Raw genomic sequence first — 144,179 nt, 5'->3', positions numbered from 1 at the left:
ATCCCGGAAGCGCTGCTGCTTTTGATGTCCCAAGACGGATATGTATTGGTTTCAGCAAGAGTTTCCTTCTTCCCATAAGCATGGTTGTCTGAATGATGTTCGTCTGATTATATCTTTGATTGAGTTTTCTCTTCCATAATTATCAAATATGACACGGCAACCTTTATAGTCACTCTAACACGTCTGCATGTGAAAAGCAACATAAATTATGTTCAGCCATCGACAGGTGTTAGGACACAAGAGGAAGCAGACACTATAATCATGCTACATGCAGCTGGCAGAGATCTCTCAAGCTGGAAAGAATGTCCATATCATAACCCAAGATACATATGTTATGGTCCTTGCTCTTCGAAGACTCACGGTTCTTGGTCTTCAGACAACCATGCTTATGGGAACAGGTGACAACAGAAGGAAAATCTTGCGGAAACCAATACATATCCGTCTTGGGACATCAAAAGCAGCAGCACTTCCGGGATTTCATTGTTTAACAGGATGCGACACATGTGGACATATCAGAGGTATAGGCAAGAAGACTGCCTTCAAGGCCTTCAAGACTGAAGCAACACCGGAAGAACTCACAGCACTGAGTCAACTTGGTGATGCAGAAATGCCTTCTTAATGTGTTGTTTCAGGCTGGGAGAGGTTTTTGTGCAGGCTCATGGTCACAAAAATGACCTACAGGCCAACACAGCTGAAGGGAGGATTGATAAAATTCCTTCATTCTAGTGCGTGGCATCAACACACTCTGCGGGCGCATATGCAAGCATATGTTTGGAGTCAAGAACTTGTGGTAAATCCAAATATTCCAGACCCATTCAAGCTAGGATGGTCGAATTTCAAAATGGCCGCCGAAGACACACTCGAAAAAAAATGGAACCAACTCAGGTTTTGTTACCTAGGGTATAAGGAAGCAAAATAACCTTGGTTCCACTAGTGTAGCAAATTTTGCACTGACTTATGATAATTCTACGTAACACCATGTACTACAAGGCGGCTGTGAAAAATTTATTGTAATTATATACTTAAAGGGTTGTAGCTGAGGATCAAGGATGAAGGTGTTGTAATCACTTTGTGATGTGTCTGAGGATCATCAAGCCTGTGAAAGAGTGTATTGTAATCACTTGTAGCCACAGTGATGTAGCTGTGTAACACTATACGGTTCAACACCAGTAATTATGTACTACACGGGTTTCAATGGGGAAATGGCTAATTTCGGTTGGAATTTTCTCATATTCAGAACTCTCACAGTTAAATGCCACTAATATCAGGTGAAACTATATGATTTAGATACCAAATGATCAAAAACTTAACATAGGTTGACCTGAGACTTTTTTTAACGCACTGAACCGTAAACATCTTAAAATGGTAGTGCGCCCTCGAAGCTGAAAGTTACAATATGGTAGGGCGAATATTCATTAAAAACCGAAGCAATATAACGTGATCAATTTCAGCGATTTTAATGCAGTCTTTTCAGATGCCATGCAAACAAATAGTTACTCGTCGTATTTCCATGTATCGCCCATGCTTATTAGTGGTATGTAACCATACCCTCCTTCAGTTCCCTGATATTCAGATTCAACCCTAAGTGATCAAAATACACACATTCACGTCCTTGATCTTCAGCTACAACATTTATTTATTTATACAATACCGTCCTCACATCCTACACTATAGAGACCCGGTACTAGAAAAGCGTTATTGGACGCAAAAGTTATTACAATCTACATATAATTGCTTTAAAGAAAATTACTGTAAACCTTTCATGGAAGGTTTGTAATAACTTATTAGTGTTGTAGCTGTGGATAAAGGCTGTGAAGGAGGGTATATTGTAATACCTTTGTGTGGTAGCTCAGGAAATGTAAATGTAAGGCTGTAAATTTGTGAAGAATGTATTGTAATTAGAGAATAATTTAAGGTATTGTTTTTAGCCGATGGAGTGCATCTATCGTCTCATATAACACGGGCGACATCATTATTTTAAGTAAAACAACGAGGCGGAGCCGAGTTGTTTTACGCTAAAATAATGATGTCGCCCGTGTTATATGAGACGATAAATGCACGACAGCGGCTAAAAACAATACCTTTATTCTCATTCTTAAACACTTCAATTCGAAATAATAAAAATATCATAAGTATTACATATTTTAATCAAATTAAATGCTACATTTTACAAGGAATTACCTAGGGCTTAAAATCGATCAGTCCCGTTAACGTTGTTGCAGTGCGCCTCCCATTGGTTCAAAAAGCAAGTACGCGTATCGCGTCGATGCACACGCGCTGACCCATGTGATATCGTGTCATATCACACGGGTAAGAACCAATAAGATTGCAGGAACATTCTCAAGTGTTTAAGAATCACCTTCCCTCATTCACAGCCTTAATCCCCGGGCTTGATCCTCAGCTATAACCAACAATAAGATATTACAATACACTCCTACACAGCCTTGATCGTCAGCTACAACACTAATGATGATAATACATTTATCATTATTGCAGATGAATATATGTGGATGCAGATGTAGGTGTTTGCCAGCGAGGGGATGAGGATTGCTAATATCATTTTATGAGTACGTCCAGAGACGGGACAAGAGACTGTCCTTGCCAACAGCGCCGGAGTTTTGTAACTGACCTCTTTACAGTAAAATATAATATTCTTAGTTCGGAACCCCAAGGCTCGAACGTTTCAATGTTTGAAACGTGTAACCCTCCAGACCTTTCGTACTCCCGACTATTGAGAGACTGAAAGGCTTTTTATTGTTTGTTTGACACTAAGACCTTTCTACATTTGAGGCTTAATCTCACCAAGTTTTTAAATATGATACGTGTATCTTGATATCTGTTTGCTTCTGTAAGTTTAAACTTAGCATAAACCGGCTTAATTATGAAACAATAGGGTTCAAGACCTATTCTGGCTATTGAGTTCCTGTGTTAGTGTTTTCTTTGACTTTACCCAGAGGACATAACAAACACGTGCCTTCCTGCGTCTGACATTTAGAATGGGAGACATCACATCGAAAGAACCTAACCCAGATAAAAGTCTCCAAAGCCATCGTTTATTTTCTCCACATTGTCTTGAATGTCAGCCTCCCGTAGGGCATAGATACGCGACCCGTAATCACGTAGCTGAACATTCAAAAAAAGGAAAGGATTTCGTCTTGTATAATTAAATGTCATCATCAGTATTCATTGATAGAGAGTGAAGGTAGATGTTCCGGGCAGGAGGGGCATAAACACATTCCCAATCATGAGGTAATTGATAAAATTGTTATCTGATATCACAGCGGCCGCTTAAGAAAACATACTTAAAAATTGTGTTAAAACATGCATGTACCACCAGATCTCGGCTAATACACACACTTTTGTCAATTCCTTGGAGCATATTTTAATTAAATCTACTGATGGAAATTATATGAAGCTTAAAAAAATATTGCGTCACTGTTAAATCTGGATAGCACACCCACCTCTCGACAGCAACATTTTTATTTCCTGTTTTCAAGAAATGTTGTTTTGGATTTGTCGACGTCTAGCGCTTCATGATCCAAAGATTCTTCTTACTGATCAATTCCCATTATGCACCACAAAAGGAAACTATCACTGTAACATGATATCGAGTCAATGTTTCCAGTGATTTAGCGGCTATTTCATTCAGCAGGCTCCACTCACTAGTGGTCACTTTTACTCGTTGAGAGTGATAGTGTATGGATATACACAGACTAAATTCTGTGATTCTATAAATAGGTTTTCAGAAAACAAAAACATGTTGGCCCTCAAAAGGCTTTTCACTATAAAATTGGTCATCTAATTTCAAATAGCATATGAATCAATTGGGTACATAAATTGGCTCTAATTTATTTAGAGATAATCTCACAAGGCTTATATTCTTTATTGTTGCTCAACGTTATACAGGGATTCTACAAGGTTGCAGGTTCGAGTCCTGACGATGCTATCGTGCTGCACACTTATAGACGAACCCAACGAGCCAAGTGATGGTCAGAATTCAGTCGGCCATTACTGGGTAGTACCATCCGCACCAAACTGGTATTGTGACTGCTCAATTGGGTGGTTAAAAGCCGCTTAAAAATCGATCTTATATTGTATTGTGTTGCAAACTTTTTCATCATTCTTTTGTTTTACGTGTAACACAGGTGATTGAATGCAGTTAACATCCCCACCAAGGCTGCATCATTTCACATTTTGAGCGGGATGGAACCCAGATGTACATTTATAGGAATGGGTGAAATTGGATTGGTCTATATAGGTGAGGCATTATAGTACCTTTAAGGGCGTATATTGCTCGGACAACATCATATCATTGGCATGCTAATATTATGAGGACAAAGAAAATGACCCCTTTTTGAAAAAATAAGTCGTTTAAAATTGATATTCCGCAATCAACTGTAAGCGGTGAGTTCCTTCGAACCATATCAATTGGTAAGCGCTTTTGAGCAAAGTCATAGTTCATTGAATTTACAACCGTATGACAAAACAGGCGAAAATAGTAACTTTTTGCACAAGATTTACAATTTAAAGAGAATTGGCCATTGCTCATTCTAATGATGCTAGCATATGGACAATATAAGTGTGCTCTTTTATTTAATGACATAAATTTTGAAAAATATTGTAAGGAATACTTGAGGTTTTGACATTTAAAACCTACATTTTGGTCAAAAATCGTGCTTGGATAAGTCGTTTTCAACAGATTTGCCACATCCGCCTTACTATAAACATTGAATTGAGTCATTTGTTGACCTATTGACAAAAAGTGTTTTTAGGGGGAAGTGTTAGCTTTCGTTCGATATAAAAAAATTCTGATTGGATGAAGGGAACACTTGAAGTTTTGAGAAAAACCAATCACAGAGGCTTATTTTCCAGCTAGATAAAACAGCTGATATGATGCTATGCACTCAACGTATAGTGTAATGAAATACTGTGTAGATGGTTTATAATAGCATCGTTTTTGTAGCCAAACCTTTCCATATGGAGATAGATTTGACGTAGAAACTACAGTGATGTCATGATATGAACATGACCAGCTTTGAGAGAATTGACTGCCAACACTGTCAATGCACATAACGTATACTAGTGTTTCTATCAGTAAAAACTCTGAATCAAGTATTACAAATTTAATGGTTTTTACACATATGGATAAAATCAGGCCATTTCTTTATTATATTAGTAAAATGTGATATTAAAATTAATATGTATATCAACTTGATAAGAAACACTTGGACTAAAAAGTGAAAAAAAAAATTTAGATAAATTTCACCGTACGATCAGAATTTGAGCATCCATGACATAACATTTATACACAAACGTGCTAGAAAAGGATTTATTATGCAAATAACCAATTTCCATGACTCACAGTACTGTGTGCATCTGTCGGTAACTATTAAATCGTTTGTTGCGTTGAATAACCTTCCCAATTTTTCGTGTTGAAGGTCGCGCCTTAGATACACCAATGCACATCAAAAGAGTTCTCCGATTTCTAGTCCGTGCTCATGTGTGTATGATATATATGTAATGCTCGTAGCGGTGTTTAATATTATGATTTTTTTATTTGCCATAATTTACCCTAAAACGCCGTTATTGTAAGGTTAAAAGACTCAAATTGCACCACTTTTACCAAATTCGAAGTAAACCTAATACACACAAGTCTAGTTGGTGATATTATTCGGGAAAAATATTAATGTCGGGAAATTTAATAACAAAAACTAGAAGTACCGCGATGGTTTGAAAACATTTTCTTCCGCAGCCAGTTTGGTTACGCGTAACCAAACTGGCTGTGGAGGAGACTTCTATTCATATAATGACGTCATCAGTCTGTTGCATTGGAATTTAATATTTCGCTTCGAACGCTGAAAAGGGCCGTACGAGCCAGCATCTTACCAACACAATTTGTCTTTTTTCAGGAGAAATACGAATAAAAAAATTGCAACAAGTGTCAACTTGTCGGGCAACTTGTAATACGAATGGAGTTAAACTTGTCCGCAAATATAAATAGATTCATTAGGATTTTCCATCAAAATTATTAATAAAGTTCTAAAACAAATCCAATATAAAATAGGTGATGTTGACATACCTAAATGACGTTTCGTAACACAGCACTTTCCTTTATGTGTCTTCTATCGCCCCTAGGAAATCCGCTCTTACGGACAATGTCGCGGAAGACAATCACGTGATCGGGTGGGTCGAAGCCAAAATAAGAGACATTGAAACCCCGGGGGGGGGGGGGGTCACTCACATTGTGGCCTGTACACCATCCGCGATAATCAACTTTTGAAAAGCACCCTAAACAAGGATTTAACCCATGGCTAAAACGACACCCTAAACAGGGATTTCATTCCTAACATCAAATTTCATACCCTAAATTTCATTTCCGCGTATTTAGAAAGTGCAATTTTGCTACCCTGTTTTCCAATTTTTCATGTTTTTGACACCCTAAACGCGATACGCGCGTACCCACGACGAAAAACGACCCTTTTTACGTGTTTTCATTATCGCGGATGGTGTACAGGCCACAATGGGAGTGACCCCCGGGATTGAAACCAATAGGAAAAGAAGACATATCTTTGGATAAGAAGGGGGGGGCAGGCTAATACACTCAACAGGGATTGTGGCAACTACTTCCTCCTGCACATCTATGACCAATTACTAACAGAAAGGTCTACGGTTTTAGAATATCAATTTTACTCTTAGGAAAGTATCAATATATCTGAAAAGTACAGACGATGGAATAATAATGTAATGTTTGTATCAAAACACTAATATGATAGGAATTATGACTTATAACATATTTACGTCGCATGTGCTATACCTATATGGCTTTCAAATACGCCCAGTAGAGCTCAATAATACACCATAAAATAATAATTAATTATTGATTACAATGAATGAAAAGAAGGACTGAGATTCCAGATGTCTTGATTTCCTTTAGAATAATTCATTTAACACTCGTACTTCCTTACCACGAGAAAAGTGCATAACTGTCATATTAACTTTTTCCTAGATAGACCCGAATAAATATATTGTACTGTGGGTCTATTGATCCAAGACTGTGTTAAATTTCATTTACTTCACTTTGGGTTTAGGGTTCTGGTTTGAATTTTGGCGTGTTTCAGATCTCGGAGAGGTAATTATCAAGACCCTCAAGAATATCAATTTTGACAAATATAGCAGTTTCTCCCAGTAATAGCGCAGTTATAGGGCTCTGGAATTGCTGCCTTATTCATTATCCGATTATTAACACGATTCAACCAATCAGTCATTCATTTATTTTATTTTTCAATTTCCGGGCGAATAATTATAATTGCAGTAAAGTGATCATTCTTTTTCTGCTTACGAACTGTCTTTAGGCTTTACGGTTGATCAAAACATCCGCTAAGTGAATGATGATCAGTATTTCGTAAAAACCTTTTACAATGACAAAATGGAAAAGATTGACATCAGCAGGCCGTATCTATAGGTTATATACACGGGCACAGTATGGGGTAGAAAGATAGGCAAATGTCATATGTCACAATTATTGTGAGAGATCTCGCTCAGGTCCAGGCATGCGGCTATATATGTGAACCATTAGTTGATACGAGGCTTTAAAAATAAGTTTTTAATAAAGAAAAGTGCTGATTAAAATCATGTAATACGTAGAATGTTCGAAGAAGTATGGTAATGTGATGGAAATGATTAATTAATAAGTTTACAAGCAAGAAAGTTCATCTTTGCTGGTAGACATCATACTTTAAGTCTTCCGATGAAGGTCAAAGTGATGCCTAAATTGAAAGAAAGGTTCTATGATTTTTGTTGGGTTTGCAATATGCCCTTGCTCGCGTGTGCGTAATGACACCCAACAAGCACAAAAACGCGTTTTGGATTTGGTCAAAACGTTTAATTAGGGATTCAATCATGTTTCACCGTTGTTCATCACCGTTTAACAACGATTCGGCCGCGTCGTCTGCGTGGTTTACTTCGCGAGGGCAGCAGCTTTAGCTGCCCGAGCGAAGTAAACCACGCAGACGCGCCGGACGCGAGTTGTTAAACGGTGATGAACAACGGTGAAACATGATTGAATCCTTTCAACAACGAAAAGAAGCTAAAGATCATATAATTCACGATTATTTTACGAGGAAATGTCAGTTAATCATTGTCACTAAGTCTTACAAAAACTTCGATGATTTCTATGTTAATATCAGCAATAAAACTACAGAATAAAACGGCAAAGTTTAGCCGCTACCTGAAAAATACTGAATTCAACTTGTAAGCTTGCATACGCACAAAGGTTCCAGGCATGACGAATTTTACGCGCTCTCGCGTAACGCGTAGTCTCGCTCGCGTTCGCGTATACGCTACAGTAAAAGTGTGTATTCATCACCGTTTAACAACGCTTGGCTCCTGTACAAAGGTATAGGAAGAGTTGTTGAAATAACATTTAAACATAGGGTTATTCATAAAAATGTTTTTAAAACGCTTTCTTTATAAAAACACTACTGCAACATTTTAAAAATGTTAAAATGTTTATATTGCAAAATCTTTTTGCAAATATGTTTGCAAAACACTTTGTCAACACTTAATAATGTTATGTTAGAATATTTTGCATTAAGCTTTCAAAAATATTTTCTGAATGTTATTAAAACGTTTTATATCCTTTATTATATTTAAGCTTTTGCTCTAAAACGTTTTGTGTTTGCAGGCCCAAAACGGTGAAATTGACCCCGTTGCGGGACACAAAGAAGACTACCCCTTCCATATCTTCTCAAACAACATTTATTTTGTATCCATTCCAAACTTTACACCTTTGTAGGGATTTTTGCAAGGCAAAAAAGTAAACAATTTCGTATCAAATTGGAGTAACGAAAACTTATTTTATTGAAAACTCTTACTGCAAAAAGATCATTTATCACACGCTGCTATCGGCAAGGACATTGTGGATATCAAAGATCATCTCCAGATCGATTGGCATCCCCACCATCTTTCCGTTGTCCTCGTCAAAACTATTTTCTACCTTCCAGGTGTTACAAGCATGGAACTGTATAGCACATAATTTCCCCACATTGGTATGATATATGGAAAGTGACTTGATTTGGGCTGTATCTCGAATACTATCTACAGGATATAACGTGGAAATTGAGTTAACAATAATGAGCCCTAACGCGAAAACACCCAGTCTGTTCAACTGATGTCTCGCATTTTTATTTTCGATAAAAGAGACGCGATGCTTACAAGGGATCCGTGTGAAAATAATCATAATAGGAATACGAACCGTCTGCAAATAGGCCGGGCAAATAGGTTGATGAAATAAGTGAGCTTCAAATTTCATCAATACAAAATGAGATGGATATGTACAGAAAGGGTAAGAGGGGGATAAGAGGGTATATACTCCTAGTGAATGCGATAATATTGTACCTTGAAAACATATGCCCCTAATGGTATTATACTGTGGAATGAGAGAAAAGTAACCGCATACGAACATCACAAGCAAATGTATTGGCATTCACTAGAGCGTCTGATCAACAATTCAAAGTTAAATTATATAAAGGTATCTTCCTTGCCGTTGTTTGGGGGAATATTGAGTTTAAAGATTTATGTATCTATGAAGTTGTGGAATTGCTATATTTGACATGTTCGCTAAAACTACTTTCATATAAAAGCAGGTTTTAGTTCATACTATAATCCTTGTTTAAATCATCATATCTCTTGATTAAAAGCAGATAGGCATTACTTCTATGAAATCATTTAAGCCTTTCGTATAAGAAAGTGACTGGTAACAATTCTAAAATTAGAGCTGTTTTCTTCTAATCAAATCCTGAGTTACGCGAAGATCTCAATTGTGGTGCGATTAGCTTTTGAATATGGGTCATTGGTACATAAATTCCAACGATTAAAGGTTCTTACGACGTTTTTGTTTCTCAGTACAAAACCGCTGGACCAAAAATACAACTCAACATTTGGAAACATATTGTTTTGTTTTAATGGCAGGTTTTAAAGTAAGCTAGAAAACAGAAAATACACTTTAATGAATATTATAATAATTTTCGCAATCTTCTGATGTTTGCTTTGTGTTTCCTTTTTTTTAAATTTCCAAATGACGGAATGCGTAATAAAGCGAAATATTATGTTTATTTTGTGTTTTGTTTAAGTTATCGTTACACTGAAGGCATTAGACTGTTAAGTACTACAGGATTTTTTGTATGTGATGGACGGTCGTCATATGCACGGTTACGCGAAGAGCTTTCCAAAATATAAACTTCTTGCGCTATTGACTTCTTTAAGAGATAGCATAATGTGTCCGCCGAAGAAAGTACATAGTTATTATAGTACCACACAAAAATTCTGAGTTTAAGTCAAACTACCATTTATCACATAAAAAAGGCTTATGGATAAGTGCTAGTGATCCACAGAGTTTGCTCAATCTAATCCAAGTTAATACCTTTCAGTATAGCTTTGAGTTACGCGAAGATCCCGATTCCGGTAAAGCACCATTTTGAGTATAAAATCAATGAGACTTTTAAGTGATAAAGATTCCCAGAGTATCAGATAATGACTTCATAGACCTGAATACCAAAATAAAGGTTTCCTATGACAAGAATATTCTGATTTTCCAAATTACTGAGAGTGTAAGCACTCTTAGCATTGAATAACGACTAGCATGTAATATTGGTGGTTGTGTTTTTCAATAATGTAGTACAATAATATTAAGCTAGAGTAAGACACGGAGACGGCAGATTGGTGAAGCATCCTAATTTCAGGATTTGGGTGATTAGAATTGAATGTTTCGCAAGCTGAATCTTTGCAATATTATTCAAATGCCCTTTTGATCTTTTATGTTATTAATATGTTGTTGTTGGTCGTTCGTTTGGACTTTGTTTGTTCTTTTAATGATTTGAACTCTACATTGGTTCGTCTCAAGTTCGGTAGTGACGTAGGTGCATATTTCGCTGGGCGCAGTATTTAACGCGCGTGTAAAGTTGTAGCTGTAGCTAGACGTTCCACAGACGAACAATAATTTGTCCTCCGAAGCAAAAAATAAGCAAAATTACCATATGAAATACTACCTGATACTTTAGACAGGTATATTTGAATCATTCTGCCTCAAACGTAAATATGTAGTAACTACAAATACATAACATATCAGATACTGTATTCTTATTTTGCATGTATTATTTTGCACATAAAATGAAATCCAGATACTGCATTCTTACTTGGGAGGGAATTCCCGCCAAAAACAACGTAATGTTATTAAGTATAGTAAAATATTTTACAATAACATTTTCATAATCATTTTTAGAATGTTTTTGTAACGCTTTTTCATATAAAACGTTTTAATGACGGTCAAAAATATTTTTGAAAACTTGCTGAAAAGCATTCTAACATATATTTATGAATACTTTCAATCATCTGGGAATCGTAAACGAGAGAAAAAATTCAATCTATTCAACAAGATTTTTCCAACATACCTTGGAGCAACCAACGTTGCGGCCAGTACCACTAACACTGACTTTCAGATGGGTTGTGATGTTAAACACCTTGACTCCCGATTCAAGGTGTTTAACATCACATCCTAGCTGAAGGTCAGTGGTAGTGGCCGCAACGTTGGTTGATCCAAGGTATGTTGGAAAAATCTAGTTGACTAGATTGAATTTAATCTTTCATTCTAACATAATGTTATTTACGTGTAAGCAAAATATTTTGCAAAGGTATAATTTACAATAACATTTTGACAATCATTTTTAGAATGTTGTTGCAATGCTTTTTCATATAAAATGTTTTTAAAATATGTTATAATATTTATATAAACGTTATAAAAACGTTTGGACCAAACCTAATACGTTTATAACATTAGATAGCTGAAAAGTAGAATAAGATATACAGTGTATAAAGTCAACAGATAAGGAGCAATGTGATTTGAAACTTTTCGATTTCTTTGTAGTTTTGTGTAATGTTGAGATCGAATTTTTTTAAATTTTTTATGCTGAAGCCTATGGCTAACACACAGAGCATGCAGGGGCACCTTTGAGTGCGCTAATTAGCTCAATTCTGACATAAACTGAAATAATTTTGCCGCCTCATTCATTAACATATCAGAAAGATTCTAGGATGACCCTAGGGAGGGTAATAAAATATATGGATTGGCCGAGGCACTTTGAGCGTACCGGCCGGTTGAAATTTATTAAATCCAGGGATAAAACGGACGAAAATGACTTCAGAATGGGAACCTTAAAAATATGTATACAATCTTAGGGTTGTACGGATTTATTTTCTTCACCAAAACACCAAATAAAATAGGCATAATTAAAAGCATAAATAAAAACAACAACAATTTTATCATTTTATATCGGATACTTACATACCGTACTCTACCTTCTAGAAAAAAAAAGGCTTTCATATTTTATCCACCACAAAACTGGAGATACACATAATGAATTACCTATAACATGATGCAGCAATAAATTCGGGATATATCGCCTTTTTGTAATCAATGTTTCACGAATCTTACCTATGATCCAAGATGTAGTGTGCTGGACACGACGGAGAATGCGATGGTGCAGATAGTATTAAATACGCAACTGAGAAACATTCTAATAATGCGAAGTGACAGGTCATTTATCTTACAGCATCTTTGTATCACCTTTGTCTAATTTTGCAAGCCTTTATAAAGATGAAAATAGGCAAGGTTAGTGGGGCGATAATCATCAGAGATATAAATGCTCGATAGAAAATGCAGGTTCCGTTTCAAATAAAGGTGGCTGTACTATTTGAGGCTAATTGCAAATAGTAAGTAGGTTTTCCAATCTGGAACTAAAGCTTCGGTAAAAAGATATTTGAGATGAACCAGATCATGAAAAGGTAGCCCAATTAAAGTAAAACACAAGTTTGATCATAATGAACAAACCAAAGATTGTTTGCTTGATTGTTTTGATTGTTTCTGTTTTTCTCAAAATTAATCCTCTGGGCTTCTTACTACTATCACTATTTATGTTATAAATAAACCATTATACATGTATGCCTCTTATGGCTTGTTAGCATCCAGTACCTACTCGTCTGTCTTTTAATACACCATACCCTATCCATGGTTAAAATGGTATTGACAGTTTCGTAATTTTCTCCTAAAAACGCAAAGGATGGTCTAACTCTAACATGTAGCTCTAAGGGAAATCCAAATGAGGTAGCTTATGGGTGATTAACTTACTTGATCAGCCTCAGCTGTATTAATTTTATACTACTATTTATATATCGCTTTTCAAAAGCGACAGATCGCTTTTCAAATCTTTCACGAGTGTCACTGTACGGAAGTGTTTGGGATTTTCCACTCACCGCAAGCAACATATTATAACCGGATCTCTTTTTAACACTTTGTTATTCCCTATTACCACAAGTAACAACACAAATTGTTTGTCTGATAGGTGTGGATATTTATAGTGACGTGGCAATCTTTGTCACAACCTTTGTCAATGAGGAGTGAATACAGAACCTCACATTAAAAATTTACTACGCGTTTAACTAACTGACCCGCGTGCCATGTACTACGAAGGGTGGTTGCTCCGCTATATTATTCAAAATTACACGTTATGTATTTTGGTACCAATGTACGAGGGCTGGTCAATAAGTTCCCGCAACTATGATGTATCTCCGCTCATGCATGACTTGGATGGCTGTTACTTACGCTAAATTCAAGTTCGTACTTTTGTCTTTCAAAACGAATATGTATTAGCGATGCTGAATGCTTGATAACGTAATGACATTAGCATAAACACAATAGCGTATGGGCACTGCCTGATTTATGGTGAAAAGTAGTCAAGAAAATCTCGCGCCAATTTGAGGTATTGTTACATAATTCTAAATATCTCGAGAATAAAAGTATAGAATCTGGCACGGTTTTTGCAGCTTTATAGACCGATAACATAGGCATGATGCTGGACTCTTTTTAGACATATGTGACTGGACGCGGCGAATCAGCCGTAAAGTCGGCCCGGTCAATTTTGTTTTATTTCCTGTTTATAAAATATATACCATAAGCTTTAAAATGGTATATCATTTGACTTCAAACGATATCCAAAAGCGGGGTTATGATTTGTTGAACTCTGTTCCTTCGACAAAATTGTATTTTTTATCGGTTCTATACGTGTCTCTTTTTCTACATTTCTGGTAATAAATATCCAACAGTCATAATTGGCGGTCATTTCAAATCATCCCCAAGTCAACGAGGTTCAGAAATATCCTCTCATTGTTCATTATACATACCTAGACAAAATACAATGCTTTGTTATCTACCACTTGAACAGGATTTAGCCAAAGCAAACAAAGACAAGAACTATTCTATAGAAATAGGTAGAAGTTTATCCTCTTCAGTAGTAGTATTATTGATTGATTTAAACAGCGTTTGATAAGATACTTGTCGCAACGAATTGATACACCTATGAATACGACCTTCACATACATTTTACACTTTAACTCAGAATACAATTTGCCGAGTTTACGGCTGATTCGCCGCGTCCACTCACATATACCATTTTTATTAAATAAAAGAAATCGTGTTGAATATCTCCAATTTTGAGTAGGCTTGATCACCCATTGTTCTTTACATAATAAGAGATAGAAAGATCAATCGATGACAAAATTTAACCAATGGTACCTGGTTTGATTGGGTATCTACTGATTATAAAAAAGGGAGGTCCCAGTGGTGAAAACATAAACATTTCTTTCTTAATGAACCCTTAATTTCAAAAGGTCTTGTTTTTGTAATTAAAGTAGCACACCATAGAGAGGCTCTGGATTGAATAAGAAATTTGAATTTCGAAAGGTGTATCTAATTTTAGCATAAGACTTGGTATAGTAATTCACTCACACAGCTACTGTTCCGCAAACCTTGTATTAGTCATATTTTTAGCGGGTTTTTGATGAATTTTTACTTTTTTCATACATTTTTGGTACTTTCAATCATGCATACCATCAACGCATGCGCATATTTCTATTTTTGTTGCAACAAATTCTATTGTCCTGACTATGATCTCTAATACCATACCAATAACCATATTTGGTTTTGTTTTATTTTGGAGATAATTTGAATTCTTTCTTCTGCCGTGTGGGCTCTTTTTCGCGATTTTCACACCATTTTTGCTTGTTGTTATAGGCCTATTTCTGGTGAAGTTCAAAGACGGTCTCTTTCCTCATCTGTTGACGGATACATTTCTTCTTTCACAATTATCAATTGAATATACTCAGATTACCTCATACCAAAAATAAGGCTTGTACTGCTTTGGTCCTTACTTCTGCTTCTTTTTATTACACGTTCCTCAAAGCCAATTCAAATTTCTCGCCAATGTTGACAATTGTCAGTGTACATATAGCAATGACTTTATGCAAATGAGATTACGTAATTAAAGGTACTCTGATACTAATTGTTGTGCGTTTTGAAAGACAAAGGTACAAACTTTATTGATCGTAAGTAACAGTTATCTAAGTCTATCTATGAGCGGAGATAAATAATGGTTGCGGGATATTATTGACCAACCCTCGTATACATATTGAGGTGCAGCCCGTCTTAAAATTGAATGTAGAACTGTATTAATGTTTAAGCAAATTTGATCACTGATGGCGCTATTTGTCTTAAATCTTGTTTTCATATTTACAAGGGTAGACACTTGTACAATGACATTAAAACATCCAAAAATGAGTAACAAATAGCAAGGAAATTTTCTGAAAACTTTTTGTTATCAAATGAAAGCAATAACTCATATTATTGGGCTAAATTAAACTTTAAATATGTGTAAATAGCGCCCTCAATCTGCACACAAATGTACAATTTATAGAATAAAAATTACCACAAAATGGCAGAAAAGGATGAGAAATGTGATAAAGTCAGGAAAATCTATGTTAAAATTAGCCCAAATATATGTGTATATTAGTACTATAGCTCTTGGTATTGTCCAGGTCTAGAATTGTAAATTGTATAATGTTTTATTAGAAAAATTAATAAATGATCCCATCAACCAACCATGGAATAGTTCCTTAATCATGATACACGTGTATATATATACTACTAACATAATGAATTGGTTATCTTTACTGTAATGTACATGTATTAGGTAAATATTACGTATGAAAGGTTTCACTTATATGTACTAGCAGGTCATTGGATGTCATGATGCATGGGACGTGAGACTTTTCACAGCTTAGACTTGATTGTGTAAAAGATCAACGTAGTACTCGAACCGATTAGACATCTGTGTCTCTCTGATTATATAAGGTTTGCAGGCAGCATTTCGACTGCTCAGTGCCAGAAGTGGGTAAGTGCAATAGCTGCCATGTCTAGATGAGTTAAATATACTGTGTTGATAAATTTTCACAGGGCAGCTATTGCACTTACCCACTATTGGTACTGAGCAGTATATTTCTTCAAATAATGGGCGCCATATTTGTAATATTGTATGAAATTTGCTTTGACGTGTGATAGCTTACATTGTTAGTATTAGAGAAATTATATGATAAGTATTCAATGTCACACATAATGTTAATTGCTAGAATGGGCATCTGAGCATCTTATTGTTCCTACATTTATACGAGATAAGAAAGTAGTTTTACCGCAACCAGCATCGCTATGTAATACTACCACTTGTAAGATTCTTGAGTTTTATTTGAGAACAACAGCAATCATTTATGCCCAATACTAGATCTACACAAATACCTAGGTTGTAATACAAATAAAGTTTTCATTGTACTAAAACATGTAAAATGAGAGGCATACTTGCACCATAAATTTATATATCAGTTTTTAGTTGTTGATCAGTCATAGCGATGATGATAGAGTGTTATTAATTATTACATCATTCAAAATGCGTCAACTACCTTATTAGTATGCAAAATCATGTGAATTATGCAGCCCACAGCTATGCAAACTCAACACCCTGTACCAACTTAAGTTTTAGAATGAAATGAGTCACTTTGATGAATTGGTATGTATTGGGTATTATAAAATCATGCCCTCCCAATATCTCTCAAACAAACTATCCTCAGGAAATATAAACCCACGCAATATTATATAATAAGAAACAAAATGACAGAATGGGTCGACACTCGACATAGTCATTCCAAATATAATGTATTCAATTTTAAGTTTGATTTTGATGATAACGATTTAATCATATTTACCCGACTAATACTCGCCGCGCAGCTTATACTACATGCATACTCTACCAAATATAAAATGACGTATCTATTTAATTAATTACAAGGAATTGTTTGGAAATAGGCTGATTCATATTATATATGACCAAAACAAAAAACAATGTATGTTATGTTATTTATTTTTAGATAGTGGTATTGCATTTTAACGTTTGGAGCAAATCACCTATCCAGCCTAGAGTAAAAAGCAGTATATATTTTCGTTTTAGAGGGTGGATGTTTATTAAAAATATTCAAGTTGTATCATATTGAATTATGCGATTTCTCTGTGGAAGATTACTTTAGGTTGGTTGCCAGTTCAAATCATAAAAACAAAAGAAGCGAACAAACAAAGAAGTAACAACAGCAACACAACAACACCCCCTGACAACAACAACAACAACACACACATACCCCCACCCCCACCCACATCCCCACACACAAAAGGAAAAGACATTTGAATAATACGGGAAAGTTTCAGTTAGCAAAACCTTTAAAACCATATTGTAACATTTGCCGAGGAGGACACCGTCAATGCCTTTCAAAATTCACATTTTGGCACGAGTATATCGTACTTAAATAAATTAACACACCCTTCAAAAACCAATGCTTTAGGTGCTGTATTTCTGACATAATCTGAGATTTTCCACAAAACAACGTGCCCTCTCGTTTTATTCATACGATCGAATATTAGTCCAGCTCATATGAGGTTCGCGTTGTTAGAACTTGCTCATTAATTAATTCGGATAGCGATGCCGAAACAGTACAGGTACCAGGACAGTAAGGTGCCAAGCGCCGATCGTGATACTCGCCTCAGTACTGTTCGTAAGTGTATGTCGCCTCAGCATTGTACGTACGTAAACGTATACGTCATAACACTGTACATAAGTGTATATGTCGTATGGGATGACCATAACACATTAATAGGACCGATCTCAGTTACGATCGATGGAGTTATACGAATTGACGCCAATTGAATAGCAATTTCTTTGTTTTGCCACATTTGTTCGGCTCGAAATTAAAAGGGACATATCTGAGAGTGAAAACTAGCATTTTGTGGAAGAGAAATACAAATCTATTTCTGATGTCACAGCATGGCTTTAATTCTGATTACCTAAATCATGAAAGTAGGATGCCTCAACAATCTGGCGTCTCAGTGTCTTACTATTAAAGTATTATGTACTTAATAGCACCATAGAAAAACACATCAATCTTTGTATAGTAATGTTCAAGCACATTAATCGTTAATCAGTGCTTGGAGTGCGTACACTTTAAGTAAAATCAGGATATTCTTGCCACACAGAGATCCTTTACTTTGGTCCTCAAGTCTACGCAATCATTATCTGATGTCTAATGATGCTCTGGTAATCTTTATCACTTAATATCACTGATCCCATTAATTTTATACTCAAAATGTAGTTTTACCAGAATCAAGATCTTTGCGTAACTCTACGCTATACTGATGTATTAATTTGGATTAGACTGTGCAAACTCACTCGCTCATACTAAATGTGAAGCTATGTGAATCTCTAGAACTTATCCATAAGTTCTTTTTATGTGATAAATGGTAGTTTTACTAAAGCTCGTGATTTTTGTGTGGTATTATGTAAGTCAGTACTAACTTCAACAGACACATTATGCTCTCTCTTGAAAAATGAAAGTCAATACCTTACTCAAGAAGTTTATAATGGAAAGCTCTTCGCATTACATAACGACCTTTCATCGCATACAGAAAATGCCATAGTACTTGACTGTCTAATGCCTTCAGTGTATAATGCAAAGAGAATTGAACAAAACACAAAACAAACATAATATCTAGGATTTATTACGCATTCCTTCAAATGGAAATAAAAAAGCAAACACAAAATCCACTGCGTTTCGAAAATTATTTTTAATAATTCCTCGAAGGGGTATTTCGTGATCCACAGCCTCATCCCACAGCTTTTCTGAAGAAAAGTAAAAATTTTATATTATACTATCAGAAACCTCTGGCTCCATAATGTTTATGTGCAACAAATTTCTTGCAGATTGTGAGCGTACGCCACGAATGAGCCGTAAAGTCGGCAAATGGTATTCTGAGTTACAGTGTAAAATGTGCGTGAAGGTCGTATTCATAGGTACCTCAATCTGGTGCTATTTTGATAGCGCCAGTCAAACACCTTTTAAACCAATCAATAATCCTATTGCTGAAGAAGATAATAAGCTTCTACCTATGTCTATAGAATTCTTAAATAGCGCTAGTCTTTGTTTGCTTTGGCTAAATCATATATTCAAGTGGTGGGTTACAAAGCATTGTATTTTTTCTAGGAATGTATAACCAACAATTAACAATGAGATGACATTCCTGAACCTCGTCGCCAATTATGATTGTTTATTATTTATACCAGCAATGCGGAAAAAGACACATGTAGAGGCGACAAAGGTACCATTTCGTTGAAGGAGCAAAGTTCAACAAACAATAACCCCGCTTCTGGATATTATTTGAAGTCAAATGATATACCATATTAAAGCTTATGATATATATTTTCTAAACATGAAATAAAACAAAATTGACCGGGTCGCCTTTACGGCTCATTCGTGGTGTATGGTCACATTTGTTTGGCGAAAATAGCACATTTTTGTGTGTGGATCTACGCAAACATACCATAAAACAGGATGCTAGAATCACAAAATACTCCTTTAAAGGTTAGTGATGAAATTTTAGTTTCTATTTTCTATCTTACATTCCGACCTACCATTTAAAACAAGCTATTTCCAAATTTTGAGTTGTATTTGCTCCACCGGTTCTGATATGAGAAGCAAAAACGTGTATACTAATACCCAATAGGAAATAACAGACTTCAGGTGGTGGTCACCACTCTTTACTACGTTTTTGTTTGCACCATCTAAGCAAAAAATTAAATATCTTGGGCGTTAAATATTACTGGGGCAATTGAAAAAATATGAACTTTCGTCGAGTAAATATGTTTATTGCATGCTTTGTGAAAACATGGATTCCAAATCCATCAAAGTAAACAGAAGGTAGTTTTACCAATAGTAGGGTGTACTCGCAAAATAATATGTGATGCAAAACATTTTCATGGTATTGAATGTACGTTTGTAATGGAAACTTTATAGGTTTGTACAGCACCTGCTGTAAGTGCTTGAGACTCGAAAATGACTATATATTCGGTATTACTGTAAATTATAATGCTTGTAATTTGTGTGTATGTTTATTTAATTTGCATGTTAGACCTTTTTTAAACCTTACTTCTCTTACAAGTCCATGTGTTTTCTTCTCGAATTTATCACATTTTAAACTTTCTGTTAATCGTTGGAGTTTATGTAATACTGGTGACTGGTCCTTTTAAATTCGTTCAAAAGGCAACCCAACCATAATTGGGATCTTCGTGTAACTCTGTATTTGATTAGAAGAGAGATGCTCTAATGTCAGAATTGGACTGTTGTGTTACAAGTCACTTTCTTATACAAAAGGCTCAAATTATTATGATCGCAGTAAGCATAAAAAGTGAATGACTATATGCTTTTAATCAAGAGTTTTGTATAATTTAAATGAAGGATTCTAGTATAAATTAAAACCTACTTTATAAGAAAGTGGTTTGACCAAATATCGCATTCCCACAAACTCGCACAAGCATCTTTAAACTCAATATTCCCCCAAACAACGGCAAGCAAGATACCTTTATGTAATTTAACTTTGAATTATTGATTAGACGCTCTAGTGTTTCCAATACATTTGCTTGTGATTTACGTATACGAGTGTACTATTCGCCTATTCCAAGGTAATAATACCATTAGGGGCATCTGTTTCCAAGGTACATTATTATCGCATTTATTTGGAGTATATACCCTCTTATCCCCTTCCTTACTCATTCTGTACATACCAATCACACTTTGTATTGATGAAATTTGAATCTCATGTATTTCATCAACCTATTTGCAGACGGTTCGTATTCCTATTAAGGAGTTTTCCACACTGTGATCCCAAGTAAAGCATTGCGCCTCTTTTATTAAAAAAAAGAGAGACAGCTGTTGAACAGACTGGGTGTTTTCGTATTAAGACTGATAATTGATAACTCAATTTCAAAGTTATATCCTGTATATAGTATTGAAGATAACAGCACAAAATCGGGTCACTTTTCTATTATCAGAAGAAGCATATAATCCTGTCACGAATAGTTGAATATCAGGAAATTATGTGCTAAAAAGGTTTTATTTGCGTAACACCTGAAATACAGCTAGGACAAAAGAAAGATGGTGGTCACTTTTTCATATCATAAATGTATGGCGGGAAATTATGTATTTCCAGGATCTGTGGTATTATAAAGGTTCTATGCTCGTAACACCTGGAAGGAAGAAAATAATTTTGACGAGGACGAATGAAAGATAGTGGTGATGCCATCGATTTAGCAATGTGGTGGTATTTGATATCTACAGTGGTTAGAACATTAAAGATTAACGTTACCTTAAGGATAAACATCTGTTTAGGTTTTAATGCAATGGTGGTTGGGCTGGCCAAACCGACCATGGCGGAATTAGTTTTATAACATCATATATATTTAGTCTCTTAGTATGTAGTATTTTAATTATTTCATCATGTGAATTTTTATTGAAGCTACTTTTGCAGTCAAATTCAGATTTATCAACTAAAAAGACTAATTGTCAACCGCTATATAGTATAACAATTTCATGTGTCATTTGTAGAATATGATTTTTTATATTTGACGAAATTGTAACGCAATGAACGAATACACTAAAAATTAGATCAACCTGGTATATTGATGTACCCTGATTATCAATTACCAATCGTATTGCTTTCAATTTTACACGAGCTCACTAGAATGAAATATCTATTTGGAAGTAATTGATACTATATTGAATTGTGAATTATACAATTCAGATGATTGATAAAGTTATAAAGGTATATTTATTATACTGTGTCTCGTCGCAAGTTGAGAGTAACTACATTGTATGATATTTTTGTAAACTACGGGGTGCCACTTAACTCACGCTTGCGTTGTAGACTGGCATCCTTGTCTCTGTCTCTTTCATATGATATTCCATTCACTTCCTATAATAATAATAATAATAATTATTATTATTATTATTAATATTACAATTATTATTATTTTCATTATTATTATTATTATTATTATTATTATCATTATTATTATTATTATTATTATTATTATTATTATTATTATTATTATTATTATTATCATTATTATTATTATTATTATTATTATTATTATTATTGTTGTTATCATGTATATTTATGAATTTGTATGTTTGAGATAGAACCAAAAATAAATGAATCTGAATCTGAATTTCACAGTGGTTGCGTTTTCGCGGTTGCCTCGCCAGCGTACGGTGTAAACGAGGCATAACACATCAAACGAAGAGGGGGAGATGCCAACCCTTCTGAATGTTTGCAATAAAACATTGAATGTCAATGACTGGTCTCATTTTTCCATTGTTATCAAAACAAAGTATACACGTCCCAAGATTGACGTCATAATGACGTCATAATGACGTCAAAATTAACTAAACCTCGAAAATTTTCAGTACGAATTTGCCCAATAATTGGATTTCAATCAAAAATCATTAACTTGATTGAGCGGTATATCTCAATGGAAATGATAGGAAAGTAATTACAACACAGCTAGGAAGTTTCATGTCCATAATATTAAAATATCATACAAAAATGGACGAAAATATGTAACTGGACCTCGCTCTCTCACCTACGCCGGGTGAGATTGTGGGTCAAATTGAGCTAAAATGACTGCAAAGGGTGGCCAGACAATAATACATGGGCCATTTGTGGGCTTGTTTGAGCGTTTTACGGCGACATGAAGCAATCCAGTCGCGAAAGACTATCTGCGTTAGTTGATGGTTAAAACAAATTGATTTAGGGATTCAATCATGTTTCACGGTTGTTCATCACCGTTTAACAACGATGCGTCCGCGCCGTCTGCGTGGTTTACTTCGCGAGGGCAGCTTTAGCCGACCGAGCGAAGTATGTGAACCATTTTCTACCTATTTCATCCATAACGGCTCTTTCTATTCGCAATGTGAGGGTGTTGCGATGGTGTCCCTGGTTAGCCCCATTATCGCTAACCTTTTTATGGAACATTTCGAAGAACTTGCTCTCTCCACCTTCCCCACCCCCTCGTGTTTTATGGTCGCTATGTCGACGACACTATGGTGATACTTAAGAGATCACTGATCACTTAAACTCTATTCACCCAGCGATCAAATTCACTGTGGAGCATGAACAAGACCGGACACTTTGATCCACAAGAACGAGGATGGTAGTTTATCCTTTAGTGTCTATTGCAAGAGCACCCACACTGATACACCCCCAATACCTCCATTTTGACAGTAATCAACCTCTTCAACATAAACTTGGGGTCATACGCACCTTCAGACATCGCGCCCACACCATCTCTTCTGACAACGAGATTCTGGAGAAAGTCACATTCAACAGTCCCTCTCTGTGTGTGGATATACAAAGCAGGTATGGGACTCGCTCGCGAGTAACAAGATTACTCCTAAACCGAGGAGACCAGACTACACCGCCCCGCGGGCCCGGTAGGCAGTATAGCCCTCCCCTACATACAGGGTGTCACTGAAGGCCTCAGTCTTAAAATACGCAAAGCGGGTGTGCATGTTAAGCCCACCAACACCATCAGAAGCATGCTGGTAGCTCCGAAGGACAAACCCAAGAAATGCGACCGTTCTTGTGTTATCTACGGCATCTTGTGTAATAGTGTAATTGTTCTTCCCAGTATGTGGGTGACACCGATAGACCTTTGCGAAAGCGACTCACAGAACACAAAAGGCCGTCTTCCCCTGTGGGGGCACACTTGAAGGACATGATAATGTTCGGATAATGTCAAAGTACTTGACTCAGACTCACGATGGCTTCAAAGAGGCATCAAAGAAGCCTATTATATAGCCGCCTCACAGTGTCGACACTCGACGTCCGCCATCTTGGATAAATTTGGTGTACTGAAAATGCCCAGCAACTGTCATTCAAATACGAACTTGTCAATTTAATACGGGATAAGTCTGTTCGACTGTGACATAAGTACGCACAACGTTGTTGCGTAAATTTTAGGCTAAGGTGCCTGAACGTTACTAGGTGTACTGAAAAAGCCTAGCAACTGTCACTCAAACTGCCGATGTGTCACTAAACTGCCGTAAAGTGACTTCACTTTTTATACAAGGTTTGAATACGAGTGTCACGGCCCTGGTTCAACATGTAGAACAAGTTCCAGGCATGACGAATTTTACTCGCGTCAGCGTAACGCGTATGCGCACTTCCGGTAACTTGCGTTTGCGTCACTCGCGACTGGAAAGGTATGGATTCATTACGGATTAACAACTTTTGGCTCATGTACAAAGGTATTGGAAGAGTTGTTGAAATATTGACAGAGGGCAATAGAGTTATATGAATTTAGCATGATCTGTGCAAAAGAGTTGGTAACTATTTTAAACCCAAGTAACACCTTGTGTTAACAAAAGAAGGTGTGAACGCATCCTCAGGATAACTACATGTATCAAATAGCTAGCCTATAAGTTAAAGCCTTGAATTATTAAAACTATATCAAACAGTTTCAAAGAAGAGGCGCCTGTGTTGCTGTTATACATTATATGAAATATGCATATAATTTTCCTACCGAAATATCAAACACCATATTCAGGGTATCTTGATATTTTAGGAATTCTGAAGCTAATAAGAATGGGGCCTTTTATACCCTATTCAAAATCCTTTTTTTTAATAGAATCGTGTACATACAGCAATCTCAATATTGCCCCCAAACACAGCAAGCAGAATACCTTGACGGTATTTTGTAATGTGACTTAGATTGTTGATTAAAATAGACGCTCTAGTGAATTCCAATACATTTGCCTGTGATATACGAGTACTAGTATAATACGTGTATACGAGTATATTATTCTCTCATTCCACAGTATAATACCATTAGGGCATGTTTTAAAGATACGATATTGTCGCATTTACTAGGATCATAATACCCTCTTATCCCCCTCTTACCCTTTCTGTACATATCCATCTCATTTTGTATTGATGAAATTTGAAGCTCACGTATTTCATCAACTTGTTTGCAGACGGTTCGTATTCGTATTTGGAAAATTTTCACTAGGATCCCTATCAAGTTTCGTGCCTCTTTTGTTGCCAAAATGAGAGACAGCTGTTGAGCAGACTTGGTGTTTTAGTGCTAAGGTTGAATATTGATAACTCAATTTCCAAGTCATATCCTGTAGATAGTATTCGAGATAACAGCACAAAATTGGGTCACCTTTCCCTATATATCATAACGACAATGTTGTCACGTATATATGAATGAGGAAATTATGTGCTATAAAGCTCTGTGCTCGTAACACCTGGAACGGAGTTTTGATGAAAAGAAAGAAAGATGGTGGTGGTGATGTCGATCTGATAATGGTCTTTGATATCCTCAATGGTTAGAAATGTTAACGCTACTTAAAGTATAAACATCTGTTGTGTTCTTAGGTATGTAATGGTGTTTGGGGAAGCCAAACCAACCATGTCGGAATAAGTATAACGTCATACAATTAGTATTCAGGCTTTATTGACTATTTCATCATTTGCTTTTTACTGAACCCAATTTTGCACTCAAATTCAGATTTATAAGCTAAAAAAGGCTATAGTTAAACATATTCTCTTGGTCGGGCTGACGTCACAAAGGGGAAATAGCCTTGTTAAACCAGTGTGCGCATGTGCAGTTCCCCTTTCTCGAGCTGGTTGCTATGCGCGCGCTTGTGCAAAGGGGACCAAGGGGACAATGTTCCCGGATGTCCAACCGAGTGAATCATCGTAGTTATAACTCATGCGCTGTTTGCACAATATGATTTTTATAAAGCTTTTCATCAACATTGTAAAACAATGTCATATTTAAATGAAACACTGAAAATAACAATAGCCTCAACAATTTATTAATATATTATAATAACGTGTTGCGTTCTTTTTACATGAGTTCGTTTAAATGAAATATCTGTTTTGCAAATATTGATAAAAATAGGATAGAATCATGTATTTTCTATGATTTTTGAAATTGGTATTTTGAAACAAACAAACAGCAGACATCGTATCTATTAAAGCAAATACCCATAGTTTTCTGTCCAACAGAAGATATGTAACTAACTACTTTTTAACCACATTGACGTTTGTTTTGAACCTATATGAAGAGCTTTTTTGCAAAACCCTTTTTGAGAAAAAAACAGCTTTTTTAATTGTGCAAGTATTACTTATTATTCGATTTGATTCAATTTGGGTTTGGATAAAGTGTTGATGAATAGAAACTAAAAGAATAGGTTTAGTACAATGTTCAAGCCTTCCTATTTATTTTATTATTTCTTTAATATCGCGGCTTTTGTGGATGTAAGGGCTTTTGCAACAAAATAAATAAATAGAAACTACCTTTGCAATCAAATTTGAGTCCATTTGTTTGCACTACTTTGGCACAAAAAGGAAATTTGAAATATCTCAGTTACTTTTTTTAATTATGAATTTTTAATTAAATCAGGCAAAATGACATTTTGAGCATTTCCGAAGCTACAGCTTTCGTTAATTACAAAATGAAATAAATTCAAATATAGTGACCCCAAAACAGTTCCTTTGGTTTTAATAGTTTAAGAACATTCAAGGCTACTATTATATATCAAAAAAAAAAAAAAATTCCTGCGGTTTTGTATTCATTTTAAGTTCAGATTTCCGGAAATTCCCTAAGATTTTCCAAACGGGAAATATTCGGAAGGGAAGGTGGTATGAAGGTGAAATAAAACCGCCAAAATATGTCTTTTAACCCACACTATAATGTCATGTCAATAACGCAATTTCAGCCAAAAGTGGATGTAAGGGCTTTTGCAATAGAGCTCTTCATAATATGTTAGTATAGAGGCCAGCCCTATGAATTTTTGCGTCGTTGGACAGATGTTCCAAATGGACCAATTATGTATCACAATGTTCAGAAGAGTCTTGTAAGTCTTTTCTGCTATGTTGTCAAATGTGTAACCCGCGTTCTATTCCGTTTCCATAGCATTGAATGAAGTGAGTTGGTCCTAGATAGACATTGAATATCCACTTGTCTTTTGCTACGATTTCTACTCCATTCCGTTTCAATATTACTGCTCTCAATATAACAATCTTATCAAAATATAATTAACTGTGCCATTTATCAAGTTATATTTGTACAAATATCACAAGGTGGTTTACAAATAGCTAATTATATCAAATTGCCATGGCTGCAAATTCAACACTGAGTTGTCACATTTAAACAGCTAACTCAATTTTTTGCCTGTAATAAAGCACCTTAAAGTAGTGGCACTCATCGAAAAGACATGTCAGGAAATCGGCATGTTTAGTTTCATTACATTCAAGTCGAAAGAGTTAGACAGTCCGCATATCAATCTTGAGTGTATTATTTGATCGCAAATCAATAGAGAGTAAGGAAGTCTGGTCGCCATAAGAAGACGCCAATATATATGTCGAGGCTTCTCATGTTGTAAGGGTTCATAAGAACGTGTTGAAATTGAATACAATACAATCGCATTTCTCAAATATCATTTTTCTTTAATATATGTCACCATATTGTATCAAAAGTATATTTATTTTATATCGCCAATTTATATTCACAGCATAGGTATAAAATGCCAAATTCTTATTTACTTTCGGAATCCTACAACGTTGTACCCCCTAATACTACTCTGAAAGTGTATTTGATGTTAATGTGTGCTCATTTCGGTAGGAAAAAAGTGTTCATATTTCATATAATATATAGCAACCACGCAGGCGCCTCTTCTTTTAAACGGTTCAATATAGGTTCAATAATTCAAAGCTTTAACATACAATACATTTAAAGGTATATAGATATTTGACAACTGTAGTTATCCTGAGGATGCGTTTACACTTTTTAAAGCGCAAGGCGTTGCTTTGATTTAAATAAGTTACCAGTTCTTTTACACGTTTTTAATGTTATTCTATTCCTATGTTGATGTTGCTTTAATATATAGGCCTATATACAATGTCTGTTTGTGTTGAAGTAAATGAATGAAAGTACAATGTGAATGGAAGTGCAATGCTGGCCATAAGTGTTGGGACGGTTTTGATAGGGTTATGTAAATAAGCCCCCACTCCCCCGATCAATATTGACTCCTACATTTTTGGTAGCGCGCCTAGTGGCACCCAACATTGATTGGTGGGGAAAGAGGAGGATTGGGGTGTTAGGATAATGTATAGGCTTGACACCAAAGAAACACCCATTTCATCACGTTACAAATTACGGAAATAAGGCCTTAATAAAGTGTATGTTTTTCATAAGTATCCCAACACATTTTGGCCAGCATTGTAAGAACACAACAGATGATTATATTTAAGTAGTGTTAACCTTTAATTTTCTAACCATTGAGGATATCAAAGACCATTATCAGATCGACACCACCACCACCACCACCACCACCACCACCACCACCACCACCACCACCACCACCATCTTTCTTTCTTCCTCATCAAAACTATTTCTATCTTCCAGGTGTTACGAGCATAAAACTGTATAGCACATAGTTTCCTCAAACATCTATACGTGACAGTATTATATTTATGATATAGGGAAAGGTGACCCATTTTTTGCTGTTATCTTGAATACTATCTACAGGATATGACTTGGAAATTGAGTTATCAATAATCAGCCTTAGCACGAAAACACCAAGTCTGTTCAACAGCTGTCTCTCTTTTTGTCAACAAAAGAGGCGCAAAACTTGATAGGGATCCTAGTGAAAATATTCTAAATACGAATACGAACCGTCTGCAAACAAGTTGATGAAATACGTGAGCTTCAAATTTCATCAATACAAAATGAGATGGATATGTACAGAAAGGGTAAGAGGGGGATAAGAGGGTATATGATCCTAGTAAATGCGACAATATCGTATCTTTAAAACATGCCCTAATGGTATTATACTGTGGAATGAGAGAATAATAATATACTCGTATACACGTATACTCGTATATCACAAGCAAATGTATTGGAATTCACCAGAGCGTCTAATCAACAATCTAAGTTACATTACATGATACCATCAAGGTATTCTGCTTGCCGTGTTTGGGGGCAATATTGAGATTCTAAGAGGCTATTTGTATGACGTTATAAAACTAATTCCGCCATGGTAAGTTTGACTTGCCTAACCAACATTTATATTGCACACCAAAATAGATGTTTATACTTTCATTTTCTGGAAAAAAAATAACAATCTTAAAAATCTTGAAAAATTATTCTATCCCATTCCTATCAATATTACCTAAATAGTAATTTTATTAAACGAACCGGGAACCCATCACATCACTTATTAGGGTATATCAATAAATTGTTGACACTAGACTTATCTTATTTTAGGTATTTCGTTCAAATTACTATTGGACTAACAATATCGACAAACAGCACTATATCGAGTCATATTCTGCAAATGCCACGAGTATACTGGCCATGTAGCAAAAGTGCTGTATTTTAACGATATTTCAAATTGACAAATCATAAATCAAAATGTTCAGAAGAAGAAGAGTCTGGAGAATCTTTTCTGCTATGTTGTCAAATTTGTAACTCGCACGTTCTATTCCGTTTCCTGACAACTAGCTATTTCTTTGAAACTAAATAGAGTCTTCTAATTTTTCATACAGGGTGTCCCAGAAAAAATTACCGGGCAAATGAATTTGGACGTAAATCGAGAAATAGACATCAGAATCCAAAAATCTAAACATCATCGTGCAGCCCATCTTATATGTTAATTTTACTGGAAACGGTTGACTGATCGCGAAGAAATGAGCGATTACATAACGCATGTGCCAATTCACTTCATTCCAAGTTTGAAAGAAAGATCATTCAACACAATGCGCAGTAGTGGTTAAAATGTCAATGGGCTTTATATTTTGTTCTATGAAATCCTTTTCGTTCTTTTTAAACAACATGTTTCTTGAAAAACATTTAATTAGGTTTTGTTCAAATTTGAAAACCTGCACGATATTGAAAATTAAAGCTTGCATGTAAGATGATGCACGGTATTTGTAAATATCTTTTTTCGTTAATGTTTAGAAATGTTGCCTAAAGAATTACTACATAAAGAATTCCAGCTGGCTTAAAAGTTTCTCACACAAATTAATGTTTTCAGAATATTTCCAAGAAATTGTAATGCAAAGTTTAAATCTTTTAAAACTTCAACATTAATGTTGCATGGTATCAAAACCACACGTAAAGCTGTAAGCACTTGATCATTATCATTCTTGGCACAACTGTTCTTTGTAAAGTTATAATATAACATACATGTATTTGCACAACCTAAAGAAAAAGAATGAAAGTTGGAGAGCTTCCAATTGCAGAAATCAAAGTTTTCTCAGACAAACTGTTATTCATCTTCAGTGAAAGCATGAATGACATACACCGTCGGATTAAATTTAATGAGATACACAAACTTTAGGAAACGGTGAGCGAGTATGAAAAAAGCTCCTGTTGATCAAACTTGGAATGAACTGCATTGATGCACGCATTATGCAATCGTTCATTTCTTCAGAACCAGTCAACAGAATCAAATCAAATTTTCGTATGTGATGCACAACAAAATTATTTGATTCTGATGTCTATTTCTCGACTTACGTTCAATTTTATTCACTCGGTAATTTTTTCTGGGACACCCTGTATACCAAATGGAGTCTTCTAATTTTTCATATTGCTAGGACTCTGTTAAACTTAGGAGCTTATGCTTCACTTCTCCAGTTAAATGTATTCAAAAAAGGTAATCGCACCAAAATAGACATCTTCGTGTAAATCTGTAATTGAGTCCGAAGAAAACCACTAATTTTTTTAACTGTAACTAGCTACTTCCTTATGCAAAAGACTTAATTTGGTACGCTCATGAAAGTCCCAGTAAACATAAAAACAATTGTCTTTCTGTTTTTCAATTATCAATTAAGAGTTATTTGTAGCTTTAAAAAGGATTCTAGTGTACATTAAAAACCTTTTTTATATGAATGCGGTATTACAAGAGTACACCCAAACTCACACGTACACAAACATACATCAATGTTTAAAATCAACATTCCCTAAAAGCAACGGCAAACAGGATAACTTTATATACAGTATCTCGTCTCAAGTTAAGTGTAACGCAATGTTGGATTTCGAAGTGGCAAATTCAAGTCGCGCGCACAAATCCTAATCCCGTGGGGCGTATACACACGCGTAGAAGGGCGATTTGTCTCTACGCTAGGGACACAACCGCGTAAACACACTGATTCGAGTCTATCACTGTAAAATACAACATGGCGCTATGCGGCCCATGCACGATCAATTTGATTGATCAATATTGATCAATATTATTTTGTACCCTAGATGGGTACAAAATAATATTTCTCTTCAATATTATTGAAGAGATCTAATCTAATTTGATTGTATTGACGGTTGGACAGTGCACAATGGTCGATTTTGTATCCACTTTTGTAGCTAGGGTCTTTGATAATGATCAATCAAATTAATCGTGTATAGACCGCATTACTCTCAACTTGAGGCGAGACACAGTATAGTAATGTGACTTTGAATTGTCGATTAGAGGCTCTCGTAAATTCCAATACACTTGTTTCTCATTCTGTTGTACCATCATTCCACAGTATAATACCATAGAGGCATATGTTTTCAAGGTAACATTTTGTCGCATATACTAAGAGCACATACCCTCTTATCCTCTTTCTTACTCTTTTCTATATTGATAAAAATTGAGGCTCACGTATTTCATCAAGCTATTTGCAGACGATTCGAACATTTCCACTTAGATCTCTCTAGCAAACTTCATGCCTCTTTTATTGCAAAAAAGAGAGACAGCTGTTGAACAGACTGGGTGTTTTCGTATTAAGGCTGATTATTGATAACTCAATTTCCAAGTTATATCCTGTAGATCGTATTCAAGATGACAGCACAAAATCAGGTCACTTTTCTATTATCAGAAACATAATCCTTTCACGAATAGGTGAATGTCAGGAAATTATGTGTTAAAAAGGTTCTATGCGCGTAACACCTGGAACACAATTTGATGAGGACAAAAGAAAGATGGTGGTGATGCTAGTCTTTGATATTCACTATTGTTAGAAAGTGGACGTAAAAGCATCTGTTTGGGTGTGTAATATAAATGGTGGTTAGGTAAGCCAATCTTACCATGGCGGAATTAGTTTTATATCGTCATAAAAATAGCCATATAGTGTTTCTAATTATTTCATTATGTGATTTTAATATTTTTAATATTTGAATTAAAGCTACGAAAGACCTGTTTAAAATACAGGCCACATGTGCCATTTGCAGAATATGACCATTAAATGCTATATGTCAAACATGGTAAGCGAATAGTCATATTTGAACGAAACACTACAAATCAGACAGTCCTGGTGTCAACAACTTATTGAAATACTCCGATAACATGTTGGGCTATCATTTTATTCTATCGGTTGATGATGCGAATCACGGCCGAGTGAAAAGAAGTCCCGGGTTCGATTTTATTTTGATGATTTCTGTCATTGGTGTTGTGTATGTCTCGATCGCAAATAGTCAGTGGAACTGAATCAAACAAGTTGCTAAGTCTGCAGAGTGGAAGTTACTTACTTGATGTATTGTTAAATATAGTGACAAACTGACAATAAAATTCCATGATCCTGTGTTGGTTTTTCCGAAATTGATTGAGCAACATCGATATCTAGCCTCCTCCACAGCCAGTTTCTGTCATTCAAAACAAATCGTGAGGCACATGAAGCTTGGGCCCAAGACTAGAAGTAGGCCGGATGTTGGACCGTCAGAATAGGAGTTCGTTGCTATTTGGGAAATATTGACAATATTAGTATATAATGGTATTTTGAAAAATAAAACCCATTTTCTTTCAAAACAAACAGTAAACATATCGTATGCATTAAAGCAATTCTATAAAATACACAACACATGAACTATGTAGTTCCCGCACAACATTAGCATCGCATCGGAATAGATGAATTTAGTATGATCCGTGTTAAAGAGCTGGTAACTAATTTAAACCAAAGTAACGCTTTGTGCTTAAAAAAGTATAACCACATCCCCAGGATAACTACAGTTGTCAAATATCTATATACCTTTAATGTATTATATGTTAAAGCTTTGAATTATTGAGACTATATCGAACCGTTTCAAAGAAGAGGCGCCTGCGTGGCTGCTATTATATAATATGAAATATGAACACATTTTGCCTACCGAAATGGGAATACGTTAACATCAAACACCCTTCTCAGAGTTGTGTTAGAGGTACAACCTCATGCCTGTATTTAGGTATTCTGAAGTTAATAAGAGTGAGGCCTTTGATATCTACACAGCGAATTTAAAAATGAGAGGTAATACGATTTGCCACCATAAAAGAAATGTATTTTTGAAACAATATCGCGCTATATGTATTGAAAAAAAGACGATATTTAAGAAATGCGATTGTATTGTATTCAATTTCAAGTTCTTATGACCTCTTACAACATGAGAAGTCTCAGCAATATATATTGGCATCTTCTTACGACCAGACTTCCTTAGTCTCTATTGATTTGCAATCAAATAATACACTCAAGATTGATATGCGGACTGTCTAACTCTTTCGACTTGAATGTAATGAAACTAAACATGCCGATATCTTGACATGTCTTTTCTACGAGGGTCATTCAAAATGTTCTACCTCCGTCGTCACATCTCGTAAAATTACCCATGATTATACTCTGACATCTTGGCTCCAAAATAAAAGTTATTTGATGAAACTGTGATTTTTGGTTGTTAAGATGTGTTACTTAAATCGAATACAGATTTTGTACGTCGGAAACGGTCTGAAAAGAAAGACTAATTTTGTATTAACATTTGTATGTCTGTTGAACTCTGTTTTCTTCTCATATAAAACATGTCCCAAGGCATGTCAGGGAGCTCAAATAGGTATAAAATATTTATCATGAGGAAGCAGTTGGACAACCGCATCTTAAATTTTTTTTAATGAGATTATCCAAGACTACAATATGATGCTTACTAAACTGTTGGCTTCAGTTTTTAACCGTTTCCGACGTACTAAATATGTATTCGCTTTAACCAACATATCTAAACAACCAAAACTAAAATTTTCATCAAATAACTTTCATGTTGTAGCTTCGATTTAGCATGGGTAATTTCAATATCTTGGCATGTAAGATAACAGAGATGTGAAGATGGAGGTAGAACGTTTTAAATGACCCTCGTATGAGTGCCACTACTTAAAGAGGATTCATTACACACAATACATCCTGAGTTAGAAATAGATATGTGACAACCCAATGTTGATATATTAGCACATTTGAACCCGCTTTGAGACATTTATTAAAAAAACATCATTGTTAATTATATTTTGAGACGGTAATAATTTGACAGCAGTAATGATTTAGAGGTTAATAACTGCGCATCGGTTATTTGGAGGGCATTGTCAAAAATCTAAACATTTTGCCTTTGGAACAGAGGAATATCCCGAGGGGCGCAGCCCCGAGTGATATTCCGTGGTACAAACCAAAATGTTTAGATTTTTCACAATGCCCGACATATTACCGATGCAAAGTTATTAGCCTCATTCATAACCGTCACTTTGATCTCTTCACTTTACAAAATAACACCACATTTTGCTCAAAAGTTTGTAAAAATAGATGATTTTTACATCTTCCCTTTCCAAAAATCGATCAGGCTAAAACAGGACGACCAATAACAAAATTGCGTATCACAATCTGTGCAAATTATGGTAGCGCGCAATCCAAATACGGCAGCCAGCGCGAGAATAGTTTGTGCGATGCACAATACGGCGCTCGCGGAGGTTACTAATATTTACTTTCGAACAATTACGCATTTTGCAGTCAATTGTGAGATATTAATGACCTCGATTTGCGTTTGCGTTTTCACAAATAACTAAATGTGATTGGATCGCACGCATCGCGTTTATTAATGAGGTTATGAATGTAAGGTAATTGATAGGAAAGGGTTTATAATTTGAATTGTACATTGTATAATTGCTACACTTGAAAATTTCATAATAATAATAATAATAATAATAATAATAAAACCATAACCCTTGATATGAATGATTAGAAAGGTATCCTTGAACATTTACAAAAGAGCATAACCTCCAATGCCCCCTCTAAATATTTCTGTACATACCCATCTCAATTTGTTTTGATGAAATTTGAAACTCACGCATCTAAGACAATCCATTTGCAGACAGTTCGTTTTCTCATCGACCTTGGAATATTTAGTTAAACTAGTTAAACAGACTGGTTGTTTTCGTGTTAAGGCTTATTATTGAAACTCAATTTCCAAGTTATATCCTGTAGCTAGTATTCAATTTTAATTTGTTTAAAATTTGAATTAACCTAATTTTACAGTCAAACTCAGATAATATATAGGCTAAAAAGACTTGTTAACTGCCGCATATTATAGCATCAGTGACTCATGTGTATCATTTACAGAATACGACTATTAAATGCTGTATGTCAAAAATAGTACAGCAAAATAGTCATATTTAAACAAACCATTGAAAATAAGAGTGACCTAGTATCAACAATCTATTGATATACACCAATAACGTGTTGAGTTCTATATGTTTTTTGGGAGGAGGGGTGCCCCCGAATCCGCGCCTGACATTAACTACAACATTTATTCATAGTGAGACTACCTTTCGAATAAGATTGCTCAATCTCAAGAAGGGTGAGTGGGGGCGTGAAACTCAGAGTAACGACTTCTATTCTAAGGTCTAAACTTTGAATTTTTACCACATTAACTATGTTGTTCCCGTCCAGCATCAATAAAGAAATAGATTAACATGAATTTAGAATGCTCTGCGACAAAATGGTGGTAACTAATGTAAACCACCAAGTAACACTCTGCAATAACAAAAGGTGTAAACCACATCCTCAGGATAAATAAGAAGTTGGTGAACTGCAGTTTAATGATCTGTATCTACCGACTCAACCAAGAAGAAGAAGAAGAAGAAGATAACTGCAGTTGTCAAATATATATATGCCTTTAATGTATATATGTTAAAGCTTTTAATTAATGAAACTATATCGGACCGTTTCAAAAAAGAGGCGCCTACGAGGCAACTTGAATATAAGTGGCAGCTATTATGAAATATGCACATAATTTGCCTACCGAAATGAAAACATATGAAACACCCTTCTCATAGTAGTGTAAAAGGGGTACAACGTCATGACTTTTTAAGGATTCCTAAAGTTAATAAGAATGGGCGATTTATTTCTACGCAATGAATTCAAGTTTTTCGAGGTAAAAGAAACATACTTTTGAAACAGTATAGTGCTATGTATTAAATAAAGATCATATTTAAGAAAAGCAAATGAATACAATTAGTATGTTAAATAAAAGCAGACTTTACATGTATTAAAATCAGATATTTATAAGTAACGGCACTACATTTCCAATGACTTTTGAAAAGTTCTAATCTGTTTGTGCTTCAAGCAATCGATATTGGGCTATTCCATTTAAAATCCTCACTACCCCTGTGGAAGATTTAGCTAAAGGGAGTATGTGTTTCAAATAGAATAGACATTTGGGTAACTTCCATTTGAACTACTCACTCCAGTTGTGGAAGACTTAGGTAAAGCCATAATACAGGGGGAATATGGATTTCAAAATGATCAACCCTGACCAATTACATTTGAAAAATATACTCCCTGTATTTCCAAAATCTTCCACAGGAGTAATGTGGATTTAAACTAGAATAGCCCATTATTATTAACGTTCCAAATGAAAGCTGTCGAATATTTAATTATAACACTTAGGGATGACCATCATAATTTCATGTTGCCCCTATTGCTACAAAAGATTGTTTTCTGGAAAGAAGTCATCAACAGAAGTATTTTGGTGGTTAAATGGTCAAAATCGGTCAAAAACTTATCGAATTATGAATTTTCAAAGTTTCCCATTCTGACCGGTCATTGGAGCGAAATAAATTGACAAAGTCTAAAAATAGCAATGTGAGCAAAATTGGTATAAGCATATATTTACCTTTTTATATTTCTTTATTTTAATATATATGCAAACATGAAACAAGCATATTGTGAAAGTATCAAAGGGGTTTCATATGAAATGGCACTTTACTAGTCAATGGCATTAAGTATTTCTTCAAACCTGCACTGAAATCATGCTTTTAGAAAACATTTGCTAAAAATCATCCATAATGGCCGAAGTGGCACAAAATCAAAAGTCCATGTGAACTTTTTTCCACAACAATATACACTACACATAAGAAAAATACTAATGTACTACAAGGGATTTTCAACATAGGAATCCAAACAATCAAGTACCAATATGCACAGCTTTGTCCTGATATCACTTCTGGGGTTTTTAACAAAATGTTTAACCTCTATTGTGATTGGCAGCAGCATAAGGTATCTCTTTGATAGCTGATAATGCTCAGCCATTCAGCAAGTGGCTAATAACTGACCTTGATAGTCTTGAATGTATACTGTCATCTGCAACAAAACCATCACACTCTAGGACCTGGTCACTCCATATGCTACAGGGAGCACAGTACTTTAACAATGGAGTGAAAGACTCATTATTTATTAGGCGCGTATTTTAAAAGTACAGCTCCTGTGCGTGTATAGCAGCAAGTCAGTGCAGATGGTATTTACATTTATGTTCAGCAAGGTGTCTATTTAACATGATTCCAAAGGTGTATGGAAATTCCAAAGGGAAGCTGGTGATTTAATTTTTAACTCGAGATCTACTTGTCCATTTTTTTAACCTTTTTACAAATGGTATGATAGAGGTATTAACGACAACTCTGCCAAATTACAGCTCAGTAGGTCAAGGTGTTCATCTGATCTTATTCATCTGAATATTTTGTGCCATTCTGAGCAGTGCTGCATTTGGCCACTGGCAATTAAGCGCATTGTGGCGATGGACCAATTTTGACTCACACTTACAGAAAAACCAAATAAGTTATGTTGCTGTAATTTAACATTGGCATTAACATCTCCAATTTTTACAGAAACATTATGAAAAATAAAAGAATGAGCTTAATTTAGAAATGTCTGTGCAAGCAGTGCACAGTTGAGCTCCCTGCATGTCTATGGGAGTGTTCTACAAGTTGATGGTTCATTGGTCATCCCTAAAACAGTTATTTTCATTGAATTATTTTTTTTATGTGACCACATAAATGTGATACTATTAAATGACACACCCTATTTACTATCAATTAATTTATAATCATTACTGCTGCTGTCAATTTATATTCCTTCCTAAAATATAATTAACAACGATATTTGTATAAATGTCACAAGATGAGTTTAAAAAAGGCTACTACTATATCCAAATGGCTGAAATTTAGTTTTTTTGTTTGTAATAAGTCCCTTTAAGTAGTGGCACTTATCGAAAAGATATGTCGGGAAATCGACATGTTTAGTTTCATTACAGAGGAGGCTTAAAGGCATTCCTACATTGCACTATGATTGGGATATTTGATCAATATAACCTAATCTTAAAGGCAAAGTCCCCATTATAACACACACAAAATGCCAACAAGCTAATAGTTGAGACTTATCAAATTAAATTGGATTTTCTTATAGAAAACATTCTTAATGTCCCACTGCATTAATTTTATTCATAAGTCTCTATGTTTTGAATGTTAAATAAAAATATGAAAACACCAGATATTTGCACACAATCCCAATGCAAGGTATGGTCAACTATGCCACATGTGTACAAAAGCCAGACATACCAAGGTCAAAAACCCCATTGGGTTATGGAAATGTCTTTATACATCCTCTGGTTTCATTATATTCAAGTCGAAAGAGTTAGACATTCCGCATATCATTCTTGAGTGTATTATTTGATTCTAAATCAATAGAGAGTAAGGAAGTCTGGTCGTCAAAAGAAGGGGCCAATATATAAGCTGAGAGGCTTCTCATATTGTAAGGGTATACAAAAAGGCATTGTCACTTACGCTGTGGATATGTGTACTCGCTCCACCTTGATGTAAACATTATTTTTCTCTTTAACTCGCACTTTTTGTGGTAATAAAGTGCGTAGTATAATCCTTTACAGCTAAATAATGTGTCCTTGGCATTAAAATTGATTAAATAATGAATTCGGCTGCGACCCACTCATTCTTTACGTTTTTACTGCCTCGGACACAGTTTTGGGTGTAAAGAATACTGCATTACCGTTATTTCTTAAATAATACTCATGGCCAGCATTTTCCTTCACACCAACTTAAAACCATTACTGCTTTCAATATTGCTGCTCTCGGTATAATAATCTTATCAAAATATAATTAACTACGTCATTTATCAAGTTATATACTTGTACAAATATCAAAAGGTGGTTCACAAATAGCTAATTATATCCAAATGCCATGGCTGCGAATTCAACACTGAGTTGTCACATCTAAACACATAACTCAATTTGCGTGCAATAAACCACCTTTAAGTAGTGGCACTCATCGAAAAAACATGCAACAAAATCGGTATGTTTAGTTTCATTATATTCAAGGCAAAAGCGTTAGACAGTCTGTAAGTCAATCTTGAGTGTATTATTTGATCGCAAATCAATAGTGAGTAAGGAAGTCTGGTCGTCATAAGAAGAGGCCAATATTATGCTGGAGCTTCTCATATTGTAAGGGTTTACCAGAACGTGTTGAAAATGACTGCAATAACTTGGGTCAAAGTCGGGAAACCTGATATACGGCTCGTATGCCTTTTTATGGAAATAGATGATGTTTATGGTGTAATTATAACGGGCTATTCCAGAATATAGATGCACACCCCCTAGAGTTGTTCGGATTTCCGGACATTTTGTTCAATAGCGACTGTTGGCAATGCATACATTTAAAGGGACCAAAGGCGGAAAAATCTGGGTAAAAATAGTTCACAACCGTAAATTCTCAATTTGAGAGCTCATTTTGGACAATTCCTTGATTTTTCTTTCTTCTGTAATTACATTTCCAAGCTTTTTCCAGCAACATTGGCTAGTGGAATTTCAGTTGTTTTATAAAGCAAACTTGGAAATCCAGACATTTCTTTTATTAAAAGGTTACACCTCTATCTGTCAATAGGGATTGTGCACATATATTCTGGAATAATCCATTGCATCTAACATATAGAGCGTGAGGAGTTAGTTAGGAGAACAACCTATGATGTATGACGTTCCCAATTCTCCTCTGTAGCAAAACGACCAAAACTTTTTGTATTGATATAATTATTGCCCTTAGGTACTACACCCCTGCCCAATTTTGTGCCTATTTTTGCGTTTTTCTCATAAATTATATCGCATTGGTGACAGGTAAGATATGTATATTATAGGGCAAGGACTACAACTACTCACTGGAAATTGTATTTCAGCACAGACAACAGTTGTGGAGTTACAGTCAAAAATGAGGGAAAACCAATATTTGATCAATAAATCAATAACTACTTGCCTTGAGTTGCTGAATTTTCAGTGCAGTAGTTGTAGTCTTTGCCCCTATAATATACATATCTTACCTGTCACCAATGCGCTATAATATTTGAGAAAAATGAAAAAAATAGCCACAAAATTGCTAATAACTGTAAATCGCCCCCCTCTCCCCAATTCAATGTTGATGAAAGCAATTTTGACATTGGGCTTTCCAGGTCCCCAACATTGGTTGAGGGGGAATGGGGGAGGGACTCGGGGAAGGTTTGTACTTCTTATCAAACCTAGTTTCACTGAACTCTCAGAGTAGCAATGGAGAGTTCCAACATATTGTCAAAGTGTGCCAACTACTAGTATTTGTTTCTTTGATTGTAGATGATTTGGATGCCAAATGAACCGTTAACACTTTAATATAGCAGTACGCCCAAGAAGCTGAAAGTTACAATTAGGTAGAGCGAATTACTAAAAACCGTATTTACTAAATGCCGTGCGGATGAATTTTATTAATATTACAACAAAAATATCATATAATGAGAGAAAATGTACCATTTTGAAGCATCAAAACCCAAAACGTACATTTTTGGCTATATAACTTGGTTAATTTAAGTGATTTTAAATCAGTCTTTACAGATGCCACACAAACAAGTAGTTCCTCGTCGTATTTCCATGCATTGCTCTGGCTGCTCTAAACAAGCAAGTTATAATCCGGTCTTCATTATTGATTGTGGGTCGACCAAATAGAATACCGAACAAGGCAGCAAAGGAATACGTTGTTTGAGTAAGTTCTACTCATGCCAGCAAAACATTTAATCATTGACTCAATAAATAATATTGCAATGACACACAATAATGGCACAAGAGAAACAATTGAATCGATTATTGCAGTAAGATGATTTTTATTGGCAATATCAATACCGCGCGTCATCAAGACGCTGATATATTAGATATAAGTTAAAGTTAATCTTTATAGATGCGAGATCATGTTTGCATGATGGAAAAAAGGCTCATATAGATTTTTGTTTTGTTAAAACATTTAATAACACACAGTATAGGCATATTTTATTTTTTCAGAAGTTATCTCCAAGCCAGTTGGATCAACTTAAAAGAGTATCATAACAATAGTTTTCATTTTACATGGAAGTCAGATTAGTACATCAGCATTAAAGTACTGAAAATAATACAATAATGAGCAATTATAATAAATATGTTCATATCTCATTATGAACCGCCAGCTTGATGATGTCCTTAAAATTTCCCACGTATATACCGAAGCATACGTAATGGTACACATCAAAAAATGTAATTAAAATCAATACTGCAATGAACAACCAACATTTAATTAATAAAACTAAGGATTAAACAATTTCAAATTGTCATAAAACTAATATATACACACAATTGTACTCAACCATTGTTTAATATATACTCAATAATACCATAAATTATTTGTAAAACACGGGACAATTGATTCAATAAATGTACACATAGGAAACTAAAATATATACCATCAAAATATAAATACATCAAATATATAACATAGGATCAACTAATAAATATTTATAACTTCAAAACATCCGATATCAAAATAAGAAACAAATGCGAACGATTATTATATTTATTATTCCCTACATTAAACAGAATATATATACATCTTTGAGCTATACACGACTAAGAACAAAATTGTATTTTACTATAACAATTGTACTTTACTACAACAATACTTACAGTAAAAGCACGCGCTTGCAATAAAATACATTTGACATTTCGCAAGATAAGTAATTAAACAACATTGAACGCGCCTTATGTAATTTGCTCAGCCAATAACAACAAATCTATTTAATAATCTTCACTCAATTCATGAAAATTTTAAAAGAACTATAAAATGTTTTCTATGCGTTAGATATTAGTGCAACATTAATTGCTATTGTAATTGTTATCAGAAAATAGCGAATACCAACAGAGAACTGAAGGTTCAGCTTTAAATATATTTAATGGGGAACGAGTGGGTGGTTTACATGTTTATTGTTACTTAATTCAAGGTTGAAACGTGGACGAGGCCATGGTTACACTGTACAAAAATATGCTGTAATTTATGCAAATTTCTGATATGAAAGTTGCCGGGACTATTCGATAAAAATCTTCTTAAAATATGCAAACTACTGCAAGAAAGTCAATAATTTCCATATATTTGAAAGTTAAACATTTCTACTGCACAATTTTACTGAACAGTTCAAGTATCCTTATCAAGTTTGTCTCCGGGAAATTTCAGTAAAATTTCAGTGTAAAATTATGTTGTCTAAAAGGGAAAAAGATCTAACCCAATATATAATACCAATGCTAAACTAAAGTACAGATATCATAACAAAGTAAGCTGCCCTTCCTGCATAGACTATTCATGCTTCTAACCACATGTTCCTGAAACATCAGACTTAACAATACTTATCTAGCAATACAGAGGTCCCGGGTTCAACCATCTCTAAATCCCTTCCATTGTTTGCTCTTTCAAACTCTAACTGCCAACACGTCTTTACTTAACCGTAGTCTAACGAAGGAGAAGGGTAGATGCCAACCATCTTGAGATTATTTTCCTGGAGTGTCACCGTAAAACGCTCGAACAACCTGCCAAATGTCTCTATGTAATTATGCGGCCATTTTTACGCGCATTTTAGCGAAACCAATTTGACCCTATCCATGTGGTAGGGTAAGTCGTCCAATTTTAAGTGTTAGGGGATTGTTTGAGATCCAAGTACACTTTTTCGTACATTTTTCATAATATTTTGGACATAACAATTTCCATGAAATTTTGCTGTAAGCCAAGTGTTGACTAACATAAAAATCGGCAATTTTGGATGACTATGGGATGTTTGTACTGATAGCAATAAAAAGAGAAGACACATACTTATTCATTGGTACCAAAATCATACACATCGGATGGTTTATAGCAAAGGTCTAGGGGAAGAATTGCAACTACCCTTCTTTCGCTAGAAGTCTTACAAAAATGCCTCCGGTAGAAGAAGACTTGATAAATACTATCTGACATTGCGTTTGATATGAGTGATCAAATCATTTGTTTACAATATAATGTGAAAATATTATAAACAATGCTTCAAAATCTTCATGAATTATTAGTTAATCAATCAAACAGAGGCTTTTAACATTGCAAGCTTTTACATGATAAATACGTTTTTGCAAGGTGGACAGAATTATATCGTTATAAATAATATGTATTGCTGTCTTTGAACGTAAACATACGTTTGTATAAACCGTATATTTACTTTAGGATATTATGAAAATTTATGTTTGTATATATTTTATTCAAATGCAATAAGTGCAAATGCAAAGTGCTAGTGGATTTAAATTCACCAAAGCAAAAAGAAAATTGCAGAGCATGGTATAAATTACCCCTACAGATTTTCCCTATTGCCCTTTAGCAGCTGATATCAAAGATAAGTCAAATAAGTACAACTTTGTATCAATGTTGGTAATTTTCATTAAGGTAGAGCCCACAAATTAGCCACTCAACTGATTAAACATGTGCAAGCGATCCAGGGCATGGGATTCGTTCGCCATTTTGAATTTTGAGCAGGGCTGTTCGTAAAGCCCCTTGCAACATACGTTTAATTTGATACCTTGTTTACATACATAGCTTGTGATACAAAGGGTATGCTATATGTGAGAGGATGAATATTACGTCATGGCTATTATCAGTATGGAGCATGACAATTCAATCTCCAATTTTAACTGTAATTATTATCAGCATCATTACAAAAGACTTAATGTCATTTTTACTGCTGTTACAATGAACAATTAATTTCTGATAAAAATTCCCAATGGTAATGAATCAAAGCAAATTGCAATATACCTACTTGCAATAGAAAGTCTAAAGCATACAAGATTCTATAAAAAACTACAGCATTATGTTGATACCATCATTCCCAAAACAGTAATACTCTTGTAAATGTCAAGGCTTGTAAAAACAGAAGTCCTGATCGAAATAAATATATCATTAGCCGGAGGAGGCGCCGTGTTTAGCGTTAGCATCAGACATTTAATTATTTTCTTATTTTTCACCCGGGTAAGCCGGTGGTAAAGAAAGAAAATAATTAAATATCCAAAGCTAACGCTAAATACGGCGCCTCCGCCTAATGATGGGTTTTGCAGACTTTTGTACTGCTTATTCAGGTGTTATTTAAAAAGTACATTAGACATACAAAGTGTGATAAACAGCGCTCCACTGATGCTTATTTTTGTATTACCTTGAAAGTTACGAAAACCCACAAGAATTAGAATAAGTGGATCGTGTACGTGATCAAGAGAGTAACTACCGATGTCCCTCACCTAATCCAAATTACTTCTCTGATGAGTCTTGTTTGTTGATTTCCATCTTTCTCGAGTAGTTTTGGCTCTTCCCAGTTTATGACATGAGTTTCTATTGCGATGTGATCGGTTATAGGCTATAACCGACCACATCGCAATAGAAAATGGGAAAACTGGGAAGAGCCAAAACTACTCGAGAAAGATGGAAATCAACAAACAACTTATAGCAGAAGTTCGGAAGTTGGCACCAGAAAAATAGAATTGTGTCCGAACTTAACAAATCTGCTATAACCGACCACTTCGGAAATGCTAAACTCTGTTTCATAACATTAAATTGTCCCATGTACGTAGGAAGTGTTAAAAGAATGACAAGAAACTGCAATTTCGTTGTAATTGTGTAAAAACAAGAGCCGTGAACAAGAGGAGACCTTGAGAGTTTTGGCCTTGAAATAGCATAAGAATGAAATCGCAAAATTTTCACATGTGGTAATTTTGTAGCTTTGTTTGTATTGGAAGCTAAGAGAGGAAACACATACTTGTTACGATGTTATATCAGTCTGTAATGACCCTCCTAATGAGTACAGTGTCCATGAAGGTTGCATGGTGCGAGTGATTTGTTATTCTGAAATTGCCCATTAGGTCTGCTTGTTATACATATCATAATAATATACCAAATAATATATAAAGCAATTAACAATCGAATATACACAACGAAATTCTAATAATGAGGTAGGCCCTTTTATACAAGGCAATGCCCTGCAAAGGTGTATTTCTATGTATATACAATATTGAACTTATCATATTGCTAAAATTATATAAGAATTTAAGGGTACTTTGATTTAAATATATGGTTCTGAAGATGATACTGTAATGATTATATGGGTGGTGGATTTCACCACTATCAAATCAAACCACTTACAGAAACAATCAGCCTATAGGCGCGTTGGTTTCTCAGTAGCAGCATAAAAGACGTTTTCACGCCTTTTCAGTCCAGCCCAACAATTGATCATGTCAATCAAATCTGGGACTTAACAATGAGACACCAAATACCAGAATCATTGTTTATACAGAACAGAAAACTTGAAAAGGTCCAATGTCACTGCTTGTAGCGAAACAAAAACGCATTATAAATATAATACTGATGTAATATAATTACGTAAAGATTTAAGTAAGCTTGGCTAGTGCTCAGGCTTCCCAAGCCATCAGGCCAGTCCTATTAGGTGGATCCATTTTATTGATTATATATCTGGGCCTCTTCGAAAAACCGGCCCTACGTGTAACATTCCCCACATCAAATTTTAATTTGTTGCAAAAAGTCGATGTTGGGACAGTATGATGTTGATACATTTTTTGATGGTTAAAACATACATACCATAATTGAAATAGATCGGACACTTAGAACAATTAGATACCCAGCTCCTAAAGTACATCGTTCAATAGTCGTTCAACATAACATACATAATAACGATTAAAGTCTAGCCGGTATACAGTCTTTGATAATCAATTTTATCAATCAATTGCAAATTCAAATTGGGAAATTCGACAGCGTACTTTATCAACCATAATAAAAAACAAACACTTAATTTGTTACCATTTAACAGGAGCTTAATCTGGCAGTGTTAAATAATCGAATTATATACGTGAATAGTTTTGCTATCGTGGGTTGAATTTTAATGATGATAATGATATTAAACGGTAAACAAAATCCAAATAGAAAAAATTACTATAGGCATTCGTACTTTGCATTAACATCTGTGTTTGTTCCGACATAATGCAGTTGTCTAATTGCATTACGTATTTTGTGACTTGAATTAAAGACAAGCTCATATACCTGATGCGAATATATTATCTGCTTTAAATTAAGTGTTTTATTCTGTTTGTATCAAAAGAATTAAGACCAATTAAAATATTTAATCATTTGTTTTCATTCGATTTTAATTTAATTAATGAGAAATACTTGAATTCCGTGGGAGTTGTATTCAATTTAGTACAAAATGCATAATATTGTTGGCTCAGTAGCTTTGAGATAGTCCTAAACATTTTAAAATTAATGTTCGAGCTTGAAGGACGAATGAAGCAACGTAATAAGGTAATACAAGCATAATTCAAGGGACATTTACAAAACGTTATTGTGGTAATCGAATACCATGTCTGGCCAGCTATTCTTTGTATATGACGTGTGATTGTGTCGTGAATTCCAATAATACATAATTGGACGGAAAGAAAGAGTGGTATAAATTTAACGTCAGAAATTGCAGACTTCTAATTTGTCTCAATGCCAGTCTTGAAAATCAAGGACTCCGTTATCTTTCCTATATGTAGTATAGTATCGCTTACATTAACATTTCAAATCTAACAGCCAGATAAAACATAGGAACACACGTGAAAGTACAACCATACTATAGAGTATATAGTATCGCTGAAATTAACATTTCAAATCTTACTGCCAGATAAAATATATGAGGAGGACACGTGAAAGTACAACCATACTTTCACATTTTTGTTATACAATCAGTGTGTTCACAAGTTCACATTCAACAATCTCAAAAATTTCGCTTTCCTCCCTTTTATTCATTTGTCATGTGAGTTCCAATTCCTTAAGGTATACTTGGAACAGACGCTGTGATTGCGTATCATACGATATGCACTCTTTATGGGTTTTTATATTGCGTTTATCTAAAATGCGCAAATTGGAAATTTAGATCGAGCGTGATTTAAAATATTCTAAATGCTAATGGCAAACCATTCTGTTTATACGAACACTTTTATGGATGTAAAATATTTCATTTGGAAAATTAATGTTGGTAAAATTACATTTCCCTTTGAGGTTTACAATTTCACGATGGGCAAAAAAAAATCTTATATTATTAATACTCATCAAATTCATCAAACAATATATAAAATTGAACATAGGCTAGTTCTTTAGCCCAAAACTACTGCAATTGAGAATTGATTTTTGTCACATTTATACAGCCCAGTTTGTTTTTGGATGAATACAATTACTAGTGTGTTTAATCAATTAAATTGGACATCGGGCGTAATATTTGTAAGGTAATGATAATAACACATATAGATATTGATTGTAATTTGTCTATGCTTATTATTCTAGTATATTAATAATTATTTATATTGACCAAATTCAAGTCACAAACGTCACCAGAATAATAATTCACTCTAATTGTATAAACAAAATTGATTAAGATTTTATATAAACTTTGCTTTGATAATGTACCTTATGTGATCAACATTAAACTAGTTTTTCAATTTTCATGACTGTTTTGATCAATTATACCCATGCTTTTAACGTTAGTATGAATCTGAGCTAAGGATAGTCCCATTTCATTGTGTACATCAGTAAATGGCTCTCTTGTACTCGTCCCACACAACGCGGAAAGCATAAGCAAACAGTAAATTTTGCTTTTATATACATATTTGAAAAATATAAAAACAAACCGATTTTATGTCCATATTTTGAAGACTGAATGCCCACTATTTCTTTCAGTGGTTCAGGTTGATACCCGTCATATTTGGTAAAATAATAACATTATTGATAAGAACGTTTTGTACACTCGTAAATTGCTACGTTGTTACAGACATGTAACATCTATTCGGGATAAGGTTGCATGCGTTATCTAAACATGTGGCAAGATTGGCCATTACCTGAATATTCATTGTGGATGGATGAATTCACGCCTTTGTAACTACCAATCTCGTGTTAAAGCACTGTAAAAAACCTTTCATTTTTTTACCCAATTGATCATACGCTTTATACGCCAACTAATGCTAATGATAATCACATTTATGACATTCAATAAAACTATATGACTCTTAATTTGAAGTAAATGTTACGTAACGGGTATAATTATGGTATAATATAATGGTGCTAAATATAATCATATCAACATACATAAAAGCGCATAAAGTAGGGTAATTAATGTTACACTTGTTCTACATAATATTGCTTTTGATTAAAACAAATAGATGATAACTTACATTAATGATATAATGACATAATTATAATAATAATTTATGACATAATAAACAACAATTTGGCAATGTTGGGAAGCACAGTAAAATACATTATTAATATACATTGAATGTTATTAAAGTCTCTGCGCTCAATTATAAAAAAGGAGACGAAAGCTATTCCAATTGAAATTGTACATCCTCTATGGAAGACATGACCTTGATCCCACACAGGGAGTGTGAATTTCAAATAGAACTACCTGAATGGGTGACTCCATTTGAAATCTACACCCTCTTTGTCGGAGATGATGAGGTAAAGTTTTCCATAGGGTGTAAGGATTTCAACTTGAACAGCCAATTTGGCGAGGCGCAATTGTAATCAGGAGAGAAGGAAAATCTAGTCTAGCAATGTGACAAACCACGAAATTCAGCACGTTTCACATGGGCCGTCTGATGGGTATTGCATACATTTTTGACATTTTGTTTTAAACACAGATTACACGTAAACTAGCACATGGTACCATTAAAATGTCATGGAAATGTTATGTAGCTGCAGCTATTCAGTGCTTGATAGTATTGTGTCGGCTAGACTGCAAAATTATTGCCGAAGATACGTGTGATGTGTGGGTATATGGAGGTTTTTTAGTTTGAGTGGAAATGCCACGCACTACTATAAAGATCTAAATTGGTATTCAACGAGCGCTTTAAATAAAGTCAAGATAAATAATTAATATACAAACAACACTGTTATCAACATTAACTATTACATTAACTATTGCAGTGAATGAGGATCATCAATTATTTATATAGATTGAAATTAAAATGACATAATCAGCATATATCATGTTTCATTCACCTTTCCGTCAAAACTTTCCGAGTTTTGAGAGTTTGCAAAATGCCGTTCCAAATCAAACTTCTGCGTCAACTTCATTTATTGTTTCTTCGTCGTAGAAGTAGTGACGTAACAAGATTAATTACCATAGCAATGGGTTTACAGCATTTTAGAATGTATTGCCCTGCACTATTCGCTGTAGAAGTAGAGACGTAACAGGATTAATACACAGCGATAGATAAAAACAATTTCTGACTGTGCACTAGACGTACGCTGTAACTATGCATCGCACCATTGCTTAGCAAAGAATAGGCACAACCACCTGGATCGTAATGCTATGGAATGCCACGCCTGTACGATTAGTGTCTTCAAAAAGTATTGTGTTAAATCCAAGATTGCACATACACATACATGACAGGTGATGTATACAGCCTACTTAGAGCGCACAACAATACATTCAAAATTGTTTTCACCTATCGTCATGGTAATTAATCCTGTTACATAACTACTTCTACGGCGAATAAGTAGGATGCAGTCATCACCTGTGTGTGCAATGATAGATTGACTACGATACCGCTCTTTTCAAAGACACAACTCTTACCTGTGCGAGTGATCAGCATGATGGGAAACTTCTATGACATTTATACGGTAACCGTCCAGGTCTTTATCTCTGTTCTTTGATAATATAATCTATGTGCAAGGTAGAGGAATGGCGTATCGCGTATAACGGCTAGTGCAAGGCAATAATTAACCTATAGTGTAAACCCATCGCTATGGTAATTAATCCTGTTACATCACTACTTCTACGGTGAATTGTAGGGAGTTTGCAGTAGAGTAGCTTTTTGAATAGATAAACTTCTAGACACAGTGAAGTAAATTGTATATCGCAAACTCATCGCAAACTCTCCGTGGTATTATTTTTAAAACTCTTCTGTTTATATTGCTCTCTGGAAAAGGCGTTTATAAAATTCCTGTAAACGAGCTTTTAATCAACAGCATCTATGCGCGTTTAAACACGTTTCTGAGTTGTGCATATTTTCAGAAACATGTTGCAGAATTTCAAACATGAGAAAATGTTCATGATTTCTAAATACCTGGCCATATAGCATCTGCTATTTGTGTTTCTATGTTAAACCGCACTACACACATACTGTCCGTAAGAGGAATTTTATTTTCTTACATATATCCTTGAAGCATAACAAATGCTATTTTGTCTCAACCAATTAAATAGAAATTGTATCTATATAATAAGCATTAACTTAATTGTAGAAATAAACCTTGCAAGCGTCCATACAAGCATATTGCACATTTAGCATGCCCAAAGATCGTGCCAGCACTTTAAAAGCCGCGCCATCTGGCGTGCGTATAAAAAGCATCATTGTATGATGTGATAGAAACATTTGTAACTCATATACGAAAATATTGTCATTTTTGCAACCCTTCGTAAGCTTACATTGCTTTCTTTGTAATAAGAACAATTATGTTAATGCATATATCATTGATAAGAATAGGTTATAAAAAAATTGAATAAGAAAACTAAGATCTATTATAATACATTGTAATTGAATTGCACATCATTATCTCAAAGAAAAATACGTATTTCAATTAAAGTTATATCAATCAATCATCAAAAATGGTAGAAAAATTGGTAACACACGCAAACCTATAACAGTAAAGGAATGTAACAATAATTCATGATGTTAACATTTATTTCCATGTTAAGGTGGTACTACACCCCCTGATAAATTTTGTGATTAATTTTGCATTTGTCTCAAAAAATAACTACCCACTGCTAACAAAGGTTATGTATATTATAGGGCAAGGAATCCAATTACTTCACTGAAATTTCAGTGAGTCAAGACAAGTGGTTCATTATTATATGTTAAGAAATGAGGTACATTCTAGTGGTACCTCTTTTCTTATCATAAATAACGCACCGCTTGTCTTGTACTTTTGCCCCTATAATATACATAACTTTTGTTACCAGTGTTTATTATTTTTTTCTTTAATTTCAAAAATAGTCACAAATTTATCAAGGGGTGTAGTACCACCATAAGACTGGCATAAAGATGTTTTGTGACGTGCCATGTCAAAAGCAGACACTTTTGGGCAGGTTATCAATTTTGAGGTTTTTACATATCTTAAATATAGAGATATTTTGCTCCACACCGCCGTTTTCTCCAATGAAATCGGACATTCCTAAGCGAAGATATTGAGTTCATAAGTTATGGTATTATAAAGTTGGAAATTGAGATATCGGCCTTCAACATGTTCAAAAATATTATTGACAATGTTGAGAGTAGGAATTCCCTTGAAAAAATGTCTCAAAAAATACAACATGCCAGTTATATTCCGGTCTGAAACTATCAGACAATATTTTTAACATTAATAATATCACAAATTCGCAACAAACCCAAACTGTGAAAAAATCGCCCCCTGGCAGATTTTTGGCTATTTCTCCATTCACAATCCTGCCCAAAAGTGTCTGCTTTTGACAAGACACATTTGTCTAAGCAAGTCAGATTATCCACACGGAGATTGTTTTTGTGCGTGTTTACTCAAGGTTTAAATGCCTTTGAACGTAATACAAAATGATGAGATTGCACTTTTACTAGTTTCTGTATTGTTGTTTTATTACCACGGCCTGGAGTAGCGTCAAAATGGCCAAAAAGTGGCTGAAAAGAACAAAAAATGGGTAATTCTGCCCAAACGTGGTAGGGACACGTCATGTGTCCCCAGGATTGACGCCCATGACGGCCTCCATAAGGCAATTTCATGTACTTGTGTAACCCACATTACATATGTACACATAAACACCTTTTTCATATTGCAACATAGTTCTAGGCATCCAACACCAAGAGCTACCAAGTGGAGAATTTTTATATTGCTATAAAAATGCTTTACACATATTTCCGTTGCTATAGCCACACTATAGTATGCAACGTTGGTTTAAGTAACATTGGCATTCGAACACCACAAATGACACCAATACGGAGCTGGTAGCTGGTATCGATTTCATGCACTACCACGCATGATGGTGGTGCTTTCTGTAATTTCACTCTTATGTATACTGGGATAGATGTTAATAAATTACCACAACGTAGTACAAGGGAAAAGAACAGCAATTTTCAGAATTAAACACCTGAACAAGCGAAGTGGCTTATTATTATAAAGAGCGAAAAAAAGCGTTGCCTTTTGTATACAGGGTAGATGACTTGCCTATATATTTCATTATTGGATATAATCTCGATTAAACAGACTTGACATGAAGTATATGGAATATTTCTTCACGAAGTGCCAAGACTAATCTGAAAGGGGTCTGCATAACACCCGACACACCCCAATTAATATTTAGTCCGTGCGGTTTATGCAGACCCCTTTCAGACTAGTCTTGGCACTTCGTGAAGAAATATTCCATACTTACTTAATGTCAAGTCTATATGTGCAATATTTCCAAATCAGAATTCACTGTTATCAATAGTGATATGGAATACCTTTACTTACAAGAAAAAGCATAAGCACGTGGGTTTTAAATTTACCGTCGTTCAGTACATGTTTTCTTACAATTATTCACGTGACTATAGTTTGTTCAACCTTTTGGTTTTTGTTACTGCAAGTATCCAACATATCCCAACTTACGCTGGCATATGTTAAAGACCCATTCAGTGATCCCAGCGCAAGTGTAAAAAAATTAAAATTGTTTATAAATTGCTTAAAAGTGAAGGATAAATCATTCAAACTGTCATTTGGTATTTTGAAATGACAAATTTGGCAAAAAACGAAGAAAACAGCAGTATTGACGAAGTTGAAGCCCCATTCAAATACATGTAGCTAATTTAGATACTGTCAGTATCTAAATTACAGATTCGTGTAAAATGTCTTATTTTGTCTTAAATACACGGCTTTCGGCTGAACCACTCGCAGGCTATGTTAGCACATCTATGACAATGAAAAAGGTACCAAAATCTGAATTTTGATGATTTTTACGATCGTGCGGATGAGCAAATCACTGAATGGGCCTTTAAAGCGAGCGTCAATCACGCATTACATTAATCCACGATGTTACAGGTTGAACAAGTTTAGTTTTGGGCTGTTAGTATTCTATTGCCGTAGAAAAGATTTGTAAACTTGGGTATATTCCATTATCTGTTTTTATAGACGCGCTTTTCTTTTTATAATAACACACACAGGATTGTAGATTTAAGTGCACATATATATAGTTTTGCTTAGAATTCTTTAAATACAACGTTTGTCTCTAATTGACAAATACAATAATGTTCTTGTATAGTTAATATTATGTTGAAATGTTTTGTATATTTTATATATCGAGAGGATTGATTTAATCCCATGAGAACTACCTGCCGGTTGGCCAAAATGAAGTTTTCATTATCAATTGGACCAATCAGCAACATTGTTAGAATAATTTCACCACACAAAAAAATTGGGGTAAATTATTTTGCAAAGCTCCATTCTGATTGGTTATTTAAGTGAAGATATCATGTAATTGACCAATCAGAGGCAATGTTAGATCGGCAGGTAGTGCTAAGGGGGTTAATGAAACAGTTGAAATATTTTACAATGGTACAATACTGACGTTAAGAGAAGTTGAAGTTTTGATAAACAGATCAGAGATACATAATAAGATCTTTTAAATGATGTGAATTTTGTTAATGCACAAGTTACCGTCGTTTTACACACGTATAGTTAGCTTATATCAATGCAGCAAATTAAGAATACAGTAGGCATTTGTTATCATGTTGGGTAATACAAGTATCTAGTCGGGTTCTGACATTGGAACTGGTTACTCTATTATATCCTATAGTAGTGTAGATGGCATTGTTACTATCCACTAATCACCACCACTGCTGCTCCATTGTAGAAGTGTGATGTTGACTATAATCATGTAGTTCAACAAAACGATCTCCACTTATTTGTTTCATTTCACTTAGTTTCCATCGTACCATACATACATTGTTGTGTTCATGTTTTAACAACATTATATTATCACCTTATGAAGGTGAACACAGTTTGCAGTTTATCCCATATTGCATGTATTACCACAACACGTGGTTAATATGATATAATGAGACAGCAATAAGCATCCCATATATTTGCATCCACCGATTTTTAAGACTTTGCATAAAGGAAGAAAAATATACAATCTCCAACATTTTTTGAATACATAGCAAATTAAATTCGGCCATCAACCATACTAGCTTCTGCAACTTCATACATGGCGTAACATTCCACTTTATGACCGTGTGTCCAGTGGTACATTTGGCATTCCTCGCTGCAGTATCGACTCAACCTACACCGTGAACAAAGACGAAATTTCCTGCCTTCTACTCTTTCGTTTTGTCACAACTTGACTCGAACACCATCTAATCATTTTTACATACGGAAGTCGAAGCATAACGGTGCTCCGTCTGGTGCCTGAACTTCTGTTAGCATTTCCCCATGATCCACCGTAAACTCGAGAACTCTGCCTTAAATTCTCCCCTAATCTGGCTATCATTTCAGCCATTTGGGATCCCGATTCACCAATGAAAGACTGCGTCTGTATTATGGTCCGCCAGTAATTCCCTGTAATTTTCATGACTTGGTAATCACGGAGGGTCATACGTACTGCACTACCACCAAACTCCCCCAGAATATCTAGAATCCGTACGCAAGCTTCGGCTACGATCACATTTCGTGTACGTCCAAGTAAATCCACGACAACTCGGATTAATCCGGAATCACCGCAGACTACCATGTCTTCGCGACATCTTGATCCATGCAAACAATTGTACACTATACTAAGTGTAGCTACTAGTACACTTCCTAAGCTTTCCGTTGGTACCTTGATAGATTTGGTAGCTGAGTCCAGGCTCCCTCTCCTATTTATCACCTTATCTCCATCGGCTGTATAGATGGCAGAGGTTGCCTGGGCGGTGATCTTCTGTAACTCCTTCATGGTACTCATGAGAATGTTACTTAGAGCCGGAAACAACTGTTCACTATGTCTGATCAAACGTTGCAGGGCAGGGTAGTAAAGACATATCGACCAAAGTATACGAAGCACATTGTGCATCTTACGGCTGATGAACACCTCTGGAGAAAACGCATCCGCGCAGAGATATCCAACACAATGTTCCAAAAGTGTCTCCGCCAACCTTTGTACAATACGGCAATATACAGAGTGCTCAACAATACCCAGTTCATCCAAGCCATCCAGGAGTTGTTCCAAGTGATATTGATCATCACCGTCCGGTCGCCGTAAATGGCGAGCAAAGTTTCGCACATGGGTTTCAACATCCCCATTTTGTAAAGCGTTCACAACTTTTTCAATTCCTGGTTGAAGTGGCTGACGAGGAAGATGGGAGATGGAAGCTCTACGAGGTTTTTGAGGGGGTGATGGTTGAAGAGGTTCTGGCTCAATACCCTCTTCGGCTTCATTAAAGTCAACCGCGTCCGTGCCATCTTCCTTGCGCTTAAATTTGTCTAGTCCTGCCCCCATTCTTTGGGGGTGAAACCCTGCGAGCGCCTCTTTGTTCTTTTTGGTAGTATGCCCCAAGCCAGAAAGTCAAACTCTTGCATTCCACAACGTATCATACTGAAGCTGGTTGGTGGTGTGCTTACTCACCACCGTGCGTTGCGTGTACTGACTAAGCTGTCGTCGTGCCGTGACACATCCTACGTCGTTGCCTTACTTCTTAACATACAGCAGCTTATCATGCTGCATATTTACGATTTAGGGTCACCCCTTGTCACATCTTAACATCATTCACAAAGAGTATATTAAAGCACATGCACTCGCAATGCGTGCATTCACGCGTTGCCTTGTCACTGTGAGTCCCACGAGGTTTTATATTCCGATCGCTCCGCCCGCTAGGTATGAGGCAATATCATAATTTTATATTTCTTGCACTGTAAAAGAGCCCACGCTGACTTTTTATGATGTATGTGGGAACTCGCTCAATAAATATTCACGCATGGGTAGAACTCCCAATAAACACTAGTGGCATGTAAAAACCTCTGGCAACTCTCGGTCGACAGTTATTTTCTATGCTGATAGTTGCAGTGTACGGAGCCTCTGAACAGCTGAATCACTATCCGAGACCCAGTAATGGGTTATTACAACGGCGGCCGTATAATGACGCGAGCTAAGCGAAACCGTGCAGCCGGCTATCATACGAGGTAGTGCAGGTCTTGATAAAATCACACTAGTGCTAGTCAACTGACTTCACATCGGGAAACTAATTTACCCCTGCTCAAGTTGCTTCGTTGTGTTCAATGAAGCCAATGTACGTAGTAAGTCCCGTTGCAAATACAAGTCAATGGGGGTTGCATAGGTGACCCGTCAGACACACTGCACCTGCATAGGAAGAGTTGAAAAGGAAAAGAGAGATAATTTCGTTAGTAACGCTGACTTCTATATAGCATGGCTCAGTACGACAAGTGCGAGTTTGAAATATCTTTTATCAGACATATGTACCTGGAATGAGCTGTTCTCATCATAGGGGTTACATGTACGAAATGAATATCTTCTCCTAAACCTGACCCTATAATATGTGAGATATGAACGGAGGAAAATCAATAGAGCAATTAGCAGGCAAATTAATATAGCATGCACTAGCTAGCAGGAAACATAACGAGCTACAGAGTGTAGTTAATTTTTAATGTAAATATCACATTGTCTCCCTCTGGTAGGGTGCAATACATAATACATTCTACCGATGCTATATAGTTAAGTTCATTATAAAACATACAACACCTATAATAATAGGAACAATATAGAATTGTACCTCGTAGTAGGTTATTAATCAGATAATGCTTTCGAGCAAGTCAAAATACGGAGTTGAATTGATGTCAAGACATGCAGAAAAAAACGACATTTCAAAGCTTCGTAAGAGACAATGCGGTGACAGACATGATAACGCAGGCATTGATATATGGAATCAGGAAGGTTATTGAAGAAAAATAGTTCAACTTTCAACGCATAGAAACTGAACATGTGAATACACAAGTCATGTGTGTATCTTGATGAATTAGATTTAAGTTTGATTTGAACTAATATATAACGGCAGGAGAGCGCGAGAAACAAAAACAAACACACAAGATAGGGGTATCGATGGATAGGATTGCAATGTACGACAGATGACAAACATGGTGTTAAAATTGTCGAAGTAAAAGCTCCACTCTCTTCGCTTTAAGGTGGTACTACACCCCCTAATAAATTTTGTGACTATTTTTGCATTTTTTTTCAAAAAATAACTATACACACTGGTAACAAAAGTTATGTATATCATAGGGGCAAGAAATCCAATTACTTCACTGAAATTTCAGTGATTCAAGACATGTGGTTCATTATATATGTTAAGAAATGAGGTACATTCTAACGGCACCTCTTTTCCTATCATAAATATCGTACCGCTTGTCTTGAGTCACTGTAGTAACTGGATTCCTTGCCCCTATAATATACATAACTTTTGTTACTAGTGTGTTATTATTTTTTGAGAAAAATGTACAAAGGGATGTAGTACCGCCTTAACTACCTCGGATCTTAGAGAGTCTTCGTTGACGTAATTGTAGAGATCTTGATATAATAATTGACATTAATTGCGGTTTTTACTTTCTATCAATAAATATAAAAGTAATACTTAAATAATATATCTATAAAAGCTAACTAGCGGAAAATGAAATGGGATCACGTGACCTCGTAAAATTACTGACGTAATTGGGTCGCATCATAATCTAACACAGAAAATATATGTAACAAAGTAATATTAAAGAAATTGTGTCATTAAGAAAAAATGTGTATTCTAAACTGGAAAGTACGTTGTTTTTAGTTGATACAATTTGCTGCTGTAGGGAACTTGAAGGTCGAAAATGCGTAACGATTTTTTTTCTATTTGGTACAACGCAGCCTCAAGATAAAATAACATTGACCCAACAACGAAACCCGTTTTATTTTACATGTGTCCACGGGCTGTTGGGTGTTCTATATAATAAATTGAAAATAATTTCAATTTTATGCATCCCGCTTGGTTGAATCTTATCATTTTATTTTAAAATATAATTATACGTTTGCAGTATACCGAAGTAGATGATAATTGCATTAATCAAATATTTGACAGATGTAAAAAGGAATATAGTAAGGAATTATTATCTTTACAAAATTAAATCCTAATTGAAAATAGCACCTTTGAAAAGGGGTGGTAGTCAAGAAGTTGGTGTGCATCATTCGCTTTCAACGGTTTATGCGGATTCAATTAAGGTATTAAAGGAGTTTACTATTGACTTGGAAATTTCTCCTCAATCGTCATATAAAAACAAAAGAGAGATGCCACCGCGGAATTGAAGTCGCCTACCATGCATGCAAATGATTAGAATTCTCATGACAATCCAGATTTGTTTGCGCTATTACCATTAAAGATGAGTTCATACATGAATCGCCAACTATAAGCGACTGGTTTGTCTTGCTATATACTGATGTGTATCATTACCTTTGATTCAAGTAGAAAAGATAAAACTCATTGGTTAATTATCAATTACTCATACCTATAGCGACTTGACTATGGATTGTACTTACTACTTAGGAACATGGAACTAGCAGAGATTGAACGAGCGATGGGGGCTTAGTTTGGGTAGACAATTGCCTGAATATTGCAATAATGGTTATATTACAATTGGTTAAATATTGCAATATGTTAAATAGGTACATATTAAACAATAATGAAGATTATTGTCTTACTCTCTCATGTCAATCAATATTGTTTTGCTTGATGTTTTTCTTGTAACATTATGCACAACACAAAGACAACGGACTGCAGCTTTCATTGATCTATTGTGTTCAATTTGAGTGCTGACATATTGGAAAATGTTGGCAATCAATATTCATGAAGTCATGCAATCGACACCTATTATACAAGTGACTTTTTATTATTAGTATGTGCAGGCGGCTGACACTGGAAAATTTGCATATCCAAATGACCCGTCTCCTCCGCAGCCAATTTGGTTCCGCTCCATCGAAATCAAGCTGGTCACGGAGGAGACTACCCTCCTTTGTGTTTGTTCATTTGTGTATGGAGAGCCCTTTTGGAGTCCGGAATGACTTAGGCTACGCTCTCAGCTAGAGTCCGACGCTGCATTGCACTAGAAATACCTTTTCTGTGAAATCGCTATAGAGCCAACCGGGAGCACGTATTCGTTTTGAAAATATAGCATTAAAATTAGTATCACCCTTGTGGCCCCCTGCAGTGGAAAACCTTAATTCTTTCATTAAAAGGAAATGAAAATTTAAAAAAACACGGATCTACCTGTGCACCAATCAAATTGGCGCAGCAATTTGTCTCAAATATGAATGAATTTTAAGAAACATACGGGGTATGATGAACATTGACCTGACGCCATGATAGTAGGATCTATTGGTCGTTTTATATACAATGTATATACCGTATTGTCATAATACCAATATTTGTCATTATATATAATGAGTAATATTTAGCAACGTAAATGTGCAGTTCATATGCACAAACGAATACTGATCTTTATGATATTCAGGTTTTGTACATCACATATAACATGTCACATAGGAGGTCATACGTGTTGACCTTCATCTATTGTATTTGTTCATCTGTGTATGGAGAGGATTAGCGCCATTAAACGCCATTAAAACTCCATCAGTATTAGGGCGTAGTTCAGTGAACTCACCGGATGCGGCTATTCCAAGTACTTTGATAATACAGATAATATGTATTAATGGGTCGAGGCGATTGCATTGAAAAACTTAATAAATTATTCATAACAGTTACGTAATCAATCGATAGTGCGGACACTTTTCATTTGCAAACCACCAAAATTCGTGATCTTTTATCGTTGGAAAAGAAACCACGTGAATAGAGTGCCCTCTCAAGAATATCAACTCTCTGGTATGTGTTTGTATTCATACAATTTGGGCGTATCGAGCTGTATCATTAACGTGTTCATTAATCTTATTCAAATTAGCTATCCACACAAACCACTTTCGGGCCCCCTTGGAATTATAGAATGGCTGTGCGGACACCAAATTGAGGCAACCTAAGTACACCCCTGGGCTGTGTAATAACAATGGTACCACTTTCTCAAGTGGTGCGCTTACACTTTGTTGTGGTCATTTGATACTCGCCTGCTGTGTAAAGGTGTTAATATGCTGTCGGGTCAGTTACTAATTTAATGGCGGAACTTTGCTCGAAACAATAGTTAGCACTGTTATAATAACATGTCGGCAAATCAATTCGACATCAAAGGAACAACGCGTTACGTAATCTATATGTCTCCATGTTTATACAAGCTCCGTGCACAACGATAGTAAATCGCCTTGTTTTTAAATTCCCATTGTCTTGGTTTAAATCTTTAGTTTTGCATAATAATAATTGTTACTCATATTGTTATGATCTAAATGTGACAGGCAGGTCCTATTGTGAACGATGGAATAAAAAACAAAAAAATTTGCTAAAAATGAGCTGAGATGCAAAACATTTAAACTGGTTCAATATTCCAAATTCTTAGGGCAAAGTGAACTACGGCAGAGGATACTAGATATTAATAATTATTATGTAAATAAAATATCGTTAGAGTTCATAAATCACATGGGGATATTTCCATTTAAGATTATATCAAAAAACTACCTGTTATTATTGGTTGTTTTTTCCAAGTGGATACTACCATGACTACCTATACTCTCAAAGGTTATTATGAATAGAGTATACAAGAGAAGTAATATGATTTTTTCTAATATCTGACGCTTCACTAAAGCAACACTTCAATACGGTTATTATTTCAATCTACCCTCGCTCTGTTACCGAGATTTAAGCGGGAAAACATGCATGATGACATGTATTTTCTAGCGATTCCGTAGCTGTCTGCATGTAATCTTCTTTATTGCGTATTTGCGATTAATCAGATCTAACCCTTCAACGGTTCTACCCTCGATCCCAAGCAAAAACACAGTATATCTTGCGTTAAATACCAGTAGATACTTTCTCTTGTTTTACGAGCAGTAAGAAAGTAAAAAGGCCATATTTGCACTGTCATTTCCTTATAGATACTGCACCGTATTCTTAAGTATTGAGGCAATATGACATTTGTTATGTTAGGACAAGGTCGCTTAAATGAACTACTTCACGAGAGATCCCTATGTTTGAAGCACATATTGTGTGCATTTTATGAAAAACATCGGTCGTGTTTTTATTTACTATAAGCCGCAAACTGAATAAAATAAAAACTGAGGTGATAGCGCCCTCAATGGTCACTCTTTCCATAGACTTATATGTAAAGCTTTTTACAAGAACAAAAAACGCTCACAAATTAAAACTGAGCGCTTTGTTTTTCATAAAAATTGCACATTACATGTATGTGTATAAAACAAATAGGTATGCCACGCAATAGTTCGCATTTGTGACATTGTCCTTTAAAAGATAAAATAATTTATGCGCGTTACATTACAAAATGTCCGCTTTAATTGTACTTCGGGAATAGACTGACTCCAAACACCTTAAAATAATTTATGTGCGTCACATTACAAAATGTCCGCTTTAATTGAACTTCGGGAATAGACTGGCTCCAAACACCTCAAAATACTTCATGTGCATTAAATTACAAAATGTCTGCTTTAATTGTACTTCGGGAATAGACTGGCTCCAAACACCTTAAAATAATTTATGTGCGTCACATAACAAAATGTCCGCTTTAATTGAACTTCGGGAATAGACTGGCTCCAAACACCTTAAAATACTTCATGTGCATTACATTACAAAATGTCTGCTTTAATTGTACTTCGGGAATAGACTGGCTCCAAACACCTTAAAATAATTTATGTGCGTCACATAACAAAATGTCCGCTTTAATTGAACTTCGGGAATAGACTGGCTCCAAACACCTCAAAATACTTCATGTGCGTTACATTACAAAATGTCCGCTTTAATTGTACTTCGGGAATAGACTGGCTCCAAACACCTTAAAATACTTCATGTGCGTTACATTACAAAATGTCCGCTTTAATTGAACTTCGGGAATAGACTGGCTCCAAACACCTTAAAATAATTTATGTGCGTCACATAACAAAATGTCCGCTTTAATTGAACTTCGGGAATAGACTGGCTCCAAACACCTCAAAATACTTCATGTGCGGTACATTACAAAATGTCCGCTTTAATTGTACTTCGGGAATAGACTGGCTCCAAACACCTTAAAATACTTCATGTGCGTTACATTACAAAATGTCCGCTTTAATTGAACTTCGGGAATAGACTGGCTCCAAACACCTTAATATACTTCATGTGCATTACATTACAAAATGTCTGCTTTAATTGTACTTCGGGAATAGACTGGCTCCAAACACCTTAAAATAATTTATGTGCGTCACATTACAAAATGTCCGCTTTAATTGAACTTCGGGAATAGACTGGCTCCAAACACCTCAAAATACTTCATGTGCGTTACATTACAAAATGTCCGCTTTAATTGTACATCGGGAATAGACTGTCTGCAAACACCTTCCGGCATTCTCATTCTTAGATAATGCATTTTTACTTGGATGTCAAGGGTTAAATAAATGACCTCCTTTTTACTGGTCTCCATCATCGTATTATCCAACCGTATCTAAAAATTTACGAGGCGACATAAGATGTATTATCGTTTTCATTGTAAATAATAGACTACTGCATGTATTAGTTACTGCACTTAGCACTAGGATGCAACATATTCCGTTTTGTATACGACCTGGTACCAATTTGCCCTCAAGTAGATTTCGTCTGTGTTTTCTTATTATCAGGTCCCGTTTGAGTATTAGTACTGTGTCTGGCATAGTAAGATCGTCGTTATAAAATTTTAATCATGCAACGAATATGGTAAGAATCAAACTGTTAAAAACCTCAAACATGTTATATAAGAATAAAACTATAGTATACAAATATTGAATGTTTATGAGTACAATGAGGTTAAATATGATCTGTTCCGTTGAATGAAACAGTTCATATTTCACAAATGAAAATATTTTTCCATTGAACGAATAAAAACATTTTATTTGTTTTATGGCTCATATATAAATTCCTTTTCTTCCACTTAATTATATAAATCACCAGGAAATTAAAAAATATATAAACTATATTTATTATAGAAGTGGTCACCGCTCGCTATACGCACGCGTATGTCTTTTCAGCGCCATCAGTAGTCAAGGGGCGGTCTACATGTCTTAGGTACTTTGTCCTGAAGAAGTCAGAGCTACTCCTGACGAAAGCTTGACAGTTCTAAACTTGTCCGACGGCGAACCCGCTAAAAACCCACTAATAGAACTATAGTTTTTCATCCTACTTTTACAATTCAAGAAACATTAATTTTAAAACTTCAAGCATACACAACATAATGAAAAATGCTAGAATTTCATTCAGAAGCACACTTTTTGTTACAGGTCATGGTTCTTTGTATGCAGGACCGACGGCTCAACGTCTCTTAGGAAAGGGAAGGGGTTGTACCATCCACTTAAAGTTTTCCATCCGGCATATTTTACGCTAAGCCTTGCATTTACACCCAAATGACTTACGGTAATCGTAGAGTCATTCTTTGTGCACATATTAGTGATACACATTTTATCACTCCACCCTTACTTGGTTGGCAGTTAGGTTACAATTAGGTTAGGTTATGATGTCCTTTCATATCCGGTGATTATTGCATGTTTGTGGAATTTTTAGCTGAAAATATTTAGAGGGCTCGCTTATATTGTGACGTCATAGCACCATATCTGTACCTAATTTGATATCACTGAATATATCAGAGAATTGGATCGATTTTGACCATATTTGTTGGTAGAGATATGAGGTATAAGTTTTAAAATATTGGACGAAAGTAGTCGAGACCAATATTTTAGAATTCATAGCGAGACCAATAAAATAGTAGGCGTAAATCATCCACTTTATCGTTATTATGTTTTGGATCAATATTTTCACATACTTAGATTCATGAAAACATAATAATGGTATTAAATATAGCAGTGTATGGTGTTTGATATAAAAACAATTCAGGGAGGTTACAAATCCCTACGTAGGTTGTGTTACCAAAATGGTTCCGAACGAGCATCAAAAAGGACGGATTACGTTCATGGTTCAATTACCAAAGTCCTATCAGAAGAGCGGAAGTTTGAATTCAATCGCTAGATGCTAACCGATTAAATTGACATTTTAATTTCAATTAGAAGGCAGTATAATGATATTATAAACAGCTTTTTATACTTTACACGCGATTACTCGAAAGCTGTAGTGCAATTCGAACCTCGCATTAACCATTCAGTTATGTGTGTGGTTCGCAAAGCATTTAAACGGTATTAAAAGAAATGCTGGAAAGTTTAAGCTTGGGTGGTTTATGTATGCACTCCCAGTCCCAGAACTCTAATTTGATGAGTTCGGTAATCAGTACCCTTGTGTTAATCCTGATGAAAAGATACACAACCAGATTCCACATAGCCGGCCAGATTCCTTCTTGTGTATCCATGATACTTTGTATATTATGTGAACCAAATGTCTATGTCTATATATATAATAATGATCTGAATTGGTCGCTTCTGGAGTTGGAGTTGGAGTTTTATGCTCCAGCAGTTCATTATGATGATAATAAAGTTAATCAAGCAATACGAATCACTTTTTGTAATGTTTTACACCTCTGAACATACTGAACCTTCAAATAAAAAGCCCTCCCACCAATTCCTGAAACTCCTCTGAGCGAAAACTAAAAAAAGAAAAAGAAAAAAAAAAGATTTTTATTGAGCACAGTAATAGGTTGGGGTGACGTGCGGATAGGCGATCGGTAGCCAACAGTTTGTAGTCCATGAGGTACTTGACAGGTATGTAGGGTATTATGTGTACCGCAAAGTAGGTGAACGATGCAACTGACTGTGTTCAGGTGAATCCTCCTTGATACGCTTACGTAATTGCTATTACCTGCGAAATTCCATAAAATACTCAGTTTGAAAATATTTTGACATGTTTCTCACGTTCGAAACAGGAACATGGTTTGTAGCATAACTCAAGCAAGTTCATTAGAGCCTCCTTTTTCCCTACTACGATGTGCTCATATTAATGAGAAAAGGAAATGCCATTGCACGTGCGTGTACATTTACGTAATTAATGCAGGTGCAGTCTGTTACTCTGAGTAATTTTATCATAATAAAATGTGCAGTAATTAATGATTGATATACCGGTAGATGTTTCGCATATAAAGGGTTAATGTCGAACTTTGTTTTACTAGTGTATGATGGCTCCGTAGAAAGGCTGAGTGAAGGTTTCCTTGTGTATATATTGTTATCCCATAGGGTGCTTAAGTATGTTGATTCGCTCAATCTAAGAGGGAACTGGCAAAACTCTGAGTATTAAAAACATAATGAATAAAGATACCAGGGGTTGTCAAAATATCAACTGGTTTGTCCAGCCATGAAGTCTGAACAGATTGCGTGAAACAACTGAGAATTATGTTTATTCAAACTTATTGCTTTCAGAACAAATCCTTCCCTTGATAAATTATTGAATGAGATATTTTAGTTGGACGAGTTTGTCTTCACAAATCTTCTTTTATTGTTACTTTTGTTTTGAATGTATTTATTCTGTCACTATACAAATTGAATAACAATGGCCTCAACAAAGGTTTCAAAATATACAGTTCTTAGTCGTTTTTTATGCAACAAAGCGACAATAACTCACCCCACTATTACCAAAGAGTGTCCCTAGCTTAACGTTTGTGACTACGTATGCTGCGTTTTAGGCACCATATCGAATTTGTTCCTATAGAACTATCGGTGTCCGGTTAGGTACCGATGACTCTTAACATCACTATCTGGAGGTGTAATATCAAACATAATAATTAACAGTTGCATAGTGTTCTTGTTTTTCATTTAAATAAAAAAAACCCGAATGCACTGTTCAAATATTCAGGGTACGATAAAAAGTGCCATCCGTACCTCGTCGGACACCGATAGCGCTATAGGACCAAAAAGATGGTGTGCCTTACTATTCAAACAAACTTGTCTGTACTAGTTTGTATACATTTTGTTTGTTAGATTTACACAAACACAAACACCGATTTTAGCATGGAATAGAATGATAGCGAAATGGCTTTGTAAAATAAAAGCATGGTACATCCATTCCCCCATAAAATACTTAACTGAGGGGTTTCAACTACATGTAGATTACCGAGAAAGTATTCTGGGGTAAGCATAATATGAAGGTAATATACGTAAAAATAGTAAAAAGAATGTGTCCTGGAATACTTTCTCAAGTTTAAAATACATGCACTGCTATGAGTGAACATAACCCAGAAATGAAACGATATCGTGTTCAACTGAACGCTTCCAGTTAAGGCTTACCGTGTTTCTGAGCGAAATATTACTTTGAAATATAAGAGTTGTTGGAAATAATCAGAAGATTCGACACTGATACCAAAACCTTGCCTTAAGATATATGTCAAGCAAAAAGAAAAGACACTTGGATTCCGTAGATATTATGTGTAATGGTCGACTTTAAGGGGTACTACACCCCTCAATAAATTTGAGTGTATTTCTGCATTTTTCTCAAAAACTAATAATACAGTGGTAACAAAAGTTATGTATATTATAGGGGCAAGGAATCCAATTACTACACTGGAATTTCAGTGACCTAAGACAAGCGGTTCGTTGTTTATGATAAGAAAAGAGGTACCGCTAGAATGTACCTTATTTCCTACCATATATACTGAACCGCTTGTCTTGAGTCACTGAAATTTCAGTGTAGTAATTGGATTCCTTGCCCCAATAATATACATAACTTTTGTTACCACTGTATTATTATTTGTTGATAAAAATGCAAAAATAGTCACAAATTTATTGAGGGGTGTAGTACCCCCTTAAAGTCGACCATTACACATAATATCTACGGAATCCAAGTGTCTTTCCTTTTTGTTTGACATATATCTTAAGGCAAGGTTTTGTATCAGTGTCGAATCTTCTGATTATTTCCAACAACTCTTATAATTCTACAAAGTCATTTCAAATACATGTAGATATAATACCGTGTAAGTATTCTGGGGTAAGTATAAAGGTAATGCACTTAAAAATAGTAAAGAGCAATGCGTCCTGGAATACTTTCTCAAGTTAAATACATGTACTACTACCGTTCTATCTATGAGTGAACATAACCCAGAAATGAAACGATATCGTGTTCAACTGAACACTTCCAGTTAAGGCTTACCGTGTTTCTGAGCTAAATATTACTTTGAAATATAAGAGTTGTTGGAAATAATCGGAAGATTCGACATTGATACCAAAACCTTGCCTTAAGATATATGTCAAGCAAAAAAGAAAGACACTTGGATTCCGTAGATTCAATATGTGTAATGGTCGACTTTAAGTGGTGAGAATTAGAGCATCGGCTTGACATTTCAGTGGTGAAACTTCAGATGAAAGAGGAGGTTTTATTCATCATCAAATTTAATAATCAAAGTTCTAGAATTGAAAATGTAGGTATTATTACGAATTCAAGACATTAAGAAGGTAAACAGATCCACTACAGTGCTCTTAAAAAGCGACAAGCCGATGTTCAGATATGACATGGCTTTAGCGGTTTAACGTTGTGGTCGAGAAACACCTACAAGGTACAATTCGTACAGGACATGGTATGAAAGGGCATAGAAAGAGATGATTTCCTGCTCATGACATATCAGTCAGACGTCACATATAGTTTTCGTCTTACGCAAAGGTAATAAAACGACCTACATTAAGAGTCAAATTCCGCATATCACTTATCATGTCATTGTTGCAAAGCTTTTTCGGCGTATAAATATTTCGCAGTGATCAATAGTGTATAATATTCTTGTTTTGTCTTTTGTAATAAATGGAAGGTTTTTTTGTTATTCACATTAAACCATAAAATTCTGATAATTCTACACAATCATTTCACTTCCATGATCATATTATAACTACTATAGTCTGTTACATTACATCAACAAAATAACTGAAACCTGAAACCTTATGATCGTGAATATTTGAAGGTCAAACAGAATAAAGAACATAACCATATAAAATATCGACCAGTATGGATTTATTCGTCACTGTGATACTGAGACACAGTGTGATTACCAAGTAGGTGATGTGTTGTTATACTGGTGACAATTATTTACATTATCATTTTAACCGTTAATGTTTGTTTGAAAGAAATTGATGCTGTACTACAGAGAAAAAAACCACACCCAATGTCCAAAGAAAGGAACATCATTGTATTTACCTTATTTTAGAATGTTCAATTTAAGCACACGTTATACTACATGGCTGTTAACAAAATACTTACTTAATTAGTAGTGATATAAAGGTACGCGATAGCACAAGAAATTTGAAAAACTGCGGAAAATATATTTTCGAGAGGTTTTTGAAATCATCATTGAAATTTCAGAATTATCGTTATTCCGAAGCACGTTATTCCGAAGGCTCGTTACTCCGAAGGCTCGTTACCTCGAAGGGTCATTACTCCGAAGGGTCATTATTCCCTTCGGAATAACAAAACTTTAGGTAAATTCGTAACAATAACCCTTCGGAGTAATGACCCTTCGGAATATCGAACCTTTGGCATAACGATCCTTCGGAATAATGGCACGGTTGTGATCATTTTATAAATGTTTCTAACAAAACATTACATAATTTTTTAATTCTAGACCTATACAATACCAACAGCTGTCGCACTATATACACATATATTTTTTTAGCTCTTTTTAACTTAGATTTTCTTTTCTTTATAAAATTTTTCATTTGTGTGCAAATTGAGGGCGCTATTTACATATATATTTTTTAAATTTAATTTAGCTCAATAATATGAGTTATTCGTTTCATTTCATGAAAAAAAGTAGTTATTATGTTACTCATTTTTATGATGTTCTAATATCATTATACAAGCGTCTACCACTTCTAAGGATGCAAACAAGATTTAAGATAAATAGCACCATCAGTGTTCAACTTTACTGTAAAATAAATACAGTTCTACACAACCGTGATGGTTCTTCGGAATATCGAAGCGTAACCCGCTTAGCAAGGATAGGACATGCACCTTTACACTTCTGTTTTCTCATTTTAATTACTTGCATTCATTGCAAATCATGACAAAAGATACTCACTATCCAACTTTTATCACCTTTACATTCCATTTGAAATGAAACAACGTACTATATCAAAAGTGAAGAAAGCACTTGACGTGTAAACAGCGCCTGTTTCATTAATTAGCAACTGTTCAACAATATGCGTTATGTAGGTCAATCACTGCAGGTATTAGGGTGTAGGTATTTGGATCTATTATGCTCACCTATGGTAGTTCCCACTTATTTGACCTTAATATACTTCTTTAAATGAACTTTGAAAGACCTTGAATAAGTTAGTACAGAACTCATTATTCAACAACTTCAACATGTTTGAATGAATGGCTATCAAAATTATTCCGCAGTCGCGTTATGACGTCGACAGCCACGCCCTGATCGTCGAAACCGGGGCTATAGCAATTTGGAAGAAAAACAAGTTTCGCTAATGCTACTTATTCAACAGCTTCAACATGTTGAAGTCAACCTCTGAGAAATTGCGATTATTGAATGCTTCTGCATGTGTCGTTGACATTAGAACACGGCGTGGTAACAGCAAATAGTCATTTTAGGTTAGGGCTAGGGATAGCATTGGGGTTAGGGTCAGTGGCGTAGCTGCCGGGGGGCAGGGGGGCAAAAAAAATGCTTATTTGGGCCCCCGCCCCTAGTGCAAGGAAAAAAGAGGAAAAGGAGGAGAAAGAGGAAAAGAGAGGAGAGAGGGAGAGAGGGAGAGGAGAGGCAGAGAGATGGGGAATCCATACGATATGCAATACGATACGATTATTATCAATAAGCCTGGCAAAATTGTCTATTTGGGCCCCGCCCCCCCCAAGTGCAGGAAAATTTGGTGGATTTGGGTCCCCGCCCCATACAGGCTTGACCCCCCCCCCCTGAAAAAAATCCCAGCTACCTCGCTGGTTAGGGTTAGTGTTAGGGCTAGGATTAGGCTGGAATTAGGGTCAGGGTTATATAGATTCAGAGATGTGTTTAGGGTTAGGGTTAGGGTTCGTTTACGATATGATTAGAGCTTAGCTTAAAGGTATAAGGTTAGGCTAACGTTTAGGGTTGGGTTTGAGTAAATATTAGGGTTTAAACTTAGTTATTGGCTTTGCTAGTATTTCTTTATCTGATCATTATACAACAAATTACGTATATTTTTAATTATGAAATAGACATGAACGCTTGTATAATAGAAACAATAAAAAGCACAGTACCGTATTACATTTTTCAGCTGCATATAGAATGACCATGACTTTTAAAATTACATGCATGCAATTGTAGAATCGTTATTGTAACTAAATTATGTTCGTCTGACAATATAGACCGACTACATGCTTGTGTAAGAAGAACATTACACCATTGTATAGTAATCTACTATAGACAAAATTCAATATAGTAGTAGAAACATTGTTTGAGCAATTTGAGTATCGCCAATTATCATTTAAGATTGGTGCCATTATAGAAGAATAACTAGCGGTATTTTAATCACGTTGATTTTATCTGGCCTTGAACTTCAAGATAAAATATCAGATTGCTTTTACTTGTAAATTTTATTTCAAATATTTACGTAAGTTCAAATACAATAAAATACATTTTTCAATAACGTTGCTGATCCTTTTTTGTTAAGTACAGTATACGATTTGTCAGATGTATATCAATAATGTTGAATACTGTTAGAAAGTTATATAATTGTATTGCTTTCTAAATAGTCAACTTTGAGTTGGTAATAAAATACAGACCTATACCTATCATAATCAATATACATACAAAAATACATGTTACAATTTCTATTTCCAAACGGATTTATTTAAAACTCAATTCCACCTGTTTACATGTTCTGCATTTATGTTATATCATAATTTCAAAAACGTAAGTTTAGATACCGTACTCAAACAGAATATCTATAGGTAATCAAAACTAACCCAAACCAGAATTGACCACAATTTATTTAGAAATATAACTGATCGGCCTAACTAACACATACCTTGAACACATATCGCATCCATCACCATAACTATATAGCTTTTCTTCGCCTCATGTGCAATCTAGCATCTACATGAGTAACATATACCAATCCTGGATACAGGATACCAGTAGACAGTTGGGTTCGTCTGCTGACATTAAAGAACCGTATCAAAAAACCACTACCAAGAGTACTACCAGTGTATAAGCACACACCAACAACGTCGGGCTGGGGGCATGTACGACGCATATTGAAAACGAAATAGTGATGGAAAGATACCAGGGGGCAAACGTATAGACGCAAGCATCTTCAGCTACCCTCCAATATAAATTTGAAAGAGACCATGTCTGACGTAATCTTTGTTATGTAATACTTTTGAACTGATGTCTACTCTATTTACCCAATTTTCAGGATAGAAAATGTGGAAAATGGGAACGAAAATAATCTGACAAAAGATAATATTGATTGTAAGTGATAAGGGACTATCGCAAAGTAAGAAGTTTTGTGATTTCTATATTGCTTTTGAATTTCAGATATTTTTGACTAGTTTTTCCGTAATTGAACATGTGTACGCACAATTATAATCATTTCATGTATAAAGCACACATCTATATTTCCTAGTTTATAAATAAAATGAATGGAATTTTCTTGCTCAAGTATTAAACATTTTAAAGAGACTTCTCTCAAGAGATTGGCTTTCAAGAAGCTTTTTCGCAAAATCATGTTGTTAATGGAATTACTTCTAAAGAAACTTTTGCCTCTTTACAAAATTAGCAGCAATACGCAATCTTCCGAGATTGAGTAAAGGACGCTAACATTGCAATTAAAATTTGCAAGTATAAACTTTCATTCTTAACGCAATATAAAATAAAAGATGTGATGTTTCCAACTATACGCTGGTATGTAATTTCATTGCAATGTAATTTGTTTTTATATAGCATTTACGTCTGTCTGTAAGGTCTTTGAATACTAGACAATCTGACTATCGGTCGATCTGCTGATTAACTCATTCATGAGTTGTCAGTTGCCTAACTGAAAAGAGCATTTAAATTTAAGAGTATGCAAATGTCGAGTTCACATAGAATACGAAAGCGTATTCAATAATTTAATTGTCTCGAAACCTTACATTAAAGTTTATTTACATGTAAAAGTATAAGAAATTAGTTCGCTACTGACTTTTAAACAATTATAAACAACAACGATAACAAACCGGAATAAACACCCGGTACGGTGATAAACGGCTTACATTGTATTTCATTCAATAATGTACGTGTTTAATGTATAAAATGGTTGAAGCATTTATGAGTAAAGGTTGGTTACTGGGTATCTTTACTAATTTGGACCTACTGAATCCCCCCAAAAAAAAAGAGTTATCAAACGTTATTTTGAGTAGATGGCCCTCAAAATGACCCCCGAAATGACCCCATATTGTTATACAGTGGTCAAAAATTAAATATGACCAGATTTCACTTAAGAACATATCAGATTATCCGTCTGGCAACGATCACAAAAATATCAATTTTGTACGTATACGACCTGTGTTTGCGGAGTGAGCTAAGACTGGGCATATTTGAATTTGTCAATTGCTCACGACATTCACTCTTTGTCAATTTCATGAAAATGATGATCAATTCAATCTATTTTCACTCGTTCCAAACAGTTCACCCCTTTGGAGTAAAATCACAGAACCTATAACTCATTAAACCTTATTAAACTATTTTAATGGAAAGCATACATAGGTGATTTATACGCAGGCGAATCACAAAATAGCTTATTTGCTTAAATCATAATATACCGTACTTTCTAAGTGTCTTGATTTTACGAGTATTTGTTTTTCATCTACTTGACCAATATATAAACCAATATGAGAGAATAAATCCGTAATTATCTGCATGTCTAACTTGTGTTTATATTTCAGAATGTAATTCCATCCACACGAGTACTTTGAGAGCAGTGAATAATGACTATTTACATGACTTCTGTTTCAGCATAATCTGTGTTTGCCAAAATAGAAGAAATATATTACTAGTATTCATGTCTCACGTCTGAAAACAATTGTAGTTGTGAATTGTGGTTCCAGCATCTACTTGACCAATATAAACCGTTATGCATATGAGGGGAAATCCGCAATTGCGTCCATGCTTTGAAAGTAGTGATGAATATGTAGCTAGAGCATAAGCCTACTTTTACAAAACGTGTTTTAGTTGCATATTGCGAAGAATCATAGATAACTATTCATGTGTCACATCTCAAAAACAATCATGGTATTAAAATATAGGTCCCAAATCCCTTTCCAACTGAGTTAATTCATTTCATAAAGGAAACTATATAGGTTTATATGTCATTTAAAGTTAGATGAATATGATTCTACAAAATAAACTTGTAATGTAAGTGACAAGATTATAGCTCGACATTTAGCAAACGTTACTTCGCTCTGGAAATTGTCGGAAATGAGAACACGGCTCGGAAAAATGCTGATTCTTAGAGCGGAAAATCGTGTCGGAGACCTAAAAGTTGCATCGGAGACCAGCAAATCGTAGCGGAGATCCACAAATCGCAATGGAGAGCCAACAATCGAATTGGAGAACCAAAAACCATAGAAACGACTTGTCTGGTAGTAGCTGTCGCAACGAAAACACGTTGGACTAGCATATACCGACATTAAGAAAACAATCTTGTTTTCCGAGACACGTTTTGTTTGTCTTCACTCCGGCAATCACAACATTATGCTTTATATGTTTAGAAATAATTATCAAGCACGAATCACCTGGCGTTATTTAAAACAAACTCATATTGACCTTAAAACAAATAAAAATAGCCGTCTCATACCACGCGATATTAAAATTTCCTGTGGCAATGACGTCCCAGTAACACGAAGAAGGCTGACGACTATTGAGCACAAATAATCATGACGTCATTATCATAGACAATTTCGGCGCGGGAATTTTGAATATTGCGTGTTGAGAGCCGGGTGCTTTTATTCGTTTTTATGGTCAATATGAGTTTGTTTTAAATAAAACCATGTGATTCGCGCTCGGTAGTTGTTTTTCTAACATATAAGACATAATGTTGTGATTGCTATTAAAAGACTATTCCTTCTCCCTACTGCGGCTACTACAACGTATCTGTACAACTGTTACATATTCATCAAAATCTATCATGGGTTACGAGACAAGTTTTCATAAATAACCCTGGTATTAAAATTGGTAGTTCCTGCTGCCCCAAAACATTTCGCACTTTCTCATTCTTATTTTTACTTGCACAAATTCGTCAAAATAGCTTGATTTTATGATTTTTCGCAGCAAAATATGATAAGAATTAGATTCGATTTCGACACGTTTTGAAAACATATCCTGATGTTTACATTGGTAGTCTCTGTTGATATCTCTCGCTCTCTGTGTTAAGCGCTCAGTTATTCATCCAAGAATTGGTTTTATTATCGGGACATGGGACCGATCAATATTAACACCAGAACATTTTCGCACGAACCATTTGCGTCACCATACATTTATGTTCACGCATGGTACATTTTCACGTTTAGCGTTTTCCGAATCTCATGTTTCTTTAATGTTTTGGATCCCACTTTTCCTGAAAAACATCGATCTTTCTCCCATAACTCACCGCATCTGCTGTGGTATTATTGACCAGTCCCTTATTAAGCAATGTCGGTACTGTTGAAAATGGAAACATACTACTAAATTCATTAAGCTTAATAATGATGCACTGTGGGCGAGAAAATAAATCCTCATTTCACGCTTGTACGTCAAAACGCTCACCCCTATAGTCACAATTTTTATCTGACCATCTTAAACCCTTCTCCACATTACGATATTTTATAAAAGCCACGATAATTTCCATACGCAATATTTTTGAGATCGACTGAAGTAGTTAAACTGAAAGGTCGGTCGGTTGGCACTTTTACTTCCTAGAGAAAGTTTGAAGATCAATCTCGAGAAAATGCATGCCATCGGCAATTTTACCACTCACTGATTAAAATTATGTTATCTGAAGGCATCGGTGGGTCCCCAACAATACATGTGTGATTTACTTGTCGACGGTATGGAGAATATCATTAAAATATGCCGTGACATGAATGATCACGTCTTGCACATGGTCTTGTTCTTTTAAAATTGATTTCCTTCTAATTCTTCCACTTCATTTCATGAGGTGACGCAAATTTCTAGCATACCTACAAAAAATAGTATTGCTTACACAAGCCTTTTGAGTGATTTTGTATTGTAATGTCACGGAGCTAATTTTGATCTCAATTTTGACGTGACCTTTTGGAATTGCAAAATATGTCAATCAATGCGGTGTAATTTCAATCATTTAATTTGAATTGAATGATCAAAATATTGAAAAAGTGTCCAAATTAAAACATTTGAATTAGACACTTGTCTATTTTTAAATTCGAACAACAAAGTTATTTTCCACTTGAATGAAATAATGAAGCCTTGAATATAAGGTTTTGTTTTAAGACAACTGCTTTGGAAAGTCGCTGCATTTCACGTTAACTCTGCTCTGGTCGATAAATATTGAAAAACATTATTGTTATACCATTTGCAATATTTGAAAAGAATTGTTTTTTTTTAATTAGATTTATCAAACAAATATGTTTGTATACATAATAATGCTATTAAGGGCTGGGGTATGAGCGACCTTGAAGTTCCGGTATCTGGAGAGGGGAAGCAATGAGTTACCCCAAATCACAGCGGCAGGTAGTGACTGGGCCGCCGAGTGCTAATATATATTTATTTTGGAAGGTTCGTGTTTGTTTTAAATTTTGGGGCGTTTTTCCAAAATTTGATATTTTTGGTCATATTTCAAAAAAGCGACATGCCAAAGACCACTCTTTGGGCTCATCGTTTGTTAGTGTTATTGCAGTTCTTTTTCACATACCTACGTTAACATTCGAGTGGGTGATTTACTAATATTATATATTTTATGACTGCAATTTGGCGTTTTCAATGCGTTTTACACGTATCATGAAATTAACGCAAATATCTAGTCACGCTGCTTTTAGAATTTTTACCTGATCGTCGGCTTTTGCAGGCAACAGAATGCAGATTGGCTCACGATAGATGTCGTATTCCTCTATGTGGTTCACTCATTGATAAAATGAGTTTGCATTCCTTGTAACAACACACACATTGCCGTCTGGAAACCGGGTCTGGTACTGATTTTGGGACAGCCAATAGACTTCAGCGCCGTATCAAATCTCATAAAAACCACACGACTGACGACTATGTGTTTATGTTTCCCGCACGAAAGCTTGTGTCTACATCTATTACTATACTTCTTTGGAAACGTTGACCTTTGACCATTCTTTGTATAACGCCCTGATATGACCTTGATATGTTCGCTTGATTGGGTACGTTATAGCATCCATTTCATTGAGGTGTTAGGACTTGGTCAGTATAATACTTGCAGGGATACAATAGTTTAACATGGTGTGTGAGCATGGTGAAAGACTCATTATTGATTAGGCGCGGACATATTAAAGGCACAGGTCCTTTGCGTGTATAGCAGAAAATTATAATAGAATGTGTGAATAGAATGTTTGGAATTTTGCAACTAAAATACTAACTGCATTCTGCATTATGTATTTATTTATTTATTTAGGCCTATGCCTATTTATTTATTTACTGACTTATTTATTTATTTTATTTATTTGGTATATTAGTTAGTAGGCCTAGTTAGTAATATTCCATGATAGGCCTACGTCGGTTTATTATTGATTGTTGATAACTTGATTGATTGATCGATTGATAGTCATTTCACATTATATTCCTAGTTTATAGGCCAATTTGAATAACATCGTACATTAGATAAATAGACCTATCAGTATTGATTTATTCTATTCAGCAATATCAAGGATTACTATCAAACTTCTCATAGCTGATTGTCAGTTGGCTCAGTGGTAACGCAGTAGGTTTTACAACACCGAGGTCCCGGGTTCGATTCCCACCTCTGCCTATTTTTTGCAAGGCTGAGAAAAATGAAATTTCTGGACTGCAAACTTATTTGGCGCGCGATCTGAGCTCGTCCTTTTCTGGTGGCTGTGTCTGTTACAGGCACACTCCCACTGCATCCAAACCAGGTTCACGCTCATTAGACCTCCCTTAAGGCATCCACCTAGTTTCTTGTACGTAACTAAATCTTTTAACAAGTAATAAAAATTCATTCACTTTTTAATATCATGATGTCATACCGTAGAAACCCGTCTATAAGGAATAGAAGCGACTGTGATGATAGCATATTTCACGCTAGCGCCCTCCACAATATTATATCATTATGGAATTTGAGCAAATCATTTACCGACACAAGCAGGTATACAATGTATTATTTTATCTTTATTTCGCATCTCACGAGCATAGCTCACTTGGCAAGGCATAAGACTTTGGTTCTTTAGATCGGAAGATGGTGAGTTCGAGCCTCATCACGGTCACACAAACTTTTATTAATAAAATATTGTTCAAACTTTTCATTTATATTTTCTTGCATTTTCTAAAGACTCCTTTCGTGATCATTTTTTTTTCATATTTAGTTTAATTTATTCTATTGTTTTTCTTTTATTGTTTCTTTTCTTTGTCTTTTTTTTTCTTGTTTAATTTTATTTTTTCTTTATTTTTCTTTGATTCATATAATATTGGCAGGATAAGGAGAGGAGGAACTAAAGACCCATTCAGTGATTTGCTCATCCGGACGATCGTAAAAATCATCAAAATTCACCTTTGTCATTGTCATAGATGTGGTAACATATAGCCTGCTAGTGGTTCAGCAGAAAACCGTGTGACACATAATATACATTTGGCTACATTTTATTATACGATAAATACGAATTTATTAAACATGGTAACAAATATTCTCTAGCAGATCGGTTATACGATGGAACTGGTAGGCATAGGCCTATTATAAATTCGGGATATTAAATATCTTCCTGACGAGACAGATCTGCGCATGTGGTCAAAGACGATTCCTTACTAGCCACAGACCGTCCGCTGGAATTAGTTGAATCGCTATGGCTGTTGGTCGGACCTCTCATCTCTCCACATCGATTGTGACCTATCCCCGACATTGCCCTTATGAACTCACATCCTCCTGTTTTATTCCAATACGCTGGCGAAGTTACGTAATAATCGGATTAACTACCATAGCAATAGGTGAAAACAATTTTTGAATATACCGCGTTATACACTGATACGTTCAGGCGGTACCTCTTCATTGAACCATATCATGCTGCACCTGTAAGATCTTTGAAAAGACCAGTATTGTATTCAATCTATGATTGCAGACATACACAGTACAGGTGATGAGTGTAACCTGCTTGTAGCGCAGCGCGATATGTTCAAAATTGTTTTCACCTATTGCTATGGTAATTAATCCGATTAATTACGCAACTTCACCAGCGTATAATGGCCGAATAAATTCTGACCATCACTTGGCTTGTTGGATTCGTCTATACTACAATTCGCTGTCGAAGTGACGTAATAATCGCAATAACTACCATCAAGCAGATTGCACTAAGGGACCGTTCATAAATACTTTGGTGGGGGGGCTGGGCACTTGGAAATTTTTGGAGTCAAACTTTTTTGACCCCCCTTCCAGAGAACCTAAAACTTTTTGACCCCCCTCTTTAGACATACAAAACTTTTTTGACCCCCCCCTTTCCAAGAGGTTAAAAAACAGTCTGGGGAGGGGCTACTCCGTTTGTGCAAACTCAGTCAAAAATTACATGTTTGTTCATATTTATTCATAATAGGCCTGTTTCCTAAAAACATGAAAGTTGAAGGTGTTTTTCACATGCTGTGACTTGTATGAAGTTTAATTTCAATTTATGCATTCTAATTTTTTGAAAATACATATATGTTTCATTCTCTTTAATATAACCAATAATTAAATAAATAAAAGTAACACAAAAAAGGGAAATTGACAGTGGCGTAGCTAGGGCTTGTGGCTAAGGATAGGTGTCGCTCCTGATTCTTGAAAGAATTCAAATGACTGTCCTGACTTTTAACTTTCATTGCTTAGAGGGGTGCAGAATCAATGCTGAATTGGTCAATTCGGCGCCCCCTGAGAGTGGCGCCCAGGGCACATGCCCCCACCTGCTCCCCGACGCTATGCCACTGCTAATTGAGAGCAACATCTTGACACATCTTAATACTTAAGACTTGTTTATCAGGGGCGTATATAGCCAGCTTTCTTGGTCAGGGGGGCAAAATATAAATTTCGGGGCAAAGACAAAAAAAATGGCTGGTTGCATCATTTTGACCCGGTATACATACATACATATACCCAGCGCGCGTAGCACGCCCAAAAATGTATTTTACACTATTTTTGGCCATAAGCGGGGTAAAAAAAAGGGGTGTATTGGTACATATGCGCGCGTGTCCCCCCTCCTTTTAGTAACAAAAACTTTTTGGTCCCCCCCTTTGTGCAACTCAAAACTTTTTGTGTCCCCCCCACACTTTGCCCAGTCCCCCCCACCAAAGTATTTATGAACGGTCCCTAATCACCCGCGTTTGTCACCAAACATAGATTGAATACCACTCTTTTCATAAATACTAATCTTACATGGCGAGTGATTAGCATTTCTTTGACAACTATGGTTTAATGCATAGGTGCCACGTGAACGATGAAGTGCAGGGCTATATATTCGAAATTGTATTCATCAATTGCTATGGTAGTTAATCCGATTAATTACGTCACATCGACAGCGAATAGCCTATAGTATGGGTTCAAGTGGAACAAAAAATAGTGCATGTCCATTGCTAGCTATGGTAATTAATTATGTTAGTGTTTACATCACTACTTCGGTGAAGACAAGAGAAGTGTGCCTTCTCTACCAACGCCTGTGATATAACAGGTGCAAGCGAAACAAAATTGAATGACCAGAATAGTTTCCTTTGTCAGATGAATTGATTGAAGTTTTTGAAGACACTCTATTCTTGATGGGACAATAGATTCAAATATGGAATAATTATTATTCCTCATCTATTTTTTTTTTATTGAAAAAACTGCAATTGTGGCAACAGAACAATATTTATTTTGATTTCATTTCAGGTAGAAACAAAATCGTGCTTAAGCCAAAAACGCACCCTACCTCAAGAATTGGGATGGCACAAAGGTGCAACATAGGTTTTTATTGCAAAGACGAGGACAGACAAGTAGTTACAACACATCTGTCTAACCGTGGGTTTCGCTATTATTTAGAATAAATGCTTTTACTAGTTTCTATAAAACCACAAAATTACTAAAAAAACTATAAAAAAACTAAAAAAACTAAAAAAAAAAAAAACGCACCTAAAATTAAAAGTAGAAAGGTAGATTTGAAGAAAGATAAAAAGAACATGTCAAAAGTTAAAATTAAACGAGAATGAAAAAACGGAACCGGTGCCCGGACCATGCTCTCTTCAGCATGTCTTCAGTTCCAAAGTCTGACGCTCTATCAATTGAGCTATACGATCCTGATATACGAAACAGTCGTTAGTATGTCAATACAATTGATTGGTGTTACAACATACTTAGATGGAATGCATAGCCACCCAGTGCCAGTATATATTTGCTCAAACTCCAAATACAACTAGCAACCAATTTTATTGAGGGCGTTTCTTAGGTATATCCTTGTAGACGGGGTTTTACGGTATGTAACAATTGAAGTCATATAGAATGCAACATTATTCAAAACTTGAAGGCTGCATACAAATTTCCTTAGTAAGAGTGTCCTTTCAGCTCGATATTAATTAAGAATGCCCACTATATTACATACATGCTACGAAAGTCTAAAACCCGTCTATATTATAAAGCTTCTCTCGATTGCACTTTGAATTTAGCTTGCACAATAACCAAATAATAACATTGATAATAAAGCCTTTTATTTTTTTCCTTTGGTTGACAAACGCATTTATTGCTAAACACGATTCTAACGAAAGTTAACTTGTAAGTTACCAATTATAACTGGAATAACGTGGTTCGTAATTAAGGTGGCCCCACAAAGGTGTGTAAATAACAAAGGTTGGTACAAATAATATGCAAATAAGCTCAATAATATGCATATGCAAATAACTATGCAGCTCATCGGGTCACCATATACTATCACAATATCAAGCTTGAAGCTGATTGGTTATTGCGTTTCAGCTGCAGAGTGGATTAATGAAAAGGTAGGCAAGATATATATGCAAATAAGCTAATCAATATTCATAAATATGCAAATAACACAACACAAAACTATACAGCACATCAGGCTACCATATCCCATCACCATACCAAGTTTGAAGTTGATCGGTGATTGTATTTGAGACAGGTAAACAAACAAACAACCATTTGGATGATAACATAAGCCCCACATTTGGGGGCCAAAAATAAAATTTGTCAGCTTTGCCTTTGCTTTGCTAACAAAATCCTTAAATGTGGATTAATAACTCGCTGAAAGTTTGACGTCGTACATGTTCTTGTTTCCTTGCCTTATTTTGATAAGAGCTCTATGAAAACATCTTTTTCAAAACTTGTACTCTCCATTCGCTGACAACTCACAGCCCGATCTTGATTAGGTATTGAATAAAGCTGAAGCCAATCTTTATTTAAATCAAACCTGATCAAACCGTTATTTTTGCAATAGATTTTGGAATAAATCCTAGGCGGACATAACCCAACTCATCGGTCAATGTACTGGCAAAATGCTTGACAATGTTTTTGCAATGCTTCCCTTTCCCCACATGCTGCTTTGATCCTCTTGACTACCTTAAGGCATGTTCTTCTTGCTGACAGTATATAGTTGACTCTCGAATAAAAAAGGTGGCGCAATTTCCTACAATACCTACAAAAAAGTATTGCTTACGGTGTGATTTTGTATTGTTAAATGTCACGGAGCTAATTGTGATCACATTGACGTGGCCTTTTGAGATTACAAAATATCAATATATATATATAGGTGACTCTTCTCGCTCTCTGTTTTAAGCTATCAATTATTCATTTAAGCATTTTGCAAGGTTTATTAGATAGAACGATCTGTATTTTACTAGAAGTTAAAATCTAGAAAGGAAGCTAGTATATTTTTCGGGAGTTAGAGTTACTAAAATACATACACTAGTTTTGTTCATCATAAAATAACGGTTTTGGTTCCATGATGATGTCAGAATGCAAAGAAATCATGGCAAGTCATAAAAAGTATTACTGACAGTCGGTGCTGATGCATATTCTTTCATCAAAACATCAACTACATGGAAGCCGAGTATGGAAGTTGTGCACATGCATTAATTCACAACAAGTAACCTGCATGATTTTATCAGCATTTTTTTTCACAATTATACTTTTTAATTGACTTGCTAAGTATATGTTTGATAAAAATCTTGCTACTGTTTTGATACATCTTCATCTAGAATGAGGGACTGATCAATATTAATATCAGAAGTAAAATAAGAAGTGAACATTTTTGCACGAAACTTTACGGGTCCCCATCCATTTACGTTCACGCAAACATGTTTACGTTTTAAAATTTAGTGTTCTACCGGATCCTCTGTTTAGTTATTTCGTCGGATCCCCTCTTTTTCTGAAAAACTTAGTTCTCTCTCCCTTGTTAACCGCATCCACATGTGATAATATTGACCAGTCCCTTACTATGTCGGTAATGTTGAAAATGGAACCATTTCTAATACATTAAGTAAAGATGAACGAGATGGGCGAGAAAATAAATCCTCATTTCACGCTCGTTCGTCATAACGCTCATCCCTATAGTAAAAACTTTTATCTGACCATCTTGAACCCTTCTCGGCATTACGATATTTTATAACAGCCATGATAGTTTCTATACGCAATATTCTTTTAGATCGACTGAAGTAATTAAACTGAAAGGTCGGCACTTTTACTTCCAAGAGAAAGTTTGAAGATCAATCTCGAGAAAATGCGTGCCATCGGCAATTTTACCACTCACTGATTAAAATTATGTTATCTGAAGGCATCGGTGGATCCCCCAACAATACTTATGTGATATACGTGTCGACGGTATAGAGAATATCATTCGAATATGTTGTGACATGAATGATCACATGATCTTGTTCTTTTAAAATTGATTTCCCTTTTATTCCACATCATTTCATGAGGTGACGAAATTTCTGGCATACCTACAAAAAAGTGTTGCTTACGCAAGCCTTACGGTGTGATTTTGTATTGTAATATGTCACGGAGCTAATTTTGATCTCAATTTTGACGTGACCTTTTAAAATTGCAAAATATGTCAATCAATGCGGTGTAGTTTTGGTTTTAGATTTCAATCATTTAAGTCAAATATTGAATGATCGAAGTATTGAAAAAGTGTCAAAATCAAAACATTTTAATTAGACACTTGTCTATTTTTAATTCGAACAACAAAAGCGAAATTTCCCATTTGAATGAAATAATGAAGTCTTGATTATAAGGTCATTTTTAAGAAAACTGCTTTAGAAAGTCGTTACATTTCACATCAATTCTGGTCGATAAATATTGAGAAAAATATTCTTACATTATTTGCAATATTTGGAAAGAAGTATTTGGTTTTTTTATTACATTCATCAAAACAAAGTATGTTTATAATGTGAAGTTATGTGACATGATTATATAACTGATTACAACAAAAAAATGATGTTATTTATGCATACACATAGCTTCTTGTACGTAACCAACAACGTAAGAAATTGTACAAAGTCATTCACTTCTTAATTTCATAAACCAAAGTCATATAGAATGCAAAATTCTTCAAAACTTGAAGGCTGCATACAAATGTCCTCAGTAAGATTGTCTTTGCAGCTCCATATTAATTAAGAATGCACACTCTATTACATACATGCTACGAAAGAACTCGTTTATATTATAACGCTTCCCTTGATTGCACTTTGGATTCTTCCTGAATTCAGCTTACACAATAACCAAATAATAACAACAATAATAATAAACACTTTAATTTTTCTTTGGTTGACTAACGAATTTATTGCTTTAGAAAAACGATTCTAAAGTACGTTTTCAGTTAAGAAAAATAAGAGCTCTATGAAAACATATTTTTTCAAAACTTGTACTCTCCATTCGCTGATAACTCACAACCCGATCCTGATTAGGTATTGAATAAAGCTAAAGCCAATCTTTATTCAAATCAAACCGTTATTTTTGCAATAGATTTTGGCATAAATCCCACGCGGACATAACCCAACTCGGCGGTCAATATACTGGCAAAATGCTTGACAATGTTTTTGCAATGCTTCCCTTTCACAACATGCTGTTTTGATCCTCTTTCCTACCTTGAGGCATGTTCTTCTTCCTGAAAGTATATAGTTGGCACTCGGTGATGCAATTTCCTACAATACCTACAAAAAAGGTATTGCTTACGGTGTGATTTTGTATTTTTAAATGTCACGGAGCTAATTGTGATCAGATTTTGAGATTGCAAAATATGTCAATATATATAGGTGGCTCTTTTCCCTCTCTGTTTTAAGCTTACGCAAGCCTTACGGTGTGATTTTGTATTGTAATATGTCACGGAACTAATTTTGATCTCAATTTTGACGTGACCTTTTAAAATTGCAAAATATGTCAGTCAATGCGGTGTAGTTTTGGTTTTAGATTTCAATCATTTAAGTCAAATATTGAATGATCGAAGTATTGAAAAAGTGTCAAAATCAAAACATTTTAATTAGACACTTGTCTATTTTTAATTCGAACAACAAAAAAAGCGAAATTTTCCATTTGAATGAAATAATGAAGTTATTTTTAAGAAAACTGCTTTAGAAAGTCGTTACATTTCACATCAATTCTGGTCGATAAATATTGAGAAAAATATTCTTACATTATTTACAATATTTGGAAAGAAGTATTTGGTTTTTTATAAGATTCATCAAAACAAATTATGTTTGTAATGTGAAGTTATGTGACATGATTATATAACTAATTACAACACAAAAATGATGTTATTTATGCATACACATAGCTTCTTGTACGTAACCAAATCTTTTAACAACGTAAGAAATTATACAAAGTCATTCACTTCTTAATTTCATAAACCAAAGTCATATAGAATGCAAAATTCTTCAAAACTTGAAGGCTGCATACAAATGTCCTCAGTAAGATTGTCTTTGCAGCTCCATATTAATTAAGGATGCACACTCTATTACATACATGCTACGAAAGAAGAACTCGTTTATATTATAACGCTTCCCTTGATTGCACTTTGGATTCTTCATGAATTCAGCTTACACAATAACCAAATAATAACAATAATAATAAAGACTTTAATTTTTCTTTGGTTAACTAACGAATGTATTGCTTTAGAAAAACGATTCTAAAATAAGTTTTCAGTTAAGAAAAATAAGAGCTCTATGAAAACATATTTTTTCAAAACTTGTACTCTCCATTCGCTGATAACTCACAACCCAATCCTGATTAGGTATTGAATAAAGCTAAAGCGAATCTTTATTCAAACCAAACTGTTATTTTTGCAATAGATTTTGGCATAAATCCCACGCGTACATAACCCAACTCGACGGTCAATATACTGGCAAAATGCTTGACAATGTTTTTGCAATGCTTCCCTTTCACAACATGCTGTTTTGATCCTCTTTCCTACCTTGAGGCATGTTCTTCTTCCTGAAAGTATATAGTTGGCACTCGGTGATGCAATTTCCTACAATACCTACAAAAAAGGTATTGCTTACGGTGTGATTTTGTATTGTTAAATATCACGGAGCTAATTGTGATCAGATTTTGAGATTGCAAAATATGTCAATATATGTGGCTCTTTTTGCTCTCTGTTTTAAGCTTACGCAAGCCTTACGGTGTGATTTTGTATTGTAATATGTCACAGAGCTAATTTTGATCTCAATTTTGACGTGACCTTTTGGAATTGCAAAATATGTCAGTCAATGGGGTGTAAATTTGGTTTTAGATTTCAATCATTTAATGTTGAATGATCGAAGTATTGAAAAAGTGTCAAAATCAAAACATTTTAATTAGACATTTGTATATTTTTATATTCGAACAACAAAAGCGTATTTTCCCATTTGAATGAAATAATGAAGTCTTGATTATAAGGTCATTTTTAAGAAAACTGCTTTAGAAAGTCGTTACATTTCACATCAATTCTGGTCGATAAATATTGGAAAAAATATTCTTACGTTATTTACAATATTTGGAAAGAAGTATTTGGTTTTAATTAGATTCATCAAAACAAATACGTTTATAAAGGGAAGTTATGTGACATGTTTATATAGTTGATTACAACACAATAATGATGTTATTTATGCATACACCTGGTTTCTTGTACGTATACCAAATCTTTTAACAATGTAAGAAATGATAAATATTCATTCACTGTTTAATGTCATGATGTCATGTAATTTATACCAAATTTCCTTAATAAGATTGTCTTTACAGCTACATATTAATTAAGAATGCACGGTCTAATATACATTCTATACGAAAGTCTAAATCATGTTTATATTATAAAGGTTCCGTCGATTGCACGGAAACTTCGGCTTACACAATAACCAAATAATAACAATAATACTAAAGGCTTTAATATTTTCCTTTGTTTGAGTAACGAATTTATTGCTTTAGAAAAACGATTCTAAAGTAAGTTTTCAGTTATGAAACTTTTACGTTTCCAATAATGAAAATTAAACGTCTCAGCTTTGGCTCGATAGAAAAAAATCCCTTTAATTTAGATTAAATAATTCGCTGAAAGTTTGACGTCGTACATGTTCTTATTTCTTTGCCTTATTTTGATAAGAGCTTTATGAAAACATATTTGTTCCATAGTTGTACTTTTCATTCGCCGACAACTCACAAACCGATCTTGATTAGGTATTGAATAAAGCTGAAGCCAATCTTTATTCAAACCAAACTGTTATTTTTGCTATAGATTTTGGCATAAATCTACACGGACATAACCCAACTCATCGGTCAATGTACTAGCAAAATGGTTGACAATATTTTTGCAATGCTTCCCTTTCACAACATGCTGTTTTGATCCTCTTTCCTACCTTGAGGCATGTTCTTCTTCCTGAAAGTATATAGTTGGCACTTGGTGATGCAATTTCCTACAATACCTACAAAAAAGTATTACTTACGGTGTGATTTTGTATTGTTAAATGTCACGGAGCTAATTGTGATCACATTTTTGACTTGGCCTTTTGAGATTGTAAAATATGTCAATATATACATGATATACGGTATAGGTGCCTCTTCTGGTTCTTTGTTTTAGGCTCTCAAATATAATGCAAAAACTAAAAGGAAGTTAGTATGTTGTTCGAGGCACGTCTTAAAACAACCGAACCGTTGAATCGGGAGTTAACGTTACTAAATACATCCACAAGTCTTGTTCATCATAAAATAATGGTTTTGGTTTCATAATGATGTCAGAATGCAAAGGCAAAGAAGTCATAAAAAAGTATTACCAACAGTCGGTGGTGATGCATATTCATTAATCAAAACATCTACTACATGGCAGTTGGGTATACAAGTAGTGCACATGCATTAATTCACAACCAGTAACCTTCATGATTTTATCAGCATAAGGTATTCAAAATTTGGGAAAAAAGTATAACTGACTTGCGAAGTATACGTTTTAATAACAATCTTGCTACTGTTTTGATACATCTTCATCTAGACTGAGGGACTGATCAATAATAATATCAGAAGTAAAATAAGAATTAAACATGTTCGCACGAAACTTTACGGGTCACCATTATACGTCGACATTTTTACGTTTAAAAATTCAGCATTCTTCCGGATCCTCTGTTTCTTTATTTTGTCGAATCCTCTCTTTTCCGGAAAAACGTCGTTCTTTCCCCAAAACTCACCGCATCCGCAGTGGTAATATTGACCAGTCCCTTACTAACCAATGCCGGCAATGTTGAAAATGGAACCATTCCTAATTCATTAAGCTTAATAATGATGCACTGTGGGCGAGAAATAAATCCTCATTTCACGCTCGTTCGTCATAACGCTCATCCCTATAGTCAAAACTTTTATCTGACCATCTTGAACCCTTCTCGGCATTATGATATTTTATAACAGCCACAGTAGTTTCCATACGCAATATTTTTTGAGATCGACTGAAGTAATTAAACTGAAAGGTCGGTCGGTAGGCACTTTTACTGCCTAGAGAAAGTTTGGAGATCGATCTCGAGAAAATGCGTGCCATCGGCAATTTTACCACTCACTGATTAAAATTATGTTATCTGAAGGCATCGGTGGATCCCCCAACAATACTTATGTGATATACGTGTCGACGGTATAGAGAATATCATTCGAATATGTTGTAACATGAATGATCACGATTAATTCACCTTGCACATGGTCTTATTCTTTTAAAATAATTGATTTCCCACTTCTTCCACTTCATTTTATGAGGTGACGCAATTTTTAGAATACCTACAACAAAGTATTGCTTACGTAAGCCTTGTGGTGTGATTTTATATTGTCAAATGTCACGGAGCTAATTTTGATCACAATTTTGACGTGGCCTTTTGCGATTGCATAATATGTCAATGCGTGCGGTTGTAGTTTTAGTTTTATATTTCAATCATTTAATTTGAAGTCAAATATTGAATGATTGAAATATTGAACAAGTGTCAAAATCAAAACATTTTAATTAGACACTTGTCTAATTTTAAATTCGAATAACAAAAGCTTCATTTTTTAGCTTTGATCTAATGGCATTCTTTATTATAGTGTTTTGTACATGACAATTACATTTCGTTGTTAATTTGGTCAATAAAATATTGGATTGAAGCACTAACTAAGATATCTTCATTTCTGATTATAAAAATAGTTTGAAGAAAGCAAATTAACTTAGGATGGGAATGTATATAGTGACATGCAAATATTTTCGTACAGTTGGTTTTAAAAAACAATAACGTTTTTCGTACATAAACAAATCTTTTAACACGGTAAGGCATGAAAAATAAGTTCGTGAGTAAAAAATAAAAAAATACCGTCGAAATTATGTAGATAGTTACAACTCTAAATAAGTTGAAGGCCATGGAAAGACTTTGTAAGTTGATTTATTTTTCGAGATTCTACAATTTAGTTATGAAAGTCGGAAAGTCATATCCTGGTGATGACCATTTATATTCCCCTTAATTGGATTTTGGAATTTAGTTTACATAATTCTATTTAAAAATGAACGATCTTAAATACATTTCTGGTTAAACTCGTTTTACTTTGCTTTACATTTAATTCCAAAAATGTTTCAACAGTTGGATTGGCGTATATAAAATAGTCCTAATAACGTTTAATCAGGTACCAGTTTGACGTTCCACCGGTCGTTTATACATCGTCTTATTATCCTTATTTTGATTAACACCCTATGAAAACATCTTTCTCAAACCTTCTACTTTCCATTCGCTGACAACTCACAGTCCAATCCTGATTAGGTATTGAATAAAGTTGAAGCCAATCACTATTCAAATCAAACCGTTATTTTTCCAATAGATTTTACCATAAATCCCACGCGGACATAACCCAACTCGGCGGTCAATGTACTGGCAAAATGCTTGACAATGTTTTTGCAATGCTTCCCTTTCACAACATGCTGTTTTGATCCTCTTTCCTACCTTGAGGCATATTCCTCTTCCTGAAAGTATATAGTTCAGCTATATAGACACTCGAATAAAAGAGCGCGTTTTGAAGCTACCAAAAGCACAATATTGTGTATCAAAGTGTTATTTCTTTGCCTGTTAAATGATACAATATGAACGGGCTTTAAAAGTTTATGGATTAGTGTTAAGTATAATGTGTTGCTTTCAAATTAATGCTAAAATATTTTAGTTCTTGATAAGTTGTATCTTTTAAAATGTCAATAGCTTTATTGTTTTATTCATTGATATATTATTACGTATTTCGACTGCTCAGTGCCAGAAGTAGGTAAGTGCAATAGTTGTCATGTGTAGCTGATGAGTACAATGTACTGTGTGTAAATTTCCAAATGTTTGCAGGACAGCTACTGCACTTGCCCACTTTTGGTACTGAGCGGTTGATTTTTCTTGTTCCTAATACTACGTTGCGTATTGTCTCTTCCGATAATCCTAACGTTGTCTTGATGTCGTAAAGATCTAAAAAGTCCTTTAAAATCCTAACCTGTGCGGATGTCGAACAAAAATACAATAGGATCTAATAGCGTATTCGAGTAAATCATGTAATCAGTTCGGATGATGCATTGTTAAGCCAAGTCACTTATCAATGCAATTGTGATATGCACATGGTTTTACCACTACCAGAGCAAGGATAACCACGTTACGTATCATTTTAATGTACTTTCTTGTGTTCAGGTTGTAGATTGTACATATGAATCATACCAAATCTTCAATATGCAGTTTTATTAAAGCCACATCTCCGCGTATTATGCATTTCCTATATTGTAAAAGATATGACGAATATGTTTCAATTGCTTAAACTTACGCTTAAGATGACGTCCGAGGCTTTGGTACATTAATTTTTAAGTGCTCTATATCTGTCATCATTATAGCTGTCTTTCTGCTGTGACTGATTTCATGTTGGGGAAATTATGGCGTCAGAGATCACGTGATGCACAAAAGACCATATGATGTCAATCATTCATGTGACGTCAAAATTATATTGCACCAAGGACGTAACTCAATCCTAGCGGAGAATTAGTCGACGACAGACAATTCATGAATTGTGGCTCATCTTAAAAGGACAAAGGTCCTTTAAGAACCAACTAAATCTGTAAAAATGTCTGAAGTTGCTTAAAAATGGTTGATAAATCGAGGGAATTCCCTTCAGAAATATCGACAAAAATTAAGACCTGTGAAACATTGCGTCCATTTTTGAATCGCGTCATTATTGGATAGTGTACGTACGGAATTTTTATGTCCGGGCATTAAGAATAAGTCCTGACTTAAAAGATACGTCACTCTTGACAAAAAACAAAAGTGCCTGATTTATTCATTGTAGGAGTTATTACTACATTACATAGTCAATATTCTACAAATACAGTCATGGGGTTTAGCGTAGTCTGTGTGTGCGGGACCCATTAATGTCCCTATAAAGTATCTCTGAAGTTATGTCAACGACCCTGGGTTTTCTTTCCGTCATCTATGATCTAGCAAAGACATACCTTGGTAGGTCCTGTTTGGGGCATGGTATCATGTGTATCATCATTTTGCTTTTAAATCATGCTTTCAAATGCTACACGTATGATTAGAATGACAGTTTGTCATACCAATATTTCCATGTATTTATTAAAGCTGGGAGATGTATAATATAGGTCATCGCTGGTATATTAAATATTACTTTTGTCAATCGTTATTAAGTCAAATAGTACCCAGCCTAGTTTATATAGGAATAATTGATTAGATTACCGCTATATCTTAAATTACATGTTTTGATAACGATACCGTACTACTGGTTTCAATTTGATTTCGAGCAGGTTGAAACCAACAGTTGTTAAAACCCCAACCGCAAGAAATATTTCATCGGAATAATGTAATGCACAATACCAAGGGAGGTAGAAAGGTAGGTTTGGTGATGTGCGGCAGATTTGGGTGCATTTTTCATGTAACTTTGGGTTGCATAAAAATGTTTTTTTTTCAAAATTGTCTCCAGAAATCTGTAAAACGTGCAGATTCTTCATTGCTTTTTATAATAGCCACATTTGCGACCATTATCGGATTAAAAGCTTAGAGTGAAGGTCTCTAATGAAAAATCATGACAAACAAGGAAATCTGTTTTTAGAAGTCTAAACAAGCTTAAACATTTAGAAGCCTGGTGGAGAATTTGTGATTTAATGTCAATTATTTGAGGCAATTGAAACGCAAATACTAATTATTGAGTATGAAAAGCAAGAATCAGTAATGCTTTATATGAAAGGTTACTTATTATTTGATCGGTCTTAAACTAACACAAAGCCTTTATGAGGGTGTTCAGGAATTATCAGGAGTGGCGAATGTGTGTTCAGCATTAGTGGTTTTTGATAATACTGAATCAGGAACAATCAGGAATAACAATGAACAAACCGGAACTACCATGACCTCCCAGGCAAATCAATGAATAAAATTGGTACAATCAGGAATCTGGCTGTGCTACTGTAACAATATTATGATACATCTGCCAGGATACATGTTTGTTTATCAACATGCCCGGTCAACATGCTTGTGCATAACCATGATAACCTTTGGCTCTTTTGGGATAAACTCTCATCCCCACAATATTTGAACATGCGATGCTGAACTATGCCACTTGGGATGAGACCATTTTGGTTGGGCTGATATAGTGTCTTTGAAAGAATTTCAAAACTGTCCAGTTTATTTTACCGCCAATTATCGTCGGCATTGATATACTCGTACATGTATTGCAGCGCAGTGTGCTCTGAGCGCCGAGTGACCTGCACAGTTCATTTATTGTATCCTAGGTCTGTGAATCAGTTTTAAGTTTTTGTTTTATTAGGTTGTTGTCAAAACAGCTGCATAAACTGTCGGTGTCGTGTTGGGTTGGCAACACGGATCCAGTAGCTGGGGTCTATCCCGCCATGCATTGCAGATCGCAATCGAATTAAACGATGCATCAATTAAACTAAACCCTGCTGTGTACTTTTTAATGGTTGTAGAATAATTATTCTATGCAAGATGTCTTCTTTGTTGAATAGATTGCCATACTAATTTCAGTAATGTTTACCTTCTACGAATGTTTGATGAAAATGGATAACATATTTCCACAAGACATTCGACATAACATATAAGTGATTTTTTTCGTCAACACGCATTTTTTTAGAAGATAAAAATGAATTTAAATAGATTGAATAACGATAACTTATTGAACAAATATTCTACGTCGAATATTCGGAGTCTGCATGTATGGTCCATCGTCATCATCCCTATATCTTCGTGTCAAAAATTGCCGTGATAGTACAGGGAATCCTCTCGTTTTTCAACAGCTACGCATGGCGATTTTGTTCGAGATAGGCCGAGCGACTCAGGCTATAAAGCATTCCATGACTATCATATGAGATACGACAGAGTTTCTATATTCTACACATTATTACGATTTGTGCATGCTCTAGTACCCCATATGATGTTGCTATTACAATTTGAACGATTTGTTTTAAAGTAAAACCAGGGTTTTGTTTCCAGTACACTAACTTGAAATGCAATACACTAATTAGCGGCGACTGCTGTTTGTTGTGTATATGTTTTACTGTATTTTGTCCGTAAAGATTTTAAATTGCCCGTAAAATTGTGATATATTTAATTTTGAGAATTACAATTATACTTTATAGGTATAAAGGAACACGTTTAGCCCATTCAGTTAAGTTCCAGGTGCAAGTCCTAGAACACAATGCATATGTGACCGTACAGCACGAATGAGCCGTAAATGTCCTCAATTGTATTCTGAGTTACAGTGTAAAATGGGCATGAAGGTCATATTCATAGGTATTTCAATTTGGTGCTACGTGTATCTCATTAAATGAGGTACACGTAGCACCAAATTGAGGTACCTATGAATACGACCTTCATGCCCATTTTACACTGTAACTCAGAATACAATTGAGGACATTTACGGCTCATTCGTGCTGTACGGTCACATATGTAAACTTTCTTTATCTGTGTCAATAATAGAATATTGATTTCAACGGAGTATGGAAAAAAAAAAAAAAAATATTTATAATACAGGGTGTTGACACTGTGTATGGTCCTTAAATAGTTTAATTCAACTGTACACACGGTTTATGTTTAGTTCAATAAAACCAATTCACAATTTCAAATGCGAATCAAATTAATTAACGGTCGGGAAATGTGCCTTCTGACAAATATAAGGTATGACTTGGCAGCATAAGAGAAATTATGCAATGACTTGTGGGAATAGAGAATGTATACGCGCTGTATCGTATACGATATATAAATTATTTATTCGTCTAATCGAGATCTGTGTTGTTTCACATAATCTTATATAGCGCCATTGTGAATATAATTTGAACGAGCGCAAACATATCAAGTGTATTTATACAGTATATTTTGTCTAGCTTACGTTCAACGACAAGAATACTTGCGTATAAACTTAACGATTTTTGTACAGTGTATATCAAAATGGCAGAATAATGATCGATCATACTGAAAAATCTAACCAAATTTTTAACTTATATAAAACGACTCGAGGTAAATTTACATTGTGTAATGTCAATGATGTATTATTCAAATATTGCGTCTTCCTTTAAATGATTTTTTATTTATTAAAATGATTTGGAAAATGAGGTAACTAGAGAAGCTTTACTTCGTAAGTGAAGACTAATGAGCAAGCAGAGACTACTTATTTCCACTTTTGCAAGAGCATTATTTGACTGCCTTATGAAAATTTGATAATCATCCAATTATGTCGCGGCTATAATTACATTAAAACATTGTATACTTCATATATTTTGGAGACAGGGAAGTTTTGCTTAATGGAATTATCCCTGGGGTAACATTAATTCAAACGATTACGCTTCCCCCGTAAAATTATGTTCAAGTATTGTACTTTTTTGTAATATTGATGGTTGAAGTCAAAAAAGAGTTCACCTAAGTCCATGTTTGTAATATATTTTTGGTCCTTTAAAGCCATAATGTACGATTCATGTCAAATTTTAATTTGTTTATTCTTTACCCAAAATCAAATAATATTAGTAATAAATGAATGGTTTCTGTGCATTTTAAGCGGAAATAACGAGGCAAAGTGAAAGAAACCCTACTGGTTATTTTGGCCATTTAACACGGAGTTTTATAGGAGGACATAAAGTCATAATATGACTTTATGTCAAAATTGCTCTGTTGACCTACAAAGTAACAAAAACAAATTTGGCTGAATCAATTTAGTGTAAGTTGGGACATGTGTAACATTGAAATATGCTAAGCAATCAGGTTTGAAAAAAATTAACAAATTTCATATTCATAAAATCGTACAATATGACTTTAAGATAAAGAGGACACTACTGCTTTTAATTTGCAATTCTAGGAAAGAAGCGGCTCGCGGCTATATTCTTTAATGATTTTTCTAAGTTGTATTTTTTTCAAGAAGGACTGGAATGTATACATTATTTAAAGATGTGGATGGCAATCAGGAATATTACCACCTTGTTAGGTAGGCAATCCTCCAGTGTGTTATTCCCCAGCACCCAGCAATATGTCTTAGCTTGTCTTTAAAGCACCCATATGCATTGCCTTACTTGGCACTTACATTTTATCACTAACATAAAAATGTTATCGATGATACACATAAAGTAAAAACATCGTATATATGGTCATATAAAATGGAATAAAGATCGATTTGCATAACAGAGATTGCTGCCATGTAATGTGTCGACACCCTATATTATAAATATTTTTCCCTGCAACTTTAATAATACTCCGTTGGTGAGCGACGGGCGATTGGTATTTCACCGAACGCAAGAAAAGGAGTCCTATCTGATTGGCTAGGAATCGATCGCTAGATCGTTCAGTGCTGAAGTACAAACTCAAAATGTAGAGATGTATTCAATTTTATATAAATCAATATTCTATTATTGACGCAGATAAAGAAAGTTGCATAGTGTCTCGATATAGCTCTCGATAGTGCATTGTATTATAGACTTGTGATTTAATATTCTATACAGCACGTGGATCTGAGCTTTATATGATTTTAATTCTCAAACTGTTGACTATATCACAATTTTAATGTACGATTTAAAAATCGTAATGTATAAAATGCAGTAAACTATATGCGTATAAAGACAACAGCAATCGCCGCTGAGTGTATTGAATTTCCAGTTAGTGTATTGAAAACAAAACCTGTGTGTTTAATTTACCTGACAACAAATCGAATTTTCTTGTAATGGCAACATCATATGGGGTACTGAGCATGCGCAAATGGTAAAAACGTGTAGAATAGAAACTCTGTGGTATCTCATATCGTGTAAATGGTATGCTTAGCATGAGTCGCTCGGCCTATCTCGAACAAATGTTATGTTATGTTACAAAATCGCCATGCGGAGCTTTTGAAAAACGAGAGGATTCGCCGTACTATCACGGCAATTTTTGACACGAAGATATAGGGATGATGACGCTGTGTAATGTCTCTCTATAGACTGGTACTTAACGTATTTTGATAACTAGTGCCAGTAAATTAGAATTTGTAAGATATTGTCTGGCTTATGTTTAAAACAAAACAATAGTGCTATTTAAAGTATCGCTGTTAACCGGGCTGTTAATGTTGACAGGTTATAACCGTACATATGGCAGCTATAGATACATTCACCTTGGACTGATATGACGGTATATGGAGTTATATTACTTTATGAAGGTTACTCTTTATATTGCGTGATGAAACGGACGATCTTATGTTTGAAGTGTCCTTGAATTGCAAATCATTCTATCATTGGTTTCTTCATCAAGCGTCAGCTCGATGATTCAATGTTGAGTAGCATAAAGTAACAACATCCATTCTGCTAACAATATAACATTACATTTATATATTTGCTCACCATTGTTTACCGCTATACCACGTCCAATTGCCTAGCAAACGTTATTATCACGATAATGATTAAACAAATTCTGACCTACATTCACGCTCATTAAAACAAACAATCCTCCCCGGATATCCTCGCAAACTTGAGGACTATAAACCATCTGACAGAAATATAAATCTACATAAGCTCACATGACCCAGTATTCAAATGGCGTTCTTACGAATTCCAAATTATCAAAAAACAAAAAAAAACAATCACAAATACTCATTGTTGATACTTTGCGTGTGCCATACATTCCAACGCTCACTGTATCCCTTTCCATGTCGGCCATGCTGGAGCAGTGCAGTGGTCGATGGCAAAAGAAAATTTATAATTATACAAATAATAGATATAAAACCACATATTTTTCATAATAAGTCTGTACATATTGCATTCAATTTAGCACAGGTAATCTTGGCATTGGTTTACTGGTTCTTGAGAAATGTAATCAATGATTAAGGAAATAATACTAAGTACACTATTTTATTAAGAGATGTTTTTGTCCAAGTGGAAAGAGTTAATATACCGTGTCATCTGAATCCCACTTGGTGTACGATACTAGCTAATTTCTCGCCTGTATATACATTGAGCTGTTTTCAGTTTAATGAAAAATCAAGATGGCAGTTAGAGGTAGTGTTTATTCTGTAAACAAATCAATTGAATATTCTAAGCAAGATTTTGAATAAATTTAGAGCTAAGGAATGTAATGAAATAAAATTGTGTCCTCTGCAGGTTTGTTCTGTTCAAAATGAAAAATCTTATATATATTTTGTGTTTATTCGTTTTTTCGTTTATATATTATATACTCCGCCTTTTGTTAACTGTCATTTGTTGTCGCTATCATTTGGTTATTTCAATTATAATCCTGCTTCTTGAAGTTATAAAGCATTAATTATAAAATGACTCCTTATAGGGTTAGTCCATATGATATCAAGGAGGTCCCCCACCTGACCCCCTCAGATTTGCTTTATATTTTAGTCATATGTTGTACCTGTAAAAATATTTAAAACCTGCAAATTTGAGGTCTGTAGCTCTTACGGATTTTCTGTGGTAGCCATTTAAAGTTGGCGTATGGGGTCTAAATTTGGACTCAAAAGTTGCCCTTTAAATAAATGTCATCTTTGGGAGTCTGTGACTTCTTTACAAAAAGAGAGAGAGGTCTGAAACCTTGTATACACACTAACTGCATGCCTAATTTGTCAAAAAGTAAAAAAAAAAAAAAAATTGGTAATTGCGCGTTGTGTCACGGGGTCATTAAATATGCAAGAAAAAATGTAATGTTTTGTAAACTGGCAAGTTTAGCCCCCTAAATTCACATTTTTTGTCAGATTAATTATTTTTGTTGTCACTGATGCTAAATATAGGTTAAATACAATACATATCCAAAAATTGAGGTCACAACTCATTTACATTTCGAACAGCGCCCTCACGAAGATGAAATTTATTGCAAATTCAACATTTTCAGGGGTCCAAAGTCGATGTGGTCCACCTTCAAAATTTATAAAACATTTTTTTTATATGACTACTAGTCTTAAATTACAACTTAACAAAGTCCCAGTAATTGTCTAGGTTGACTTCATATAAAACGACAAGCCCAAAGTTGACCATTTTCTTATGATTGCATGTACTGCAAATGTGCCGAATTTGGAAGTCTTAAAGTCAAATTGGCCCCAACATTGAAAATAAAATGGAAATTAAAGTAAATAGGGCCAATAACTACGCATCTAGTCATTTGTTTTCAATATTGTGGCCATTTTGACTTTTAAACCTTCCGAATTCGGCACCTTTGCAGTACATACAATCATAAGAAAATGGTCAACTTTGGGCTTGTCGTTTTATATGAAGTCAACCTATAAAATTACTGGGATTGAGCAAAGTTGTACTTTAAGACTAGTAGTCATATAAAAGTGATGTTTTATGAAATTTGAAGGTTGACCACATTGACTTTGGGCCCCTGAAAATGTTGAATTTGCAACTTAAATTTCATCTTTGCGAGGGCGCTGTTCGAAATGTAAATAAATTGTCACCTCTATGTCTTATATATGCATTGTATTTGTCCTATATATCGCATCAGTGACAACAAAAAACAATTATTCTGACAAAAATGTGAATTTAGGGGTGCTAAAACTTGCCAGTATACAAAACATTACATTTTTTTTTTTTTGCATATTTAATGACCCGTGACACAATGCACAATTACAGACATTTTTTTTTTTTATTTTTTGACAAATTGGGCATGCAATTAGTGTGTATACAAGGTTTCAGACCTCTCTCTTTTTTATTAGGAAGGTACAGGCTCCCAAAGATGAAATTTATTCAAAGGGCAACTTTTGGTCCAAAGTTATATTCCCCTACTCCAACTTTAAATGGCTGCCACAGAAAATCTGTATATTGAAAATAAAATGGAAATAAAAGTAAATAGGGCCAATAACTACGCATCTCATCATTTATTTTCAATATTGTGGCCAATTTGACTTTTAAGCCTTCCAAATTCGGCACATTTGCAGTACATGCAATCATAAGAAAATGGTCAACTTTGGGGTTATCGTTTTATATGAAGTCAACCTAGACAATTACTGGGACTTTGCAAAGTTGTAATTTAAGACTAGTAGTCATATAAAAAAAATGTTTTATAAATTTTGAAGGTGGACCACATCGACTTTGGACCCCCTTAAAATGTTGAATTTGCAATAAATTTCATCTTCGTGAGGGCGCTGTTCGAAATGTAAATGAGTTGTGACCTCCATTTTTTGGATATGTATTGTATTTAACCTATATTTAGCATCAGTGACAACATAAAATAATTAATATGACAAAAAATGTGAATTTAGGGGGGCTAAACTTGCCAGTTTACAAAACATTACATTTTTTCTTGCATATTTAATGACCCCGTGACACAACGCGCAATTACCGATTTATTTTTTTAAAAACTTTTTGACAAATTGGGCATGCAGTTAGTGTGTATACAAGGTTTTAGACCTCTCTCTCTCTTTGTAAAGAAGTCACAGACTCCCAAAGATGACATTTATTTAAAGAGCAACTTTTGAGTCCAAATTTAGACCCCCATACGCCAACTTTAAATGGCTACCACAGAAAATCCGTAAGAGCTACAGACCTCAAATTTGCAGGTTTTTAATATTTTTACAGGTAAAACATATGACTAAAATATAAAGCAAATCTGAGGGGGTCAGGTGGGGGACCTCCTTGATATCATATGGACTAACCCTATAACGTTTAGTAATCAAATAGAAAAAAACTATAGCTGTTAACATTGTACAATGTAAACTAATATTGCACACAGCTATATAATACCATAAAGGATCGGATAGCGACCTTTGCGTAGTATTTTTGTTGGATCTGAGAGCACATCAGACACACCAAATTGCTTAATGAATACGTGAAATGTCCTTCTTACATCAAATAATTTTGGACATTTTGGAATATTTTTGGAAATTCGCGATATAGCCTAATACAAATTTTATGGCAATTTATCACTGATTATTACAAATTGATATTTTTGGCATTATTAACAGTCTTCGAAGTAAACTTTATAAATCCAATGATATGTAGATTATGTAGCTGGGAGGACTAAAAGCCGACCATTATTTGAAAATTATGACCTTTCGTATTGAAGATATACAAAATGTAGGTCTAAATTATTTTATTAATTCAATTATTTGATATCAGAAGGACATTCCACGTATTCAGAAGGCAATTTGGTGTGTCTGATGTGCTCTCAGATCCCACAAAAAATATTGTGCAAATGTTGCTGTCTGAATGCCTAGGAATTGATAGCGCTGGCATTGAACCATCGCAAGAGTTCACTTGCTTCCCTGGTATTCAAATGTTTTAACTCTTTGCCTTTGGTGAACAACATAATGATAATTTTTTTTCACGTTAAGTGGTAGTACGCAGATAAACTAAGAAACAAAATGCGTTTTGTTTTATATTTTACCCACAGCAGTATTTCATATTCTGTTTTTGAATACACAGAGCGGATATATGGTTTTTTTTTCAAATTGTGTTTAAAACCCATATCTTATACTTACGAATACACATAGAAGGGGACAGACGATAAATAAACCGTGTAACATTGTTGTCTGTCACTTTCTATTTATTTATTCAAGTAATTCAGCTGTAGTGTGACGATAAACAATGTTGAGAGAGACGAGAAAAGGACGTAAGAACATAATTCAATTTTAGATCGCATATTTTAAATAATATGGTAATCGCCAATGAAGATATCCCACTTCGTCTTCACTTCTAATGCTCCAACAATTCCTCATTTAATTGGAAATTTATTCCGTCATATTTTTGTTTCTCGTATTAACCATGTCAAATATTGTTGTGACTAAAATATGATAAAAATAATCAATGAAAACAAGAGTATACGAGACCAATAACCAACATAGAACGGCTCATAGTTATGGTTTGCAAGTCAAGGTCATTTATACCAGATAACATCTGACCAAGATCTACCTTAGTCAATGACCAAGAACTATCACAGACGGATCGTTACTGTAATCGATGTGCCTTACATGAAAATATTTATTCGCTTAATATCTTAGACAATTTAAATCATTATTTTTTATAGGTTATGAATATGATAGTAGCTATAACTATACTGCATTAAAATTGATCGTCACTTCAAATGCGTGTAAAATTAATTTTGCTTTTTAGATTTCTATTTTTCGTATGACATCTTATCCTGTTTTGATGCGGGTTTACTCTAAATTCTTTAATAAAAGAATGCATAAAAAGAATTAGAACAATAAAATATGTTTTTATGGTGCTCGTGGTCGTATTGAAGTAGAGAAAAACGAAAGTGCTGAGCTTTATAATTTCATGTTTGTTTGTTGTTTATTTTTCATTCTTTCTACAATAAGAACCTTCGAGAGAGAACGATAACTTAGTTCAATTTCATATGTACTGAACGGACACACGAAAATAAATACTAGTGAAAAAAATTCCTAGTCACGAAAGATCAATATTGAAGCAGCGCAAGATCATTGTATTGAATTCATAATATTCTTCCCAACCTGAGATGTATACCCTTAACTTTAAACATCCTGCAGGTGAAACGAACCACAGATCTATAATAATGCACTATTCGGGGTCAACGATTCTCTGTCGATTCCGGAAACAAGGAAATACACCAAGGGATCGTTTCAATGATAAATATAATGAAGAAAATATAGTTATGTTAAAATACGGATTTCGGTCCAATTTTTTTCCCGTCCAAACCGACTTATACGCACGACTAAATGTAACATCCCATAGGGGATATAATAGGTCCGAGTCTTTAATATATTCCAATAAATTTGTCATTTATGTAGTCATTTATGTAAAATAAGTCAAGTGGGTTATTAAGTCTTATTCGGCAGATTCTATTACGGTCATCTCTTTCGCTGAAATTGACCTCAAGGTATTTGTGTGATGGTACGGACTGTGCATTTGGCTGTTCCAGTTGTAAACTGTCCACCCCCTGTGGAAGACATGACCTTAATCTCCCACACAGGGGGTGTAGATTTCAAATGGAGTCACCCATTCAGGTAGCCCCATTTGAAATTCACACTATCTGTGTGAAAGATTATGGTCATATCTTCAATAGTCGTTGTATGGGTTTAACCGGAATAGCCCATTTTAAGGCTTGCCAAATGCATCATCACACTGATCATGGCTAAGGAAAGAGAGTAATTAGATAGAACAAAACACTTTCTGACTCGCCATTTAAGATTGTCACAAGTAGTGAGCAAGTGTAATGCTTCTTTTAAGAAAGCTTTTACGATGAACCGATTCTCTGCTGAAGAAAGAATAATAGTTTACCAACGTCATCAGGTTTTCTTAGTTGTTTTTGATTTCAATGTATTTGATATATAAACATGCAATTTTCGTAAAAATTACAGCTATAATATTTGAGAGGAAGATACGGCTAATACTTTTTACTAAAATCACATTGTTTTCAAGAATACTTAAACTACATCGCTTCCGAGGGTTGGCATTTTGCAGCATTTTACAAAAGCACAATTTCAAAATAGGCTAGTATCTAACGAATATAATGATTAGCTACTAATATATTATACTCTAATGAACACATAATATACTATTATTTTCTGATAAATGTTTCATCACTTCAATGTTAAAGAATGTGAATTTTATTTAGAATGTAATAAATTGTAAAACTTACGCGTGTCCGTAAACATGGGATCAGTGCATATATACGCGGAGATCCCGGTTTTACGTAGTAACTACATTGCCATCAGATTTGCATACTGTGATAGCCTACGTATTTACGACGGCGCATATTTGAGCATAGCGTTTTTCTTAGGATTGACTCAAATGACCGTATAGCTAAAAGTTGTATCTTTTATTGATACGGATGATACCACATCGTATAGCAGTGCTAGGATATTAAATAAATACAGATAGATTACAAACAATCTTTTTGGTGTGTGATTGTTACATTAGTTTACCAACCCTCAACTTAGGTTCCACGAATCACATTCAGATTGTCCCTTCCATAATACGCAGAAATATCGGTCTTAGTAAAAGAACACTCTTTATCAAATTGAACAATCTATGAAATATTTGAGTATTTTCTGTCTTACACTCAAGATGTTCCTAGCAATAAGCATTATATTTGAAATGCTGTCATCTTCTCTGTGGGGCTTAATATTTTACTTCTGGGTCAGTAGATTAGCAATTTATTTCATTAGTACAATTAGTAGGTACGGACTACCCGAATCGATTGCAGCATTCAAGTTAATTAGTTCCAAGAAAAATATTTGTAAAACGTGGTCAATAAATTACACTGACGCAATGTTTTCCTTATACTCTCTTAAAATTTTAAACTTTAAAGAAGAAACAGATATAAGTAAACACAATTTTATATCAAATATATAATTTATATAAATACGCCCTGGTAAGAGGCTTGTCATATTAATTTTCTACCATAAAAATATTCCATGAAAATAAAATGAAACTATCGAAATATGGAGTCAAAACATTAATATACTGCATGTTATAACTTACAAATCATTAAATTGATTTTAGCTGTTCAAAACACAATAATAATGCAACGCCGTACCATGGCTGATCCGCATTATATATTAAATGTCTGGATTTTAAAACATTGATTTCTTCAGTTAATAAAATAATATTATCAAGATGGTCTATACATCACAAAATACAATTTAATTTCATATTAATTTCATATTACTTTATTAATCATGTAATGCATTATTATCGCTTGTGCGATTTTGTAGTCAAAAATCAATAACAATGTTGGCCTATTTTTTGCAAATAACTAGCGTTGCAATGACGTCATAGCGCCATAATGTGGAATATGTTGATATACTTATTTTGGTATCACTGGATAGAGGAGACATTGTATCTTATTATACATTATACTAAATAGAACAGTATCGGTGGCTTGGAATAAGAATTCAATTCATTCAGATGAGTACAAGGTACTATAAAGAGTGAAAGATAAGTCATTTAAAATGGAAATATGCCAAAAACCGAGTCGGAAAACAGCAGTATTGGCAAAAATGAAGGCCCATTCACATACATGGAGCTAATTTATTACATTTTCATGTAAAATGTCCTATTTTGTCTTTAATGCATATAGTTTTCGGCTCAGCCACGTACTTGCAGACTATGTTAGTACATCTATGGTGCCAACAAAGGTGATTTTGATGATTTTCTGGATAGGCAATTCACTGAATGGGTCTTTGCAATCAAAATATATGCTAGTAAGACAGGGACGTTAACCTATATCAAATGATAAGGAATTCATTACGCGCCAAGACCATCATTGGTATAGTGGTATAAGTGATAAATTAATGATCGTCTTCATGTTTTTAATAATTTAAATCCAAATAACGCTTGTTTTATTAATGAACTCTCATCGCATGCAATGTTAAAGCTGCTGATGCTAGGCAATTAATATATATTACGGAGGCACAAACCTGAGTAAGAATGCATATCTTATTTAGGATCTTATTTATACTTGCCAAATTAATTTCGTCTTTATGTATTTGATAATTTAAAAGCAAAAAGTGCTTGTTTTACTAATGTGCTATAAACGCATCATATTACATATTAAACCTGCTAATTATTGGTACAGATGTATAAAGCCGAGTTAGAAAATATTTTTACACGATCTTATATACTCCTAACCAAAAAAGACCTTCCTCACTTTCATGTATTTGATAATTTAAAACCAAAAAGTGCTTGTTTTATTAATGTGCTATAGACGCTTCATATTATATATTAAACCTGCTAATATTTCAGATAAATAAACGAAATTAGCTATAGTACAGAGGCATATAGAGCCGAGTTAAAGAACACTCTTACACGATACTCTTAACCAAAAAAGACCTTCCTCACTTTTGAGTGGTATAAGTTCGAATCTGTTGAACATTAATTGGTGCGTAGTGGACAAATCTATTTGACATTGATTTCAAACGTTCTTGATATTTCCCTGCCTACTCTATATACTGACATAACTTGATAAGCTTTGGCAACATTTGTTATCCATCATATAAGAGTTGGAGAGTTTATTTCCACATTCCCATGTCTGAATTAGGAAAATAATTAAGAAATAAAGGGTAATACATGATCCTTTACACTAAAATAATGTGTCGAGGCAGTAAAACGTAAATAATGGGTGAGGCGCAGCCGAACCCATTATTTAAACGTTTTACTGCCGAGGACACATTATTTGCGTGTAAAGGATAATGCTGCACCCTTTATTTCTATTCTATTACCACAAAATAGTGCGATTTAAAGAGAAAATATCACATTTTTGCCCAAATATTTCAAGTTGTTTACCTCAAGGTGGAGCGCCTACGCGTAGCCAAAGCGTATGCACATTCCAATAACACAACCTAACATTCCATTCTCCCCTATAAGCAGGTATGCACATACAATAACACACCCCTGGCATTCCATTCTCCACTACATAAGCAGGTGTGTTGTGCGCTTTGCTGTGCGCTGCATAGAAGAACATAAAGTTCGTTGCCCTGGCCACTTTATCGCTAATTAATGGTCTTTCACGTGACGCGTTTCAACAAATCACAGTGCGCGATTTTGAATAATGGGTCGTGGGGTAATAGAATCAGATTTAATGGGCACGTCTTTTCTTTTCTTGTCCATGGTATACTTTTAACCAACGCCGCGGCGCGCCGTCGACCAATTTTACTCTGTTTTTGGCGTCTTAAGTTTTGTTGTCAGTATCGGGCAGTTTGAAATACATGTCAAAATTCAAAATAGTTGCGTTTGGCATACCTGACAATTTTACATCATCTATACGTGGACATGACCCCAATATTCAAACATCTCTCTTCTCGACGTTTTGGTTATTTTCTCGCCCTTTCATTTCGCATGTTCAGCAGCATGAGAAGTCAAAACAAAACAAAATCCAATTTTCGCAATCGTTTCAACCTAATACTATTGGAGGAAAGTTGTAATTCGAACGGATACATGCGGGAAAACTAAACCAATGCTAACACCAATTTAAGAGAAACTCTGCAGCTTCTCAATTTTAGCCAAATGAACTGAAGACGGTGGGCATGGTGTGTGAACTTGAGAAGTCGTGTTTTGAGTATAAAATTGGTATCTGCTCACGATCGGTCCAATACAAGTGTGCTAAACACGTATGGAACAAGTACGTGCGTGCATGAGAACAATATAATGTGTATTGAGAATGTAGCAAAAAGTCCATAAAAGTGTAAAATGACCCTCTAAAATATATCTTTTTCATTTTATGATCACTGTAAAGTTCTTATCTAATAAAAGTACCGGAAATATAATATTATCTGCTCGCTATCTGTCCAATTCAAGTGTGCTTAACACGTATTTGAAGAGGTGCGTGCAAGACGAGCAATAAAATACGTGAGAATACACTAAAATATCTATAAATGTGTAAAATGGCCCTCGGAAAAATATCCTTTTCATTTGATGATCACTGCGCTTCTTATCTCTAACATTACCAACAAAGTTTACTTTGTGAAATATAAAATGAAAATATTTTTTTTAAAGTATGTTAAACTCAGATTATGTGTGACATCAAAACGCGTCAGCAACGACCACAACAAGATGCGTTAGATTTATTAGGAATTGTACAAATTGCAACTCTCCGTATCCGTAGCGTGGATAATTATGTAGTTTTACCAAAACCTGCACCTCTCCATTTCTAATACATCATTAAAATATATTCAGGATATACTTGAAACAGCGAGAGGCCAAGAATTTTTCTAAGTTTGTAAAATTGCACCAAGCTCGTTGTTTAGATTGTAATACGAATTCATCAACGTTGTAAATAATATCTACAGTATGGTACTCAGCCAAACCAAAATTCAACTTGTTTTATGTATTGTTCGTGTTCAAGAGTAAACGAAAAAAATACCTGAAAACCAACCGTTAATAAGTGTTGGCTTAAATAAGAACGGAGTATGTCTTTAAGTCTACTTATTTATTTTGGTTATTTATTTTACAATAAAGATAAATCTATAAGATTTCCATTAGATATGAAAGTAAAAACAATCCACCATCAGTACTGACTAGTTGTAAGACACACTCGTCAGAGGTTTAGGCCTACAGTATAATTCACATTAGGCCTATATCAAATTGCAGATTTGCACACTGACTGACCATGTGACTATTGCATGGTCATGATTTATAAGCTTACTGCGCATTCATTAAAATGCACTAAAACCACGCAATACAAAAACGATGAATTTACATTTTTAGTCTCGTTGTTCTATGATATGTGGAGAACACGTTCGATATATTTGTTTTTAAATAAAATGGTATTTTGTGGGTAAAATCTCACCTCCAAATCGCGGTTTCTCACTCAGCAGCTCCGATGACATCGTCTGTTCTATTATACGGTGCAACGACGCATGCGTGGCCCAGCACGTGGTAAATATAGCCTACATACACACAGTGTTCAAAACGAACACATTACATGTTCATTCAGTGTAAAAGTTGTGAACACCTGGAGCTGTAGGCCTACAACACGATTTTATGGGCGTGCACCCAGAGTTATTTGGAGTGTACGGTATAGGCCTAAATTTCAATATTCGACGTAAGCCTATCCCTATAATAGGCCTATTATCAGGTATTTTTTCTATAAACCGCAAAATATTCAAAATGTTCAATGTTCTTTCATTCCGTGCAAGCTGCAGGCCTGTGTAAAATAAAATGAGAACAACTGATGATCTCCATAAATAATAGTAACCAATTATAAAAATGGTTTTACAATCAGGCGAGCATTTTATGCTATATGCCTATAATAGTGTTGTGAAAATTGTAGATTAAACATACAGTGTTCATTTTATGAACATTTAGTGAATGATCAAACACTATGTGTTTAAAAGTTTCCTCTGACGTTATGTTACGAACACTAAGCATTACAAAATTGAATGCAGTATGTCAAACAGGCCTAATGTCGAATTTGAACAGGTGGTGTTCTAATGCTGAACATTTCAAACACTATGTGTTAAAAGTTTCCTCTGACATTATGTTACGAACACTAAGCATTCTGAAATTGAATACAGTATGTCAACATTTGAACAGGTGGTGTTCTAATGCTGAACACTTCAAACACTATGTGTTTAAAAGTTTCCTCTGACGTTATGTTACGAACACTAAGCATTATGGTTACGAACACCAAGCATTATGAAATTGAATACAGTGTGTCAAATTTTGCACAGGTGGTGTTCTAATGTTGAACACTTTTTTTTGCAGTGTGGTGTCTTGTTGAGGTGGTAAGCATGTTAGTTTCTCAGGTCATAGCCGCAAATATGATCCTAATGGGGGCTAAGAGCTAGAGATACGGTAGACGCATAACTTTTTTATTACTGGAATAGTATAATGTGTAATGGTAAAATATATTTCTTGCATAATTATGCAGGGAATCGGAATAGTATTCAAGGAAGTTTCTTTAAGAAATGCAGTTGCAAATTCTGGATCTGCGTTTGAAATTGCCAACATATTCTACTGATGTACCTAATGATTTGGATAGGATTAGAACTGTTTAACATTCATACGCCTTTGTGGCTCTTGTTTTTACCATTGTTAATGCAAATTTAGTCTAGTTACCAGGAATGGATGGAGCACTTTAAAAAAATAAAGACTCGTATACCTTTTGTAATGAAAGAAATTGTGCACTAAAATATGGTTCGGTAAAGTGTACGGTTGACAACTTGGTCAAAATTAATATTTCAGTGTAAGACGGACCTTGGGATTTCCGCAGTTACACAAATAAAAACAACAACAATTAATAATAAATAAAATGACATAATATGAGCGTCTTATCAAAATAGTTACTATACTCTACTAAAAATATTACTGTTACTATGTCATATACTCATAAGCAATGGAACTCTATTGATAATTTATACCTGTCGTATATATCTAAAGGATGTTGGTAGAATCTGTGATATTACGTCACGAGATGTAGTGATTTCCCTTGGTACCAAGCTAATATTGATAAAGACGATTAACGATATAATCAAGAAATTGGTAGCCATATGGAACAGACGGAATACATAGTACTCGGAGAGCCTGATTGCTTTGTAAACTAGTATTGTGTGCTTATGATGAAACAACTTATCTAATAATCACAGCTTTTTGAAATATTTTAATTAACTTTTAATTTAATAAATCTAAAATACATTACTTGTTGAGGAATCTCTGAAGATTTGTATTATATTGAAAGGATAAATTGAAAACGTGAAGATTTGCGGCTTCCATGTAATGCATGCATTCCATTAATACGTATACTTTGAGAAACTAAATTCATTTAGTCTGTCAAAATTTATTCAAAATCTAAGCACGTACGTATAGTGTTTTAACTTGGGAATACAAACCACCTCGCGGCGTTTAATTTTCCATATAGTTTTTCACGTTTATCAAAAGAGAAAGTCCCAAGGTTTTGGATGTTGTATGAATTTTTTATGGCGCATGTCGGCAGTAAAGTTATTAAACATGAAGTGAACATTTTATATATTTTATAAACTAAACACAAATACATAATAAAACTCAATGTTGATTTTTATGCGAGATGTTTTCAATCAGATTTAAAAGTGTGCATTTTTTCCCTATATATCATTATGTCATTTTCTATCATATTTCTGTTATCGCCATAGCATTTTTAACAAAAAACCCTTCGAATCTCCTACTAATTAATAATTCAAATGTTGACTGAATCCAAATTGTAACAGCATTCTAAGCACCTCGACGTTATTCGCGTCAAGTTTTATCTCAAACATTCGTTACTGCTGTCATTGGTTTGAGTTGAGAATCTTTTACCAGCAATATAAATGACATAAAGGATAATGTAGTACAAATAGAAACTGCTTTGATGATATAATCGAAGATAGAACCCGGATGGTTCTTATTTGAATTAACTTGAATAATAATTTATAATATGTTATTGGTAAAAATGTTTCAGCGACGATTAGTCACTTTTATAATTATATAGAAATTCAGAAATGGTATTTAAGCAAAATTCAAATGCTGCCACAAATTCTATATATGTTTAAAATGGTAACATGTTCAAATGTACTAGGTTTGATAGGATTAGAAGACAAGAATTGCTTTACATTTACACGCTCTTGTGGTTCTTGTTATTTCCATAAATTGTCAAAACAAATTTAGTCTGAAAGTTATCAGGAATGGATGGAACCCTTCTTTGAAATAAAAACTCGTACATTTTGTTTTGCAATGGAAACAAACTAAGATATTACGGCTAACAGATTTGTCATAATTAATATTTCAGTGCAGTTACGCAAAATATTTCAAAATAATTATTTCAAAATATTCTGTCCTAAAACATTACTCTTACACACTTACGTATACACACAAAAATTAACTCTATTATTAATTTATACCCGTATTATATCTAAAGAGTGTAGTCGCGTGTTGGCAGAATTTTGTGTTATAGTGATGTAGTGATTTCCCTCGGTACCAAGCTAATATTGATAAAGACGATTAAATGTATAATCAAGAAATTGGTAGTCATATTGAACGGATGGAATACATAGTACACGGAGAGCCTGGCTTTGTAAGCTAGTATTGTGTGCATGCTTATGATGAAACAACTTATCTAATAATCAAATCTTTTTGAAATACATTAACTTATAATTTCATAAATCAAAATGCATTTACTTGTTGAGCAATCTCTAAAGATTTAAGTATTGAAAGAATAAATTTAGAACGCGAAGATTTGTGGCTTCAATGTAATGCAAGCGTTAATGCTTATACATGGAGAAAATAACTTCCTTATCAATTTATTCAAAAACTAAGCACGTACGTATAGTGTTATAACTTGGGAATACAAACCAACTCGCGGCGTTTAATTTTCCATATAGTTTTTCACGTTTATCAAAATTGAAATTCCCAAGGTTTTTGATGCTGTCAATGAAATTATTCGTGTAATAACACAGTTTTGCTGGTGGCAAACAAAGTTATTTACATTATGAAGTACGCCTTTTTTGGATAAACTAAAGACAAATACATATAGTAAAACTATAAAAATGTGGATTTTCATGCGAGGTATTTTTATTCAGATTTAAGCTCGCACATACCGAATCACAAGACAAAGATCTATCATTTTTAATCTAAATTTATAAATACAATATTTTTAAATACAATGCTATAGCATGTAGGGGCATATAGTGCGATGGCCTTGGAAAAACAATGTAGCTATGTATCTCTATTAAGAAAAAAAATTCCTATGTATTTCCTTGTTGTGTGACCAGTTTAAATTTACTTCAACATAATTATAATACATTGTTTTGCCATCACATAACCGAAACAAAATAATAAACCAGTAAGATATTTGATTGGAGCAGACGAACGATCTACCTGATAAGGGTCAACGGCCCATCGATGGTTTCATGTAACAAAACGCTTTCAAATGTCAACGTGTTTCTATATTAAATTTACGCGATTGTTTGGTTCATCGCAAGGACGATCTGATATAATACTTAGAAAGCTATATCAAAACACGTGGATCTCGAACATGCTCATCGGTCAGGACACAGTTCGTTAACCCTAATATCACGTGCACCTATGGAACGACCTTCAAAGTATTGGGTACAAAAACTCATGCTCCGCAAATTGAGGTCATAATTTTGAGCTATGATGTTAAACGGACGTTGATGAACTGTGTCATTACCGATGCCATAATTTTTTACTTGTGTTTAATGAAACCATTTGCCGTGATTGAGAAGAACTTGTCCATTACATTACATCAATGTTATATTACACTCTCCTTTACGACTGCTATATTGGGTTGAAAAAAGACATTAAGTTAAAGCCAACCATATCAATCATGCATTAAGAGAGGCCAGCGGATTGTGTTTTATAATATGCGGATGCACTGAAATGGGTGATTTGTTTGTCAGTAAATACATTTACCAAACATAATAAAATATTGAGTTAATCCGTAATATTCCGTAATATTTGTATAAATATTTTGAAATGCCCGTTTAAAAAATTATAGCCCTGTTTGTTATGATCATGATAAAATATGTTTTGCTTTACTCCCAGGTTTTACTCAACGGGGCCCTATCTGTCATTCATTATATTGGTGGGTTTTAAAAGTTGATTTTATCATGCCTGTATATTTTGATTGAATGCTGTTATTACTCTCAATTTAGTGTTATATTATACTACATGTATGTATTTTATTATGTTGTATTTTTAAGATATTTGGGAAGTGCATTGAGAGATTATTATTTTAGTGCAGTTACGCAAAATGTTTCAAAATAATTATTTCAAAATATTCTGTTCTAACAAAATTACTCTTACACACTTATGTATACACAAAAAATTTAACTCTATTCTTAATTTATACCCGTATTATATATCTAAGTATAGTCGATTGTTGGCAGAATTTGTGTTATAGTGATGTAGTGATTTCCCTCGGTACCAAGCTAATATTGATAAAGACGATTAAATGTATAATCAAGAAAGTGGTAGTCATATTGAACAGATGGAATACATAGTACTTACTCGGAGAGCCTGGCTTTGTAAACTAGTATTGTGTGCTTATGATGAAACAACTGATCTAATAATCAAATCTTTTTGAAATACATTAAGTTACTTATAATTTCATAAATCAAAATGCATTTACTTATTGAGCAAAGATTTAAATATTGAAAGAATAAATTTAGAACGCGATGATTTGTGCCTTCAATGTAATGCAAGCGTTGCTTACATGGAGAAAACAACTTTCTTTAGTCTATCAAAATTTATTCAAAAACTAAGCACGTACGTATAGTGTTATAACTTGGGAATACAAACCAACTCGCGGCGTTTAATTTTCTATATAGTTTTTCACGTTTATCAAAATTGAAATTCACAAGGTTTTTGATGCTGTCAATGAAATTATTCGTGTAATAACACAGTTTTGCTGGTGGCAAACAAAGTTATTAACATTATAACATATTTTTTGGATAAACTATAAAGACACATACAAAATAAACCTAAATGTGGTTTTTCATGTGAGGTGCGCGCTTAAATCTGATTTAAAAATCAGATTTAAGCGCGCACATACCGAATCGCAAGAAAAAATCAATCATTTTTAATCTATGATGCACTTTAAAAAAAACAACAACAATGCTATAGCATGTATAGTGCGATGGCCTTGGAAAAACAATGTAGCTATGTATCTCTTACGAAGATAAAAAACACCAAAAATTATGCATTTCCTTGTTGTGTGACCAGTTTAAAAATACTTCAACATAAATATAATACATTGTTTTGCCATCACATAAACGAAACAAAATAACAAACCAGTAAAATATTTGATTGGAGCAGACGAACGATCTACCTGATAAGGGTCAACGGCTCATCGATGGTTTCATGTAACAAAACGCTTTCAAATGTCAACGTGTTTCTATATTAAATTTACGCGATTGTTTGGTTCATCGCAAGGACGATCTGATATAATACTTAGAAAGCTATATCAAAACACGTGGATCTCGAACATGCTCATCGGTCAGGACACAGTTCGTTAACCCTAATATCACGTGCACCTATGGAACGACCTTCAAAGTATTGGGTACAAAAACTCATGCTCCGCAAATTGAGGTCATAATTTTGAGCTACGATGTTAAACGGACGTTGATGAACTGTGTCATTACCGATGACAGAATTTTTTACTTGTGTTTAATGAAACCATTTGCCGTGATTGAGAAGAACTTGTCCATTACATTACATCAATGTTATATTACACTCTCCTTTACGACTGCTATATTGGGTTGAAAAAAGACATTAAGTTAAAGCCAACCATATCAATCATGCATTAAGAGAGGCTAGCGGATTGTGTTTTATAATATGCGGATGCACTGAAATGGGTGATTTGTTTGTCAGTAAATACATTTACCAAACATAATAAAATATTGAGTTAATCCGTAATATTCCGTAATATTTGTATAAATATTTTGAAATGCCCGTTAAAAAAATTATAGCCCTGTTTGTTATGATTATAAGTCATGATAAAATATGTTTTGTTTTACTCAACGGGGCCCTATCTATCATTCATTATATTGGTGGGTTTTAAAAGTTGATTTTATCATGCCTGTATATTTTGATTGAATGCTGTTATTACTCTCAATTTAGTGTTATATTATACTACATGTATGTATTTTATTATGTTGTATTTTTAAGATATTTGGGAAGTGCATTGAGAGATTAATATTTTAGTGCAGTTACGCAAAATGTTTCAAAATTATTATTTCAAAATATTCTGTTCTAACAAAATTACTCTTACACACTTATGTATACACAAAAAATTTAACTCTATTCTTAATTTATACCCGTATTATATATCTAAGTATAGTCGATTGTTGGCAGAATTTGTGTTATAGTGATGTAGTGATTTCCTTCGGTACCAAGCTAATATTGATAAAGACGATTAAATGTTTAATCAAGAAATTGGTAGTCATATTGAACGGATGGAATACATAGTACACGGAGAGCCTGGCTTTGTAAACTAGTATTGTGTGCTTATGATGAAACAACTGATCTAATAATCAAATCTTTTTGAAATACATTAACTTATAATTTCATAAATCAAAATGCATTTACTTGTTGAGCAATCTCTAAAGATTTAAATATTGAAGGAATAAATTTAGAACGCGAAGATTTGTGCCTTCAATGTAATGCAAGCGTTGCTTACATGGAGAAAACAACTTTCTTTAGTCTATCAAAATTTATTCAAAAACTAAGCACGTACGTATAGTGTTATAACTTGGGAATACAAACCAACTCGCGGCGTTTAATTTTCTATATAGTTTTTCACGTTTATCAAAATTGAAATTCACAAGGTTTTTGATGCTGTCAATGAAATTATTCGTGTAATATAACACAGTTTTGCTGGTGGCAAACAAAGTTATTAACATTATAACATATTTTTTTTTTTTTTTTTAAAGACACATACAAAATAAACCTAATTGTGGTTTTTTATGTGAGGTGCGCGCTTAAATCTGATTTAAAAATCAGATTTAAGCGCGCACATACCGAATCGCAAGAAAAAATCAATCATTTTTAATCTATGATGCACTTTAAAAAAAACAACAACAATGCTATAGCATGTATAGTGCGATGGCCTTGGAAAAACAATGTAGCTATGTATCTCTTACGAAGATAAAAAACACCAAAAATTATGCATTTCCTTGTTGTGTGACCAGTTTAAAAATACTTCAACATAAATATAATACATTGTTTTGCCATCACATAAACGAAACAAAATAACAAACCAGTAAAATATTTGATTGGAGCAGACGAACGATCTACCTGATAAGGGTCAACGGCTCATCGATGGTTTCATGTAACAAAACGCTTTCAAATGTCAACGTGTTTCTATATTAAATTTACGCGATTGTTTGGTTCATCGCAAGGACGATCTGATATAATACTTAGAAAGCTATATCAAAACACGTGGATCTCGAACATGCTCATCGGTCAGGACACAGTTCGTTAACCCTAATATCACGTGCACCTATGGAACGACCTTCAAAGTATTGGGTACAAAAACTCATGCTCCGCAAATTGAGGTCATAATTTTGAGCTACGATGTTAAACGGACGTTGATGAACTGTGTCATTACCGATGACAGAATTTTTACTTGTGTTTAATGAAACCATTTGCCGTGATTGAGAAGAACTTGTCCATTACATTACATCAATGTTATATTACACTCTCCTTTACGACTGCTATATTGGGTTGAAAAAAGACATTAAGTTAAAGCCAACCATATCAATCATGCATTAAGAGAGGCTAGCGGATTGTGTTTTATAATATGCGGATGCACTGAAATGGGTGATTTGTTTGTCAGTAAATACATTTACCAAACATAATAAAATATTGAGTTAATCCGTAATATTCCGTAATATTTGTATAAATATTTTGAAATGCCCGTTAAAAAAATTATAGCCCTGTTTGTTATGATTATAAGTCATGATAAAATATGTTTTGTTTTACTCAACGGGGCCCTATCTATCATTCATTATATTGGTGGGTTTTAAAAGTTGATTTTATCATGCCTGTATATTTTGATTGAATGCTGTTATTACTCTCAATTTAGTGTTATATTATACTACATGTATGTATTTTATTATGTTGTATTTTTAAGATATTTGGGAAGTGCATTGAGAGATTAATATTTTAGTGCAGTTACGCAAAATGTTTCAAAATAATTATTTCAAAATATTCTGTTCTAACAAAATTACTCTTACACACTTATGTATACACAAAAAATTTAACTCTATTCTTAATTTATACCCGTATTATATATCTAAGTATAGTCGATTGTTGGCAGAATTTGTGTTATAGTGATGTAGTGATTTCCTTCGGTACCAAGCTAATATTGATAAAGACGATTAAATGTTTAATCAAGAAATTGGTAGTCATATTGAACGGATGGAATACATAGTACACGGAGAGCCTGGCTTTGTAAACTAGTATTGTGTGCTTATGATGAAACAACTGATCTAATAATCAAATCTTTTTGAAATACATTAACTTATAATTTCATAAATCAAAATGCATTTACTTGTTGAGCAATCTCTAAAGATTTAAATATTGAAGGAATAAATTTAGAACGCGAAGATTTGTGCCTTCAATGTAATGCAAGCGTTGCTTACATGGAGAAAACAACTTTCTTTAGTCTATCAAAATTTATTCAAAAACTAAGCACGTACGTATAGTGTTATAACTTGGGAATACAAACCAACTCGCGGCGTTTAATTTTCCATATAGTTTTTCACGTTTATCAAAATTGAAATTCCCAAGGTTTTTGATGCTGTCAATGAAATTATTCGTGTAATAACACAGTTTTGCTGGTGGCAAACAAAGTTATTAACATTATGAAGTGCGCCTTTTTTGGATAAACTAAAGACACATACAAAATAAACCTAAATGTGGTTTTTCATGTGAGGTGCGCGCTTAAATCTGATTTAAAATCAGATTTAAGCTCGCACATACCGAATCGCAAGAAAAAAATCAATCATTTTTAATCTATGATGCACTTTAAAAAAACAACAACAATGCTATAGCATAGCATAGTGCGATGGCCTTGGAAAAACAATGTAGCTATGTATCTCTTACGAAGATAAAAAAACACCAAAAATTATGCATTTCCTTGTTGTGTGACCAGTTTAAAAATACTTCAACATAAATATAATACATTGTTTTGCCATCACATAAACGAAACAAAATAATATACCTGTAAAATATTTGATTGGAGCAGACGAACGATCTACCTGATAAGGGTCAACGGCTCATCGATGGTTTCATGTAACAAAACATCAATGTTATATTACACTCTCCTTTACGACTGCTATATTGGGTTGAAAAAAGACATTAAGTTAACGCCAACCATATCATTCATGCATTAAGAGAGGCCAGCGGATTGTGTTTTATAATATCCTACTTCATGCGGATGCACTGAAATGGGTCATTTGTTTGTCAGTAAAATATACATTTACCAAACATAATAAAATATTGTTCCATTTCAGAGTTAAAGTTTTTGTAACTTCGTCTCTGGATAAGTTTCGATATCTGAAACAGAGCGGTTTTTTTACAAAGACAATTCAATTTGTAGTTATTTCAATCTCATCAAAGAAATATAAACCTTTTATTAATACGGTGTTAACTGGTCAAAGTAGGTACGTTTATTCCAGATGGATTTGTTAATACTACTTAATACCACAATCATAGTTTAGTGTAGACTTCATTTTTTTTAAATAGTAGTAAGCTGCTAATTCCTTGTAACTAATGACGATTTATATAGGAAAGAAACCTACTAAATGACGTTAATAGCGTATGCACTTTAGTCCATTTAAATACGGAAGCATATAAGTATATGGTACGAGTTGATATAGCCAGAAGGCCAGACTGATAAAAGGTTGCAAATTGAAGGATGCAAGAATTGGTCACAATATAATCCGCCATTAACATAACCTGCACTCTCAAACTCACGGTATCCAACACCCCCTGGCATGCATCATCATATATTGATGGAAAAATATGCTGATGAAAAGATTTTTGAAAACTACTGCAATCTGCAGATGAAAAGAAATATCTTTTGCGCTGTTTTTGACCTTGCCCGGTGTAACATGTGCTGATCGGAAAACCAGGTGTTTTAGGTATTGTGTCGAGAAGTGTAGTTCAAAGGAAATATTGATCGCTACAATCTGAGCGTCATCATTACCAGTACGTCGTACTATATTTGATAATTGTAATAAACAATATTTTTATATAACGTCTTTGAAGCAAAAACGTGATTGATTTCTCCCTTTCCTTTCTCATCAATACATGTGTTGGCATCCTATATAAATGTTCAATTATGTCGTAATATATAGCAAACATTAATATAATTCGCGAATTGCAGAGTATTGTAGGTAAACTGGTAACAGATTTTGTTTTCTCTCGGTACTCATTTTATATTCAACCAATTGTGTAAATAACAAGCATTTCATAAGATTGATAAGTGTAAACTATAAAAAAAATACATTTTATTTTATTTCCTTTACTGTATGCAATTCGTGATCAAAATAACTTGAATAAAACATTAAGTAATATTTACCAAACAAACAGTCTTTAAGCAAAAATGGGAAAGCAACTTGATAGCGGTAAGTGTGAAATATATATGTAATGCTGAAGACTATTTTGGAACGTTTCTTTTGTAACTGCAAAACAATTTTTTAAAAAATGGGTACAAATAAAGACATTATTCTTAGAGCAAACAGAAAAAACATTAATCGCTCTGTAATATGCAGATCTTCTTTCGGTTTTACAAAGAAAGTGAACAGGCAATCCAGTTCATTAACTATAACTGGTGAGATATGTATCAGCAAATATAATGGAAAGCATCCCAATCTGTTGAAAAGTTTAAATTGCATGTATTGGTATTGCAATGTACGAACTCGCATTGAGCCATTACTTCTTCATGGCAGGTTTCTGTTATCAAATCATTGTCAGGTAGCACCACTTTGCATTATTCTGATATCGTGCATGTATATAGTTTGTAATAATAAATAGAATTCTGATAATACTCCATGCATTGTAACATGAGAGATGGACAAACAAAGTGTAATAGTCTATTATGAAGACAAGAAAAAAAACCCAACATATTGCTGCATTTTTTTGTACACCACAGGTTTTCAAATTATTGGTACCAGTGCCAGAGGTTTATCACAATAACATATAACGCGTCACTGCCTTCGTGATTAGAAAACAAGAATAATTTATGGAGAAAGAGTCCACGGTATAAATAGCTTGTTATTTCACGGCTAGGCAATCACTAACCTATGTCAACCTGCAGTTATAGATATTAGAATAATGACATTCCGATATAATTTAGATGCATGACCAATTTTGTTCATATATAGGCCTATATAGCTAGTTATATAGGTGTGTGATATTATGCGCTTTATAAAAACAATCAATCAAAGAGAAATATTGATTGATAAAATATTATAAATCTAATCGGTATGGTATACGCATTCCTATAGTATGGAAATAATTATCTTAAGTGTACGAGGATCTAGGGTAGTGACTAAGTATATAATGCTTCTTAACTGCCCACTAATTAGATTGGTAGGGAAGGTAACAAAACCACAAGAGACTTTTACACACAAACGTATTATATGCTACGCTATGGTAATCAAGCACTAGGTACAGGCATCCACTTGGGTCTATAACTAGTCTAATCCAAAACGATATTTTGATTACCTACCCTAGTATAAAATACAAGGTAGAAACCTTGTGATGAAGTGATCGGTAAATTACAGCTGATGGTTTTTTGGCTTTAAGTTGGATCCCATCATAGTCTCCAAGCAAAAAAGAAATGGTTCATTTCAACGTGCCTTGTGGGGCTCTGAGAGCAAGAGAAGCAGACAGCGAAAGCGCGCTGTGAATAAGAGGCCCGAACAACCTTCTTTTCCTCGTCTACTGAAGATAGCAAAAACAGCTATAGCGATGCGCAGTCCACTGGTAGCAGGGTATGCAGACAGTAAAATTATGTACACACGCACAAAGTAGTAAATCGTGAATTTCCAGTTGGTTGTGCGCGGTAATTTGCTTATGCTAGCACACGTTGGTATTTTTTAAAGTGTATTCATAAAAGCTATTGAATAATTACATTAATTACAACTGTATACATACGTTAAATATGAACTCACTGTATTATGCGTCGGCCGTTTGGTGAGGTAGATACCTGAAACGTGTGCGAGATCGGCCGCTGGGCACCATACGTCACCAAAGTCATTTGGAAAATATTTGCACTACGTTAGCAGGCATCCGTTCCTCCTGTCTCCGCACAAACCATCCAGGTCATTTGATTAGAACACTGTTAGATTATATTTTCATCACATTATACGTTAGCATTCATACTGATTTTACTGTTGATTATGATGCAATTTTGAGTTCTTAGTGATTCAAATCAGTGCATAAATCAGAGCTTTTAAACTTACGTCGTTTAGCCTGCTGCAATTAGCCGCTCCACCAGGTAGAGTTTCGACTCCGGTTGAAATACCAAAGCCTCATTTACCACATTATCTCTGTAACAAATTACACACATCACTCTCACTTCTCACTTCAATTTCAATAACACAGTCAATTACACATAATGGTGTTGTAGACAGGCTGTGAAAGAGACAACATCCGATACATGGGTGGTACAATTACATTGCTTCTAATCTAATCAAACTATACTGTGATGAAACGCTCTGATTAGATAATATATTTTATACAGTAATTTATACATGTATAAGATTTTTTTCAGTCGAAAGGTTGTTATAATGGTTTGCGGTTATGGCACTAGCTTTACACTGATTTTTGTGAGGCATTAACATTTTTTATCTCTTGTTTGATCAAAGTTAATCTTAATTATTGAGCTATTTGAGCGAATATTGATCAATTAAATATACAGTAAGACATGTATTTCAAATGGTAAAGAAACAAATAAATTCTCATTACCTTAATTATAAAATCGATTATGACAGTTGTGTTCTTATTGTACGGATATAAACACAACAATGTTAAATGTTTTGGGGAATGTATAATTATGTACGCGATCAGTGATATTGATAACGCTGATTTATTTTGCAAGGACACCCTGAGACAGGAAAGTCAACTTTGATGCTGTCCTTGCTGACACCAGAGCATAATAAAATGAACATAACATATTTGCCTTTTCTGTCCTCCAGTGTGTTGGTTGGGGTGTGTTGGTTGGGGTGTGTTGGTTGGGGTGTGTTGGTGCGTATCTTTTGCTATGGGGAAGCACGTGTTTATGTGTAATGTGATTATTCTTAACGAGGTTGTTCTATTTTTTTATGAGGATAACCTGAGAAAGGAAAGTATACCTTGATACTGTCCTTGCTAATACAACCAGAGGGCGATAGAAGGGATATAACAGATTTGTCCTTTTGCTATCATCTTCGAGTAGGGTGTGTAGTTGTGTATGTAAGGGATAGAGGGGTGGGTGTGCTGAGTGAATGTGGGGGTGTGTGGGGATGACGTTTATGTGTGATGAGTTATGACATTTTGTTTATTTTGCGAGGACACCCGGAGACCGGAAAGTCTACGTTGATGCCGTACTTGCGGACAGCAGAATGACAAGACTGATAAAACGGATCCACTTATAATTGCTATTTCATTATGTGTGACTGTGAGAGGGTCACTTATGCGTGCATATGTTTTTTCCCTAAAAACTACATTTTTGTGATGTTATCTAATGCTCTAATTAAGGCGCCGTTAGTTGTGTGCATAAGTAACATGGCAATAAACAGTTAAATATAGACTCATAATCTTTTAACCTGTTTAATAGTTAATTGAAAGATTTCAAACAAAATTACAACATAATTTCATTATTATTTCCTCCAACAAAGAACTTTACATTTTTAAAGGAGAACAAGCATCTTATTTTTCTAACGAATGAGCACAACACATGGAGTATTATGCGAACATTTTCCTCGCAGTACTATCCATTCTATATATGTGTGTAATTCTAATGAAACGCAACGGAAATAATTGCCAGCTTCGAGCAAACTTTCTAAATAAAAACATTACCCCATCAGAATAAATTTAAGATTTAAAAAAAGAAACTCGGGCTAAATAATCCTTGATGTAATGAATTCCAAATATGACTGACTGCCCTCGAGTCAAACTTAAAACATGATATACGCCTTACGCTAATGGAGATGCTGCATGGCTTCCTATATTAGTGATCGTATGCATTTTGAGCTCACCCTAAAGGTCTATACCAATGATGGGTGTATTCATATGGTTAATTTAGGAGTAGATTGAAGTGGAACTCTGGAATACAGATCTACAGTAACGCTCAAATCGCTTCAAGACCGAAAATGTGGTGGAAACACAAACAAATAGGTAAACAAGCAGACAAAGATATCAGGGGCTTCGATGTTGTTTGAAATTGAAATTAAAGTCAAAAATGCGTGTATACCAATGATAATGGTGAAACAGAGAATTTATTAGCACACCCCACGGTTGTTTGCTGTGGTCATTTATTGATTTTTGTAACCAAAAAATGTATTGTTCAATTTCAGACCTGCACAATACCAACATCTATCACACCAGCAGGGTTTGGCTTTTGCCGGCAAAAACATGTTTTTGCAGGCAAGGTGGCAAAAACTGGCAAAAATCTGTTTGTGCCAGTTTTTGCCTGGTTTAAACTGGCAACAACTCACATATAGTCACTCAAATATTAAAATGTAACACAGAAAGCTCATAAACAGTAACACAAAACATTTAATGAATCATTCAACATATTTTTTGTATCATCAAGTCCTTTAATTAAAAAGTTTTGAATTTGATATGCAACATTTTGTTAAATGCACTAGAGCAATAAAAATGCATGCCTTTAATTTCTTAATAATTACTTATAATTACAAAATCTGGCCTTGATACACTCAGGAAATTATTTTTGTAACTTAATAATTGGTTTTGAGATGAAAAACTAAACTATAAATCACTTTGTTAGTTTTTGCCATTTTTGCCGGCAAAAACCGTTTTTGCCAAGTGGTTAAATCCGTGGTTAAAACCGCGGTTTTTCCCACCTGCGGCAAAAACCTGCGAACCCTGTATCACACTGATACGCATATATTTTAAAGCTATTTTTAAGATAGATTTTCGTTTCTGTATCAAATTATTCACCCTTTTCTGCTTTTTGTAACATTTGTGTGCACATTGAGGGCGCTATTTATATATATTTTAAAGTTAAATTAGCAAAATAATTTGGCTTTATCCTTACATTTAATGATAACTGAGACGATATTCGTCTCAGATGATAAAAAGTTTTTGTTAGTATTTTTCGGATTTTCTAATACCATTATTCAAGTGTCTACACCCTGTAATGATGCAAACGAGATTTAAGATAAATAGTGCCATCATTGTTAAACCTTTCTTTAAAGTGACACAGTTTTATATAACACGGTCAACATGGCAACAAAATGCTCTATTGAGTTGTGTCCATTCAAATTAAACCAAGTCGCATTGATTTGGATAAAGCTGATGCAAAGAAGTAGTATAGTTCAAACTGGTTCAAACCCACTGCCATTGGTTCGTGTTCAAACGGCTCGTCTGGACAACCTAATCAAGATTATACCCGCTAGGAACAAACGGCAGTCTATCCGGTATGCTAGTGTATGACGCGTACCAGAAACCGTGCAAACTCTATGAACACGGCTTTCGGGAGAGGAAGGGAGGTCAAAGTTCAATTATAGTGCATCTTGATAAAAAAAATTATACCAGTTAAATTAATGTCTGTCAGCACTATAGAGACACACATAATGACGAACATTAATTAGATTTCATCGACGTCTACTCGAGGCATTTTCAGAAACACTCCCTGTGGATTTAAAGAGTCTCTTCATTAATCATGATTATAGAGTGTTCAATTAGAGAAGGGCTGCCGCGTAATTCATATTAAACATGCTAAAATAGCGACAAATAGCACTCAAAAAAATTGTCAAGGTGGTGGAAATCATTATAGAGTTTCTCAAAAAAAAAAAAGAACCTGAGACAATCTGAAGAAAATAATAGTAATATTTACTGCATTATTATATTTTAATTAATATTTATAATATATTCAAGGCCCAACGACTTTCATGCACAAAATAACTTGACTTGCCCGAGCAAAATAGGAAAATACACAGGGAAATTCCGCAGACTTGTGCCGGTGAATGACGTTGGTTCTGCGGAGTATTGAACTATGTGATGGAGACATTGCTTGGTTAATCCAGTACATGTACGTCTGATATTATCATTGGACATGAATGGGAAATTTTGAACGTATTTTGCCAAATGTGTTATTGACATGTTTCATTGCACACAGACAATATATATAGTTATCATGCCATTTGAACACTAATAATTTTGTACCGTATCAAAGTTTGGTAAGAAGCGAGCACGTCTTCTATTTTCTAGAAAATAAACGAACAGGAAGGAAGATCAAGAAAGCCACAGAGATCATCCACACAAAACCCAACACTCAGAAAGGACGACCAGCCCGTCATTTACGATGATCTGATGTGACCGGAGGATTGTAAACACTACGCTGAATGAAGACGCCGCCGCGATGGTGTCGCAAGTTCATACGTCGATGCTCCCTTAGACTCTGAAAAGGGTAATTTTTGTAAGCAAACATACTAATCATGGGAAACTATCATGATGGGATGCTGTACACCACTAGCGGACAGAATGACCAGCATCCAACAGCTGATCCAATAATACTATACCTTCGGTGGAAGGGAGAAAATGGCGAGGAAGACAAAACTCACCAAAAGTCTAGGGATGACTACAACTTACAAGACATTATTCAAGGTCATTTTATTATGTCGTTATTGGTGGACATGAATAATGTCTTGTCCAGACTATAGACATTGTTCAAGGTCATTTTATTATGTCGTTATTGGTGGACATGAATAATGTCTTGTCCAGACTATAGACATTGTTCAGGTCATTTTATTATGTCGTTATTGGTGGACATGAATAATGTCTTGTCCAGACTATAGACATTGTTCAGGTCATTTTATTATGTCGTTATTGGTGGACATGAATAATGTCTTGTCCAGACTACATGTATAGACATTGTTCAGGTCATTTTATTATGTCGTTATTGGTGGACATGAATAATGTCTTGTCCAGACTATAGACATTGTTCAGGTCATTTTATTATCTCGTTATTGGTGGACATGAATAATGTCTTGTCCAGACTATAGACATTGTTCAGGTCATTTTATTATGTCGTTATTGGTGGACATGAATAATGTCTTGTCCAGACTATAGACATTGTTCAGGTCATTTTATTATGTCGTTATTGGTGGACATGAATAATGTCTTGTCCAGACTATAGACATTGTTCAGGTCATTTTATTATCTCGTTATTGGTGGACATGAATAATGTCTTGTCCAGACTATAGACATTGTTCAGGTCATTTTATTATGTCGTTATTGGTGGACATGAATAATGTCTTGTCCAGACTATAGACATTGTTCAGGTCATTTTATTATGTCGTTATTGGTGGACATGAATAATGTCTTGTCCAGACGATAGACATTGTTCAGGTCATTTTATTATGTCGTTATTGGTGGACATGAATAATGTCTTGTCCAGACTATAGACATTGTTCAGGTCATTTTATTATCTCGTTATTGGTGAACATTTATATTTCTTGACATTTAAAAACAACACATAATTTTATCAATTAGTTTGGCATTACAATAATCTACCATTGCTCCTTTGTAAGAGATCATGGCCTTGAACGTGTAAAGTTCGAGTTGAGTGGGTTAATTTTATTCCTTGCAGATACACTGTTGAAATATCAAATCCATACACATACAGGTGTATCTTTCATTATTTTAAGTAAATATAACTTCACATATTGACAACCCTTACCGTGCTAATACTTGTATAATGAAAGGGGGGATCCATACATATTATTATTATCATAACTTCATAAATTTAAAGTCTTTATTGTGCTTTTAAATTCAATCATTCATAAAACAAATGCTCTTGATTGATACTTTCCCCTACTTTCTCCTCATTTTCGTTATTTGTAGTGTTGGAGTATTTTAAGCTGCGGTATATTTCAATCTCGCTGCGAAGATTTCAGTGACAAGTGTTAAGAGAGTCCAGTTGTTGGACACTGCAGTAAACCAATTAGACAATTCCTTTTGAAAACTATGTTTTAGATCCTCATCTGTTTTGATAAACTACAGAGTCATCAGAAAAGCAGTGAAGTGATGAAAATATCACTCGACAACACTAGCTAACAAGAACATCGTTCACCACCTTGAGGGCTATGATTTCTTAGATTTGTGAGGCTACTTTGCAAATAGTTCATGAAACCCTCTATCTCTGAAAGAATTCTGACAGAGGCTATCCCTTATCATATTACTATCAAATGAGTAGGACGGCTTAGAGCTCTTAGGGGAAATGAGCAAGGTGATATCCGTAGAATCACTTGTGGCAGCTCTTACACAGCAACTTGGATTGCCCTAAAGAATTCTTAAGGCGTAGTAATAGCCCAATCGATAGTTCCACAGCTGAGATTTCATCAATGACTAAAAGTTCATCTTAGGATAGAGTGAAACAACTTCCTTCACCTACGCTGAGTTTAACGTGGGTGCTATGTTTGAATTGAGGAAACGTTAAGTATTACAGCTTATTACAAATCTGGTTTATGAGTCTGTCACCTGCGGTAGCTCTTAGCGACTTGAATTAATCTATAGTATGTCACCAAGTCATTTTTTGCAAGTCAAGTCCAAGTCACAAGTCCTTTTGTCCAAGTCCCAAGTAAGTCAAGTCATTTTGAAAAAGTTGCAAGTCAAGTCAAGTCACAAGTCATCAAATCACAAGTAAAGTCGCAAGTAAGTCACAACTTATCACAAGTCACTACAAGTCTATTCACCAGTTGGTCATGGTGTGATTTGTTGATGGGTATTCAATATGGCGGAAATCAAATTGAGTTTCGGAGTACAGTACTAATGAAGTCTGATACACTATAATACTGAAGTTTAGTAATAATAATGGTCACAACCCTCTATCTCTGAAAGAATTCTGACAGAGGCTATCCCTGATCATATTACTATCAAATGAGTAAGACGGCTTAGAGCTCTTAGAAGGGACATGAGCAAGGTGATATCCGTAGAATCACTTGTGGCAGCTCTTACACAGCAACTTGGATTTCCCTAAAGAATTCTTAAGGCGTTCATCTACGCTGAGTTTATCGTGGGTGCTATGTTTGAATTGAAGAAACGTAAAGTATTATAGCTTATTACAAATCTGGTTTATGAGTATTTCACCTGCGGTAGCTCTTACACAGCGACTTGAATTAATTTTGTAAGGCGTAGTGCTAGATAACGATTGGTTTCAATAGGTTTAACCTATTTCAACTTAAAGGAAGTGTCCGGCAATCACAACATTATGGAAAAATAATTATCAAGCACGAGTCACTTTAAAACAAAGTCATAATGACCATAAAAACGAATAAAAACAGCAATCTCTCAACACACGATATTCAAAATTCCCGCACCGAAATTTTCCTAGACTTAAAAAACATTAGGCATAGGTGGGAATCGAACCAGGTACCTCCTGGTTTTGAAGCCCCGATAATACCACTATAAATAGATAAATAAATAAATAAATAAATAAATAAATAAATAAATAAATAAATAAATAAATAAATAAATAAATAAATAAATAAATAAATAAATAAATAAATAAATAAATAAATAAATAAATAAATAACTGTTGGTGTTGTTTCCACGGAGGGAGAATCTCAGAATGTGGGGTTTGTCCACATTAAACCTCATCTGCCACTTGGATGACCACTGGTCCAGACGGTTTTTAAAAGTCTTGTTGAAGTAGATCACAATCGCCAAGGCTGGACACAGGTCTATATAAAAGGCAATCATCCTCGAAGAGACGGAGCTTAGATGAAATCCCAGATGGAATATCATTGATAAATGATAAAAAAGAGTAGTGGCCCAAGGACCGTCCCCTGAGGGACTCCTGAAGTGACATCGACGTACTCAGATGACTGGCCATCAATGACAACCCGTTGAGATCGTTTAGTGAGGAAGTTTTGGATTCAATTAAGCAATGATGCATTCATCCCAAAATGCAGTCACAAAATTTATAATATTACTAAATCACCAAAACGAATTGTAACGTAGGTATGCAGAAAAGAGTTGTATTAGCAATAACAAAGTATGTGCAAAAAGATCTGTCCATGGCATGTCGCCTTCTTGAAATATCATCAAATTATCAAATTTCGGATAAAAACGCCCTAAAATTTATAACAAACATGAACCTTCCAAAATAAATGCACATTTGCACTTGGTGACCCGGTCATTATCTGGCGCTTTGATTTGGGATTCCTCGTCGCTTTCTCTCTCTAGTTACCAGTACTTTAAGTTTGCCCTTACCCCAACCCTTAATCGTTTCAGTTCATCCTATAGTTAACAACGTCCTTCACCTACGCAGAGTACACCGTGGATAGGAGGTTAACTTTAAAAAATGCTGATTGGCAATTACGTCGTATCTATAAAGACATATATCTCTTCTGTTTTACTGCAACTATTTGGGTAAACGCCGCCAATGGTAAAATATGTTATTTATTCAACACTAGATATTTTTTTCAAAGATCGAGATAATACTGTTTGGGGTCTGGTTTGGATAAACCCTCAATGTTTCATGAACAAAACAAGATACAATGTGAACAAAATACGAAAGATCATGAGTTCCAGGGTTCCATAAAGACAATTGCAAGCCGTGTGTAGTAAAACATTCAAACAAAGATTCTGATCTCGGGGCATTTTGCATGATGATGACTTAGCTTATAGGCTATACAAGACATGTTCAACATGTTCTAGGATATTGTATCATGTTATTATTGATGGGCATTTACCTTTCTTGACATTTAAATAACACATTTTAGTTTGGCATTACAATAAGTCATTTTGATTCCTTTGTAGAAGACCTTGGCCTTGAACATAATTTAAAAAGGCCGGTTTGTGGGGGCTGGATTTTATTAATTCGACAGTTACGCTGGGATTCCATACATGGACGTCTATTTCAATGCTTTAACATATTGTGAAGTCAACATTAACTAAGCTGATACATTGACAATGCTAACTCTGTTTTGAGATCCAATCACTAAAAACTTAATACAGGTACTAGCCAGGTTTAATGAAAGTGGGCAAGCCATACATAATGTATAGACGGCCGTTTCAATTCTTTTAAGTCGATATAACTTTATGCATGTTCTGCTTTTAAATCCAATCATAAGCAAAGCCAATATAAATAGGACATAATTTCAAATCAAGCGTTGCTACACTGGATTGATATTTTATTATTATTTAATTTTCTTTTATTATGCAAATTTCAGTGGCACGTTTTGACGTAGACTAAACCAAATAATAATATTTTTTGAAAATAATGTTTTGATAAATTACAAAGTGATGCGACACCTACAAAGCGGTGAAGTGATGAGAACATCGCTCAACAACCCTTGCTGCATGACAAGAACATCGCTCACCACCTTGCGGGCTATGATTTCTCAGATTTGTGTGCTACTTTTCTTAATAGGTCATGAGACTCTCATCTCTGAAAGAATCTCTGATCATAACTATCAGATAAGGAGTCGGCTTAGGAAGTTACGAGCAAGGTGATATCCGTAGAATCACTTGTGCAAGTCTCATATGGTAGCTCTTTAATACACAGCAACTTACTTTACAGACTTTTTAAGGCGTAGTATTTAGCCAAATCGATGGTTGCAATAGAGCGCGCAACCTTTCAACATAGTTGAGTCGTATTAAAGGTTAAACCTATCATACCTGCTAGCGGTCACTCGTCTTTCGTTACTTTGTCTTTTGTTTAATTTGTTAAACAAAACATTGTATAATGTTCAATTCTAGACCAAGATAATATCAACAGCTATCACACTAACATACACATATATTTTTAGCTATTTTTAACATAGATTTTCGTATCTTTAGCAACTTATTCCTCTTTTTTTTGTATTCTATAAACTGTATTATTTGCGTGCAAATTCAAGGCGCTATTTACATACATTTAAAATTTTATTTAGTCAAATAAAATAATATAAGTTATTCCATACATTTCACGATAAAAAGGTTTTTGAAAATTTCCTTGCTATCTATTACTCATTTTCTGATGTTTTAATGCCATTACACCAGTGTCTATCCCTTGTAAAGATGAAAGCAATATTTACGATAAATAGCGCCACCAGTTTTCACCTTTTCTTTAAAATGAGTACATTTTACATGCCATCAAACAACGTATGGGATGATGTACCACATAGGACAGAATAACCACCGTCCACAGTTTAGTATATGTAATACCATCTGTATTGAGTGTAAGGGAAAATGTGGAGGAAAACAAACTTCACAATGACTATGGGGATTTTGTGCGTTCGTGGCGATTAGTATAAATTACCGATGTACAGACTACAAGATATTATTCAAGGAAAAACAATATTTTGTTTTATTATTGGTAGTATTTCCCGTTCTTGACATTTAAATAACACATCATTAAGTCTGGCATTACAATAAATCAATATTGTTCCTTTGTAAGAGTATTTGGCCTTGAACATAAAAATGCCGGTTTGAGTGGGTTGGATTTTGCAGTTACACTGGGAAATCAAAATAACTGTATATTATTGACAAACAACCCACGCTGCTTTGCGATCCAATCAGTGAAAAAGATTATACATGTGAAGCCATACACATGATGCAGGCGGCTGTTTCAATTCTTTTAAGTCAATACAGTTTATACATTAACAATCCTAACTCCGCTTTGAGATCCAATCAGTAAAAAGCCAGCCTTTAAAGCTAATAAATGAAAATGGGTAAGTCATACATCTGTAGTCATACGTCTGTTTCGTTTCTTTTAACTCAGTAAAACTTGATACAAGTCCTGCTTTAAAATCCAATCAGAAATAAAGTCAATATAAATTGAGTGACATAATTTTGAATCAAGCGTTGCTGCACTTGATTTCTTTTTCTTTATCTGTAACGTAGGAATGTTAATAATAATTTCAATCTCGCTATATGAAAACTTCAGTGGTACGTTTTGACGTACACTAAATCAAGTTCAGCTTTTTTGAAAACAATGTTTTGGATCCTCGTATGTTTTGATAAATTACAAAGTGATGCGCCACCTGCAAAACGGTGATGAGAACATCGCTCAACAACCCTTGCTGCATGACAAGAACATCGCTCACCACCTTGCGGGCTATGATTTCTCAGATTTGTGTGCTACTTTCTTAATAGTTCATGAGACTCTCATCTCTGAAAGAATCCCTGATCATATTACTATCAGTAGGAGGTCGGCTTAGGAAACATGAGCAAGGTGATATCTGAAGATCACTTGTGGCAGCTCTAATACACAGCAACTTGGACTGCCCTATACACTGCTATAAGAATTCCTATTAGGTTTATAATATTAGGGATGTCACAGTGGCTGCACAATTATTCTGCGACACTGTGCATGCAAGCATAACAACAGTAAATTGAAAAGCGCGCGCATCAAAGTTGTTCAATTTTGGCAAACATCCATGTCGAAAAATTAATTTCCTCATATGTTCTATTTATCCCAATTGTTTGAATTTTTGATATATGGTGTGTGAAACCTTTTTGTGTTTACCATTTTAAATAAATATGCTTCATTTTAGAGCTACTACCTGTTTTATGGGTTGTTGAAGATCCCTCATAAATCAATAAATATAGACCTACCAACATTAAGCTGAAATACTTATCTTTCTTGGCATGTAAATTATTTCCGTCGACAACGAATGGCACACTTGAGGAAAACGAGTTGAAACATCAAATTGATTTTAAGGGAGTAACATTCCAAACCACAATAGCTCTAAGCCATTGTGTGTGTCCAAGGCCACACCATTTTGTATACGCGGTATAGTAGAATGGCGGTTCCTTTTACCATTCGTCCTCCCATATTAATCCAGATAACAAAATGTTAATTTAAAGTCTCATTGCAAATGAATTTTTATTTTTACTTTTTGGATTTGGCTTTGAGCAATGGTGACATATACCATGTTTACAGAAAAAATTGAAAATTCTATTCCAGACACCGTCAAAATGTCAAACTTTGCATTTTTTGTATTATATTTAAGTCATTAACTGCAGTTTCTTTATTCAACATCATAACAGGTTCATACTTAACAAATTTATGATGAATGAAAAGACTTTCATTAAATATTGAAAAAAAAATTACTCATGCCTAATTTACATAATAATATCATGAATACATAATTAGCTGTAATTAGCTAATTTGCATAATTAATAATTTTTTGTGTATTTTTTTGTTATCAGTTGAAAGAACTTTGTATACATATGTGTGCAAAAAAACCGCACCCTGATATCATTTACGGTTTTCTTTTGGCATCAATTTTGAATATTAATTAGCTGAACTTAGTCATTTTTTCAGCTTTAATTTGTCTGCAGATGGCCGAAATTGCTAAAATGGTATATTTGGTTAATTTATTATAATTATCCAATGATAGATTTTTTAATTTGTTTTCTTTACTTCCAGTTCAAGAAATTTCTTACCTGAAACGACTGTTGAATATGCTAATAATCTCAATGATTTTTAAACCGTTTTGACCAACATGATTTCAGTATTGAGATTAGTGGCCTGCGCACCACTCTTGAGAGCAATATGGTGTTTCACGATGGACGTGTTTTTGAAGTGTCTAGTGCTGACGTATGTCATGAATTAAAAAAATTAAACATCACTAAATCAGCTGGTCCAGACAATTTAACACCCAAATTGCTCAAATTGTGCGCTGAACAGTTAGCGGACATTTGTGCGATAATGTTTAATTGGTCTTTCAGATCGCAGTTAGTTCCTGGCATCTGGAAGCGTTCCTGCATATTCCCCATTCCAAAGAAATCTGTCATCTCTTGTATGAATGATCTTAGGCCTGTCGCGTGAACATCAATTCCGATGAAAGTGTGTGAAAGATTATTCAAAAAAACATTGTTCGACTATGTTCAAGACCACATTGATCCTCTGCAGTTTGCCTACAGAAGTAATCGTAGTTGTTCTGATGCTATTTTGTTCTTGTTGGAGAAAATGTATCACCATTGCGAAGGTACTGCTAGGTTTGGAAACACCGTCAGAACAATGTTTTTTTACTTTTCGTCCGCTTTTAACACCAGGGTACAGTTTTAGCACCATTCTTATTCACTATTTACAAGTCCCATTTCAGATCGAATGACCCGGCATGTCCTGTAAATTTGCGAACGATAGTGCCATGATTGGGCTAATTGCCGATGATGATGATACTGTTTACCAACAACAGCTTGTTCGGTTTGTCAACTACTGTGATGCCAACTACTTAGAGCTAAATGTCTCCAAAATAAAGGAAATGGTTATTGACTTTAGAACCTCTAAACGTCGTTCTCCAGGTCCCGTTGTCTTAAAGGGAGATAACGTAGAGCGTGTGTCATCATACAAGTACCTTGGCATTATGATAGATGACAAGCTGAACTGGCATAAACATGTTGATCACATGGTTAAAAACTCAACTCTCGCATGTATTGTTTCAGGAAACTGAAATTTTTTCATGTCAATTCTCGTATCCTCGCTTTGTTTTATGATTCAGTTGTGGCAAGTGTCTGGCGTTATTGTTTACTTTGTTGGGGAGGGAACATTGCCATAGAGGAGAGCGTGGCCTAGCGGTTAAGGCATAGGACTGTGAACCCAAGGGTCAATGGTTCGAATCCCAGGTCCGGCTCTTTGTGTCCTTGAGCAAGACACTTCACTCTACTTGCTTAGTGCTTCGGAGGGCACTTTAAGCTGTCGGTCCCGTGTACATGCATATTTTCTCACATTAATGTAGTGTGCACGCTAAAGAACGTCACAGGCTATTCGAAAAGAGCAGGGGATCATCCCGGTCATGTTGACTGTACTTCAAAATACACTCATCTACTCTAGGTTCCAGAGTAAAAAATAAGTACAGCTTGTCTGTACGCAGTGCGACAATACTCATACATATGAGGGAGGCACTTATAAGGAAGAAGAAGAAGAAGGAGACAGACAGAGGGTGGAAAGGGTAATTAAAGAAGCTAGTAGAATCATAGGCTCACCACGACAGGATATCCAGACAGTGTACACTGATCTTTTGTTGAAGAAGCTCACCGATGTGATGGAGGATCCCCAACATCCACTCCACCATCGCTTGTCATATCATCATAACTCAAAAACTGGTCGTATGCAACTGCCGCGTGCAAATACAGACAGGTACCTGAACTCATTTGTCCCTCAAGCTATTTTGTATCATAACTCCAAGTACCGTCGTTAATTTATGTTTTCACACCATTTCTAGGGAGTGCCTTTGAATTCCATTGTGCTTTATATAATACCTGTTTTTGTATTATGCTTGTTCTCTAATGTAATGTATTTTATTATGATCTCATGTGCATGTAATTTCCAGAAATGGATTAATAAAGTTTAACTTGACTTGACTTGACTTTGACGAAGTCAGAAAAGATAGGCATTTAACCTGTGATACTTAAATTAACGCTGCTTTTTCAAGCAAGCGTCCAAATAAACCTTCAAAATCTCGAAATGTGCCAATTTGATCATTATAGCCATTTGTGGCAGATTTGCATTCCATTTATGAGCATATTAAAATTGGCACTACATCACAATGCATTGACCGATTTCAATTCCGTTTTTTGATTTTTGATGCTTTAATAAAGCTCATTCATGTAGTAACATTAAATAACGTGTTTCTGCTGCGCTTATTTTTGAGGTGATATGTCTAATAATAGCCTAAATCGATGGTTCTACTAGTGATTTCATCAAACTTAAAGTTCATCTTAGGATAAAGTGGAACAACTTCTTTCACATAGCTACGTTTGCTTAGTACACTACGCAAAAAAAGTTTCTTTATGGTTAGAAAATTAACCCACTATTAAAATCTAGTGACTAATTTTGTACGTTTGCTAAACAATTGCATGCGGGTGATTATCTTGCGCATTTTGACACCTCAATCACTACTCTGCGACACTCCTGAGAAAAGATATGAATGTTTAAGTAACACGAGGTCGAAAAATGAAAATTGCAAAAAAGCCTATTCAAGTTTTCAGCATAAAAGAACACAAAAAACAACAAACATGCAGAAAACATTTTTGTTTAACTGCTGAGCACATTTCAGGCATCATACTGCCGCTTCCAACTTCACTTGAGATTAATCTCTTTCTTTACCAGTCTTTCAATACTTTGTGTGTCCACCGTTGGCTTCCCTTACCATGCTTACAGCAGCCACGCGGTGTCTCATGCTCCTAATGAGGCGTCGAATGTTACCTTGCTCAACTCCGTTCCACTCGTTGATAAGGATGCGACGCAATCCCACCAGAGTTGTATCTGCCTTTATCTTCTTATTGACTCGTCTCTTATGTCAATCCCAACGGTTCTCCAAGGGGTTAAGATCAGGGCTTCTGGAGGGCCGGCCACTCAAGTGTCTCAATTCCTTCTGCTTCCAGGAATGCAGCTCTGTAATCAAGACCTGTTTTGAATCCCTTTTCCAAATCCATCTCTCAAAACGTAAATGTCTTAGTACCCACTCACCTTTGTCTTTGATCATTCATCTGCACAATAAGCAAAGGATTATCCAACATGCATCAATTAAAATGCTTTAAATTAAAATTGGGAATAATGAAACCGTCTTGGATCAGTGAATCAGCTCTAAAACCATTGAATAGGCTTCTTTGCAATTTTCATTTTTCGACCTTGTATTACTTAAACATTCATATCTTTTCTCAGGAGTGTCGTAGGGTAGTGATTGAGGTGTCAAAATGCGCAGGACAATCTCCCGCATGCGATTATTTAGCAAACGTACAAAATTGGTCGCTTGATTTTAACAGTGGGTAAATTTCCTAACCATAAAGAAACTTTTTTTGCGTAGTTTATATACATCGTGGATGCTATGTTTGAATCACGGAAACGTTAAGTATTACAAATCCAGTTTATGAGTCCTACACCTGTGGTAGCTCTTACACAAGCTTACACAGTCAGCGACTTGAATTAATCTACATAATTTTTAAGACGTAGTATTAGCTAACGATGGTTGAAGTACGTTTAACCCATTTCAACTTAGTCGTAATAGTTCATCCTACAGTTAACAACGTCCTTCACCTACGCAGAGTACACCCGGATAGTATGTTAACTTTAAAAAATGCCGATTGGCAATTACGTCATATCTATAAAGACATATCTCTTCTGCTCTACCATAAGTATTTGGGAAAATAATTTGCGAGGATAATATTGCAACAATTTATCTAATCTATATTACAATTTGAAAATATGTTATTTAATCAACAGTAGATATGTTTTTTCAAAGATCGAGATTAGACGAGGTATACTGTTTGGTGCCTGTTATGGGTAAACCCTCCAACTCGTATTCGTGTTGTAACAACGTTATTCCCGAACGTTAATGTAACGTCATTATGACGTTGTTTCGACGTCAAGTTGTGAACGTCGGAACAACGTCACTATGACGTTATATCAACGTCCGAAACTCACAACACGAATACAAGTTCACAAATTAACGTAATTACGACGTCCGTAGATTACGTTGTATCGGGGTCAGACCATGACATTTATACGGCGTTGTAATAACGTGCTTTATACGTTGAAACAACGGCATAAATTTGCGTACTAACGATGTCCGAAGATGACGTTGTATCTGGGTCAGTTCATGACTTTAAACCACGTTTTAACCACGTGCTTTATACGTCGAGACAATGTGATTATGACATTATATTAACATCCGGCAACAATGATGCTCAATCCCAAAAAGGGAGAGCGTATAAAAATTCAAAGTTTAGAACTTCAGGAATAGAAGTCGTTACTTTGAGTTTCACGCCTAAAAGCGATCGTCAGACAACACGATGGAGAAATTTTGGCTGGACAACAATCTCCTTGGAATGGAAGAATTTACATTCCATGGTGTCAACATCTAAACTATTTTTCAGATACGTATTTGTGTAACGTTTTCTGAACGTATTATTCAAACGTTGTCACCTGCAGGTCTGGTCAAACATTGCTTCAACGTCGAAACAACGTCATTAAAACGTCATAATGATGTTATTTCAACGTCCAAAAATCAACGTCGAAAATAACGTTGTCACTACACGAATACGAGTTCACAGATTTACGCGTTTACAACGTAAATGACAACCTACCCCAGCTAACACATTACATTTATCGCGGGAAGTTTATACATTGGCAATCCTAACTCTGCTTTTTAGATCCAATCAGTACAGGAATGATGAAAGTGGGCAAGCCATACATATTATAGATGACTGTTTCATTTCTTTTAAGTCAGTATAACCTATTTTCTCTAACTGTATCGCTAGAATGTTAATAATAATATTTCAATCTCGCTGCATATTATCAAAAAGTTTGGTTACAAAACGGTTTTCTTATAAATGTATCTACGCACAGTTTCCACCTCGATACACCCTAGTACACAGATATTTCCAAGCACATCGAGTCTAGCCTCTACGCAGTCTGTGTTTATAACTTACGGTTGAGTGCATAGCATCATAAGAGCTGTGTGAGATCTAGTGGAAAATAGGCATCTGAGATTGGTTTTTGTCAAAACCTCAAGTGTTCCCTTCATCCAATCAGAAATATTTCATATCGAACGAAAGCTAACACTTACCCCTAAAACACTTTTTTTTCATTACGTCAACAGATAACGCAATTCAATGTTTATAGCAAGGCGAATGTGGTAAATCTATTTAAAACGACCTATCCAAGCACAATGTTTGACCAAAATGTAGGTTTTAAAAGTCAAAACCTCAAGTGATCCTTGAAATATTTTTCAAATTTTATGTCATTAAATGAAAGAGCACACTTATATTGTCCATTATACTAGCTTCATTTCAATAACCAATGGCAAATTCTCTTTAAATTGCCAATCTTGTGCAAAAGGTTACTATTTTCGCCTGTTTTGCCATACGGTTGTAAATTCAATGAACTATGACTTTGCTATTAAAAGAGCGCTTACAAATTGATGTATTATTAGCAAATTTCAGTGGCACGTTTTGACGTACACTAAACCAAGTTAATCTTTTTTGAAAACAATGTTTTGGATCCTCGTATGTTTTGATAAATTACAAAGTGATGCGACACCTGCAAAGCGGTGAAGTGATGAAAACATCGCTCAACAACCCTTGCTGCATGACAAGAACATCGCTCACCACCTTGTGGGCTATGAGTTTTCAGATTTGTGTGCTACTTTTCTTAATAGTTTATGAGACTCTCATCTCTGAACATGCTGAAAGAATCCCTGGTCATAATTACTATCAGATAAGGAGGTCGGCTTAGGAAGTTACGAGCTAGGTGATACCCGTAGAATCACTTGAATTGCCCTAAAGAGTTCCTAAGGCATAGCCCAATCGATGGTTCTACTCGAGATTTCATTAAATTGAAAGTTTTTAAAGTGAAACAACTTCATTCACCTACGCTTAATATAACGTAGATGCTCAGAGCGTTTGACTTTGAATAGAGGAAACTTTGAGAGTTGCAAATCTGTCTTATGAATCTTACATGTGAGCTCATTATAGTAGCTCTTTAATAGACAGTACTTGCTTTACAGATTTCTTAAGGGGTACTACACCTGTAGTAAATTGTGACTATTTTTGCATTTTTCTCAAAATTAATAACACACTGGTAACAAAAGTTATGTATATTATTGGGGCAAGGAATCCAATTACTACACTGAAATTTCAGTGAATCAAAACAAGCGGTTCAGTAAATATGATAGGAAATGAGGTACATCCTAGCGGTACCTCATTTTCTATCACAAGTATCGAACCGCTTGTCTTGGGTCACTGAAATTCCAGTGTAGTAATTGGATTCCTTGCCCTATAATATACATAACTTTTGTTACCAGGGTGTTATTAGTTTTTGAGAAAAATGCAAAAATAGTCACAAATTTATTGAGGGGTGTAATTTAAAGTTATTTCATAAGTGTGACGACATTTTTGGGAATCCCCTCTCATGCATCAAGTTGACCAAAAACAAATTGAATCATATCTAATTTTGGATGGTTGAGATCCCCTGTTCTCTAGAATGTTCATTGTATTGCACCATTAGGGGAAATCCCAAGAGTGTAAAGTAGATATGACATCATATTGGATTTCCCCAGAAAGTGTAGTAATGTGAAAGGTTAATGTTTGTTATGAGACTTGAAAATTCCTAGGTTACATCATTTGTTGTGAAGATGTGAATGAAGTAATTGGCTATTAATAGAATGGGACTTTTTGTGATGGTATATAAGCAAATGTAAACACAATTCTTCACAATATAGTGTTGCTGTGAGCTAGTAATATGGCTTACAGTCCATATGCCTTAAAGACATATCTAATGCAATCAATGTACTACTATCCTGTAATATCGGAGAGGATCTAGAATACGTCAAAGGGCGTACCTTTTCCAAGAAAGGAATTTATATTATATTCTTCTGTAGACTTGCTGAAGTCTGGTTTATGACACAACACGTCTGTCAATGTAGATTTGTAGTGCGCTTGAGTGCAGCACACACACACAATTTGCTCTCCACAAGAGATTCAACTTTGATGTGGTTTTTGATTGAAACATCGTTCCAGAAGCTGTTTAAAAGTATTTTGGAGACCCAAGGACACTGCTGGACAGTTTTTGTGGATTTCGGCTGCTCAGTTTTCTATATTTTGTGGATTTTTACATCACAATTTTGTGTTGTTAAGGATGATGCTAGCCAACTCTCTACAGTATAGTACTATCCCATGCAGAAAACACTTGGTCTCAGTGATTGCACTTATAGCCCTGGTGCTTATCACTGTGTGTTCAACCCAATTGATCTGTATTGATTACCAGCATCCTAATAGCACAATGTGTTATAGTAGGGATGAACTGTTGCAAATGAGATCTGAAGTGACTATGAAACTTCCTACAAATCTATGGCAATACATTACATCACTTGGTATACGATCCGAACCGATAATCAGAAGGGGTCGGAGAGGGGGAAAACGCCACCCGAGAGTGCCACCTGTTGTAGATACCGATGCTGATCAATATAGTCCTATACCAACCATCATAGGAAATAGGCCTAAACCAAATGAACTTCAAACACCTCGTTATGCTACCTGTACTAACTTACGTCAGTTACCACACTATGGTACTATGGACTCAAAACTTAATGTGTGCTTATGGAATGCACAATCATTGGGAAACAAGACTGTTCTTCTTGTTGATTACATGCTTGAACATGACATCGACATAATGATATTAACTGAGACATGGCTACGTGATGATGATAGGGTTATCATCGGTGAAAGTACACCTCCTGGATACTCTTTTCTGAATATATCGCGCCCTAACAACGCCCGTGGTGGTGGTATTGCCATTATATTCAAAACCCCGCTGAACTTGTCTCTAAGAAAATCTCAATGTGTCACCAAGTACTTTGAATCAGCATGCATAACAGACAATGCAAATCGCCTCAACCTTGTCGCCATCTACCGTCCTCCACCATCTCCTGAAAATCGATTTCGTCATTCTGACTTCATTGCTGAATTTGATAACTTTGTTGATGACATTTCAATACTTCCTGGAAAGATGCTCCTTGTCGGGGACTTCAATGTGCATTGGGATCGTCCAGACAAATCCGATGTCATACAGTTTTCAAACATTATTACCTCTGCTAACCTCATGCAGCATGTGGATAGACCAACGCATACGTATGGGCACATTTTGGATCATGTGTTCACCGTTTCTGATGACAATCTTGTTTTGAACTGTACTGTTGATGAAAGTTTCATCGCTGATAGAGTTAAAGTCAAACATCACTGTGTCCATTTCAATGTGAACCTTGAAAAACCACTTCCCGAGCGTGTCACACAAGTTCTCAGGAACTACAAGGACATCAATGATTCTGACTTTGAAAACTCGCTCTCTCAACATTTTAATGACATCCCATTGTTTGAGAATCCGGGTGATATTTTTGACTGGTACAATCAGGTTGTCCGTGCGACTCTGGATGAGCTTGCACCTGCAACAACTCGCTCAAGGTCTATCAGATGTAGAATGCCTTGGTACAACAACTCTGTCCATCAATCGCGTCAAGAACGCCGTCGCAAAGAACGTAAATGGAGAAAGTCACGCTCTGAAAATGATCGCTTGGAATTCACTGAAGCTAACAAAAATGTCAAGACTAACATCACAATTGCCAAAAAGGATTATTTTGGCACCAAACTTCACAATGCCAGCACAAAGGAAGTGTTTCAAGTCATGAATCAGTTGTTGAACAATCAGGGAGACCTCTTCCATCTTACAATGATCCTGCTGATCTCGGCAATAAGTTTGCTCATTTCTTTGTGACTAAGATCCGCAGAATTCGTCAAGATTTGAATATTGACAGTGGTAATTGTACTGATCATTGTGTTGATAACTGCATACGATTTAGTCAATTTCATGAAGTATCTATGGATGATGTGAGACGTACTATCACTAAGTCTTCTAATTCGACATGCCTTTTAGACCCTGAGCCCACATGGCTCTTGAAGCAGCATTTAGAACTCCACCTTCCAGTATTAACTGAGCTTGTTAATAGTTCTCTGAGAACTGGTATTTTCCCTGCCAACGCACATTCGGCTGTGGTTTCTCCTCTCCTTAAGAAGCCTTCTTTGTGTAAGGATGATCTGAAGAACTACAGACCAGTCAGCAACCTCCATTTCGCTGCTAAAATCATTGAGAAGTGTGCTGCGACACAGTTTGTTGAACATCTCAGCTTGCACCAACTAATGGATCCCTTGCAATCTGCTTACAGGGCCTGTCACTCTACTGAGACTGCACTCATAAAAGTTCAAACTGACATCTTGACTGAAATTGACTCAAAATGCGTCGTCCTCCTAGCGCTCCTCGATCTATCAGCGGCGTTTGATACTATAGAACATAACATCTTGATTAGCCGTCTTGAAAAACGCTTTGCTGTATCCAACACTGCTCTTCAGTGGTTCACCTCCTACCTACGTGACTGGAAAAGCCAAGTTAATGTTGCAGGTCATTTATCTGATCCCATAACTAGCGATTTTGGTGTGCCGCAAGGCTCTGTGATGGGCCCACTTCTGTTTACCGCATATATTCGTCCCATAAGTGACATTGCCATCAGTCATGGAATTAGATATCATATCTATGCCGACGACACGCAACTTTACATCTCGTTTAATCCCAGCATTCCCGGTGATATGGAGCGTGCCCTGTCTACATTGACTCACTGTATCCATGAAATCAAAACCTGGATGTCATCAAACTGTCTGAAGCTGAACGATTCTAAAACGGAGTTCTTTGTTGCAGGGTCACCTTACAATCTTAAACACTTGCCCCAAATTGAACTCACAATTGGCACAGCCAAGATCAAGCCATCTGAGACTGTTCGAAACCTCGGCGTCATGTTCAATCCAACAATGACTCTTTCCAGCCATGTCAACTTCCTTCGCAGATCCATCAATTTCCAATTAAGAAATCTCTGGCGTATTCGTCAATTCATCGACCAGGACACTTGCCACCTTGCAGTTCTTGCGCTCATTTCATCTCGTCTAGACTATTGCAACGGACTCTTTACTTCATTATTCGGCAAAGACCTTACAAGACTACAACGCCTACAGAATAATGCTGCGAGACTGGTTTTTGCAGTTGGTCGCAGAACTGACGCTTCCAATCTCCTAGAGACCTTGCACTGGCTTCCAGTTCGCCAACGAGTACTGTTTAAAATCCTTCTGTACGTCTATAAGTCCATGCAACAACTGAGTCCCAACTACATTTCAGACTACTTTACCGTTTATGTTCCTCCTCGTACCTTGCGATCGTCTTCTGACACTAACCGGCTTGCTATTCCAAGACGCAGCCACAGAATGACTGGCGAAAACAGATTTCACATTGCAGCCGCTACGGCATGGAATACACTACCCGTGGACATAAAATCTGCTGCGACCACATCCGCGTTCAAGTCTATGCTAAAGACTCATTTGTTTTCTTGAACTGTTCTCTTGTTATTTGACTTTTGTGTATATTTTTGTAAGCGCCATGGTATCTTTGTGAATGGCGCCATAAATGCCTGTAAATGTAAAATGTAAATGTAAGTGGGAACAGGGGGATCCAATGCAGACCTGTTTGCCTGAAGAAATTGTGTGAAAGGTGAAAGTAGCACCATCTTGGAGATAATCGACTTTGCGAGGATTTTATGCAAAGGATATAAAAGTCTTCAGTGGACTTCGCTGAAC

At 34.9% G+C, this 144,179-nt stretch overlaps 2 protein-coding genes across 2 annotated transcripts; one reads left to right on the top strand and one right to left on the bottom strand.

Moving 5' to 3' along the window:
- Positions 1–53,559: 53,559 nt before the first annotated feature.
- On the bottom strand, positions 53,560–121,199 carry LOC140148904 (uncharacterized). The gene is given in 3 exon segments (XM_072171002.1): positions 53,560–55,117; positions 55,119–57,115; positions 121,019–121,199. Coding segments are annotated over 2 exon segments (1,308 nt in total). The 5' UTR covers positions 56,258–57,115; positions 121,019–121,199; the 3' UTR covers positions 53,560–54,948.
- Positions 121,200–140,646: 19,447 nt separating this feature from the next.
- Positions 140,647–142,278, top strand: LOC140147390 (uncharacterized). Its single transcript, XM_072169168.1, has one exon. It carries the CDS (start codon positions 140,647–140,649, stop codon positions 142,276–142,278), a length of 1,632 nt encoding a protein of 543 aa, XP_072025269.1.
- Positions 142,279–144,179: the final 1,901 nt, after the last annotated feature.

Source organism: Amphiura filiformis, chromosome 3 (genome assembly GCF_039555335.1).
Source record: "Amphiura filiformis chromosome 3, Afil_fr2py, whole genome shotgun sequence".
Lineage (NCBI taxonomy): Eukaryota > Metazoa > Echinodermata > Ophiuroidea > Amphilepidida > Amphiuridae > Amphiura > Amphiura filiformis.
The sequence above is the reverse complement of the archived record's forward strand: the minus strand, read 5'-3'. Positions and strand labels throughout refer to the sequence as shown.

Excerpts from the sequence above, each read along its gene's own strand:
- LOC140147390 (XM_072169168.1), top strand. The coding sequence starts at position 140,647 with ATGATGCTAGCCAACTCTCTACAGTATAGTACTATCCCATGCAGAAAA.